Source organism: Salmo trutta, chromosome 16, assembly GCF_901001165.1.
Source record: "Salmo trutta chromosome 16, fSalTru1.1, whole genome shotgun sequence".
Taxonomy (NCBI): Eukaryota; Metazoa; Chordata; class Actinopteri; order Salmoniformes; family Salmonidae; genus Salmo; species Salmo trutta.
In genome coordinates, this window is record NC_042972.1 from 45,581,020 (window position 1) to 45,725,198 (window position 144,179).

General features: G+C 42.0%; 2 protein-coding genes and 1 pseudogene across 5 annotated transcripts; 2 read left to right on the plus strand and 1 right to left on the minus strand.

Annotated features, from left to right (window-relative positions):
- Nucleotides 1-543: 543 nt before the first annotated feature.
- traip (TRAF-interacting protein) lies at nucleotides 544-5,788 on the minus strand. 2 transcript variants are annotated; one of them, XM_029694593.1, is made up of 16 exons: nucleotides 5,190-5,458; nucleotides 4,830-4,941; nucleotides 4,622-4,679; nucleotides 4,393-4,479; nucleotides 4,218-4,257; nucleotides 3,973-4,100; nucleotides 3,781-3,875; nucleotides 3,561-3,674; nucleotides 2,877-2,964; nucleotides 2,676-2,765; nucleotides 2,467-2,555; nucleotides 2,196-2,351; nucleotides 2,032-2,083; nucleotides 1,770-1,877; nucleotides 1,490-1,540; nucleotides 544-1,264 (listed from the first exon to the last, which is right to left on the minus strand). In XM_029694593.1, the coding sequence occupies exons 2-16, from the start codon at nucleotides 4,925-4,927 to the stop codon at nucleotides 1,151-1,153; spliced, it is 1,368 nt and encodes a 455-aa protein (XP_029550453.1). In that variant the 5' UTR covers nucleotides 4,928-4,941; nucleotides 5,190-5,458; the 3' UTR covers nucleotides 544-1,150. The 2 variants fall into 2 exon arrangements, with proteins under 2 accessions (XP_029550453.1, XP_029550454.1); XM_029694594.1 differs by lacking the exon at nucleotides 5,190-5,458 and adding an exon at nucleotides 5,756-5,788 and having other exon boundaries at nucleotides 548-1,264.
- A 32-nt stretch (nucleotides 5,789-5,820) lies between these two features.
- Nucleotides 5,821-19,560, plus strand: LOC115150853 (protein SAND-like; annotated as a pseudogene).
- A 6,156-nt stretch (nucleotides 19,561-25,716) lies between these two features.
- LOC115150855 (macrophage-stimulating protein receptor) lies at nucleotides 25,717-50,549 on the plus strand. Of its 3 annotated transcripts, none has more exons than XM_029694597.1 (22): nucleotides 25,717-26,071; nucleotides 28,095-29,415; nucleotides 37,395-37,571; nucleotides 37,709-37,831; nucleotides 37,937-38,107; nucleotides 38,429-38,589; nucleotides 40,142-40,277; nucleotides 40,509-40,645; nucleotides 41,983-42,162; nucleotides 42,304-42,403; nucleotides 42,512-42,730; nucleotides 42,889-43,032; nucleotides 43,326-43,479; nucleotides 43,685-43,774; nucleotides 43,953-44,171; nucleotides 44,376-44,456; nucleotides 44,716-44,897; nucleotides 45,040-45,149; nucleotides 45,342-45,507; nucleotides 45,687-45,823; nucleotides 48,179-48,426; nucleotides 48,780-50,549. In XM_029694597.1, exons 2-21 carry the CDS (start codon nucleotides 28,198-28,200, stop codon nucleotides 48,408-48,410), a joined length of 4,137 nt encoding a protein of 1,378 aa, XP_029550457.1. In that variant the 5' UTR covers nucleotides 25,717-26,071; nucleotides 28,095-28,197; the 3' UTR covers nucleotides 48,411-48,426; nucleotides 48,780-50,549. The 3 variants fall into 3 exon arrangements, with proteins under 3 accessions (XP_029550457.1, XP_029550455.1, XP_029550458.1); XM_029694595.1 differs by having other exon boundaries at nucleotides 25,719-26,071; nucleotides 48,945-50,549; XM_029694598.1 differs by lacking the exon at nucleotides 25,717-26,071 and having other exon boundaries at nucleotides 28,842-28,919; nucleotides 29,008-29,415; nucleotides 48,945-50,549.
- Nucleotides 50,550-144,179: the final 93,630 nt, after the last annotated feature.

The window sequence follows — 144,179 nt, forward strand, 5'->3', positions numbered from 1 at the left end:
GGTCCACAAAATGACGATAGCCCAGTTCAGGTCACACTCCAAGCAGTCCTAGATCGCATAACGCATGCGTGTAGCATTCACTCTGTGCCTAGCGGTATTGCGTTCTGATTTTGTCAGAACACAATGCAGTGGAGGCAGCAGTTTCCATTAAGTTATTTGCAGTAAGATTATTTTTTGGCTTGGCTGGGATTATGTTCAAGTTTTCAGGAAACAATTTTTTTTAAATTAATTTTTACTTAAAATACTGTGATAACGAAAATATAGATAAAACCCAATAATTCCACCTTCATACTATTGTACTTCTGTAACTGTAGCCATTGTGAGGCTGCCATCATGCTTACACTGCCCCCTGCTGGAGATTTATTAAAAGTGTACAGTAAAACAGCAAAGTGCTGGCTAAGAAACTTAACCATTCTGTAGCATGGAGTGGACTGTAGGGCACATTACTGGACCATGCTGTGGAGAGGGCATCTCTGCTACAGTATCATAGTGAGATGCATAGTGTGTAGACTTAAAAAATAAAACATTAACACACCCCACTCAACAGTTAAGGAAACTATAGTTTATTATTTCACAAACATAAGAGATCTTACGCAATAATCACAAGTAAAAGTACGTATCTAAAATAAATAGCACTAAAAACAAGAGGATGATGTTCTGGGGAAGTGGAAAACAAATATTCAATACAGTGCTGTGTTACAATATTCAGACAGTGTTAGTAAAACAAATGTTCAAGTGCGAAAGAGATGTTTTTTGTAATGTGCAACAGTCAAATGGCTGACATTTCACAGATGCTCATAATGCAGGAAAGTTCCCAGAATAACTCTGTACCGCACACTTAATTACAATTAGATGAAACATCTCAAAACAAGATTACTACACACAGACAGAGTTTCATGATGAGACAAAAGAAGTCTCAATACACCAAAACAAATATTCTACACCAAACCATCTGCTGTTCCCATTCATGCCCAAAGCTTGGAGCAAGCCCTCAAGTAAGAAGCGCAAACCAAAGTAGACCATACTCCTTTTACTTAACCGGTAAACCTATTCAGGTTGCTCCTCTCTCTATTGTTCCAGACCGGCTGGCCCCTACTATCAGAGGTTCATCTGACACGTCTGTATTAATCAGGGATGGACAGGTCATAGGTCACTCCAGAAAACTGTCCAGAGTAAGACAGGTGGGGATCTTGGGAGGAGCTGGTCGGGAAACCTTTTTTCTCTTTGCCTTCATCATGAGCGGGCGAATATCTGACAAAGGAGACTGGTGTGGGTGGCTGAATTAAGGAAAATGGCATTCCATAACAAATGGCATTTCCCCGTTCCTCCCTGATTGTTTCCTATGAGATTAGTTACAGCAATGTATAACATACATTTATCAATAGACATCATAGAGGATATAATTCAGTCACAATATGTACTTCAACACCCACTTCAATGAGAAATACCAGTCAGGAAACCTGAATTGTACGGTTTAAGAAAAGGATACAGGTTGGAAGAATTTGGTTCTCCCTCCAAGTCCATCATAACCACTTCTGACCTGGAATATGAGATAGTCATACATTTTGTCATATCATTGACAGGAACAAGACAGGAAAGCAAGGACATTTGTGGGTCATGTTTTGGAAGTCATTAGGTGGAATGCACTGTACTTCACTGTAATTGATGGTGTGAAAATGTGGAACAGGCTCATATTAAGAAAAACACCAGAACAATCATACAGTAACTGCAGTGTTGTGAGGGAAAGAGAATAGAGTCAGGTTACTTACAGCTCCCAGTTTACTCCTCTGGGGGTCCAGCATGCTGCCAAAGGTCTTCTTCCTGAACAGAATGGAATTACGGAAGAATGTACCCATTTGCGCTGCCTCCTCTCTGGCCTGGGAGAATTCATAAACACAGAAGATTATGGCATGCCATGCACACTAAAGTACAACACGTCTAGCTTTAAAATGTATCCAGAGCAATGTGGTCAACACAAAGTCAGTACATATGGTGCATGTGTTAGGTGAACCCTTGGAAGTGGTAAAATACCTTGCTTCCCAACGAGGCGCTGTCACGGTGTTTGGTTGGCGAGGACGACAACCTGAGAAAGAAAGAACATAAGATAAATATGATCAATACTTCAGAAACGTTTAACAAATAAGTGTCAGGAGCATATATCCCTCGTCAATGACACACTGTAGAGGGAAACTCACGTGGCTGGATCCAGACGCATCTTTTTGGATGGGACCTGTGACGCCCTCTTATCCACCAGGTCAGGTGTGGTGATGTCAAAGGTCATGTTAAGGTCAATGTCCTCACTGTTGGCAGGCTGGTGGAGACGGGGCTGTTGCAGCTCCACCGGGGCAGGGCTGAAAGACAAGGGGGAAAGACCCCAATCAGTGACTAACACCAGATCTAGCAAGAAGTTATCTATATAATAAGTAGCATTCGCTGTGTAGAAAATCGATTGGTGAAGTGACAAACCTCTCAAAGACTAGTCGGCTCAAGGCTTCGTTAGTGCGGGTTGGTGTGCTCAGGGTCTTTTGAAGAATCTCAACTTTTTTCTTCAGACTCTAAAAGTGTTAAAAACACAAAGTAGTGGAATAGTAAACTCAGTATTTTTATTACCCAAATATAACATAGCTTTGCAAATTGTATAGTGCTCATAATTTCTAGAATTGAGGGCTCCTTACAGTGATCTCTTTGTCTGCGTTGGTCAAGTCATTTTGGACAGCTTTCAGGTCATCATTGGTCCTGTTCATCTCCATTGTGGCTTTCTGCAACTACAGAGATATGAGAAACTGTGTCAGTCTCAGATTGGAAGTAGGTGAGACATCCCACATTATCACAGAACAATTCAATTAATGTTTTTTTATTTTTTATACATGTATTACCTTGTTGTTTGAAGCAAACACCTCCCTTTTGAGCTTTTCAGACATTTCATTTGAATATCGGAGGCTTCCTTTTAGGTTTTCATACTCTCTGCAAAGGATAATAGGAATTACTTGGTAAATATCCTTACAAAACACTGTTGCCCTGACAATGTAAATTGAGTATGGAAAACATTAAGAACACCCGCTCTTTCCATGACAGACTGACCAGGTGAAAGCTATGATCCCTTATTGATACCACTTAAATCAGTGTAGATGAAGGGGATGAGACAGGTTAAAGAAGGGTTTTTAAGCCTTGAGACAACTACGGCATGGATTGTGTATGTGTACCATTCAGAGGGTGACTGGGCAAGACAAAACATTTAAGTGCCTTTGAACGGGGTATGGTAGCAGGTGCCAGACGCAAGAACTGCAATGCTGCTGGGTTTTTCATGCTCAACAGTTTCCTGTGTGTATGAAGAATGGTCCACCCCCCAAAGGACATCCAGCTAACTTGACACAACTATGGGAAGCATTGGAGTCAACATGGGCCAGCATCCCTGTGGAACACTTGACACCTTCTAGAGTCCATTCCTTGATGAACTGAGGCTGTTCTGAGGGCAACGGAGGGGTGCAACTTGATATTAGGAAGGCGTTCCTAATGTTTGCTATACTCAGTGTATAGTGTAAAAGATTGACATTCCTTACTTCTTGAGAGAGATGCAGAAGATGGAGAGCTGCTCCACGGCAGCCTGGCCAACACCCATGTCACTGATCATGGATTCCACCTCAGCCCTCTGACCCTGTAACACCACATCCAGACTGGGAAGGACAAGGACACACACAAGTAAAATATACAAGCCAGCACAGTATGGTTTGGGTTGGCACAAAAGTCAGAAAATGATTATTGTGTGAGTCTGTGGGCTACCTCTCATATGTTTTCATTTTGGTCCTGAGTCGTCGGGCCTCCTCCTTAGCAGCCTGAGTCTCACTCTGCTGGTTCTCCAGGTATTTCATCTGTTTCTGAAAGTTCCAAAACCCTCAAAATGTTAGAGACATGTCAGGTAGGAAGGAGCATGTAAATACATTTGGCTTTACGTTTGACAACTTAACAGCCTACCCTGAGAACTGAGCAGAGCATCTCTTTCTCGCCAATCTCCTTCCTAACACTGTCCAGGTCTTTCTTCTGCCTGTCCACAGTCTCCTTCAAGCCCTCTAGCATCTTCAGTCTGTCCCTCCAGTCTCTCTCTGAGGATAGAAATACAAGTCAATGTTTCAGCCATCCAAATGCCAAAAATATTTACACCATCATAATGACACGTGGTCTATCAAAGCAAGCATCCGTCGTGTTCACTGGCCTCTTACCTTTGGTACTTAAAACAGCTTTCATTCTATCGAGCTCGTTCTGCAGAAGAAAAAAATGAAACACTGAATAAGCAACATCATACAATAATATCCCCAATTCACATGCCATGACAATGTTCTATTTAATGTTGCCACAACGTGAGTCAAGATGGTAGTCCTCCTGGTGTAGGCCTACCTGCAAACACTCTGGATCTGCAGAGGATCCCTCTCCTTCACCACCAATGTCAAAGAACAACTTGTTGATAATGTGTCTGGTGCTAACCTGAGGGGAGAGTCCAGACAAAGATAAACATGTAGAAAAAGTATTTGTAGGGTTATTTTGAGATGAATGGGATTGATTTAATGTGTGCAGAATGAAACACCAGTGTTCAGAAGGGGTCAGCAGTATAGCAAGTTAGTCCTACCTGTTTTCTACATTGTGGACATGTCTTGTTGGGGGCAGTCTGAAACCACTGAAGAAGACTGTAAGCAGAGGAAGGAGTGAAAAGTTACACACAACTGACATTTAACAATAGCTAGACTACTACATTTGGCTAGGGCCACAAGTACTGGCTAGTCATACTATTTCCTTAATGTAGAGACTGATTCCTCTGACAGTCATTGGTAACTCACCATTCATAGTGGAAGGTGTGCCCACAGTGGATGGCAGCCACATCTCTTGAGTGATCGAAGAAATCTGAACAGATGGTACAGTAGGCCCGAATAGGCATTTTTGAAGAAAACCCTGTCAAGAAAAAAGCAAGTTATCATGTTTGTGTTAAACATAGTCATGTTTGCTGGTTCTAATGTTGATAACAGCTACCTGTAGCTAAGTTGCTAGCTAGCTAGCTTTGTTATTATTGCCAAGTTATCTAACCAATAGTTAGCAACTTAGCTAGCCGACTAGCTCGTGTTAGCCAACTAGATAGCTGCTAACCCTCATTGTCACCTACGATACTGCAGGTTGCGTTGCATACATTCGCCCGTATTTACCTTAAAGCTATTGAGTATTTGTTACATTAATACGTATATTATTCATTGCAGTTCGAATAATTATCGAAACCTGTTTACACCCAGCTAGCAACACAACACTCGCGCGGCGCAGTTCGAACGTGAAAGTCCCCGCCCCTTGCGTGTACGTAATCATCAAAATGGTACGTTCAGATATCTCCCTGTCTGCTCTCTTTCAGTCTGCCTTCTGCGGTGGGAGAGATTACTCTGAGATAAACCCTGAAATAGTGTTAACCCCAACACAAATAGCGAGCTAGGCCCGCAGAAAATATGAACGGATCTGTGGCAATCAAGGCCATGCAAACCCTCGTGAAGTGAAAATATAAGTATTCGGGAACGTATCCAATACGAGCGAAAATGTGGAGAAAATACTAAATTCCACAAGATTCAATGATAGCGAAACAACTGGGGCGTATTCATTACGCCGATTCTGTTGCAAAACGTTTCTTAAACTGAACGAAACGGGGAGGGACATACCCGAATTTGTCGAAAATAAACTCGTTTCTGTTGCAAAACGAAACTGTGTACTAATGATTGCACCCCTCTACCTTCTCTCTCAGAACATGATGTGCTTGCCAGCCCAAGCGAGTGGTATTATTTTACACAGTGACAGTAAACGGTTTACGATAACGTTACAACAGTCAATATGCAATTTAACTCGACTCGAAGAAATTAGAGGTAGCTATGATTTAAGAATATTTTGTGTAACGTTACACGCAGGGAAATTCTTCAGCTTCTTAACTATCCTATTTAGCCGCATATCTAGCAGCTAAGTGATGTTCATAACTAACTCAAGATAGACCACGGCCTGTCGTTTCCAACGTGAACAAATTAGTAATAGTGGGCAGAACCAAGCAGGAGCTGGCGAGATCTTATTTGGCGCGTTACAGGATGTATTGGCATATTTCCGTTAGGGAACGCTTACTTTGTGAAGCGTATGTGTGCAATAACTCAATTCGCCCTTGTACTCCTAAACAACGCAATTTTTGGAAACTTTGGCTTAGTCTACAAAACGGTCCACTCTGTTCGTAACAGATTTGAGTTTTGGAAACAGAAAACTGTATTGAGATCACATGTTTCATCACTGAGAACATTTGAAGAATGTAGCAAGGCCAAAGTCCCATCTCGTTCCTTCTCCCACTGCCGGCAACTGGGCTTCCTCTCACCGCCAAAGAGAGAGGAAACGCCAATCGGATGCTTCACATACATCTGGTGAAATATCTGTCATTGTTCTATCTGTTTGCTGTCTCAGCAGATCAGGAACAGCTCAAAGAAGTTCAGCTCAAGTTGTTAACATTGTGGTTTTACATTATTGCCATAGAGAATGATAGAGGCCTCTAGTGGCCAAAAGGCTGTATTAGCATTGGCACCGCAGCGCCATTGAGCGCTTCCACCATTTTAATGTAGTCAACAGTGTGGGACTTCCAACTTCATTGGCTGATCCCTCCTGGTGACCCTGTTGGAGTCATGTCCAACCGGGTCATCAGGAGGGATCAGCCAATCATGAAGAAGAAAATGTATTACTTAAAATGGAGATAGGCTCAATGGCACTGCTCATGCTGTCACATACACCATAATGGCACAGGTACAATGATGAGGCCTCTTTCCATCGCTATGACCATAGCCATTGACTGAAGAGTGTTGTACCAGTCATATTTCCCTTTTATCTTTATCATGATAGCAACATAGTCACACAGAAAAACTGTCAGTGTATCATACTCAAAACTTTGAGGCAGGATGCACAACGACACGATTGCTCACACAGAAACTCACTGTTTTGTAAGCAGATGTTGACCTTCACCCCCTCTGTGATGTTGACAGACTCGGTATCTACTATCTTGTGTTTCAGGTGGTTGTCCAGGTAGTTTCTTAGGTAGCAGTGATGGCTGGAGACGTCCACAACAGGGGTGTGCCATGGGAGATCCAACAGAATGGCACCCTGGCACCAATGGACCGTCTCTGCAACGAGAGGACTGAAAGCCCCACCACAGGCCTGGTGGAGGGCACAGAACCAGGTGGGCAAGACAACTCTAATGGTGGCATTGTGCTCCAGCAAGCAATGTCCACTTGTAGTCTACCTACTGTAGATGTCATGTTACTACAGAACAGTTCCCTTCTCGGGAATACAAAATCCAGTGGTTTTCCTGAAGAATGAAAATGAATAGTTCTCTAATTGAAATATGTGGCCACTTGAACATAGGCTAAATTGCCTGCTTCAATCATTTCCTCCAATGAAAACAGGAATTAGAATAATTATTTGGATATTGGATATTTCCTTATTGGAAATCGTTTAGAATAAATACTGTACAAGCCACATTCGCTATTGATTACGCTAACGGCTCTCGCTGTGTCATAATTTCCCAAGAGAGACAGCAGCAGTGAAATAATTGTTGCATCCATAGTCGCGTGAGTAATGGAGCAAACGGGGCAGCTGCATCCCAACTTTCAATTTTTTTAAACCTTTTTTTTTTTTACCAGAAAATCATAATCCATTGGGTCTTTTGTAATTTTCTATTATGAGTAATGTTTTGAGATAGTATGTATTAAAATGGATAATTAACAGATTGCATTTTGCACCCCGTCCCCCGTCGCCTCAAGATGAATGGTTTTGACCACTGGAAAGTTTTGCTTCACTCGCACGCGCCACGATTTTAGTTCAGTGCAATTAGAAAGCACTAGTTGCGCTGCTGGTGTATAAAATGAAAAGGCACCTGCAAAATATATATATATATTTTTTAAATCTATTTTGTTGTGCTGTTGTTACATTTGTGTCGTTGTTTCATCATTTGAGCAGCGTGCATCATGAGCTAATTCATTGTATAATTTCACTTTGCCTGTAGCTGTGTATTCGCGTAAATGCGGCAAATGAAAAAGCACAGGATAATTTATACCTCGTTAAAACAAACTGCGCTGCTTGACTTGGTAATTAATATAGAAAAAATAAACAATTTATTTGCATCAAATATGTATGCTACTGAGACAAGTTCATTTAAAAAATGTTCATGGTGACTAACATTGCTTCAAACAAAAGTGCCAAAAAAATGTTGGGGGAAAAACAGAATGGTCAATTCATGTGCTTGCTGAGAATACACGTTATTCCTCATACTTTTCATAATTATTATTTTCCTACACGATTTTTTATGAACTACAGTATGTAGCTAACTCAATGTGGTTGTTGTTGAAAATGACAAAATACAAATAATTGATAGTAGCCTAGTCCTGTAACTGCAGGCTACAGATTCAAATGTAAACCCCATATATTTTCTCTCATTTTAAAAAGGCAAGATTCTCAAGGCAGGCTAACAGTAGAATCATTTTTGTTCAAATCAAAACGCAATTACATTATGCATGCAGTGCTGTTTTTTGTTTCCATTTATCAAATTAGGCCTACACAATAACAAAATATGCAGGCTGTTTGTAGCTCGTGATTTCTGTTTTATGAACTAACCTTTATTAAATAAATGGTTGGAAACCCAGGCTTCCCTAGCCCAAACATGTCCCATATTATCGGAGTAACATTTTATAATTTATATTGCAGGTTCAGGGCCGCAATTTATGGATATACAGTACCAGTCAAAAGTTTGGACACACCTACTCATTCAAGGGTTTTTCTTTATTTTTTACTATTTTCTACATTGTAGAATAGTAGTGAAGACATCAACACTATGCAATAACACATATGCAATCATGTAGTAACCAAAAAAGTGTTAAACAAATCAAAATATATTTGAGATTCTTTAAAGTAGCCACCCTTTGCCTTGATGATAGCTTTGCACACTCTTGGTATTCTCTAAACCAGCTTCATGAGGTAGTCACCTGGAATGCATTTCAATTAACAGGTGTGCCTTGTTAAAAGTTAATTTGTGGAATTTCTTTCCTCAATGCGTTTGAGCCAATCAGTTGTGTTGCGACAAGGTAAGGGTGGTATACAGAAGATAGCCATATTATGGCAAGAACAGCTCAAATAAGCAAAGAGAAATGACAGGCCATCATTACTTTAAGACATGAAGGTCAGTCAATACGGAAAATTTAAAGAACTTTGAAAGTTTCTTCAAGTGCAGTCGCAAAAACCATCATGCATTATGATGAAACTGGCTCTCATGAGGACCGCTACAGGAAAGGAAGACCCAGAGTTACCTCTGCTGCAGAGGATAAGTTCATTAGAGTTACCACCCTTAGAAATTACAGCCCAAATAAATGCTTCAGAGTTCAAGTAACAGACACATCTTAACATCAACTGTTCAGTGGAGACTGTGTGAATCAGGCCTTCATGGTCAAATTGCTGCAAAGAAACCACTACTAAAGGACACCAATAATAAGAAGAGACTTGCTTGGGCCCAGAAACACGAGCAATGAACATTGGACCGGTGGAAATCTGTCCTTTGATCTGATGAGTCCAAATTTGAGATTTTTGATTCCAACCGCTGTGTCTTTGTGAGACGCAGAGAAGGTGAACAGATGTTCTCTGCATGTGTGGTTCACACTGTGAAGCATGGAGCGGGAGGTGTGATGGTGTGGGGGTGTTTTGCTGGTGACACTGTCTGTGATTTATTTAGAATTCAAGGCACACTTAACCAGCATGGCTACCACAGCATTCTGCAGCGATACGCCATCCCATCTGGTTTGCGCGTAGTGGGACTATCATTTGTTTTTCAACAGGAAAATGACCCAACACACCTCCAGGCTGTGTAAGGGCTATTTGACCAAGAAGGAGAGTGAAGGAGTGCTGCATCAGATGACCTGGCCTCCACAATCACCCGACCTCAACCCAATTGAGATGGTTTGGGATGATTTTGACCGCGGAGTGAAGGAAAAGCAGCCAACATGTGCTCAGCATATGTGGAACTCCAAGACTGCGATGCTTGCAATCAGAAAGGTTAAAGAAGTCCTCCCGGTCGGCGGACACCAGGATGAGGCGAAGGTCAGAGGCCGGCTCCAGGTAAGAGATGTGGGTGTGGAAGAAGCCAGCAGAGTTGAACTTAGGGTGGCAGATGGGCGTCCTGCCTTCAAGACTGTTGGAAAAGCATTCCAGGTGAAGCTGGTTGAGAGAATGCCAAGAGTGTGCAAAGCTGTCATCAAGGCAAAGGGTGGCTACTTTGAAGACTCTCAAATATGAAATTTTTGAGAGTCTTCAACCAAACGCTTTTTTGGTTACCACATGATTCCATGTGTTATTTCATTGTAGAAAACAGTAAAAATAAATAAAAACCCTGGAATGAGTAAGGGTGTCCAAAGTTTTGATTGGTACTGTATATATAGCTGCACAAAAAAATGCTCATTTGATACTGATAAATTAATAATTTGTTTGCAATATTGTTTTTATGTGAACATGATCAATGACCAAATTTAATTTGCAAGACTCCACAGTTTGTATGTTCAAGTTGACAGTTCTTGTTAAAAGCCCTTCCAGATAACACTGTCATATTGAGAAAGAAAATAGTTAAAATATAAATCAAAGTTCACATTTGTAATTGTAGTACATTATTGTGATCGCATTATTTGTGAAAACTCAATGTGCAATTTAACCACTCTGCCTACATGTACATATTACCTCAATTACCTTTTTTATTTAACACTTTTTTTTCTCTTAACTTCTTAAAGCATTGTGGGTTAAGGGCTTGTATTCAGCATTTCACTGTAAGCTCTACACCTGTTGTATTCGGCACATGTGACAAATAACATTTGATTTGATTTGATTCTTCTTGACCTACCAAGTGCAAAATTCTAATTCAAATCCTTATTGGCTAAGACAATATTATTCCTCCCATTTTTTATTTCATTTCCTCATTGTTATGTGTTATTCTGGTAACATTCTTAACAGTTTGGCCTGTCAATCGAGCACTGTGGGTGGGATTGTCAGAGGAGGAGCAGAATATTTGTGAGAGTCACTGAGTTGGTAGGGTTTTAAACCTGTCAATCAATCACTATGGGTGGGATTTTCAGGGAAAGGGGGGGGATGTTTGTGAGTCACAGGGTTCGTAGGGTTTCAGACCTGTCAATTCACTATTAGGGGTGGCATTTTCAGGGAAAGGAGTAGATTAGTAATCTAGTCATTAAAACACGTTTTCAATATAATTTAGTTTGACAAAACCTACGAAAAATTGTTGTGTTCTGTTTATAAATATGGATTCCCCCTGTTAAAAAACACTAGAATTACAGGAAGTTTATTAAAAAAATGTTATGGAGAGGTCCTTTTCATAACGGAGTTATCTCAAAGCTCTACTGAGGTAAAAACAAATAAACATTATATACAATAAAAACAACATACATTTAGAATCAAGGCAGGTAAAATAGCAATAGTGCGCTAGGTGCTCAATACATTTTTGATTGAGACTAGGTAACAGTGATGTCTGGAGACGTCCATGAAAAGACAGTCAGTAGAAATGGGTTTTAAGGCCCGTTTTAAAAGTTCAGAGTGATTGTGCGGCTCTCAGTTGGTCAGGGAGAGCATTCCATAGGCGAGGGGCAAGGGAGCAGAAGGCTCGGTCCTTCATAGTTCGGAGACGTGTTTGGGGACTTGAATGTCACGACTTCTGCCGAAGTCGATGCCTCTCCTTGTTCGGGCGGTGCTCGGCGGTCGACGTCACCGGTCTTCTAGCCATCATTGATCCATTTTTCATTTTCCATTGGTTTTGTCTTGTCTTCCTACACACCTGGTTCCAATCCCATTCATTACATGTTGTGTATTTAACCCTCTGTTACCCCTCATGTCCTTGTCAGAGATTGTTTGTTGTTATGCTCGCGATATTCGATTGGTGCGCGACGGGTTCTTGTACCCACGTTTATTTTATTATGTACTTTGGTTTTGGAGTTTTTGTTTTACGTTATTAAACTACTCCATTTATACCAAGTTTGATTCTCCTGCACCTGACTTCCCTGCCACCTACACACACACCATGACGTTGAAGCAGTAGGGAGGGGCTGGAGCGGAGAGTGAAAAGTAGCTGATTAAGATGAGGTCGCTGATTTAGGTTGGACTCAATCCATTCAAGGCTTTAAATACAAGCACGAGGATTTAGAAGTCGATCCTGTAGTTGACCGGTATAAGATTATTTTGAAGATAAATACACAACGCAGAGTTTGAGAGGATGAGAGGACTAAAAACTAGAGTACTAATGGTCAATAGGGAATTGTAAATAGGAGTTGGGTTTCAGTTCAACAGCTGTTAAGAATCTGTGGAATGTCACTCCTGAACTCAGAGCTATGTGTGCTACGTTCTGTACATTGAGTCGGGAGCAGGATACTTGTTATTTGGACATTGGTCCAGTCGTACTGCAAGGACTTCTGATTGGTCAATCCCAGGCTACCGTGGGGGGTTAAAAAATGGCATCCTGTTCCTTTGTTCAGTGGAGAAAAGCTGAGGACAGAGGAGACTGAACATCTACCTCCCAGCATCACATCTTGATTTGTCCATCTCAAATAAACCTATTTTTCTCCCCCTGATTTGTTTTGGGGCTTGTGTTATTGAAGAATAACAACAATTGCTAACACCGGTAGCCAGTGGAGTTGGCCCAGGATTTGGTTGATGGTGTCTGACTTCTTGGTCCAGGTAAGGACCCTGGCATCACTGTTCTGGATTAGTTGGATCCTCTGTAGTGATTTGGCTGGGAGGCCCACAAACAGCGCATTTCCGTAGTCAATCCGAGAGTTTCAACTTTCTTTTCATTGATTTTATATTTCCAGGGGAGAACTTAAATCATTATCTGACCTGGCAAAATAACAATTTTATGGTAGATGCAAGTGTCATCTAGATTAGATCAATATCCTAATAGAATATGACTTGCTGTCGTTCAATGAAAGATGGCCTCCCTATTTTTCCCATTCCCCTTAGGCACCCACATCATGGTTGTGTTATACTGGAGGCTATCATCTACAAAATAGCTTCCAACACACTACTCAGCAAATTGGATGTAGTCTATCACAGTGCCATCCGTTTTGTTACCAAAGCCCCTTATACCACCCACCACTGCGACCTGTATGCTCTAGTCGGCTGGCCCTCGCTACATATTCGTCGCCAGACCCACTGGCTCCAGGTCATCTATAAGTCTATGCTAGGTAAAGCTCTGCCTTATCTCAGCTCACTGGTCATGATAACAACACCCACCCGTAGCACGTGCTCCAGCAGGTATATCTCACTGGTCATCCCCAAAGCCAACACCTCCTTTGGCCACCTTTCCTTCCAGTTGTCTGTTGCCAATGACTGGAACGAATTGCAAAAATCGCTGAAGCTGGAGACATATTTCCCTCACTAACTTTAAACATCAACTATCTGAGCAGCTAACCGATCGCTGCAGCTGTGTGCGAGGGCCAGCCGACTAGAGCATACAGGTCGCAGTGGTGGGTGGTCCATCTGTAAATAGCCCACCCAATCTACCTACCTCATCCCCATATTGTTTTTATTTACTTTTCTGCTCTTTTGCACACCAGTATCTCTACTTGCACATCATCATCTGCTCATTTATCACTCCAGTATTAATCTGCTAAATTGTAATTACTTCACTACTATGGCCTATTTATTGCCTACCTCGTCACGCCATTTGCACACACTGTATATAGACTTTCTTTTTTTCTATTGTGTTATTGACTGTACGCTTGTTTATTCCATGTGTAACTCTGTGTTGTTATTTGTGTCGCACTGCTTTGCTTTATCTTGGCCAGGTCGCAGTTGTAAATGAGAACTTGTTCTCAACTGGCCTACCTGGTTAAATAAAGGTAAAATAAAAAAATCATAATACACACCATTCATGATCTTTGTCTGGAATGACTGTTTTTAGTGTCGAAGTCAAAGCACAGTTGAAACAGCTCAGTTCTCTGTCCTTCCAGCAAGATCCATAAACTGAATTCACTTTTACTTTATTACACTTTTACTAATTTCCTTTTCCCCCTGTAGATTTCACTATTTCATTGACATTTGTAAGTAATAGTACAGTGTCGTGGAAATTACCACCAGGGACACCTAAAGTCATCTGAAATGAATCATTCTTTATTGTCAGCAAGCTGGAGAGGTCATAGTCAAACTTAGATGCATAAAGTACAGGTCTGAAGTGAGCTCTGCCGAGGAAGTCCCATTAGTTATCTTACAGTATATACTGCTTACACAGACAAGTTATATTTGCATGATTTAGCTTATTCATTATTCATAATTAATTCATCGTTAACGTTTGGTTCATGCATGTAACCAACCAATGCCTCACGAGGCCTCTTCTCTCCAAGCTAAGACCTTGAAACTGAGACACCCCTTTTGATTCTCAAAACAATGTTCTGGGCGTACCGCCAAATTGCAGATACTGATAGTGAGGATTCCTCCCAGGCACGATCAATCAGTCACTTGCAAGAACCTAGTCAAATTATTTATTAGAAAAGCACATACATACAATTTTCCTTCACAACAGTATAACAGACCAATCAATATTTAACCCAGGGTTTGCTGTCAGTTAAGCCATATATGCTCCCCCTGTATTCACGTTTTTTTTTTAACGAGAATGGGGTTATGTCAAGATTCTCTGTATTAAAAATATCTAATTCCCACAGGTGCTGGCCAGGAGAGTGCCATGTTTGTTCATGCACAGTCCTTTGAGGACCTGACTGCTGACAGTGAGGTGACTACTGAGATGGAAACTGAAAGAGACTCTGTACTTTGGGAGTCAGGACAGTCTGTAAAGGAGGAAGCTCTGTATCTCGGGGCTGAGGATTAGACCCAGAAGGAGCAGCAGCCTGAGGTGGAGGTAGAGGAGGAGGTGGGCACCGAAAGCAGGATTAAGGAAGAGGATGTGTGCAGTGAGGTCTGTCGTAGCCACAGGAAACGTGTTTGTTCTGAGCGAGGCAGGCAAGCCCATCTACTCACGCTGCGTCACAAAGGAGGCCCTCTCCAGCTCCATGGTGGTGCTGGTCTCTGTCGTGAAGGCAGACAACAGTACCATTTGCTCCATTCACGCAGGTGAGTAGAAGATTTGGGGAGTATCTCTGTGGAGTGGAAAATTAGAGATAGTGGGTAAAGTAGTCTTGTCATAGTTTTTGTCAGTGAAACAAAGTGAACAACTATAAAGTAGGCTATGCAATTCAAAGCTCAGTTAGTAAGATATGCCATATTGCAAAAAAAACGATTTGTCTGTACTGTACTGTAGATGTGTCATTGCCCTCTCATTCAAATCTTCTGTTCAAGACGGTTACAAAGTGGTGTTCCTTCGCAGGACTCCTCTGGTCCTGGTGGGCGTATCCCGGACCTGTCAGTCAGATAGAGAGCTGACGCGTGAGCTGCAGTACATCTACTACCAGATTGTCAGCCTGCTCACCCTCACCCAGCTCAACCACATCTTCCAGCACAAGCAGAACTACGAGCTGGGCCGCCTACTGACAGGCTCCGAGCATCTCACGGACATCTGTTGGACCGTGACCCGGGCCTGCTCCTCAGCACTGTCACTTGCCTCCCCCTTCCCAGCTTCACCAGTGACTTGGTCTCCTCCAGCCTGCAGGCTGCCAAGACCAAGAACCTGGTCTTCTCCATCCTCCTGGCTAGGGACTGCCTGGTCACGCTGGTACGCAAGAAGGACCAGTACCTGCACCACATGGACCTGCACCTGCTCTTCAACCTGGAGGGCGTCATCTTTCCGCGAGGGTGAAGGCAGGATGCCAATCTGCCACCCTAAGTTCAACACTGCTGGCTTCTTCCACACCCACATCTCTTACCTGGAGCCGGCCTTTGACCTTTGCCTCATCCTGGTGTCCGCCGACCGGGAGGACTTCTTTAACCTTTCTGATTGCAAGCACCGCTTCCTGGAGCGGCTGAGCCAATGCACTGCCTACAAGGCCTTGGAGGCGCTGAAGTGCCCCAGCTACTCTGTCAGCCAGGTCGGCATCCCAGAGCTCAGGCACTTTCTGTACAAGTCCAAGACCTCTGGACTCTACACAAGGTGAGTATGGACGATTTCTGTAATGTACAACAGGGGTTCCCAAAGTTTTTCACTCAGGCCCTCCTTTCAAGTATTGGGGAACATCCCACGCCCCCCTGCATGCCATGTCTATTTCTATGGGCACAAGCACTTTTCACGGTACAAACTGTTCACACCCCTCATGTTGGTGAATATATTTTTTTCAGCTTTAAAGCTTTCCTGCAATTCTAATGTGTCTAATGTCTAATGTGTGATATTTAAGTGACTCAAAAATTACAACAAATTCTATGGACTGAAAAACCTAGCTAAAAATGTTAGCTGACATGGACTAGTTGATGTGGACATTTCTGACAAGTTATAAATAGCTCTCTATGGTATGTATGACTGACATGACAAGAGGAAAACACTACCCAATTTTAAAATGGCTCCTTGCGCATTCTACTATTAAAACTTTCAAGAGTAGCTGGACTGAGTTCCTTTAAAAAAAAAAAACAATAATACAAATATTTTTTTTGGGGGGGGGGGTCGGGGAACCACAGTTTGGGAGCCACTGGTGTACACCATCACGGCTTATACGGTTTATAGTCCTTGTTACTCCGCTTACCTTTTTTTCCCCCATTCTGTTTCTGTGTCTTCCACCAGCCCTGAGCTGCCCTTGCTGTACCAATCTGTAGAGGAGCAGGAGAGGCTGATGGGATTGTACCAGTACCTCCACAGCCGCTTGCACCACCCGACACGCCCCCTGCGCTCCATCTACCGCTGTGGAGAGACTGAGAACCTGCTGGCCTGGGTAAGCATAGTACACTGGTTTTATACCATTTTATACATTTTCATACATCTCTGTAAATCTTATTGTCGCTGATCTTAAAATGCACGGTCTTGCAGTGTAGAAGAAAGATGTTTGTCCATGCGGATCTCTTCAGGGGATATCTGTAGTACCATGGTTATTAATCTCTCCTCTAAACCCTCTTCCACCACCTCTACCTTACCTCTCCATCAGGTGACAAGTGGCATTGAGCTCTACCTCTGTTTCAGTCCCCTGGGGACCGTGGCCGTGGCTGCTGTTAATAAGCTGCTGGAGTGGATCAAGAGGGAGGACGACAGCCTCTTTGTCCTCAGTCCCCTGACATACTGAGCCCCCAGGCCTCCAGCTGACCTAGCTACAGTACTAAGAAACCCTTGCCCTCTAAACCTGCTGCCTCGTGACGTTGAAGTCGGATGGGCACTATTGTAGGTCATGGATGTAATGCCAACAAATCATCATGCATCACTTTTGTGCATATGCAGTCTGTTTGCTCTTTGCAGATTCTTCAGTCTATGGTCATCAGGGGGTAAAATTAGGTAATCACAATGAGGGTAAAGCTATGTTTTATCAAACATAATTTCAGGATTTTAATTGGTGGTTGACCTATGGGAATTGAGAGATATGCAGCAGACATTTCTATTAATAACAATGCCGAAATCTGTGATGGTGTCCCAATTGCTATAAGATGAGGATTATTTGAAACTGTAATAGACCTGTCATTGATTTGCCATGTGTTAGTAATTAGAATGTGCCCTGCCAAGGTATCGCCACGGTCCGTGCCATGGTAAAACGTGCACTCCTGTAGATCTGAAATAAGTGCATAGTGAATGTTTTATCTAGGTGAGCCAGCCAACCAGAAAAACAAGGTGAAGCAATTCAGGTATTATTGAAAGTCAGGACAATCCTTGTCCTAGAAGAAACATAATGTGTATAGGTGAGAAAATAGATTAAGCAAGCAGTAGGGATTTATAATTAAATGTGGAGTGGAGCTTTAGCTATAGTTACGTGATTACAACGTGCCCAGCGTACCTTCAAAATTATTCAGCAATCATAATTTATTCGAAAAACAGTTTCCATCATCATTTGTTGCAATTAAGAAAGCCAGACAAAATAAGAATCCACCCGTTGAGCAGATAAAAATGTTGATGTTTAGAACAGTTCTCTTATAGTTTCCATTACACGTCCTAATGTTGTTTTGTTTTTGCGACTTGCTTTTGTCGAATAAACGTGGGTCAATGGAAACCTGCCTTATATTGTCAAAAGAGTCCCTAATGGTTAGCCCATTAATTGATGAAACCAAGAAAGATTCATCTCACTTTCTGACTGTAATGCTGTTAGCCCCATGCACTCTACTTACAGTATATGCACATACTTTAAACACGTACTTCTATTAATTCCACTGTTTTGTTTATCTGCATACTCCAACGGGAAAAGTCTACCATGATTACCGTTGTGTTGCTCAGAAGAGTTATTTTAATTATTATTTGTGTCTTTATTTGTTGCTTGGGTTTTGGATCAAGGATTTCACTGTCAAAGGTGATGGACTTGGGAAAGTATCTTTATTTTAAGATGGGAATCTCTGAGTTGTCTGTAATAATATGATTTTTTGGTTTTAGTTTACATGTTTGTTCTGCTTGGTATTGTGGGCTATCAAAAAAGCTGAAAGAGAGAATGCAGGTCATGCAAAATAATGTTATCAGGTATGTGCTGAATGTCCCCGCTATGACCCACATAGGGGTGCAGGACTTCCGGGAGGTCGGCTTGTTGCCTTTGGAGTCCAGAGTGGACCAACTTAAACTTAATCATATTGTTTGACATCTTAAGTGATTGTGCCCCAGGTTACATGAAAAAACACATTAATATGGTCTATAACCAACACAGTCACAATACCAGAGCTAGTGTTACGTCTTGTTAACTCCCAAGAGTAAACAGTACTGCGAGGAGCACGTTTTTCCATACAGGCATTTGTCTGTGGAATAGCCTTCCCTTGGAGATCAAGCAAATAAAAAGTAAAAGTAGCTTTAAAAAGCAGGCAAAGGTTTTCATTTGGACAAGGTTGTCTAAGTAAGAGAAACCACTCCACTGCCCCTTGTGCCCCCTACTGCTGGTCAGGTGTATTTATCTGAAGGATCAGTATGATGGGAAATTAATAGTTTGTTCTAATGTGAAATTAATATGGTTGATTTTTAAGTTTAGGGAGAAGTGCAGTGAATAGTGCCACATTTTAGGATGTCAATATAAATGAATGCATTTATGGTTGTTTGTAATTTGCCTTGTCTTTTAATCATTATATGTGTTATTGTTTTTACCATCGAGGACCACTTTAGAACAAGCGTTTTAATTAATACTTTCAAGTGATATCCTCTGGGTCCACATTGTGCATTTTGTTGTATATGTCTGTTGCCCAAAATAAATTCAATACATCGGGTTGATCAATTTTGACATTCACCGTCAAGGTGATTCAAAAGCTTTCCCTTACTTTTCATGCCAAACTGCCTTTATAGTTGTGCTAATGGTGTGTGATGGCTGGAGCTTGTTAGAGTTGTATGGTTTTGTAGCTGCTTCAAGTCTAGCTCCTAGATCTAACATTTTACCCATTTGTCTAGAGATTAATTGTCTAATATTATGATAAATAATCAAATAAATACATTATATGACATTTCATGTGGATATCATAAGGTGAATGCACCAATTTGTAAGTCGCTCTGGATAAGAGCGTCTGCTAAATGACATAAATGTAAATGTAATGTGTACGTGTTCATCTCTGAATACAACACAGTGTGAGGATTTTGTCTGTAGGCTATCATAAGACAACTGGCATCAGATATGACCTTTGGTTTTATTTATGCTTGCCTGGCTACTCAGACTCCTTGCTCCGGCCAAACGCTAGGCTATGCCCAGAGACGTTAGTTTCTTCTACGCAATGAGCCTGGATCTGAGTACCTCTCCGACCCTTCACCGAATGCGAACATGTTCTGGGCCATCTGATTGGTCCAGAAACCGATGGATTGGGCCATAGCCAGAACACACGTGGGAGAAGTGGTGGTTTGAAAATTCTTCATTGGCTTTGATACTCTGATTGGTTAGAGACGATCCAATCGCTGATTCATTTGTTTTGTACAACGCCCTTCTTGCCCTTCGTCACCACAAACGACTTCAGTGATGGCAGTCTCAGACTAAAGTATGTAGCGAACGACAGAGCAGCGGAAGATTTTAGTGTGAGTCATCAGGCTAGCAATCTGCAGTAGCTACATCCATTTTTGGACTTGTAATATGAATGATATGTACCCATTGATTCTTAAAGAATTGAACTTATAAATGCCCCATGAGCTTAGTTCAACTGTCGTATTCAATCTGAACCCAAACTATAAGCTTGTTTTACTCCAATGTTTCTAAACAAATTAAATGTAAACAAACACTATATAGCTTCAAAACATGGTTAAATCTATAATTTTGATGTCATGGATGGTCAGTCCTTGCATCCATAGCTCTGTCTATAAATGTGATAGTGGTTACATTTCTCTCCTCAGCTTTTTAGCGAAGCAGTGGCAGGGAAGACTTATTGTTTCATCTGCTGTTGCCGCTTTAACCACATAGGCTACTTACAAGAGACAGTATAGACTTCATACGGGCAAATAAAATTCAATTAATAAAAATAAAAGTTTTACATCTTCCAAGTCTGAGGGTGGTTGTAACCTTCCAGACTTGGATTTGTATCAACTCGCTGCCCAAGGCTTCTACTTGCGACATATAGTTAAATGCACTAAAGAGGAATAATGGGTACATACTGAAGATGTGCATGCTCATCCCCAGAATCTTTTTACGTGGATAAACGATAAAGCTAAGAACATTAACAACTTCATAGTTAAGAACACTATAACAACATGGAAGAAAAATGAAACGTATTCTACAAGAACCAATATAACACCCTAAAAACAAAACCTTATGGAGCAATCCTTGGATAGCTTTTCAGAATTCCCCAATAAATTGGTCCACTTTGAAGACTAAAGGCATAGAATCCGTAAATGACTTGGTAACAGGAAATACATGTATTTCCATGACAGAGTTAACAGTAATTTTGGACTGACCAATAGTTTCAAATATTGTACATGCAACTTAAAAGTTACATATCACAATATTTTGATTTGAAATCTTTTGGACAACAGAGCAACCTTGAGGGACTCTCCAGAGGGGCAATGGAACTTCCTGTACTACTCTTGGCAGGAATCCAGATTATTTTTTATGATTCTCATTCCTGTGTATATGACGATACAGTATAAGATAATGTATATTCTATATGTGATACGATTTTTAGATGGTATTTTTCATAATGTACAGTGTGACCTATTAAATGGGTCAAGATTGGCATCATACTCCTCAAGTGCATGAAAGGCATTGAATTGAACAGTTTTTGGGTGTCACCCATTCTTTTGCTGACTCAGGGAGTAGGCTAGGTATAGTAAGAGTCAATTGAATTTCGTGGTGGTGGTAAGTCTAGGATTATGATTTCTCTTACAGTAAGTGCGTGGACATGACAAGGATGTCATACAATACCAGGGAGTCAGAGTTTAAGGGTCTGTATTTAATCACGCAATGGTTTGTCTCAACCTGCTCAATTTGGTTTACACAGGAGCTGAGGAGGGTTTATTTTGATTCCAGCATACAATAAACACTAAATATATCCTTTAACTGTGTTTTCATGTGCAAACAGGTATCTAGACACAGATAAATCCATTGACCACATAATGCAAGCTCCACAACATTTTTCTGGCCTGGAGATCCATGTATTGCCCAGTCCAAAGCAGAGACATTGTTGTGTGTTCAAGTTATTTTTCTTATCTGCTTGGGGGTAGTTGATCCCATATGCACACTTTCTTTATATCTCACATGATCCAGATTACATTTCCATAAAAGGGTGATTTAGGCTTCATCAAAATTCTTTAGCTGTCACATTATATTTAGCAGTAAGCCAAAAGTGTCTGAAATCTTGAGTCAGAAAAGGATGTTCATATGATAGGGAAGATATATAAAATCTTGCAGAGAGCATATCCAACTGACAATATCTTAGAACAAATATATAAACTATTGGAACCAAGACTTAAAAAGAACTGATGTTGGCACAAGATGGAGGGAAAGTTGGAACATTTTATCCAGTATAAACTAATGTATAGAATGTATTATACAAGAGACAAAATTCACAAATTCTACAGCACACTAGTAGTAATGTCTTAAGTGTAAAACCAATAATGACTCAATAATCCATGCTTTCTGGGAATGCTATAAAGTCTGGAAGTTATGGGTGGAGCTGGAACGTTGGCTGTCAGAAGTATTACCAAAGATCTTTATCGCTAACCTAAGACAGTTCACCTGTGTCATTTACTGTGGGAGAAGCATAGTGAGCAGAACAACAAGGAGGTGGGCAAAGCCAATCACGAGCTTCTGAGATCCAATTGGCGTGTTGTAGCATGAATTGCATATTTCCATTAGGGAACGCCTCCTCAGTGAAGTGTGCATGTGCACAAACTTAATTCAACCTTGCACTCCTTCTAAACAACACATTTTTTTGGTTTTACTTTGGTAAAGCGTCAAGTGTATAAAACTTAGTGCACTGTGTTTGTAACAGTTTCTAGTTTTGGAAACAGAAACATTTATTGAGATCAGATGTTTCATTGATGAGAAGATTTGCAGAATGTTGGCCCAGTTTCACGAAAATCCATCCTCTCCCACTACCTGGGACTGGACTTCCTCTCACTACCATATTTGATGGTGAGAAAAAACTGTCTTCTTCTTCTTTGGGATTGGACCCCATTCCACTATTTAGCCCTATCTAATCCTATTCCAGGCCAATGTTCTGCAAGTACAGAACACTACCACTTAACACCCTCAACAAATCTTCTGCAGTAAAACCTTGCAATCCCAAGTAATTCTCTGCACCACAACCTCTATTTTCTGTGACCTACGTTCCACTTCTGTAGTACTGTTGACAATCATGGCTATGAATGCTAAGAAACCCACCTGAACGAAGCACATATTATTCCAATCCCTCTCTATTGGTCTCTGACTACTTACAGGAATCCTCTCAGGATCCCTTACCCTGTACCCATCTTCCTCTACCACTCTCTTCACTGTTTCAGCATATGACACTTTCTGTACTACTCTGACCTTGGCAACCTCAACCTGCCTTTCCCTCACCGGACACCTCTACCCCGACAGCTTACAAACACACAACTTTCTCCACCGATACTGCACATTCCTTAATCTCATGCCCCCACCCGCACACTTCTCACATCTAGTAATCTCGCACCTGCACACTGCTGCAACATGAACATAAGCATGGCACCTAAAACACTGTAGTATTTTTGGAACAAAAGCTCTCACAGGATAACGAGAAAACGTTCTAAACGGATGCTTCAGCTTTATAGCCATGTGACCTGTCTGGGTTAGCCCTTCTGTCTGTGGTATTACAATGCCTATTTCAAGACATGGCATATGGGGTGTAGTGAGATACCCAATGGGCTGGACGATTTTCTCCTCATCACTCACCTTGAAAAACTTTTACAAAAAACTTGGAAGTCAATCAATCCGCCATCATTGACACCATGGAAAATCTAATGATTTATTATTGAAATAGCATGGGTGCCCAAGGCAAGGAAAAGTAAATGGTACAATTTAAGGCCAAGTGGCAAACAATAATGCAGACACTAGTGATAGGGATGTATAGGATATATGTATGTGTATATGTATGATTTATTAGAAAAATAAATAAAAACACATTTCAACCACACATGTGGATACAATGTATGTAAAAACCATTGAATATAACACAAAAAAGTGTTGAAAAGTATTTCCATTGTGGTCCTCTTGTTAACAAACTACATCATCCATCAATGAACAACAAATTAATATAGAAAACGAATGGAGTTGAGGCAGTTTGGAAAAGTCAGTATGGCTTGAGCAGAGGGTGCATCGATGGTAAGCCTACATTAGAGCCATGGAGAAAGTCAGTCTGTCAGACAAGCCAGGAGCTCTTCATCAGGGCCCATGGCTTTGTCCAACGTTCCCAGTTCCTTCAGTACCGCTCCTCCGTAGGTAGCTGATCCTTCATTGCCAACAGTAGCACCCAACTGGGTGATTTATCGGCTGCAGTAAAGAACCAGAAATTCAACCACACATCAGCAGTGGTCAGGAACAGTCCCTCTGCCTCTCTAACATCTCAGACACATCTCCACCTTCCAACCAGCAGGTGTAACAAAGCAACAGCTGGTCCTGCATTATTTAAATGCAAAAATGACTTCCATCCAGCTAGCTAACCAGGGCAAACAAATGGATTTAACATGAAAGTCTTTTAACTTTAACATTGAAGACCACCATATATCAAGACAGATGTTTTTTCTCTAAAAAATTAAGTCAAAATAAAAACAAATAAAACTAAGTTTGAATGATACTGATGGTAACGTTGTTACATCTAATGCCTGTTTGCCTGAGGCTGATGCCGTGCAGGTGTTTGTACACTTGTACACATGCATATACACACACTCACATTCAAGCGCACACACGTGCACATACACAGACACACATACAGTACACACATGTAAATAGTGCCATACATGCACTGGAACGTATTCAGTTGGTCTTGCTGTTTTTGCAGTCCTTCATGTTTTCTGTTTTCCTTAGTTTTTCTCTTTTTTCTCTTTTGTTCATTTGTTGGTTGTTGGTGCATTGGAGGACGTGGCTTGGGGGGTCTTGGAGCTGGGTAATGGAATTTATTATTTTTGGGGGGGTGGGGCTGTGGGTGGGGCCTCGGTTGGTTGCACTAACGGTTCTTGGTTGGGGGGGGGGGGGGCAGTGCCCCTGTGACAACAATTTTGGACCCCCTTGTGGCCCCCCTAAATGTGGAGTATGAAATCATTTTTACCTAACAAATTTATGCTCTCGTTGTTTTTTTTACATCCGTTATTAGACAGTAGCAACGATGATGATTATGAACATGGTATTTTGCCTGCTAATGCCTGCAATGCAGTGAAGAAAATGATATGACAACAATAACGTCTAATGTAACTGGTCCCTCTAACAGTACAACTGGCCCCAGCTTGGTCCGCCCCAGTTGAAATGGTCTAGAACCGCCACTGGTTGATTGAGGGGCAGCTCTCAGAAACTGTGGTGGGGGGGCTGGTGGTTGGGAGCTTTGGCCTGTGGCTGATAGGTCGCTGGTTCGGGCCATTGTTTTAGATCTTGTGGGAGATCTGTCGAGATCTTGTGGGAGATCTGTCGACGTGCCCTTGAGCAGGGCGTTGACCCTGGTTGCTTCTGTGGGTCGCTCTGGATGGGATTCTGTTAGATGACTGAATGTAATGTAAATGTTGAGTGGCTTCACTGCAAGTAGATTGTATGTTTTAATATTCAACAAAAAAGAGATTTAGCAACGAAAAAATTATGGATTTGAAAGTTTTACAATGTTCTTTTTACAAGAGCTCTCAGCCTAGCCCCAGGCGATCTCATGGCACCATGTCAACCACCGAACCCAACTCATGTAAGCATGCGTGTCCGGCCAGATGAGATGTAGTCATTGTTTGTGTGTCTGTAAATTGTTGTTCGTTTGTATTTGGAGTGTAACAAACTATTATGTAAAATAAAAATAAATCGTACAGAATTTGTATGTTTTTTTTGTAAGATTTTCATTATTCAAACAACAAGACCGAAACAAAGTACAGTAGGTTTATAACCATTTATGTTCAACCAAAATGTCCCACAACGAATATATCCAGCAAGAACTGGCAAATATGACAATTACTATCTTAGAATAATGAAATTGGAAATAAATGTTTTAAGTGAAATGGCAAGCTGCATTATCTTCTTCACTGTCATTTTATGCACTTGGAAGTTGGCACGCTGTATCACGCGCAAAGAGGAGGTGAATGCGTGCGCTAGGTTGAGGAGTACAGCAAACCATCTGGTGCACTGCAGTCTATGATTCACCTTTCGCCTGGAAATAAAAACTGTTTTCATTGTTTGAAAACTAGCGTAGGCTACGCATACAGCAAATTCTCCATTGAAATAAATATTGGCGAAGGGAAAACTTTTCGAAGTCCGTGCGTGGACAAGGGATTGTCAATTATGCTGCCAAGAGGACAAATCTGAGATTCGTGACGTTTGTGCATTACCTCAAACAGGTAAGTAGCGAAAAGTTTTGGTTTAGTAACAAGCATTACATAATTTTGCAGAGAGTTCTGAGTTTATTCGTTCTTTGTGGTTCTCACCTAAAAACTATATTGTGATTTTTAGACATCATCGAATATATTAAACTTTATAGTGGATTAAAATATATATTGTGAACACTGATTGATTTAATAATCTGAAACATTTCCTACATGGCGTGCTTCAAACGTGTCTACTCCATTCTTTCTGTTTATATGGCATTCTATATTCTGTTTATATCTACTCCACTTGAATGACAGAATATTTAGTCGGTTTGTTGTTTTTGTCAGTCTTTGAATTTGGTAGATAGTTGCTGAAATCCCAAAATTATATATTATCAGTGTATTGATTACGACCGTATGTGTCGACCTGGATTTATGAGGAATTGTGTACCTTATCATAACTGTTTCAATATGATATGCACATGGCATTTCCTGCAAGCCAGATAAACTCATATTGCGTTATTCCATGTTTAACAGGGTGTCTGTGGGAATTATAAACCTATTAATCACGTCTCTGTAGTTTTGGATAGCTAAAACATGCATTAGCGCTATTGGACATGTTCACAGGCTCAGACAGTAGACCAAGCTGCAGAGACAAATCATGGGTTTCTCAGAACTACTGAACTCCACTCTATTCATTGAAACATATTGAAATGCTCTACTCTTCAAATGACCTTTGTAGAAAGCATCTGAATGAAGATAATGCTATTTGTGACTTTTCAATGACCAAGACCAGATTGCAATGCGTTGCATGCCTACCTGTAAATGGCAATGAATGGAAACTAAATTTCAAACCTTTGGTTTATTAACCATGAGCATGAAGAAAGTCACTCAGTCCTTACACCCATGTCCCTGCTGCTTTTAAACACTAAACCTATGTTTGTTTGACATGAATTTGCAGGTGTTAAAATGTAACATGTATGCCAATGCTATTCTATGAATTATTGATGTTGTGTATACTGTGTGTATATATATATATATTAAGATTTCCAACTTTTCTAATGGCTAATAACTTTATTATAGGTATTTTTTTTCACTGTATCTTGAAGACTGTTATATAACCGCATTATAATGCTTCTGTTGTTGAAATTCTACAACTCATTTTTGAGAAGTCCCGCTTTTCATGTGGGACTTAAGAGGCACGTATTGTATGACCATCAGTCCGTGTGCATCTTTTTCCCAGAAAGGCATGTAGTGGTTGTGACAGGAATGCAAAGTAGAGAGGCTCAGGTCCCTGAGTGCTACCTGTAACCTGGCTGTGATATGTCCGGTTAATCATCAACCCAGGGGATGTGGCTCAATGCAAATGCACAATGTCCGGGACATGTAGTGCTCTGGTCAACTTCCCGGGACATGGAGTGCTCTGGTCAACTTCAGCAGTAGCTACATGTATGTCATGTCATGGCTCAGTATTGATTAGCAATTAGAATGTGTTTAACCCATTCATCATTCGAACGTAAAGACCTCTAGGGAAATTAAAGCTTCTAGGGAAATTGATATTCTCTTGCATTAGAAGATGTCTGGATTATTGATCTGTATTGCACTGGAAAGACAGACTTTTACCTGCTTTGTATGAGAACATGGCACAATTTGGGGTAGATGCTTCCACACTACTAGGGCTTTTACATTATTAGGTTGTGCTTTAGCAATGCATTTTCAAGCTCAAAGGACAGAGCATGACATTTTCAGGCACTTTGAAATACTTCAGATTGTTAATTAAAAAAAGGCTTTTGTATGTCATGATGGAAGAGGTTTCACAGACACATACTGTGTAATACCAACACAGCTCTCTTTGGCAACCGGCATCTAAACATTTCCTATTAGGCTGTTGTTTACTATGAGACAGCGGAAGCTTTTAACATTGCTTCCTTATGACCACATCTCTTCATCATTTTAGATAGAATCCCATTATGTTTATAGCTTAGGAATCATATTGATTGCAATCTTGTGGACAGTCAGGACCACTTTAATCATTTATCATTTTTATTTTCCTCAGAGATCTGCAGCTGGTCTCAATAAGGATGACATTGTCCAACAATCAGACCTGGAGGTAACGCAAGGACATCAGTCCCCCCTTCTCTCTGCATCTGAGAGTGGAGATGGTCCACTGGGTCACACAGTGGTTGACATGTGTCTGGCTCCAGACTGTCTTGACCTCCACATTGGACACCTGCCCCTCCACAACCCCTAGCCCTGTCAACTTCTCTGTGGTCTACACCATGCCCTTCTTCCAAACAAAGAGCCCCATCCAAAACATAGTGACCAACTCAATGTACCAGGAAGTGTATGTGGCATCTCAGAATGTGATCGAGGCTGTGAACATGAGTTTGGAGAAAGTGTGGGAGCTTCCTACAGGCCCAGTGGGCGGCCCTGAGTGTAAGATTTGTGATTTGTGTGACGTTGACAAGGATCCCAACTTCCTAGAGAACACTGACAATGAGGTATTGTTGTTGGATACATTCTTTATGTATTTATACTCTTGTGGGAGTTCTCAATATGGTGTATGCCATTTCCACCAACTTAAGACAGATGGACAACCACCCAATAAGAATTCATCAAAATGTTTATTCAGAAAAGAATCGAACTCTGCTGCCTATTGTCCTGACTGTCTTGCCAGCCCGCTGGGCACCAAAGTCACCATGGTGGAGGAGGGACAGACTGTATACTTTTTTGTGGCTTCCACTGTAAATGATAGAGTGACACAGAGATATGACAGGAAGTCCATATCAGTGCGCCGACCATTGGCGTCAGAAGACGGTTTTTACAATGACGTGCGGGGACTGACCGTTCTGCCTAGCCTGCGCAGGACCTACAACATTGAGTATGTCTACAGCTTCTTCACCCAGGAGTTTGTCTACTTCCTGTCTGTCCAGAGAGAGAGCCCTGACCAAGAGTTCTCCCCGTTTCAGACGCGGCTGGGCCGCCTGCCGAGGAATGAGTGGGAGATGAGGAGGTACCGGGAGGTGGTTCTGGAGTGCCGGTTTGAACCCAAACGGAGGAGAAGGAACACGGTAAGCGGGAGTGAGGCCTTTAAGGATGTGGTGTACAACGTGGTGCAGGCAGCCCACTTTGGGAAGGCAGGCAGAGAGCTGGCGGATGAACTTGGAGCAGAGGAAGAGGATGACATCCTGTATGGAGTGTTCGCTGTCACAGATGACAATGGGGTCACAGAGCATGACTCGGCCCTCTGTGCCTTTCCAATGGACAATGTGAACAAGGCCATCGATGACGGGGTGGATGACTGCTGTAAGTCTGGCCCAGAGCAGCTGTCCCGGGGACTTTGCCACTTCCAGGCCTGCGAGAGCTGTCCTCATGAGGTGAGTTCACCAGCCCACCAACTCAACACTCGCTCACACAGGTTGATCCAGAGAGGTGTTGGTAAATTGTGTTATATACATTATGCGTACACAGTCTGTTCAGGTTGTCTTCACAATGCATAGATAGCATGAGAGTTATTCCCTTATTTCACTCTAATATTTGTGACAGACTGGGTAAACGTTAGTTAGTTTGGCTACTTAATAGGGGTGAAACGGTTCACAAAACTCACGGTTCGGTACGATACTGTACTGTGGTGTCACGGTTCGGTACGGTTTCGATACATCGACAAAATAAATGCCTGAGAAATATGTAATTTGTATTTAGATTTTCCATTTATTATAATAGTAAACATAATAGTAAACATGGGTAGCTTGAATTCCCAGGAGGATATGGAAACAAAGGGACAACTAAAAACAGCAGTGCCTGCCTTATAACATGAATACAGTCATTTAAAACAGAACTTCAACAAGAGTGCTTAGTCCAGCAGCATATATCAAAATGTAGTCACATAGCAGTGCTTTAAACAAAATAGGACCACTTGAGACTGGTTACTTGAAAAAAATTAAATCAGATTTTCGAGTTTTTATTTAAGAAGATTAGTCTATCCACATTATCTGTAGTGAGCACAGATCGGCTTACTGTGACAATGTCAGCCGCTGTGGCGAATACACTCTCGCTAGGGACAGAGGTCCCAGGCACAGCCAGGTAGCGCCTTGCTAACATGGCAACATGAGGGTATATTAACTCTTTGGTTTTCCACCATGTAAGTGGATCAGCATCCAGAGGAATAAGGTCCACTTCCCTGTTTGAGGTCACCTCCTCCTCTATGACCTTGACCTTTGACTTGGTTCCCTGCTCCTGGGTCGTGAACAACTCCCCAAAAAGCTCAGCCATGGCAGACTTATTTTCTGGAGGAGAACCCCTGTCGTCTGTCGTCTCTGGAGCGGGGTTGGCTCCTGTGGTATCTGTGGCTTGACCCTGCAGAATTAAATAAGATGAAAATCTCTGAAGTGGCTTTAAAAATATGATTTGTTGTTAGAAATATATATCAGACACTATTATGACAATTACAATTATTACTTTATAATGAATTGTTAAATCACTAATTAATAAAATAAATGTCACATTATCAAAATAAATACAATACCTGTTGTATATTGGTCACAATCTCTGCTGTGAGTTTATCCAGGTGCAGCAGGGATTTGAACCGGGGGTCCAAAGCGGTGCTCTTGTGTAAGAAGTCTTGGACACCAAGATCAGCATATCTAGGCTCCAGGTTAACTCTGATAGCAGTCTTGACATCCCTTACTGCGGGTTCATCTTCATCAGATGCCACCATTGATTTCAGGATCATTGTTTTCATAGGCAGGACCATGGAAACTGATGGAATGCTCTCAGTGCATATCAGTGTTGTGACTGTTTTGAGAGGTTTGCACACTTTGATAACTTCCTCTGCTAGTTTTATGTCATTTTCAGACAAAGTCACAATATCTTTGACATTCTTCCTCACAACTTGATCAGTTAGTGTAGAATACACCTCAACTTTCTGATCAAGGTATCTCTCAAACATGTCATGGCTTGAATTCCATCAAGTAGGGACATCTTGGATTAGTTTGTGGTTTGGCAGCTCCAGCATCTCCTGTTTTGTCTTGAAAAGATCTGCACATGTGTGGTTTATGAACGAAGGATACCACCTTCCTGATCTTTGCTAGGAGGTGAGAGATTGGATTAATCGACATTGCTTTTTGAAATGCTAGATTAATAACGTGAGCAAAGCATCCTATCTGTGGCCCCAATCAAGCTAGCGCAACTGCATTTACAATATTTCTAGTGTTGTCAGTGGTCACAGGAATCATTACATTATCCTACTCCAACTTCCACACTGCAACTACTTCCCTTCGCTCTTCCCCCAAGTTTACACTGGTGTGACTACTCTCAAGGGGACGTGTTTGAAGGACATGGCTTTTTATCTCCCACTCTGCCGTAATGAAATTAGCCGTTACAGTAAGGTAGCCCTCTTTAGCTCTAGATGTCCAACTGTCTGTGGTTAGAGCAACAGACCACGTTTCTGACAACTCGCTCTCAAGTTGTTATTTTGTTTTTTGTGTAAGGCAGGTATTAATGTCTGGGCAAAATGTGAACAGGAAGGAATAGTGAAGCACGGCTCGACCACTTTAAACATGTTTATGAACCCCGCATTCTCTACCACAGAGAAGTGTCTCATATCTGCCGCTATGAATTTGCGGAGGGAGTCGAAAAGAGAACACACAGAAGAAGGCTGTTGCATAAAACACCTGTCTCCAGATGACATCTTCAAACTAAAGGCAACCATAGCATCCATGACAGAGAGGGAGAAGCGTTCATCCATGTATACAGGTAAAATGGTCTAGCTAGCTACATTATCAGATATTATATGTTCCTAATTTTGTCAGAAAGTCATTTTCATTGCAAGTTAAAGCGTACTGTTAGCTAGCTAGCTAATGTTAACTGGCTGGCTCGCTAGCTAATGTTACGTGTATGATCTGTGTAGTAATATTTTTCGTATCTCAGAGCCATTTGAATTTCTAGTTATAGCCTAATGTTAGTTAGCTAGCTAGCTCACATTGAACCTAGCTTGTTGGTTAGCTTTAGCTACCAGCAGATTCATGCAGGGTAGTGATGTTATGAGTTGGGATTATGGTTCATTGTTAAACTAGCTACATGTCTAAACAAAAGACTCCACTATGCAAGTAACCATTTCACTGTACCGTTTACACCTTCTGTATCCTGTGCATATGACAAATAAACTTAGATTTAATTTGATATAGTGTGAGTTTACCATAGAAGATAATGTGAAGAACAACATAGCCTGCACCAAAGTCAAATTAGGATATAACGTTAGGTCAATGAGACAGTGTCCAAGTTCTAAAATTCTCCGGTAGGATGCCCTGCTTTTATTTAGTCAGTCAACACCTTTTAAAAATGTACTACATAAGACCGAATCGAGACGGTCGGTCACAAATGGTAGGCTTACCACATAGATCGGCATTCCTAAAATACTTCTGGATGTCTTTTTTTGGTGCAGCCCGGACCGGCCTTGATTTCCACATCCACGGACGTTTCGTTCAGATTTTGTCCGTCTGGACCAGCCTTGATTTGGCCCAAACATAGATGTCTATAAATGGTGTCTTTTCAGCTTTAATTGAGAACCGAAAATGAACCTGATTTCAACATCCGGAAAATACGTATTTTCAACGTCCGAAAAATAGGTATTTGCAACTTTCATTGAATCTGATCTCAATGTCCGGAAAGTACGTATTTTCAATGTAGGGAAAATACGTATTTTCAACTTTCATTCTGAACTGAAAATGAACCTGATTTCAACGTCTGGAAAACACATCTTTTCATATTCATTCAGAACCTAAAGTGAACCCAACTTTAATATCTGGAAAAATACGTATTTTAGATATCTTTTCAATGTCATTTTGCTTACTGGGACTATTCTAGTAGGGGCGGCAACTTATTTGTCTTGACTAGGACGGACCGGCCCTGAGCCTAGATGTACATGTCTGGCTGGACTGGTAAAATGGAGACTTGGATGTCTGTGGAGTCAGCGAGAGTGGGTGATCCAGTGATAAAAAAAAAAAAACAACTGTACAAAAGTATGGAACAGTGTGAAGGATAATGAGTGCACCAGGAGACAGGTGTGAGCTATTTTCCAACCAGGAAGAAGTGGACTCTCCAGAGGAGCCATGGAACATCCTGTACTACTCTTTCGGCAGGAAAACAGATTATTTCAATGACTCTCATTCCTGTGTATCAGTGGAGGCTGCTCAGAGGAGGAATGGGAGGACCAGACTCCTCAGTGAATTTCATAAAAATAAAAATAGTGAAACATTAAAAAATATGTCCTTTTTAGATATCCTAAATATACTCACATGTTACCAAATAATTGGTTAAAACACACTGTTTTGCAATGATGGTATACAGTAGCCTCAATAGCACTCCGTAGTGTAGCACCATGGTGTAGCCAGAGGACAGCTAGTTTCCATCCTCCTCTGTGTACACTGACTTCAATACAAAACCTAGGAGGCTCGTGGTTCTCGCCCTCTTCCATAAACTTACACAGTAGTGATAACAACTTCCGGAGGATGTCCTCCAACCTATCAGAGCTCTTGCCCACCCAATGAAAGGATTAGATAATTAATATAGTACAGAAAGCATAAGCTACAGCCAGCTAGCACTGCAGTGCATAACATGTGGTGAGTAGTTGACTCAAAGAGAGAGAAAGACAATAGTTGAACAGTTTTGAACAAATTCATTTCTTCAAAAATGAAGGAGAAGCAAGAGAGAAAGAGAGAGAGAGAGAGAGAGCTAGCTGTATTTCGTATTTTCACTTTCACAGCTAGCAAATGCAGCTAGCTGGTTTAGCCTACTCAAACACCTGGCTCAAACAGAGAGGGATGCTATGCTACCTAGCTGGCTATGGCTATCCGACACTGGAATTTTTCCAAGTCAAGTTAAGCTTAACTTTAATGCATTGTCACTGGGGCCCGCCGATGTATTGTAACTGCTAAACTGCTTGCAAACTGTACACTGTACTGCATGATTGTAGCGGCTTTACTAACGCATTAGTTCTAGTAGCTATGTTAGCTAATATGGTGACAACGATGTAGGCTGTGTGTAGGGGTTAGAGGTTATTATATGAAGGTTTGGCTTGGAAAGTTTTTTTTGCCATGTCACAGATAGCTGATGTGTTGTGCACTGAAGTCCACAAGCGAAGGGGATAGGTGAGAGGAGGAGAGCGCGTAGATGTGAGAAGGAATTATCCCAATGATAAAGGGAATCATGCTATTTGTATGTGGCTGCTATGAAAGTGAACTGTATTTGCGTGTGATTCACTCTGCCAATTCTGTTGGAAAAAGTTTCTTAAATGGAAGCAAACGGAACGAAACGGGGATAAACATACATTAATTTGTCCAATAGAAACTCTTGTTTGCAACTGTTGGACTAAGGATTATATCCTAGAGCAGCTAGATGCAGGCAAGATTGTGCAAGGCAGTATTGAATGTGTCAATGTCTGTCACCTCGATTACTCAAATTTCTCTCAACCTACACTGTAAACTTTAATTCATAGGCTCGTTTGTCACAACCTCATGATGGGAATAGGCAAAATTTGAGTAGCATGTAGTAGCCTAAACCTATCGATGTTACATTGAACTGGGTGAATGGAGTATGAATGACAGTCATCCAGTATGCTGTAATAGAAAGAAGGCCATGCTCCCCAAAAATAATCGTCCTCCCTCATCTGAAATGACACCGACCGCCACTGTAGGCTAGGTATAGTAAGAGCCAATGGAATTTCTTGTGCGTGGTAAGTCTAGGATGATGTTTTCTCTTACAGTAAGTGCATGGACATGACAAGGATGTTAAACAAAAGCAAGCGTGTCAGAGTTTAATGGTCTGTATTTAGTCACGCAATAGGTTGTCTCAACCTGCTCAATTTGGTTTACACAGGAGCAGAGGAGGGTTGAAAGCAAGGAGTTATTTTGATTCCAACAGCAATCACTAATCACAACAACAAAAATCTGTATTTTCATGTGTAAACAGCTATCTAGGCACAGAGAAATCTATTGGAGTCATAATGCAATTGCTCCACAAAATGTTTCTGTATTGCCCAGTCCAAAGCAGACTTTATAGTGTGTTCAAGTTATTTTTCTTCTCTGCCTTGGGTAGTCAATCCACTATGCACACATCCTCGATATCTCACATGATCCAGATGACATATCCATAAAAAAGGAAACTGTGATTTAGGCTTAATCAAAATTCTTTAGTTGTCAGTTTACATGTATATTTAGCAGTAAGCCAAGCAGTGTCTTTGAAATCTAATTAGGCTGTTATCCTTTTTATCAGGTTCAGGATAGACAAGGCCATGACACAGTTGTAACATGATTCCTGTAGCAACCAATAGCGTTCACTGGCTCTTGACTCCTCTAGAGAGCAATCCATTTGTTTGGAAGCTTTTTTTGTGGGATGGAAAACTGCTTTATGGAATAAGGACACAACATTTTGCCAACAAAAGAAAACAGCTGAAAAAGAACATGATTTTGGACAGAGGCCAACGTATTTGGAAGTTAGTTAGCTTTTAAACTTGTTTCCGGATATGCGTCTTTGAATAAATTTCTCATGGAACGGTGCCTTTGGCAATGTTTTATTGTCAGTCAAATGAATTGTATGCCTCATTTATCTGGGAATTAACATGTTTTAATACTGTGAAATTTAACAAGTCTGCCATAAAGACCATTTACATTTTTGACTGTTCTTTTTACATTTTTTATTTACTCAGCAAATAGCAAATAAAAACGTGCCAGTGAGTGTTACTACTATGAGATCACATTTGACTCCCCAAATATTCCCTGACCTATACAGATCTCTGGTTCTGAGATTCTTTAGGGGTTCTAATTTGAATTGACATCAACAGCAGATTTTGAGGGATTTTTACATCCGTACCCCAGAACGACCAACGTAACCACAGTGAACGTGACTCCGAGAGGGATTATTGTTTCACAGTACTTGGCTGTTTCTTTGTGTTTTCACAATTCAGGACAGGAGTGGCCTGCCAGCTGGAATTTACAGGAATCTGAAATCTGGGTCCCTCCCTCTCCAACATTAGCTCACAGCTGCTACCAATAACCCTGCTTCTCAGAAGAACAACTACACCTCTCATGAGTGTCATTGTCTATATAATTATTGTATAATTTGAAGCCTATTTATGTGTACTTTTACTGGCTCGTGGCATTGAGTGCTTATTGTTGTCTGGTCTTTGCCACACTGTCTACCTCCAGCATGCCCAGATGTTATGAAACCATGGAAACAAATCCTCCTTCGCCAACCTTTTTTTAGTACAGTATTGTGGGAGAAAACATATACATATAGACAGTCAGAAAAATACACTGATAAGGCATATTCCATTTTGGCATCTGTATCAGTAGTACAGATACTGATTCCCAAATAGTACTAACAGTTCTGTTGAACCTGAACTAATAATCACATACTGTTCCTTGGTTATATCCGTGTTTTTCTAGTTTTTGTGCATATTCATGACAATGACTGTTGGAACTTGAGATCTGAGACAATTGATTATGTTTCTTTAACATGTTATTTGTACCTCTTTTAGATGGAGTTTCTTTGTACCACGTCAGTATGATAAATATAATATAGTAGCGAGAGCTATGAATCACCATGGGTCTTTGGCATCTGAGGTCAGACGCCATTGTGGTTCATTCAGGAAGCTGAAGCAGAACAAAGGTTTTCTGGTCCCATGAGGAAGGTGGGAAAAATCAGTCAATAAAGTTGCACAGCCTATAGCTGATATAATACTATCAGAGCTGTGGAGGAACTCATTGGTCAGTGTGTTCTCAAAGTGTTCCCTTATAAAAGCATTACACAAGCTAGGGTGCATTTGCTTTAAAACCTTTTCATTCCTTTTTCACTTGGCATCAGGTAAGCTGCTCACCCAGTTCCTTGTTCCTAGAACATCTGTTTACGAAACAACAGCAGTAGGCTATAGTGCCTCAAGGCCTGATGTCAAGTACCAGATACAAGTATAATACCCTACATTTACTATTGCACTTTAACAGGTTGTAGCTAGAGAGATTTTTTTTTAAACAAAATGTGAACACATTGTACATGGATCAAGATAATACTTTTTCTGCTTTTGGTAATTTAGTGTTATCAAGGTATTGTGTAAGTAGTTTTGAATATGTTATTTGAATAGCACAAGTCGATTTATTTACACATGCACCTATGAGTCCTTGGTTTGCAGCCCAATTATTCTGATTAATTTTGACCAGAAAACACTCTGGGAGCTTGTTATGTGCTATAACTAGGGCCCAACTATTTTTCATGCTCTAGGCTCGTGATCAGAAAAAACTCCTGGCCCTACTCAGAGAACGTACATCATCTCCCTATTTACTATGCCCTATCTCCCTGTGACCAGAGCATGGAGAACAAAGCCACCTGCAGGGACCACCCCACCATGGTGTCTAAGCCCTATTACAGAGTGGACCTCTTCAACAGGCAGATGAATGACATTCTGCTTACCTCCCTGCTTGTCACCACCATAGAGAACAAGACCGTGGCACACATTGGCACCTCCACTGGACGGCTCCTCCAGGTATGGAGGGGGACAGCTCACAATAGAGTGTGATCCTGATCCATATGATCTAATCCAGTTAAATGAAAAGTGTGAACATACTATAGTTCTGCTCTTCTTCGATAGATTATTAACGATCTGCTCTGTCTTTTTGGCAGCTTGTTTTGAGAAGATCAAGCCCTATTATCTTTGCCAATTACACCTTGGTAGAGAACCAGAGAGTCTCCTCAATTGCTGCTGTGTATTCGTCAGAATCTCTACTGTTTGTGGTTGGAGACAAGGTTTGGAAAAGCCAGTTCAAAATCAGTTACAGTTAGCAAACACAGCGATCAAAGTGACTCTTTGATTGAATCAAAGTTAATCAAATCGCTCTCTTTGGCTGGCAGGTCATCCAGGTGCCTCAGAGGGGGCCAGGCTGCCAGCACTTCATGACCTGTGCCATGTGCCTGATAGCCCCTGAGTTTATGGTCTGTGGCTGGTGCTCTGGAGAGTGTTCCTGGGAGGAGGAGTGCAGTGGCCGCTGGCGGAACGAGTCTTGCCCCCCTGGTATTACCGAGGTGAGAAGAACTGTGGAGAGGGATGTGTTTGTTTTGGGCAGGGAGGTTTGGATTGGAGCAATAAGCTACCCTACCATACAATGGATCTTACTGCTGGCTAGGTTCTATGTGGAATAATGTGTTGATGAATTCAAAGAAATGCCATTAGTCATATGCATGTATGGTTATCATAAAGATATGTTTGAGATTGTCCATAGTCACAGATTACCTGGGCATAACCATAACGTGACCATGACTTTGTATAGTATTTGTATATTGTGATGATGATAGGTTGGGATTGAAAGTTCATATGCTGAATCTGTTTGTTCCTGTTTGGCCTAGTTCTTCCCTAAGACAGCTCCCCCTGATGGTCAATCAGAGCTGACTCTGTGTGGCTGGGAGTTTCAGTCTCCCCTGAGACCTGCCATCAGCTCCAGAACCCACCTGGTGAGACTGGGACAGACAGCCTGCGCCGTGCTGCCACTGAAGAGCAACAACACACAGTGAGTACCACTCACAATGACAGAGGGTCGGCAACAACACATCCACCACGCTGACCCTCAACACGGGGGCCCCTCAGGGGTGCATGCTTAGTCCCCTCCTATACTCCCTGTTCACCCACGACTGCGTGGCTGCGCAAAACTCCAACACTGTCCTTAAGTTTGCCGATGACACGATGGTGGTAGGCCTGATCACCGACGATGATAAGACAGCCTATAGGGAGGAGGTCAGAAACCTGGCAGTGTGGTGCCAGGACAACAACCTCTCCCTTAATGTCAGCAAAACAAAGGAGCTGATTGTAGACTACAGGAAACGGAGGGCAGAGCACGCCCCTATTCACATCGATGGGGCTGTAGTGGAGCGGGTCAAGAGCTTCAAGTTCCTCGGTGTCCACACCGCTAAGGACCGCTCATTGTCCAAACACACCAACACAGTCGTGAAAAGGCTACGACAACGCTTTTCCCCCCTAAGCAGGCTGAAACAATTTGGCATGGGCCCTCAGATTATCAAAAAGTTCTACAGCTGCACCATTGAGAGTATCTTGACTGGCTGCATCACCGCTTGGTATTGCAACTGCTTGGCATCCGACCGTAAGGCGCTACAGAAGGCAGTGTTTACGGCCCGGTACATTACTGGGGCCAAGCTCCCTGCCATCCACAACCTCTATACCAGGCGGTGTCAGAGGAAAGCCCTAACAATTCTCAAAGACTCCAGCAACCCAAGTCACAGACTGTTCTCTCTGCTACTGCACGGCAAGTGGTACCAGAGTGCCAAGTCTAGACAAGTCAGACTGCTGAATGGTTAATCAAATGGCTACCCGGACTATTTGCATTGACCACCTTTTTATTTGCACTAACTCTCTTGCACCGGCTCTATGCACACTCCCCGGACTCTAACCACACACTCACACATACAACACTGAGACGCCAACATGCACACACGCACGCACACACACACACACTCTACATACGCTCACACACACAAAACACATGCATATTGACTACACATACACACTCACACATAGACACACTTTCACACTCTTCACATACGCTGCTGCTACTCTGTTTATTATCTATCCAGATTGCCTATTGACTTTTACCCCTACCTACATGTACATATTACCTAAATTACCTTGAGTACCTCGTACCCCTGCACATTGACTCAGTACCGGTGCACCTTGTATATAGTCTTGCTATTGTTATTTTATTATGTTACTATTTCCTTTTGATTTTGTGCACATTTTTCTTACTTTTTAACTCTGCATTTTTGGTAAAGGGATTGTAAGTAAGCATTTCACGGTTAAGTATACACCTGTTGTATTCGGTGCATGTGAAAGTTTTTATTTGTTTTGAGATACACAGTGGATCATATTAGTCATATTGACATATATGTTTATTATATGTACAGTATGTACAGTACGTAGGTTTTACTCAACTAGTATGGGCCATCCTGTAGATGTTAACTTAACTGAAACGGGTTGACGTCTCATGGTGATTTCTGCTTCATCTTTTTTATTTTATGTTAGTTTGACACTGTTGTTGTGCCGCTCCTTAGCCTGGTGTGTAAGATCCACTCTGGGCCCATTGAGCTGTCCAAATCAGTTAACATCACTGTGGAGGTGCATGAGGAGAAGGTGGAGGGCCGCTACTCCATCGACGGGAAATCAGAAATGCCAGGATTTACCTTTGTGGTAATTTGAATCTACAATTGATTGCACTACCTAGTTTCAGTTGGGTGACTCATCTGATTATGTCTCTGTTAATAATAAGATGTATTATTGCATGTAACAGAGACATACTGTAAATATCAAGTGAGTTTGGAAGTATCCTCTGTTGTACAAACAAAGTCACCATCACTCTTTCAGGGGTACTTTATGAATGGCTTTAGGATTAAATTGGTAACATGTTGCTCCCTCTGGCAGATTCCCAACATCACAGAAATCCAGCCCAACTACGGGCCTCGTATTGGGGGAACTCTGATTACTGTGACTGGGCCTCACCTGGACGCTGGGAAGAACAGGAGGGTCACTCTGAATGGAGATCCCTGCCCAATCACCAGGTGGATGTAGTTGGGTCGTTCCACCAATTCGGTGCATTTTGAGATGTGTAACTTGGTGAAAAAAACTGTTGATTTCACAAATGTTTTACATTGTCATAAAGCGCATGTTCAACTGAATAAAAAACACGTTTTTCCATCTCAAGAGGTTAAATAACAAAATTACTATAATAAGGGCCTATTCAATGCCAAATAAAGTAACAGGGTTGATGGTAACAGGGTTGACAATTTTATCTTAAATCAGCCGCTTGTGATAAGGGAAATGGAAGCTTGTTATGTGCAACAGGGAGGGATAATTGAATGCAAGCTTCACCCCAAAAAATGTCATTGTTAAAACATTTCTAGCCTGTCTTTCTATGGTGAACAGGGTTGACTTGTTATGCTTGGCCCACTATGTTTTCCACCACAAAACACCAGAAAATTGACAAATCAGCTCACCTGCTTTTACACTTTGATTTGACTATTAGATGTTCAATGTTTCTTTTGAAAATCATATTTAAAATGCAATAGTCAACATGGTTGACCTTAAAAAATGGGACAAATCACTAATCAAATGAATCATTAATCACATGAAATAAATAATAATCTTCAGAAATTACTTTGTCAAAGAAACCAAATAACTAAGGCTTTACAATTATGATTTTGCCCTTTAGCCTTTATTCAAATATTTAGCCTTTATTCAGTCTTTATTCAAATTAAAAAAATCACATTTATTGAATTTTCCATGTGGTCAATATTAAAGGGCACTTAGTTGAATTTAACAGGCTTTTAATTTCAATTTCAATTTTGGTGCAAAATGTCTAATTAAACTATCATAGGACGCAAAGGCACTCATTTCGTGGAACGATCCAGTTACTGGTTATGTCATTATGGCTCTCCTGTGATGTTTTCACCCAAAGCCTGTTTCCTCTAACCTATACTTCTAAAATACCTGCCTGTATGACATTTACTATTGACTATTTACCTGTGTGAGCCCCATGCTTGTCCCAGCATTTGTGTGTACAGTAAACGCAAACTGATCGCAATCTGATTGTGCTTGGACTACTTTATTATATATATATATTTATTATATATATTTAATATTTTTTATATATATATTTTTAAACCTTTCAATTACAGGGAGTGAATGAAAAACTAGTAGTTGTGATGACTAACTCAGTGTGGTGTATCCTTTTTTCTAAATAGTCTGTTAAACTTTTTCATGTTGTGGGGTGTGGGGTGATAATGTGGGGTGATAAACACATAAAGCCACATGTAGAGTGAGGTGACCATAAGTCCTACAGTATGACCTGTAGGAGTATACTAACCCTGGACTTCCTCCCTACTTCACCTGCCTCCAGTGTCACAGCACCCAGAGGGAACATGTCCTCCATCATCTGTCTGTCTCAGCCCATCGCGGAGGTGAGGGACGTCCCCCTCAGTGTGTTCATAGACAAGTCCCCTGTCCTCACCACCAAAGTCTTCTACTACAAAGAGAACCCAGAGGTCACAGCCGTCCTCCCAGACTGCAGTTTCGACAGGTAGGCCAGCCTTTACAATCTGTCACCATCTCAACCAAAATAAAAGGATAGAGGATAGATCTAAGCCCTGCTGGTGGGTTTCTGTAGAATCTGTTATTGTCACTCGCTCCACTCTCCATTGTTTTTCTCTGTCGACTCCAGGGGGTCAAAGATAATCATTGAAGGGAAGAACTTGGACTCTGTTTACAGGACCATCATCCGCTTTAAGCCCAATGAGGGCCACCTGAAGCCTGTCATCAGAGTACGGGCCAATAAAATATTATACAACCACATACATGATACATGATAGAGATAAAAAAAAACGTTTCATGTAATCAGATGCATACAACTCTTTTATAATTCCCTCCAGGTGTGCAAAGGCAAGTCTTTGCCTACACGGATGGAGTGCATAACTCCTGCTCTCCCCCGGGAGGAGACAGAGGAAGGGGAGCTCTCCTTTGATATGGATGGAGCTGTTGGACTGTGGAATGGAGAGTTCTCCTACCACCCCTATGGCGAGCCAATACCCTTTGAAACTGAGGGCCATGTACTTAGGCTGTACCATGGACAAGATGAAGTGTCACTGCATGTAAGTGCAACAGTGCCATAACAACACACCTTATTAATGTCTATTTGACTGCTACTTACTGTCAGAAGGAGTAGGAATATCGTTTTATATTGCTTACGTATTGTTTAAACATTTTCAAGGAGGAAAACTCAGAAGTCTCATTTTCTTCCCCATCACAGCACCAGAAACTGAACCTTGTGAGTTCCTGCATGACAATCACTATGACAGTGGGAGGAGTGGATTGTGACGCGAAAGTCCTGGACAATGAAATCACCTGCAGGATCCCCAGAAACGTAACCATCAGTGAAGGACTGCCTGTGAAGGTTTGTTGGTTACTGGACACTATGTAGTGCATTCAACATTAGAGTATGTTAACAATAAACATCCTACTATTGGGCTGTACTTGGTTGTTTTCCCTACATGTGTGGTGAAATTACAGGAAAACAAGACAGCAGTCTCTGGCAGTAGTGTGTGACCATGCCGACCATAACTTCGTTTAAAAAGGATGTCAAAAGCTGACAAAAAAAATGTCTGTATCTATGTGTGAATGTGTTTTTTTGAAACGAGGAAATAAAATCAATCAATCAAGACCCACCCACTGTCTCTCCTTCCCCAGATCTCCATCAATGGGCAGGTTCACAACGTTGGGACAGTGGTCCTGGTCAGTAACCACTACATGGTGGGCATCGTACTGGGGATACTGGGGGCCCTGGTGGCGGGGGCCGTGCTGGCCTTTGTAGTCATGAAGCACCTGAGGAAGCAGAAGAAAGGTGGGGTTCCCTGTCTGTCTGGACTTTGATCAGGTCATCTTACACAACCCCATGACTGGTAATGAGGATGTCTTATGCAACTGGTTTAACGTAGGACATCTACAGCCATGCACAGTGACAGTGGTAGCTAACATTGTCTTGCTGACTTTTGATGCATTTTCCTACTCCCGTGGTTTACGATTGAAAACTCTTGTGACATTTCCAGACTCTCAGGTGGAGACCCGTTTGGCCCAAAACCACAACCGCTCCAACAGCAGTAGTGTGGAACTGTCATCTGTAGCTGACTACAGAAGAGGTGAGACTCTAATTGGCTAAAATATATAGTGTCTCGATCAGTTTCTATTCTTTGGTTTCAACAACAGTGGTTGAAATCTACACATATGATGTATGTACATAATCTACACATACTGATGTATGTGCATTATCTACACATACTGAAGGAACTCTACTGACCTTGCCCTTTTCCACTCTAGTAGTCCTGCCTCAGAGGCCAAGTTCAGCTCTGGGAAGCCCAGTGGTGTTCCCCAGCCTGGCCTACCCTGCAGGCAGAATGGACCCCACACTCACCCCCCTCCTGCCCTCTGAGAAGATCTCCATCTCCAGCTTCAGACCAGAGCTCCTGGAAGAGGTGAAGGATGTGCTGATCCCAGCAGACATGCTCATTGTCCAGCATTGCCAGATCATTGGCAAGGGTCAGTCTCATTATAGTGTGTACAGCACTATACATAGAGTGCTTTTTAATTGTGTTTTTTAGACAACAATCAAATGCACATAGGCTACTACTCCCATACCTTTTAGTCTCTGTTATTATACCAAGTAAATCAAATTGGCCATTTTAAATAATAGGGACTTAAACCCATCTCATTCCAATTATAATGTTCTCTTATCTCCCTCAGGTCATTTTGGCACAGTTTACCATGGCTACTTCACAGACCACAACAACAGAGAAATCCATTGTGCTGTCAAGTCATTGAACAGTGAGTATCTCCTTCACAATGTTCTAGAGCTGAACCAGGTGGACTGAGCATTAGTCACCTGTACATGTGACCAACTGGGTGAACATGGAACAACCCTGCTTGTTTGTGGGGATAATTGAACATGCAAACTCGGTTAAATGTGGTTTGTTTAGGGGTTTTAAGCTTTATCTGTAAATGTTGACGGTTCATAAGCAGTTTTTACGTTAATATGTGTGTGTATGCCCTGCGTACGTACATGCGTGTGTGTGTGTCATATCAGGGATAACAGATGTAGATGAGGTAGAGCAGTTTCTGAAGGAGGGCATCCTGATGAAGGGGTTCCATCACACCAACGTTCTCTCTCTGCTGGGCATCCTGCTGCCTCAGGAGGGGCTCCCCCTGGTGGTACTACCTTATATGAAACATGGGGACCTCCGCCACTTCATACGCTGTGAGAAAAGGGTAAGGACGCGACAAAACAATAACTACCACCTGTTCACTTTGATCAGCATACAAGGGATCCCCTTAACACCTCAATGATACAGTGTGTCTCAAGGCTTATGTGACAGACATTATTCTTGTGTGGTATTGATTCTTCCTGTAGAACCCCACAGTGAAGGACCTGATTGGCTTTGGGCTTCAGGTTGCCAAGGGGATGGAGTACTTAGCACATATGAAATTTGTGCACAGAGACCTTGCAGCACGCAACTGCATGTAAGTCAGGGTTGAGCAATCAGTTCAGTTCTCTAACTGGGGCTAGTCGCCAATTTAAACTATACATTAGACCTGACATAAGCAAACGGATTATATTTTACTTAGTAATGCTTCTGTACTATAGTTGCAGGCTTGCTTTCACAGATCACCAATCTGGGGCCCTTCTGTCTGCCCTTGTTATTGTCTGTGCAGGCTGGATGAGTCGTACACAGTGAAGGTGGCAGACTTCGGCATGGCCAGGGATGTGTTTGATAAGGAGTACTACAGCATTCAGGACCACAGGAAGGCTAAGTTACCAGTCAAGTGGATGGCCATCGAGAGCCTCCAGACACAGAAATTCACTGCCAAGTCAGATGTAGTAAGTAAAGGAATTACTTTCTGATAACACAATAAGAATTAGGCAGCATTTGTGGAATTAGGACTGACATTGTTGTTACTTGAATAATTATAGTGTTTATACACAGTAATAAGAGCAACTTTATATTACCCCCAAATCTTTTCTCACCAAGCTAAGTTTCCCATCATGCCCCTCTGCAGTGGTCCTTTGGGGTGTTGATGTGGGAGATGTTAACGAGAGGAGCAAGCCCCTACCCAGAGGTGGACCCCTATGACATCACACATTACCTACTGAAGGGCAGGAGACTCCCCCAACCACAGTTCTGTCCTGACCCTTTGTAAGTTGTGGTAATGATAGTCTAGTGACATTTCATTTTGTTGAAAATTCCTCATATTAGAACTCAAAAGAAGAAGAAAAGCCCTGTTCAAAGTAAATACATATGTCTATAGTAAATATTGCTATACTGTAACAGAGATGCTTAAAACAAATCAGAAAGCTATGGAGTATGAATTTCCCACCTCTTCAGTTGCAACAAAGAGGAACAGAAAAGTCTAGCCAGTAATTAAAGGATGTTGGAAAGGTCAACCTGCAGTGTTAAACCCGTAAATGTCCACCACAGTCATATCCGAATATGGTTAAGCAATGTAGTCTGAGAGTTAATGATCACCACTATGCTTCACTTCAAAGATATCCTCACATGCGCAAGTGCACACACACACACACACACACACACACACACACACACACACACTGGAGTGAGATTACATATGAACGTCAACTTGTTTTTCCCTGTGTCCCCGTCCCAATATCAATGATAAATTCTACAGTCTAATCTAATGTGTCCCCTCTCCCAGTGACAAATAGGAAGTGTTGAAAGACAGATTAACGATTGAGAAAAAAACTGTAGAGAAGAAGAACGCAACATAATGGCTGACTTTTCCATGTGGGAACAAACATTGGTCTCAATATCTCAAATATGTAAAAGCCATAAATCACCTCCATATCGCTTTTGCTTAATCATTTCGGTCTGTAAGTTGAAATGAGTACATAGCCTGTACAATACTATTTTATTTCAGTTAATCATTTTGTAGGAATTATACTCCCATTGCTATAAGGAAGCACCACATTACAGTTTTTCTCAAGACAATGTTTTGGAACAATGTTGTTGATTTTCATATAATCAAAAGAAACTGCGTGCAAAAAGATTAACCCAACCGTACTTATCTCTCGAGTCCAAGCAGACAAAACAGAAAGTTAGTCTCTCTTTTTAAAATCCCAGTAGATCAATACATTTTCTTTGCAGTCACTAAATCATGATGATCTCCCGAGTGGCGCAGCGGTCTAAGGCACTACATCTCAGTGCTAGAGGCGTCACTACAGACCCTGGTTCGATTCCTGTCTGTATCACAACCGGCCGTGATTGGGAGTCCCATAGGGTGGCGCACAATTGCCCCAGGTTTGGCCGTCATTGTAAATAAGATTTTGTTATTAACTGACTTGACTAGTTAAATAAAGGTTAAAATAAAAATAAAATAAAAAATGATCAAAATTGAAAGTACAACTATCCAAAGGTGCAGAATTATGGGCAATTACTCTCCTTTTTAGCCTATTTCACTTAACAATTTCAAACATATCAAATGTAATATTATTCCTGATAAAAAAAATAAGCACATTGGGTAACTTTTTACATTAAGTTGCCCCTGTAAGGCCACGTAGTAGTTACATAGGTATTACTATGTAATTGCATGGTAATAGGGTTGTAGCAGTATTAGTTATTACACAATTTCATAAAGGAATGTGTAATTACACGTCCACTTGCTGAAAGGTTATTCCACATGTGTAATTACAGATGTTATGTACTGAGCCTGCGCAATACTATTTTATTTCAGTTAAGCATTTTGTAGGGCTTGTACTCCTATTGCTAGAAGAAAGCACAACAAAAAATTTTTGGAACAATGTTGTCGATTTTCAAAACACAGAACACTGTGGCCTTTTGCAAAACAGTAAATGCGTTTTCAAAATGTAGTTGCCTTCTCAAAACAGAAATACATTCATCAAAAATATATTATACTGTCAAAATTGCAAATACATTAATCAAAAGAAACTGCATGCAAAAAGATTAACACAACCATATTTATCTCGAGTCCAAGCAGACAAAACAGGAAGTTAGTCTCTCTTTTTAAAATCCCAGTAGATCAATACATGTACATATTTAAATATAAATGTATTTACTTAATAATACATGTATTTACTTACAATACATACCCGGCTCAAAGGGTATACTGAATAAAGTGAAATGTAAGAACAATGTAGTTACATAAGATATACTTGTAATTTTCATGTACCAACCCAGGAGCTAACAACTTACAATGTAAAGTGAAACCCAGTAGGGTATAACCTCTATAATTACTATGTAGTTCGAATGAAACAACCTTTACCGACAATAAGATAACTAGGAGAAATTAAGCGACAGGAGAACATTATTTAAAACCCTTTTAGTTACATTGTACTTACAATATAACAATCTTTAACAACCAACTCTGTAATTACAATGGATATACACGTATTTACTAAGTACCTACCCAGTAACAAGCAATTTAATGTAAGTTGTATAGTTACGTTTCAACACAGATCCAAAAATGCTTGTACGCGATTGAGTAAAACTGTAAGTGTTATATGTAACTCTCTCCAGGTATGCCATCATGCTGCAGTGTTGGGACCCAGACCCAGAAGTGAGGCCCAGCTTTGCCACGCTGGTGTCTGCTGTCCTGACCATCCTGTCTGGCCTCGAGGGGGAGCACTACATCAACCTCAAGGTCACCTATGTCAACCTGGACCAGCCACGCCCCTATCCCGCCCTCACCGAGTCCGCAGACGAGTGTGATTCCTCAGACATTGAAGACACACGCTCAGTGTCCTCCTGATGTCACATCAGGACAGGTACATGTAGTATGGTTTGGTGCTATGAGCACAAGGACCTCAAAAAGTCTAACTAAAGGTTGTTGATTATCTTTTACTACCTAGTGTGGATAGGAAGCAGTTGCAATTAACAAAGTCTAAGGGACTTGAAAGTTCCTCCCCCACTCACATTATAGTATACTACCTGGCAAAGTTTTTTGTATTATAAGAGCGGATGTAATGTCCATATGTTTTCTCTTAATTGTTTTTGAGATAAAGTAATTATACTGTATCATTTGGATCATACTTTTACAAAACGGACCCTAATGTTTTAACAGTGACCTGTCATTGTTACTTTTATTTCATGTGTGACCTTCCTGGTCCCGTCCCTCAAGTCAGTGAGTCAACACAGGAAGGAGCAATGGATGGATAGTTCATTTATTTTCAAAGCTGCAATGATGGGACACACACAGTATGGATGAATGGTCAGTGTTGCATCAACGTGTGGACAGTGGTGCATCAAAGTTACAGCTTGTTGCATTTCTTCTCGCTGCCTGTAGACTCTGAGAAGATAGGACGGCTCCCAGTTCGATGAGGAACACCAATCTTGATTGATGATCCGGGTCACGGCACCAACGTGACCTTCCAGGTCCCGTCCCTCAAGTCAGTGAGTCAACACAGGAAGGAGCAATAGATGGATAGTTCATTTATTTCCAAAGATGCACAGTATGCACAGTATGGATGAATGGTCAGTAGTCGACGGGATATAAACAGTACACACAACAATTATTCATAAATCTGCTGTATAATATACTAACAAAAAAACAATTGAAATGTCTATCAAAGTCATTGTGATCATATGGTGGATTTAACAATTTCTAATAATTCCTAATTTACTATAATAAAATAAATACATTGTTTCCATGTGTAATCTCATATTTACAACATCAGAATAAACTATCATCCATTTTAGTTTCCAAAATATATAAAATGAACCTTTAAAATGGTCACATTTGTGGCGAAGGAATATAATATACCTAAAATGTGCCACATATTTTCCTAAGCTAACAAAACCAGGCTATTAAACTGGCTGATGCTCATGAGTTTATAAAACATATACATTTGTCATAAATGACATGATGGGACACACACAGTATGGATGAATGGTCAGTAGTCCATGAGATAAATAGCACTCCTAAAGAAGATGCATTTTCGAGTTAGCTACCAACGTCAAAGTGGGAATTTTAGCTAGCATAAAAACCACATGGAAAACTGAGATTCCGCAAATAACAAATAAAAAGTGTCTTATTTAATGCCAAGCCAACAACAGTAGTTACTCATAACATAAATTGCTAATGTACAATGTAAAAGCTGGATTTTATGATGTAATGTCAACTTTATACATTTCTATCCCGGGACCATTCAATTTTCAACTCACCCACAGTAATTCTCCATAAATCTGCTGTGGATTAACCAGAATCCCATGCCTTTATCACTGAGTGTATTAGACAATGTAAACACACTAATCAACCAGGAGGCGGCGTAATACCCATTTTATTCAGGAATTTAACAATTGAATTGCACCTTTACACATGCACAGTGTGTTTTAGATAGAGTGTAATAAATTGAAATATTTATTCTAGATTCTTCGTCTGTCATTTAAGTAGTATTTATTTTTTAACATGAGCTTCTTCCCATGTGGCGGCTTCATCCATTGTTACTGTACACTTACAGTAACAGAGACAAATGAGACTTGTGTAAACAGTCACTGGCAAACTCATGAGTTGTCATGAGTTGTCAGGACTGTTATTGAGCAAGACTTCCACTAGAGGCCAGTGTTCTACTAGATTTGTAGAACATGGCGAAAACACAGCACTTAAAATGTAAATCACATTTTCTGAACACCATCAAGTAAAATAGAGACATCTCACTGAAAAACATGTATTGGTGTACATTCCATATGCATAACATCCTTTCCTTACTCTCAAATTGCATATCTATCTTTAAGACTGCACACAGTGGTCAGTAGCTCATGAGTTGTTTCTGTAATGAATAAATGGGGAGGACAACCATAAAACACTCATCCAAAGACGAGCTGACTTTGTGTAAAATAGCAGCAAAGTTGAAAAAGAAGTCACAATAATCCCGCTTCTTGCACACAAAAATAATCAAAGACAAATAAAACCAGAGGGAAATAATCATCATAAAGTTTTCTTTATTTCCAAGCTACCAAAGAACAAAAGTGAATTCCCAGATGACGGGGACTTTGATTCGTTCTGAGAGAAGCGCACATCGTCAAAAATGTGTGTGGGTACCTTGGAGGGCAGAACCCTGGGTTTTACAGAAGGAGGGGATGAAGAGCCTGCTCTTTCTCTCACCGCACTGCCTGCCTGCCTGCATGCAAAGAGTTAGAGTCAGTGTCAGAATGGGTAATTATTAATAAATGGGTCTTAAATACATCTAAAACCAAAAGCATTGTATTTGGTTCAAAGCATTCTCTTAGACTTAAACCTCAACTTGAGTTGTGCATAAAGGGTGTGACCATTGAACATCGGATCCTAGGAGTAGCATTGGATGGTCAGTTATCATGGTCAAGTCATATTAACAAAGTTGTTGTGAAGATGGGGAGAGGTATGCCTGTCATAAAAAGACGTTCTGTGTTTGATCTTGTCCCATCTTGATTACTGTCCAGTAATATGGTCAGGTGCTGCAAAGAAAGACCTAGCAAAGCTGCAGCTGGCTCAAAACCAAACTGCACGCCTTGCCATTAACTGCACACACAGAACTAACATCAACGACATGCATATAGTCTTTCATGGTTGAGGAAAAATGTACTTCTCTTCTAGTCTTTGTAGCCCGTTCCTGCAGTCAATGGCCTCATGGGTGGAATGTTATTCATAGTTTCATAATTAATACAGATTATCCCCCCCCAAAAAATCTGGTGTTTCTATGTCAAATGGTTTTGCTATATTTCTCTTCTGTGATGTATATAAAGTGTAATATTGGGATGCAAACTCTGTCGTAGTACAGATGTCTTCTTTTTGTTAAGTCCATAACCATGTGTGTGAGGTGCATACTTTTGTTTCAAAGTAGATTTGTCTAATCACCCTGTGTGACCTTGATTTAGCTCACTGCAGTAAAAGGTTAAGAAACATTTGAGTGTTAAAAATGCCTAACCACTTGTATAATCCAATTGCATACACTTCAAACAGACATACATACCCCACCAGACACGCCACTATGGGTTTCTTCATGGTACCCAAACTAAAAACAGATTTAATGCGTCACTCAGTTATCGATAGAGCCATGCCATCGTGGAATGCTATGCCACCAGAAGTTACTCAGGAAAAAAGTTTAGCTTTTAAAAACAGATAAAATCATCTTGTGTCACAGCGCCTCTCCTCTTTCTAAAAACCTAATTTAACTGTACTGTATACAGTGCATTTGGAAAGTATTCAGATCCCTTGTCTTTTTCCACATTTTGTTATGTTACAGCCTTATTCTAAAATGTATTAAATCGTTTTTGTTCCTCAGCAATCTACACACAATACCTCATAATGACAATGTGAAAACAGTTTTTTGGAAATGTTTGCAAATGTATTACAAATAAAAAACAGATACCTTAATTACATAGCTATTCAGACCCTTTGTTACGAGACTCGAAATTGAGCGCAGGTGGATCCTGTTTCCATTCATCATCCTTGAGATGTTTCTACAACTTCATTGGCGTCCACCTGTGGTAAATTCAATTGATTGGACATGATTTGGAAAGGCACACACCTGTCTATATAAGGTCCAACAGTTGACAGTGCATGTAAAAAAAAAAACAAGCCATGAGGTCGAAGGAATTGTCTGTAGTATCGAGGCACAGATCTGGGGAAGGGTACCAAAAATATTGTGGTCGCATTGAAGGTCCGCATGTACACAGTGGCCTCAATCATTCTTAAATGGAAAAGGTTTGGATCCACGAAGACCCTTCCTAGAGCTGGCCACCTGGCCAAATTGAGAAATCGGTGAAGAAGGGCCTTGGTCAGGGAGGTGACCAAGAACCTGATGGTCACTCTGACAGAGCTCTAGAGTTCCTCTGTGGAGACGGGAGAACCTTCCAGAAGGACAACCATCTTTGCAGCACTCCACTGATCAGGTCTTTATGGTAGAGTGGCCAGACGGAAGCCACTCCTCAGTAAAAGCCACATGACAGCCCGCTAAAGGGCTCTCACACCACGAGAAACAAGATTCTCTGGTCTGATGAAACCAAGATTGAACTCTTTGGCCAGAATGCCAAGCACCAGAATGCTTCACCCCTACGGTGAAGCATGGTGGTGACAGCATCATGCTGTGGGGATGTTTTACAGTGGCAGAGACTATTCAGGATTGAGACAAAGTTGAACGGAGCAAAGTACAGAGAGATCTTTGATGAAAACCTGCTCCAGAGCACTCAGGCCCTCAGACTGTGGCGAAGGTTCACCTTCCAACAGGATAACGACCCTAAGCACACAGCCAAGACAACGCATGAGTGGCTTTGGGACAAGTCTCAATGTCCTTGAGTGGCCCAGCCAGATTCCGGATTTGAACCCGATCAAACATATCTGGAGAGACTTAAAAATAGCTTTGCAGCGACGCTCCCCATGCAACCTGACAGAGCTTGAGAGGATCTGCAGAGAAGAATGGGAGAAACTCCCCAAATACAGCTGTGCCAAGCTTGTAGCGTCACACCCAAGGAGACTCGAGGCTGTAATCGCTGCCAAAGGTGCTTCAACAAAGTACTGAGTAAAGGCTCTAAATACTTTTGTAAATACTTTTGTACATTTTTAATAAACTAGCAACAATTTAAAAAAAATGTTTGCTTTGTCATTATGGCTTATTGTGTGTAGATTGATGAGGGAAAAAAACGATTTAATACATTTTTTAATAAGGCTGTAACGTAACAAAGTGGAGTCTGAATACTTTCTGAAGGCACTGTGTAAGAATATTAATATGTATACATGAATAATGTGTAAAAAGTATTTTGGATGTCTCTTGGTGTCTTTACACTATATAACTGTCTATTGTTTATTTTGAATTTAATGTAATATCTTGTGGTATCCTAATAAACTAAACTAAACAGATTAACCCTCCTGCTGCGTTCCGGTCGAATTGGACCGATTTACAAGTTCTCTCTCTGAAAATTTTTGTTCATTTAATCTGATTGTTATATGGTTCCATGACTTTGTCCACACAGGGCATCTGAACACACAAAATACATTTATGATTTTCATTACATTTTGGGTGTTTTCTTAACTTTTGTACACCTGTGGTGTTCCCGGTCAAAAATGACCGATCATTAGAAATTAATGGGTGAGACTACAATTAGTGTATACAATTGAGTTCAGGCACATGCCCATTCATCAGATGGACACACTTCCTCTCCCAGACCCCCACATGCATGTGTGTTTGAGCACACACACATACACACCTCACTCCCCTTCTTGGCTTCCATGGCAACCCCCACAGGAACCTTTCCCCAATAGAATTTTTTCCCCACAGGAACCACACCTGTTGGCATACTTACAAACAATCACAACATTGTTTCAATGATATGTAGAACTTCTCACAGTTCTGGTGTTTAAAGCTTTTTTGAGGACTTGCTCACAATTAATTCTGTGGCAGCACAATAACCAAACGATATACTGTATGTGAGGCTCTTGATCATATCTTCGATCATAAGTCAGTTAAGAAAAAATTATTATTTACAATGAAAGCCTAGGAACAGTGGATTAATCGCTTTGTTCAGGGGCAGAACAACAGATTTTTACCTTGTCAGCTCAGGGATTCGATCCACCAACCTTTCAGTTACTGCTCAGCCCAACACTAACCACGAGGCTACCTGCCGCCCCAATCATGACACTGGTGAGGAGGAAAGAGTCCTTGTTAAACTTTGACACAAAGTAGTCTCTGATAAATAGCACAATATGTTTCATCTGAGTATTTGTTATAGTCAAAAGAATTCATACATTACGCTTTTTAACTAAAAAATGAGTTGTATGAGCTCAGGTCAATGAGGCCTACAGGCCATAAATAGCAAATAGAAGTTCAAAATGTATAATGTTCACACGAACTTAAGTTGATAAAAAGATCTAACACAACATTAAGTGATAATGGATTTATAAATCAGCTATAATGCGGCAGTCATTTTGGACTGGGAACACAGAATGAATTAACATGAAACGAACACAACAAAAGGGTTAAAGAAGTAGGTTACTTAAGACAGAAACGATAGGAGGGAGGTTAGTCAGGGAGGATGGGTGGGCGTATAACGCAAAGATCTACAGTAGCAATCCAACCGTTGAATTACATGATCGACAACTTTAGGATTTGAGCTATTTAGCAACTTTGCAACTACATGTTAGCTAACCCTTACCCTAACATTAACCCCCTAGCCTAGCTAACATTAGCCACCTAGCTAACGTGTTAGCTACAAAAAAATGGAATGCGTTTTGAAGAAATCGTGTACTGGACACGAATGCGTTATGAAGAAAATCTTGTGCCTGTCACAAATAAGTAATTTGTGTCTATTTCACGACAATCTGTGCCAGTGTGTTGCAACCCACATCTCAACCTGCATGCTTCTCCTTTTCATCTTTATCTGACCAAGAACCTCTGTTGGTTCAATGTTGGGTCTCTTATTATAGAGGGATTCTTCTCGCCATGTACAGGCAATACACATTCAATACATATTCAGTCAAGTGCATTCTCATCTGAAACTATAGGTTGTACAATATCTTTAATGATTCAACAAATGCTATAGACATAGTATCATGCACTGCAGTATGATTATAGCGTAAGCTAGTGTAAACACTGTCACGAATGGAGGTTAGTTAGGTAAGTAAGTGCTTAGGTGCACAAGTAAAAGGTACCCTTCCACATCTAGGAGTCTGCAGCCAGCAACTACTCGTGATAAGTGAATAATTACGCACCGTGCGGGTGATTGGGGAGTGTTAGGTGATTGCAGAGCAGTGAGGCTGCTCTGGAACTTGGCTTTGTTTATATCTTCAGTGTCAGAATGCTATCTTTTTGTTTATGTTTTTAAATTTGATTTTTTAATTTTATTTAACCAAGTCAGTTAAGAACAAATTCTCATTTACAATGACGGCCTACCCCGGCCAAACCCTAACCCGGATGACGCTGGGCCAATTGTGGGAGCCGCCCTATGGGACTCCCAATCATGGCCGGTTGTGATAAGCCTGGAATTGAACCAGGGTCTGTAGTGACACCTCTAGCACTGAGATGTAGTGCCATAGACGGCAGCGCCACTCAGGAGCCCAACTGAACATAACCTGCTTGGGTTTCCCGACTGTTGGAGTCCGGACAGAGCCTGGTGAGTAAGCTGTTGCCTAGACACATGAATCCAACACCCTGTCCCCGGACTCTTACTTTAACGTTTTAAATGCACACATTCAGACAGGTTCAGTTAGTTATACCTAGAACCCTAGACACAGCGAAAGTAGACATTTCAGAAGGCTGGCTAGCTGATTTCATAACAATAATTGCACATTATCCATGAGTTTGGCCAGTTCCTGGTAAATCAAGGTGAGTTTCTTGCGGCACAAAGCAATGTGTCAGAATAGAAGTCAGTAATGTAAGAGGTATGGTGAGTGACTGACGGTGTTGATCCAGCCATCCATCAGTAGTGTACAGGCCTCTGACAGAGCCTGCCTAGCTCTGCTGATTGGGGCTTGAGCGCAACAGAGCAGATGAGAAGAATGCACTGTTAGGACTATGTCAGTTCTTCATCTGGAAGACGACTTTACTCCCCAGAGAGATCCAGTCTGCATCTTTAATACAAGCCATGAATAATTTACACATTTTTTGAAAGGGGAGCAAAAATATCTAACCTTTTCTCTCCAGACCGTGTTGACAGCAGAGAGGAGATTCACTCTGACAAGCCGATATTGGTCCAGCGTCCGGGAAGATGGGTTTGAAATATGGTGATGTTAAAAGCTATTGATTTCACAGCAACATGTCTGAATTATTTGCAGCAAGAGGTCAATAAATCTTATTGTTCATTTCTTTGGAAACACTTTGCATGGTTTGTGAGAGAAGAGATGTAAAAACAATTAAAAGTGCAAAGAATCCGGTTAGGAATATTGTTTGGCACCTAGAGCTTTAGGAATATACATATTTTCTTTGAAATGTTGCACTCTAGGTGAAAAACCCATAAACTGTATGGTTTTGGTGAATGGAAAGACACTGCTTGCTTAGTGTTTGCATAGTTCCAAATTATATTTTGTCTCAGCTTTTGAAAGTAGTTTTCAGTTTCCAAATTGATTACATCTGTAATCCTGCTCATTACAGTTAGTGGATTAGGAAATTGGAATCCTAAAAGCAGACAGACAAATCAAATGATTAATGCTGTCTCTCCCAAGTAAATTATTGCTTATGGTAATACAACTTGTCTGATGCATTCTGAAGAAGCACCACATATTTACTTAAAACAGAAGGTCTCTCAGTGGTTCTGACCCTTTTGTCCTCCAACAATACTAGTCAGAGTTGAGCATTTTCCTCCACTTTCCAACCCTCAAATGGACTTGACCTGGGACTTCATGGTATGTCCCAATCGAGGATGGAGGAGCATGGCTAATGACTTCTTGCGGACATCAGTCTTTAGCAAGCTTTACCCCTGGACAGCAGTAAATCCTCCACAAGAGTGTGAATAGTTATTCAGGCCCATTCTCACCTCAAGTAGTAGTGTTTTAAGAAAGAATATGGGTTGTGTTTAAAACACTGCTGTGTCTGACTCACTGTAAGAGAAGGGTTTAAATCTAACCAAAGCTCATGAAGTTTTGACTGCAAGTTTCTGCCGTTGCTCTTCACCAACTTCATCCTGCTGCCATCACCTGCATTGTGGGAGGCTCTATTGTCAACCAATCATTAGGGTGTTTTTGTTTGTCTCACGCGAACGTGACCAAAGACATGACTGAAACAGGAACCAATTTGCTGTGATTTATGTGTTCAGTTGATATACACTAATAAATTTGATATTTGAGGTTCTCACTAATTGATTGTACAATGTGTACACAGTATTATATTATGATTTCAGTTTGTGATATGGGGGTTAGAACAGGGTTTTTTCAAAGGGACCTCCATTGTGCATAATAGTAAAGACGTCATTTAACTGTAAAAAAATCCATTCACTTTTGGCATGAACAAAACAAGGCATGTTGTTTTCATCTGATTGTCAAACAAAGCACTTAAAAAAGTAGGCTATCTGTGCACGTTCAATCCACTTTATAATGATTCCAGCATCTTAAAACAGTGCACTGTGCACCCACCATTCATCTTAGAACACCGAAAGTGTAATGACATTCAGCAATTTCATTAGGCACACTTGTATTCTGAATTGATTTGTGTGTCCACTGCTGTCTGCGCGCATCATGATCCCAAACCAAATTTTATTTGTCACATGTGGTGACAACTGGTGTAGACTTTACCATGAAATGCTTGCTTAGAAGCCTTTCCCAATGATGCAGAGTTTACATTTGACAATTTAGTCATTTAGCAGACGCTCTTATCCAGAGCGACTTACAGTAGTGAATGCATACATTTTCATTTCATGCATTTTTTTTGTACTGGCCCCCCGTGGGAATCGAACCCACAACCCTGGCGTTGCACACACCATGCTGGCATTGCAAACACCATGCTCTACCAACTGAGCCACAGGGAAGCTTAGTTTAAAATAATAACACTAGAGGAATAAAATAAAATACACAAGGGAGCTATATACAGGGAGTACCAGTACCAGATCTATGTGCAGAGGTACAAGGTATTTGAGGTAGATTTGTACAGTACATGAAAGCAGGCTAAAGTGACTAAGCATCAGGATAGATAATGATAAGAGTAAAATAAAGAACAGAGTAGCAGTAGCAAATGATGAGTGTAAAAAATGTTTGTGTGTGATTGTGCGTGTAATGTGTATGTATGTGTTTGTATTGTGTCGGTATGTGTGGTGTGGTGTGTTACAGTGCCTTCAGAAAGTATTCATACCCCATGACTTATTCCACATTCTGTTGTGTTACAGCCTGAATTCAAAATATATGTGTGTGCGCACGCGTGTGTATGTACACACACACACACACACACACACACACACACACACAGTTGAAGTCGGAGGTTTACGTACACCTTAGCCAAATACATTTAAACTCAGTTTTTCACAATTCCTGACATTTAATCCTAGTAAAAATTCCCTGTTTTCGGTCAGTTAGGATCACCACTTTATTTTAAGAATGTGAAATGTCAGAATAATACTAGAGAATTATTTAAGCTTTTATTTCTTTCATCACATTCCCAGTGGGTCAGAAGTTTACATACACTCAATTAGTATTTGGTAGCATTGCCTTTAAATTGTTTAACTTGGGTCAAACGTTTCGGGTAGCCTTCCACAAGCTTCCCACAATAAGTTGGGTGAATTTTGGCCCATTCCTCCTGACAGAGCTGGTGTAACTGAGTCAGGTTTGTAGGCCTCCTTGCTCGCACACGCTTTTTCAGTTCTGCCCACAAATGTTCTACAGGATTGAGGTCAGGGCTTTATGATGGCCACTCCAATACCTTTACTTTGTTGTCCTTAAGCCATTTTGCCACAACTTTGGAAGTATGCTTGGGGTCATTGTCCATTTGGAAGACCCATTTGCGACCAAGCTTTAACTTCCTGACTGATGTCTTGAGATGTTGCTTCAATATATCCACATAATTTTCCTTCCTCATGCCATCTATTTTGTGAAGAGCACCAGTCCCTCCTGCAGCAAAGCACCACCACAACATGATGCTGCCATCTCCGTGCTTCACGGTTGGGATGGTGTTCTTTGGCTTGCAAGGTTCCCCCTTTTTCTTCCAAACATAACGATGGTCAAACAGTTCTATTTTTGTTTCATCAGCCTAGAGGACATTTCTCCAAAAAGAACGATCTTTGTACCCATGTGTAGTTGCAAACCGTAGTCTGGCTTTTTTATGGCAGTTTTGGAGCTGTGGCTTCTTTGTTGCTGAGCGGCCTTTCAGGTTATGTCGATATATAGGAGACTTGGAGCTCCGGTACCGCTCCGGTACTGCCAAGCAGATTTAAGTCAAAACTAACTCGACCACTCAGGAACATTCCCTGTCCTCTTGGAAGGAAACTCCAGTGTAGATTTGGCCTTGTGTTTTAGGTTATTGTCCTGCTGAAAGGTAAATTAATTTCTCAGTGTCTGGTGGAAAGCAGACAACCAGGTTTTCCTCTAGGATTTTGCCTGTGCTTAGCTCCATTCCTTAAATTTTTTATTGTGAAAAATCTCCCCAATCCTTAATGATTACAAGCATACCCCGCTGGCCACTTTTGATGTGGAGAGCTTGTACACTAACATCCCACACACTGGAGGCTTGCAGGCGCTGCAACACTTCCTTCAGCAGAGAGACTCTACCCTTGCTCCATCCAATGATTGCATCTTACAAATTACTGAACTGGTATTATCCAATAACTACTTTGTCTTTGAGTCAGACTTTTTCCTTCAGATTCGGGGTGTAGCCATGGGCTTCCCCTTTTCCCCCCCAACTATGCAAACCTGTATGTGGGACAATTTGAAGAAGCACTCCTTCATAAAACAGACACACACACACCACTTACTTTCTAAAATACTCCTATGGAAGAGATACATAGATGATGTCTTTGTGCTCTGGGAAGGAAGTGAGCAGGAACTAAATAAATTCCAGACTCTACTGAACGAGAGCTCTGAATTCCTCAAATGCACCACGCAGACTGATGAGAGAAAAATAAACTACTTGGACTTACGGATTATTAGAGAATGATGCATTTCATACAGTCTTATATACAAAGCCCACAGATTGCAATACCTTGCTATGTGCGGATAATATGCATCCCCTTCCCCTCAAGAATGGTGTACCTTATAGCCAGTTCTGCAGGGTAAACAGATTTTGACAGCCATGCTAAAAGAAAAATACACAGATACATTCAAAATGAGAGGCTACAAGGAGAAAACTCTTGATGCTGCAATGATGAAAACATCTCAAAAACCAAGAGAGGAATTAGTAAAAACTCAACCAAAGAATAAAAACAACACAACCGTCTTTTGCACTAAGTACACCAAGGGTTCGGAGAAAATGAAAGCAATCCTGAAAAAGCACTGGCATATTCTGCAATCAGACAAAACAAATCGCACACCTTTTCAAGGAACCCCCACTGGTAGTCTATAAGCGTGGTCGCAATGTTGGAGATAGTTTGGTGAGATCTGACATGCCCCCTGAGCCCACTCAGACACTCTTGACACCTATCCCAAATGGGAACTGCAAATGTGGTTCATGTGCATAGTGCAATAGCACTATATATAAAAAAAATACATCTTTCTTCAAACACCCACATACAGGTTGCAAAATCCCTGTTACGGGTATCATCTCATGCAAGACCAAAGGAGTAATCTATCTCATCACCTGTTCATGTAGAAAAGCCTACGTAGGACAAACTAAAAGACAATTAAAACAATGCATAGCTGAACACCGCAGCTCAAATCAGGTGTAAAAACATTGACTATCCAGTAGCAGCTCACTTTGTTGAAGCTAACCATCCTATCTCCTCCCTCAAATACACAGGCATTGAGCATGTTGCTCTACCAAGGAGAGGAGGTAACATCAAGATCCTACTTCTACAAAGGGAGGCTTACTGGATATCCTGTCTAAAAACATTGACCCCTAGTGGTCTGAATATTGACTTTGATCTCAGGCCCTTATAAACAGCTCTTTCTTTTATGAACAAGTCTTATAAATTGATATATTCTTGCTACAGCTTATTAGCGTACACCTAATATGTTCCCCCTGTTGATGATGCTCATTACGACGCTCCCTCACGACGCCAGGACAGCGGAGTCAATCACCACCTTCCGGAGACACCTGAAACCCCACCTCTTTAAGGAATACCTGGGATAGGCCAAAGTAATCCTTCTAACCACCCCCCCCCCCTAAAATATTTAGATGTACTATTGTAAAGTGGTTGTTCCACTGGATATCATAAGGTGAATGCACCAATTTGTAAGTCGCTCTGGATAAGAGCGTCTGCTAAATGACTTAAATGTAAATATATTAAACATTAAGGTTGAACCAAAAGATTACATGTAACAAATACGAAACGAAATACGAAACAATGTGAAATTGAATTAAACAGAAATGTATGTTGATGCTAATATAATGTACAATATTCAATTATGTTTCTATATGATAACAAGTGTAATATTTAATATGCCATAAACATTTTTATGAACATTTTCACTAATTCATTTTAATTAACTTATGACACACCCCTCACTATTGTCATTGGTTGCACTAATTGCACTGTGTCTACATAACCTGGTTCAAGTATTCATGACATTACCCTGAGGAAGGCACAGTGATGCCAAAAAGCTGGTAAACACGCATTAAATTGCTGGAATGGAGTGTGCGACTTTCTTTATTTTGATAGTTTATTCGCCGTTAGTTAGCACCTCCACACAAGCACATTTTTCTGGGTGTGCGCCAGCTCATGTTTTTTAATCTACAAGCATACCCATAACAGGATGCAGCCTCCACTATGCTTGAAAATGTGGAGAGTGTCACTCAGTAACGTGTTGTATTGGATTTGCCCTACACAGCACTTTGTATTCAGGATAACAAGTGAATTGCCACATTTATTTGCAGTATTACTTTAGTGCCTTGTTGCAATCAGGATGCAAAAATCATGCTAAACACTATTATTGTACACAGAGTGAGTCCATGCAACTTATTGTGTGACTTGTTAAGTACATTTTTTTCTCCTGAACTTATTTAGGCTTGCCATAACAAATGGGTTGACTACTTATTGACTCAAGACATTTCAGCTTCTCATTTTTAATTAATTTGTTAAAAAAACAAAATCTAAAAACATAATTCCACTTTGACATTATGGGGTATTGTGTGTAGGCCAGTAACAAAAAATCTAAATGTAATCCATTTTAAATTCAGGCTGTAACAACAAAATGTGGAAAAAGTCAAGAGGTGTGAATACTTCCTGAAGGCACTGTGTGTGCATATGTAGTGTATGTTAATGTGTGTGGATTTTGTGTGGGAGTGTCAATTTAGTGTGAGTGAGTGTGTATATGGTGTGTGTACTGTATATAGTCTAGTGAGTGTGCGGTGGAAGTAGGGGTGCGGTTATGCGGCAGCACCCCCTGCTGCCACATACCCAGAGAAGGAGGAAGTAGGGGTGCGGGTAAAAAATATGTTTATAAACAATGGCAACACTGCCATGTTGATCTGAGCCTTGCTGTTAGAAAACAGACTTTCTTCTGTCGCTGATGCACCTCCCCCGACTTCACTCCTCGACTGTTGTCTACAGTCGGTTGCTTTAGCCTTACCACTCAAATGCTCCCAATATCTGCGGTGCTGCTTGTGGCAACATCATGCTGAGTCTACTTTTAAATGATAAAATAAATCTCAATGCGCCACGCCAGATTCAGAAGCTTGAAAACACCATTAGAAAAAAATACTTGAAAACACCTTTACATTTTGCCCCCCAAAAACTGAACAAAATTCATGATGGTTTTTGTTTTATTTTAGTTTGTTTTGGAGTCAAAGATAAGTTTCAGTACAGTTTTAGTTTTTCAAACAGGTTTGTTAATTATTTTATTTCAGTTTACTACATTTTTTATCATGATTAGTTTTCATTTTCGTTTTCTGTTTAAGTTTGCTATAAAAACCTTGCTATACATGTGCTCAAATGGAGTCAAGGACAAGTCAAACTGACCACCTGGTTCAGTCTGCCCCTTGGTCCCAATCCATACATTCTTTATAATGTACACTGCATCTTGTTTATGATATGGCCGTGCAGCTCTTTATGTCATGAAAAGCATGTTTTATTAATAATTACTGACACTGCTTACCGTCCATGCTAAAGTACAATAAGCCCCAAGCGAGCAGCTCAGCATGTAACCGTTTGGGGCACTGGAAGAATAATTTACAATGGCAAACACTTAGTCACTCACCATCTCATTGGCTTCACAATGACCTAAAGGGTTGCGGTGGTGTTTGTTTGTCCAACAACAGGACTGAATCACCCCAGAGTAAATTCTCGCAATAGCACCGTGAGACTGCCTGTGCTTCACACGAACTGAGCCAGAAGACATGTAGCTAACATGTGCAAAAATGTTGTCCCTGTGCTCATCCGATTATTTTTCAATCATTTTGTTCTACAATTAACACATAGGGATTCTAAGCTCTTATATACAAGCTTGTGCACACAAGGGTACAGTATGATAAGAGTTTAATACAATGGCAGCTGAAACCAGCTACTGAACAAGCCCTATAATTCAAATCCAGTTTTTGAAAATACCTGTGCAAAATTAGACTTTATCACAGTACTGCATGTGATATGGTTCTCCTGTGATAAGTCAACCACTCCCCATCTCACAGGAAATGGTTTCAGTAGGCAAACAGCATTTACAACAACATCCACATTATCCTCACATCACTTCAGTGCCAACGAGAGTATTTGCTAATGGATTGTGTTGAGTAGCAGATACTCATCTGCTATGCTGGAGGTCAGGGTTTGTTACAGAAATTGCATGTAGACAGTCAGCCTTAGCGTGAACCTCCATCTTATTACAGTGAATCAGAATGACCTCAGGGAAAAATGCAAGAATGGAATTCAAATATATTCAGCCAGTAAGACTCGATTGTTTCAGAGGCGTATGGGTATATTTGTTTGAGGCACTGGCTTGTTTTTGATCCTTTAGAGGCCTGCGCCTGTGGAAATATCTGTGGAAAAGTAAAGCCAGACAGTCAGCACTGCTCAAGGTTTCAGATGTTTTTCTGTAATCAAAAGAACTTGTGTGTCGGCATTTCAGAGTAAGAGAGAGAGAGAGAGAAACACCAAAAGAGTCTGCTGAATAAAAATGTGCTCTCCTGTACACCCTTTGACGAGCTGAGGTCAGAATGTTCCTTTCCCTTCAAACTCATAGAGTGATTTAAACAAAATTACAATTGGCTCAGAACAGGGTAGCACAGCTGGTCCTTAAATGAACACAGAGATCTAACATTAATGAGATGCATGTCAATCTCTCCTGGATCAAAGTGGAGGAGAGATTGACCTCATCACTACTTCTTTTTGTAAGAAGTGTTGACAAGCTGAATGTACCGAGGTGTCTGTTTAAACTACTAGCACATGCACTTTACATACACGCACATTGTATTATGGTTGTGTGGTGGTATCCTACATTTTGTGTTTTGGATATGTGGTGGTGTGACAGTGTTACAGCGCCTTGCAAAAGTATTCACCCCCTTGGTGTTTTTCCTATTTTGTTGCATTACAACCTGTAATTTAAATTGATTTTTATTTGGATTTCATGTAATGGACATACACAAAATAGTCCAAATTGGTGAAGTGAAATGAATAAATAATGAATAAAATTGAAAATGGAAAAGTGGTGTGTGCATATGTACCCTTTGCTATGAAGCCCCTAAATAAGTTCTGGTGCCACCAATTACCTTCAGAAGTCACATAATTAGTTAAATAAAGTCCAGCTGTGTGCAATCTAAGTGTCACATGATCTGTCACATGATCTCAGTATGTACACACACACACACACATATATACACACACATATACATATATATACACACATATACATATACACCTGTTCTGAAAGGCCCCAGAGTCTGAAACACCATTAAGCAAGGGGCACCACCAAGCAAGCGGCACCACCAAGCAAGCGGCACTATGAAGACCAAGGAGCTCTCCAAACAGGTTAGGGACAAAGTTGTGGAGAAGGTCAGATCAGGGTTGGGTTCTAAAAAAATATCTGAAACTTTGAACATCCCAGAGAGCACCATTAAATCCATTAAAAATGTAAAGAATATGGCACCACAACACACCTGCCAAGAGAGGGCCGCCCACCAAAACTCACGGACCAGGCAAGGAGGGCATTAATCAGAGGCAACAAAGAGACCAAAGATAACCCTGAAGGAGCTGCAAAGCTCCACAGCGGAGATTGGAGTATCTGTCCATAGGACCACTTTAAGCCGTACACTCCACAGAGCTGTATTTTACAGAAGAGTGGCCAAAATAAATAAGTAACACGTTTGGTGTTCGCCAAAAGGCATGTGGGAGACTCCTCAAACATATGGAAGAACGTACTCTGGTCAGATGAGACTAAAATTGAGTGTTTTGGCCATCAAGGAAAACGCTATGTCTGGCACAAACCCAACACCTCTCATCACACCGAGTCCACCATCCCCACAGTGAAGTATGGTGGTGGCAGCATCATGCTGTGGAGATGCTGTGGAGATGTTTTTCCATCGGCAGGGACTGAGAAACTGGTCAGAATTGAAGGAATGATGGATGGCGCTAAATAGAGGGAAATTCTTGAGGGAAACCTGTTTCAGTCTTCCAGAGATTTGAGACTGGGACGGAGGTTCACCATCCAGCAGGACAGTGACCCTAAGCATACTGCCAAAGCAACACTCGAGTGGTTTAAGGGGAAACATTTCAATGTCTTGGAATGGCCTAGTCAAAGCCCAGACCTCAATCCAATTGAGAATCTGTGGTATGACTTAAAGATTGCTGTACACAGGTGGAACCCAACCAACTTGAAGGAGCTGGAGCAATTTTGCCTTGAAGAATGGGCAAAAATCTCAGTGGCTAGATGTGCCAAGCTGATAGAGACATACTCCAAGAGACTTGCAGCTGTAATTGCTGCAAAAGGTGGCTGAAAAGGTGTGTGTGTGTGTGTGGGGGGGGGGGGGGGGGGTGAATAGTTATGCACACTCAAGTTCTGTTTATTTGTTTGTTTCACAATAAAACAAATTTTGCATTTTCAAAGTGGTAGGCATGTTGTGTAAATCAAATAATACAAATCCCCAAAAATCTATTTTAATTCCAGGTTGTAAGGCAACAAAACAGGAAAAACACCAAGGTGGGTGAATACTTTCGCAAGCCACTGTATATGATGTACTGTTTTAGATTTTGTTTTATGTGTAATGTAAGTGCCTAACTCTTGACGCACGTTAAGGATAGGGGGCGCTACAGTGAATTTTGAAAAAAATACGTGCCCATTTTAAACGGCCTCCTACTCAAACTCAGAAGCTAGGATATGCATATAATTAGTAGATTTCGATAGAAAACACTCTAGTTTCTAAAACTGTTTGAATGGTGTCTGTGAGTATAACAGAACTCATATGGCAGGCCAAAACCCCGAGACAGATCCTAACAGGAGGTGGAAATCTGAATTGTGGAATCACCTTCAACACTTTGCCTATGAAACACACCGTGAGTTAGGATTCATTGAGCACTTCCTAAGGCTTCCACTAGATGTCAACAGTCTTTACAAAGTGGTTTGAGTCTTCTATGGTAGAAACTGACCGAAAGAGAGGCTTGGAAAGTTGGTCATAAGAGGGAGGGCCATTACCACTATGACGCGGGCACCCATGGGTACCCTCCCCTTTCGAAACGTTTAGTAAGACAATGCAATCGTCCCCCTTGAATATTATTGAAGCTCTGGTTGAAAAAGGCCCTAAAGATTTATGTTATACAACGTTTTACATGTTTGAACGAACTTAAATATATATTTTTTGCACATTCGTGACGACAAGTCCTGCGCGCTACAGTACATTTTGAGTAGCCTTCGGAACGCGCTAACAAGAAGGAGCTATTGGGACATAAATTATTAACTTTTTCGAACAAAACTACATTTGTTGTGGACCTGGGATTCCTGGAAGTGCCTTCTGATGAAGATAATCAAAGGTAAGGGAATATTTACAATAGTATACAATAGTATATTTGATTTTAGATGGTTCCAAGATGGCGCTAACCTGTATCGCCTAGCCTATTTTTCTGAGCATATCATCCCCTTTTATTGCAAAGTGTGATTTCCCAGTAAAGTTATTTTTAAATCTGGCAATGTGGTTGCATTCACGAGATGTTAATCTATAATTCTTTGAATGACAATATTACATTTTAAAAATGTTTTCGAATAGTAATTTAGTAAATTGTAGTGCTGATTCACCGGATTTGAGGGAAAATATTTTCTGAACGTCACGCGCCGATGTAAAATGCTGTTTTTATATATAAATATGAACTTTATCGAACAAAAGAATGCATGTATTGTGTAACATGATGTCCTAGGAGTGCCATCTGATGAAGATTGTCGAAGGTTAGTGCTTCATTTAGCTGTTTTTTGGTTATTTGTGATGCATGTGGTTGGTCGGAAAATGGCGGTGTGGCTATTTTGACGATGTACTCTCCTAACATAATGTAATGTTTTGCTTTCGTTCTAAAGCCTTTTTGAAATTGGACAACGTGGTTCGATTCAGGAGAAGTGTATCTATAAAACGGTGTAAAATAGTCCTATGTTTGAGAAACAGAAATTATTAGATTTGGTTATGAATATGGCGCTCTGATTTTTCGCTGGATGTTGATCCTGCTTACGGGACCAGCGTTTCAAGAGGTGTGTTTGGACCCCAGGAATAGTAGTTGCTGCCTTAGCTAATTGGGATCCCTAATAAAATACAAATAAATTGAGTACATTGCACCATAAAATACAGGAGATACATTATAACCATATATAGACTGGATTGATTTTGGAAATAAAATTCAAGCTGAGACATTTATCATGGAATAAAAAAAACATGTGTTTTTGTGGATGTTCCCAGGGGACTGGACTGTCTCTAAAGGAAAGTATACTTTACAACATAATCTGTATTTGGGATGTAAATGGCATGCTACGGAAGCAATTTTACTTGTTTTTGAGCAATTTATCCCAACAAACGATTGAATATTTCATCCTCATTCTGCAGTATGAAAAATGAATAATAATCATTTTAGAAATGGACACACTCTCAGTATAGTGATGCAGGTCTTTATATGTTGTACACAGTGGCAATTTTAGCATGTAAATCTTGGTGGGTCAAACAAAAATATTTTGGGGATGCATGCCAGCAAAACCACTACACAACACTAAACAATACATTAATTACACTATAACGGTGACAAACGGTGCCCACAAACTGTTAGGGCCTACATAAAGCTGTCCCAACAGCAGTGTCCCAACAGCAGTCCCAACACCTTACCACTGCTACACCTGGCTATCTGCAGAGCCTTGTCTTGCCTTTTAAAAAAAACATAGCTGATATGGCTGACTTGCTTAAACCAATGTGGTTTCTACTGACAATTGATGCAAACTATGGCATAAGAGGAAGACAAGCGCATAAGAGGCAATCTGTAATTTTGTTTTCCCTGTACACTAAATCAGAACCGTATGATAAATAAAGGGGGCATATAAGCAGACAATGAAAGCTCTTACAATATTCACTTACAACTTACAAAAAAATTGAAGCTGAAATTAGGATTTTATTTTAGGAATAAGGCTTGTTTTTCTTTTGAAGCCAGAAGGAGGCTAGTATCAGCTACATTTATGCCTTTACTAGACTATGGGGATATTTTATATATGAATGCTTCTGCTCAGGTTTTTGAGATCAATTGACACCCTTTACCATGGCACTTTGAGATTTATTTTAAACTGCAAAACCCTTACGCACCACTGCACTTTGTATACCAGGGTTGGCTGGCCTTCTCTAGTCACTCGTAGGCTCAGTCACTGGTATACTTTTATTTACAAAGCCATTTTGGGTTTACTACCTTTTTATTTGGGCATTTTTATTGTTCAGAAATGTGGTGGGTACTCTCTTCGTTCGCGGGACTTTATCCTGCTAACTGTTCCAAATGTCCGAACTGAATTTGGTAAAAGGGCTTTCATGTACTCTGCGCCATCGTCTTGGAACGCCTTACAAAATACTTTTAAACTGGAAGAACTTGTCCGGATTGGTATTTTTAAATCACTGATGAATGATCTTGAGACTGATTCCCTGACATGTCAATGTTTTTAATTTGCTGTTTTTGATTATGTTATACTCTTGTGAATTCTATGGTTTTTATTAGATTACTTGTAGTTTTTCATGTTGTTTGTCTGTAATTTTTGTAATGACTTGGCGCTGCCTATCTTGGCCAGGACGCTCTTGAAAAAGAGATTTTAAATCTCAATGAGCCCTTCCTGGTTAAAAAAAAAAAACTATTCAATGATTACATTTGTCTAAAACAGGTTATAGGCTACCTGCCTAAATGACTACAGACCCGTAGCACTCACGTCCGTAGCCATGAAGTGCTTTGAAAGGCTGGTCATGGCTTACATCAACACCATTATCCCAGAAACCCTAGACCCACTCCAGTTTGCATACTGCCCAAACAGATCCACAGATGATGCAATCTCTATTGCACTCCACACTGCCCTTTCCCACCTGGACAAAAGGAACACTTATATGAGAATGCTATTCATTGACCACAGCTCAGCGTTCAACACCATAGTACCCTCAAAGCTCATCACTAAGCTAATGACCCTTGGACTAACCACCTTCCTCTGCAACTGGATCCAGTACTTCCTGACGGGCCGCCCCCAGGTGGTGAGGGTAGGTAGCAACACATCTGCCACGCTGATCCTCAACACTGGAGCTCCCCAGGGGTGCGTGCTCAGTCCCCTCCTGTACTCCCTGTTCACCCACGACTGCATGGCCAGGCACGACTCCAACACCATCATTAAGTTTGCAGACGTCACAACAGTGGTATACCTGATCACCGACAACGACGAGACAGCCTATAGGGAGGAGGTCAGAGACCTGGCCGGGTGGTGCCAGAATAACAACCTATCCCTCAACATAACCAAGACTAAGGAGATGGTTGTGGACTACAGGAAAAGGAGGACCGAGCACGCCCCCATTCTCATCGACAGGGCTGTAGTGGAGCAGGTTGAGAGCTTCAAGTTCCTTGGTGTCCACATCAACAACAAACTAGAATGGTCCAAATACACCAAGACAGCCGTGAAGAAGGCACGACAAAGCCTATTCCCCCTCAGGAAACTAAAAAGATTTGGCATGGGTCCCGAGATCCTCAAAAGGTTCTACAGCTGCAACATCGAGAGGATCCTGACCGCTTGCATCACTGCCTGGTACGGCAATTGCTCGGCCTCCGACTGCAAGGCACTACAGAGGGTAGTGCGTACGGCCCAGTACATCATTGGGGCTAAGCTGTCTGCCATCCAGGACCTCTACACCAGGACCTCTACACTACCAAATTGTCAAAGACCCCAGCCACCCCAGTCATAGACTGTTCTCTCTGCTACCACATGGCAAGCGGTATCAGAGTGCCAAGTCTAGGACAAAAAGGCTTCTCAACAGTTTTTACCCCCAAGCCATAAGACTCCTAAACAGGTAATCAAATGGCTACCCGGACTACTTGCGTTGTGTGCCCCCCCAACCCCTCTTTTACGCTGCTGCTACTCTCTGTTTATCAGATATGCATAGTCACTAACTATACATTTATGTACATACTACCTCAATTGGCCCGACCAACCAGTGCTCCCACACATTGGCTAACCAGGCTATCTGCATTGTGTCCTGCCACACCCTCTTTATACTACTGCTACTCTCTGTTCATCATATGCATAGTCACTTTAACCATATCTACATGCACATACTACCTCAATCAGCCTGACTAACCGGTGTCTGTATATAGCCTCACTACTGTTATTTTCAACTGTCTTTTTACTGTTTGATTTCTTTACTTACCTATTGTTCACCTAATAACTTTTTTGCACTATTGGTTAGAGCCTGTAAGTAAGCATTTCACTGTAATACCTGTTGTATTCGGTGCACGTGACAAATAAACTTTGATTTGATTTGCACCACCAAGTTAGAACAGTAGGCAAAATTAAGAGGGGGAAATAGACCAAATTATTAGGGTGAGGCACGTGGGCTACTAACAGCTTACTACACAACATTCACTTAGTATTGCTTTCTTAGCTACAGTAAACGTATCTCCCTGGCATATTCCATAATTTATGCAGCAGCATACAAGACATTTTTGGATTCACCTTGTTGTGCTGTGCTCACTTGAAGGAAGCGATCCTCCGTGGGCAAATGTCATCAAACTTTGTAATTATAGTCTGGAATTATCTGGATTTATGGTGCTTTCAAGACAACTGGGAAGAAAACAAGGTCAAACCATGATGACGTCAGGCGGTGACCCGATCCTGTAGGTTCATGCTCTACAACATTCGTAGAGTACGACCCTGCCTTACACAGGAAGCGGCGCAGGTCCTAATCCAGGCACTTGTCATCTCCCGTCTGGATTACTGCAACTCGCTGTTGGCGGGGCTCCCTGCCTGTGCCATTAAACCCCTACAACTCATCCAGAATGCCGCAGCCCGTCTGGTGTTCAACCTTCCCAAGTTCTCTCACATCCCCCCGCTCCTCCGCACACTCCACTGGCTTCCAGTTGAAGCTCGCATCTGCTACAACACCATGGTGCTTGCCTACGGAGCTGTGAGGGGAACGGCACCTCCGTACCTTCAGGCTCTGATCAGTCCCTACACCCAAAGAAGGGCACTGCGTTCATCCACCTCTGGCCTGCTCGCTTCCCTACCTCTGCGGAAGCACAGTTCCCGCTCAGCCCATTCAAAACTGTTCGCTGCTCTGGCACCCCAATGGTGGAACAAGCTCCCTCACGACGCCAGGACAGCGGAGTCAATCACCACCTTCCGGAGACACCTGAAACCCCACCTCTAAGGAATACCTGGGATAGGATAAAGTAATCCTTCTAACCCTCCCCCCCACCCTCCCCCCCAAAAGATATAGATGTACTATTGTAAAGTGGTTGTTCCACTGGATATCATAAGGTGAATGCACCAATTTGTAAGTCGCTCTGGATAAGAGCGTCTGTTAAATGACTTAAATGTAAATGTATTAAACATTAAGTGACTCCAACATTCGAAAAAGTGAAACCTTCGTTCATATTTCCATGAACGCTGTACACCACCAGGGTACAAAGATTGTCTTTGGGTCATTTTTGACCCGGCAGTTATAAAATAATTTATACACCACAAAAACACACACACACAGAAATTTAGATTGTGTGTGCTACTGATTGAACTCAGCCAGCACCTCCTGAAAGATCACCATGGTTGGCACAGTCAGAAAGAACAAGCCTGAGCTTCCCCCTGCACTCCTCTCAAGAGGGAGAGGGGCCTTCTCATCAAAGTTTGCCTTCACCCCCACCACCACTCTAGTTTCTTACCTCCCAAAGAGGAACAAGAATAATGGTCCTCCTGAGCACACTGCACAAAATGGCTGAGATCAGTGATCGTGAGGACAGGAACCCAGCCGTCATCCTGGACTACAAACACAACAAAGGAGGCGTGGACAACTTGGAAAAGGTGATTGGAACTTTCAGCTGCAGGAGGATGACTGCCCGCTGGCCCCTGGTCATCTTCCATAACATCATTGATGTGTTCTCATACGATGCCTTCATGATATGGAATAAGATCAACCCTACCTGGATGCCTGATAAGCGGAACAAGAGGAGGGTGTTCCTGGAGCAGCTGGGAAAGGCACTTGTAACCAAACACATTCAAAGAAGGGAGCGCCTCCCGCGCACAGCAGCCTCTGCAGCGCTTGTGAAAGCTGTTCAGGGGGCTAAATCTTGTCCTGATCCACCTGAGGCTGTAGCTTGTGCAGGCAAGAGGAGGTGATGCCAATTCTGCCCCCCACAGAAGGACTGTAAAACAAATACTATGTGCTGCACATGTGAGAAATATATCTGCAAAGTCCATGCACACACCCTTGCATACTGTCCTACAGGTGCTAATTAGAGTTGATGGATGTTCTTCACATTTTTGTTTTGTATCTATTGTCTTATTTTATTCTTATTTATTGTTGTTGTTTATACACCTTGTGGGTGGAGGCAATGGTTCAAAAAAATGGGAGAAGACTAGTATTTTGTAGTTGAAATCATTGTACAGTCGTGGCCAAAAGTTGACAATGACAAATATTAATTTTCACAAAGTCTGCTGCCTCAGTGTCTTTAGATATTTTTGTCAGGTGTTACTATGGAAAACTGAAGTATAACTACAATCATTTCATAAATGCCAAAGGCTTTTATTGACAATTACATGAAGTTGATGCAAAGAGTCAATATTTGCAGTGTTGACCCTTCTTTTTCAAGACCTCTGCAATCCGCCCTGGCATGCTGTCAATTAACTTCTGGACTACATCCTGACTGATGGCAGCCCATTCTTGCATAATCAATGCTTGGAGTTTGTCAGAATTTGTGGGTTTTTGTTTGTCCACCCGCCTCTTGAGGATTGACCACAACTTCTCAATGGGATTAATGAGGACCCCTTAGAGATAGGATCCCGTTAACGGGATAATTTGACAAAATAGCATGGCGCGAAATTCAAAACCACAGAAACTTCAATTTCTCAAACATATGACTATTTTACACCATTTTAAAGATACACTTCTCGTTAATGCAACCACATTGTCCGATTTCAAAAAGGCTTTACAGCGAAAGCAAAACATTAGATTATGTTAGGACAGTACATAGACAAACAACCACACAGCCATTTTCCAAGCAAGGAGATGTCACAGAAACCACAAAACAGCTCAAATTAAGCACTAACCTTTGATGTCTTCATCAGATGACACTCATAGGACATCATGTTGCATGTATGTTTTGTACGATCAAGTTCATATTTATATCCAAAAACAGCATTTTACATTGGCGCGTGATGTTCAGAAAATGTTTATCCTCCAAAACCGCCGGTGAATGAGCACAATGAGCTCACATATTACAGAAATGCTCATCATAAACGTTGACAAATTATATAACAATTATTTAAAGAATTATAGATATACTACTTTTTAATGCAACCGCTGTGTCAGATTTCAAAATAACTTTACGGAGAAAGCACATTGTTCAATATTCTGAGTACATAGCTCAACCATCAATGCAAACTATACAGTTAGCCACGAAGTCACGGCGTCAACAAAACTCTAAAATAGTGTTATAAATCTTCTCTTACCTTTGCTGATCTTCGGCGGAATGCACTCGCAGGATTCCCACTTCCACAAGAAATGTTCATTTGTTCGATAAAGTCCGTCATTTATGTCCAAATACCTCCGTTTTGTTGGCGCGTCCAGAACACTATTCCAAAGGCACGAGGCGGGGGCGCAAATAAATAGACGAAAAGCTCAAGTTCCATTACCGTTTGTAGAAACATGTCAAACGCTGTTTACAATCAATCTTTAGGGTATTTTTAACATAAAAATGCAATAATTTTCCAACCGGACAATAGCGTATTCATTCCAGAAGAAAAATAAGGAATGGCGCGCTCGCAAGCTCGCTCATCCTCAAGCCCTTGTCCTCAGACAGGCCACTGATTGACTGAGTTCCTATTTTCTGCCCAGCAACAGGAGACGGATGAAACAACTTTCTGAAGGCTGTTGACAGCCAATGGAAGCCTTAGGAAGTGCAACGTGACCCCTTAGACACTGTAGTTTTGATAGGGATTCAAAAGAAGAACTACAATTGTCAGATTAATTTGGGCACGTTTTTCATCCGAACGTGAAAATACTGCCCCCTATCCCTAAGAGGTTTTAAGGTCTGGGTAGTTTCCTGGCCATGGACCCAAAATATCAATGTTTTGTTCCCCCGAGCCACTTAGTTATCACTGTTGCCTTATGGCAAGGTGCTCCATCAAGCTGGGAAAGGCATTGTTCGCCACCAAACTGTTCCTGGATGGTTGGGAGAAGTTGCTCTCGGAGGATGTGTTGGTACCATTCTTTATTCATGGCTGTGTTCTTAGGCAAAATTGTGAGTGAGCCCACTCCCTTGGCGGAGAAGCAACCCCACACATGAATGGTCTCAGGATGCTCTACTGTTGGCATGACACAGGACTGATGGTAGTGCTCACCTTGTCTTCTCCTGACAAGCTTTTTTCCAGATGCCCCAAACAATCGGAAAGGGTATTCATCAGAGAAAATGACTTTACCCCAGTCCTCAGCAGTCAAATCCCTGTACCTTTTGCAGAATATCAGTCTTTCCCTGATGTTTTTCCTGGAGAGAAGTGGCTTCTTTGCTCCCCTTCTTGACACCAGGCCATCCTCCAAAAGTCTTCGCCTCACTGTGCGTGCAGATGCACTCACACCTGCCTGCCGCCATTCCTGAGCAAGCTCTGTACTGGTGGTGCCCTGATCCAGCAGCTGAATCAACTTTAGGAGACGGTCCTGGAGCTTGCTGGACTTTCTTGGGCGCCCTGCAGCCTTTTTCACAACAATTGAACCGCACTCCTTGAAGTTCTTGATGATCTGATAAAATGGTTGATTTAGGTGCAATCTTACTGGCAGCAATATCCTTGCCCGTGAAGCCCTTTTTGTGTAAAGCAATGATGATGGCACGTGTTTCCTTGCAGGTAACCATGGTTGACAGAAGAAGAACAATGATTCCAAGCACCACCCTCCTTTTGAAGCTTCCCTCTGTTATTCGAACTCAATCAAAATGACAGAGTGATCTCCAGCCTTGTCCTCGTCAACACTCATACCTGTGTTAACGAGAGAATCACTGACATGTCAGCTGGTCCTTTTGTGGCAGGGCTGAAATGCAGTGGAAATGTTTTTTTGGGGATACAGTTCATTTGCATGGCAAAGAGGGACTTAGCAATTAATTGCAATTCATCTGATCACTCTTCGTAACATTCTGGAGTATATGCAAATTGCCATCATACAAACTGAGGCAGCAGACTTTGTGAAAATTAATATTTGTGTCATTCTCAAAACTTTTGGCCACGACTGTTCAGCAAATAGGAATATATCACTATGTTGCCAAAAAAGTTCAAGACTGTTATTGTTCCCCTTCAATAAAATGCATTCAAAACTACTTTCTGCACATTTCTGCTACTTTCTTAGGCTATACAAGTGCTATCTCTTGCTAAAAATGTATGTTTACACCTATGCAGTACCTTTAGCAATAAAAACAATAATAAACCTCTACTTTAGTAAAGAAAACAATTATGACAGGTGCGTTGTGATAAAAATGAGTGGTGTCCACTGATTAAATGCAGTTTTCTGCATTGTGAAGAGAGAACCCAGATATTCACAAAGCTTGTGATGAATGACAGGTTGTTTCTTTATGCAAAATAGATTTGGTGTTTAAAATTAAATTAAGCTGCTTTATTTTAGGGGTTTAGTGAAGGCAGGTCATTTTTTACCCTTAGAACAACAGGAGTATACAGAATGTCAAGACTACACAAGGGTTAAACCCAGACTTGGGACCACACATCCACTCCACTGAATAGTGGGCTAGTGCTTGCAGTTAGCCACTGATTCCTTCCAAACCACTCACTGTTGAATTTGCGATTTCCAACTTGTTGTGTAATGTTTATGTCCAATGGTCGATGAGCACCGATTCGTTTTATCTATAATTTCTCTTCATATGACAATGATTAAAAAGGATTTGGCAGTAGAGTGTCGACTTGATTCATGATTGATTGATTCATGATGATGACTGCTAGTTAAGAATTTGAAAGTATGATGTTGACATGATCAGTCCAATCAAAGCTAATGTAAATATGACATGATTTGACGTCATTTTATCTGTGGCCAATGACCTTGAGCCTTCTTGGATGGTCACTTCTAATGTAACTTCATGGCAGCATCCAAGAGGCTTGAATTTTCGAGCTCAACCCTTAGATTTGGCGGTGATGTAGTGTCCCCATGAGTGACAGAACACTGAGCCAATCATGGCACAATTAGAGAGCATTACCAACCCCTATGCTCAGTATTTTCCACTGGCTGCCCCATGACCACAGAAAGCACTGAGCTAAAAAAAAAGAAAAAAAAAGAAAAAAAGAGACCATAGCTGTGTTCGAATACCCATACTAACATACTCTTTACTACATACTTAATGAGTATATTCTTAAGCAATAAGGCCCGAGGATATGTGGTATATGGCCAATATACCACGGTAATGGCTGTTCTCTTAACTCGGAGTGCATGGACACAGCCCTTGGTATATATATATATAACACAAACTCCTGAGGTGCTTTATTGTTATTATAAACTGGTTACCACGACTTCGGGTGTGTTCTTAAATTCAATCTGGAGTGCCAGAGTGTGCTCGTAAATTCAGCGCGTTGTCAGACTGTCCGTTTGTAAACTCAGAGCGTTTTGCTCTCGGAGCGCACACTCGGGCCGAGGAGTAGGATTGATTTGAGCATTCTGACCTTACAATGGCAGTCAAGCACCCAAGCTAACTAGCTTGCTAGCTACTTCCAGACAGAAATGAGACCACTGACCATTTTACTCATCCTAGCCTAGCTGATTAGGCAGTTTTCATGTTATCCAGAGCGTTGGTGACTAACTGTGCTGCTGGCAACAATTTAATTACGTTTTTTTTGCTGACGTTTACTGACACCGGCCATATTTAACAGGTGTTGAGTGCTACAGCAACTATACCATTCAGCTAATCTAAAAATGACTTGAATAATCAAGTCAATAAACATTGGGTAGTTATTTAGGATTGCCTATAGTTAATATACTGGCAAGTTTGATTTATAAGTAGCCAACTAACGTTAGGTAGCTAGCTAAAATACCAGTACTGCTGTAATGATATGCTAGGTGGTTCGTAAGGACAGCGTAGCTAACAAATTGTCAGCCAACATAATGTGTAAGGTAACTTATTTGAAAAGTCATTACTTTATTACATTGCTCAACATTTTCTTAACATTTGTCAGAATTAGTTAACCTCTACGGGCTAGGGGGCAGTATTGAGAATTTTGGAAAAAATATGTGCCCATTTTAACTGCCTCCTACACCAACTCAGAAGCTAGAATATGCATATTATTGTTCAGGTTTGGATAGAAAACACCCTAAAGTTTCTAAAACTGTTTGAATGGTGTCTGTGAGTATAACAGAACTCCTATGGCAGGCAAAAACCTGAGAAGGTTTCATGCAGGAAGTACCCTGTCTGACAAGGTGTTGTTGTTCTTGCTTCTGTTTATTGAAGAGTCAGGATCTTAGCTGTAACGTGACAATTCCTAGGGCTCCAATAGGCTCTCAGAACCCGGGAAAAACCTGAACGATGACGAGGCAGCCTCAGGCTGAAACACAGAATCCCCTTTTCCAAGTGGCCCATCAGAGGACAATGGAATTAGGCGCGTGCCCGATTCGACCCCGTGCAGTATTTTCCTTCGGCTGTTTAGCTAATTGCAGATTCCCGGTCGGAATATTATCGCTTTTTTACGAGAATAATGGCATAAAAATTTATTTTAAACAGCGGTTGACATGCTTCGAAGTACGGTAATGGAATATTTAGAAATTTTTTGTCACGTTCTGCGCCATGCGCACGACCGTGATTTACCATTCTGATAGTGTCTAGAACGCACGAACAAAACGTCGCTGATGGAACATAACGATGGATTATTTGGGACCAAACCTACATTTGTTATTGAAGTAGAAGTCCTGGGAGTGCATTCTGACGAAGAACAGGAAAGGTAAGACCATTTTTCTTATAGGAAATGTGATTTTGGTGAAGGCTAAACTGGGTGGGTGTCTAAATAGCTAGCCCGTGATGGCTGGGCTATGTACTTAGAATATTGCAAAATGTGCTTCATCCGAAAAGCTATTTTAAAATCGGACATATCGAGTGCATAGAGGAGTAATATATCTATAATTCTTAAAATAATTGTTATGCTTTTTGTGAACGTTTATCGTGAGTAATTTAGTAAATTGTTAGTAAATTCCCCGGAAGTTTGCGGGGGTATGCTTTTTCTGAACGTCACATGCTAATGTAAAAAGCTGTTTTTTTATATAAATATGAACTTGATTGAACAGACATGCATGTATTGCATAACATAATGTCCTAGGTGTGTCATCTGATGAAGATCATCAAAGGTTAGTGCTGCATTTAGCTGTGGTTTGGGTTTTTGTGACATTATATGCTAGCTTGAAAAATGGGTGTCTGATTATTTCTGGCTGGGTACACTGCTGACATAATCTAATGTTTTGCTTTCGTTGTAAAGCCTTTTTGAAATCAGACAGTGTGGTTAGATTAACGAGAGTCTTGTCTTTAAATAGCTGTAAAATAGTCATATGTTTGAGAAATTGAAGTAATAGCATTTCAAACGTTTTAAAAATCGCGCCACAGGATTCAACTGGCTGTTACGTAGGTGGGACGAATTCGTCCCGCCGGTCCCATAGAGGCTAAAGCAATGAATTTGTACCCGCTCTCGTACTTCGGCTGCATATTTTCCATCATTTTCTTCAAATCGGAAAATGATGTGAAGCCACACCCATTTCCTGAAGAATTGCATTATGGGCCCTAATTTATGGAAATAGTGTGTTCTGCGTGTATACTTCGTATTTTGGTGAATTTAGTACGACATCTGGGAAATTTTGGCATACTAACTATATCCATACTATGACCAATATGGGAAAAGGGAAAGGGCAAGAGGGATACCTAGTCAGTTGTACAACTGAATGCCTTCAACTGAAATGTGCCTTCCACATTTAATCAGCATAATATATACTCAATTCACGTCACAAATAGTACGGTTAGTATGAGTATTCGAACACAGCTCATGTTTGTATGTGGCCACTGGCTAGCTAAAAATGTGGGGCTTAAAACAGGTGAGATTCTGACCTACCTGCCCTGAATGATGGGTCGCCGCTGGTTGTACATGAAACTGTGTCATTCCTAACTTTATCCACAACATTATATTCAATTTTGTGTTACTCAAGCCATTTCCCCTACCAGCTGTGCAGGCCGGGTGTGTCCATATACTATACGGACACCCCTGGCTAGCACAGTTCTGTATAGGAAACAAATTGTAATATAACATTGCGGATAAAGTTAATAATGACACAATTTCATGTGTACAACATCTAAAGACCTACATGACTATACTGAAAGCGTGCCGGTTTCTAAAAGCAATTTATCACAATTTTCTTTTCCCGCTCTGTATAGGAAAGAAATTGGAATATAATGTTGCAGATAAAGTTCCAAATGGCACAATTTCATGTGTACAACATCCAAAGACCTACATCACTATACTGTCCATTTCTAAAATTACTTATTTGTATGTTATGGAGCTTTTGTATATTTTTTATTTTAGCCCCCATTATCAAAAACAGTCTGGACACTAACTATTACATCCATTTTTAATTATGGTATCTGGCCTTGCTGTCGCTCGTGCTTGCCAAGTGCCTCAGCCCCTGTCCGAGTGTGGGCTTGCAGAGAGGGATAAGAGCTCTTACTGCTGTTATGTTGAAATAGTGTTGGAACGGCTGCCTACCTCTCCTGACACATCTGTGGAGTGTCAGAGCTATATAGGTGACCATTACATAAAGCATTCAAACAGTCCTCTTCTTTCACTTTATTATTACAAGTCCTTAAAATGATGTGTGTTTACTTCAAAATATGTACAGTATTGTTAACCAGTTTCATTCTTGATGTGATCCCTATTAAATTGCAGTTGTTATCTTGATGAAGTGTCAGTTATAGCTTTAAAGTTTGGATTGGTGTTGGGGTTAGAGTTGAGTAGAGTTGCGTGTGTGTATATTTGCATATTATATTATGTAAATCTATTTGACCTGGGAATACAAATCATTGGATGGCCCTTTATTGTAATAAATTATTTTCACAACCATTAAATATTCATCTAAGAAATTAACAACTTCATAACAAAAATAAATGGCTAAATATGCCTTCAATAAATGTTTTATCCTAAAGCTGACTTATACCCAGGGATCTAAATAGTCACAAAACACACTCAAAATGCTGTTCCTCAATTATGTTTGCCAGTGTATGATTCCGTCTTTGAAAGAGAACAAACAAAAAGAGAATGATATAGCAAGACACTGATGACAAATGATGGTTGAAAGATGACAGAATGACAGAGGTAGAATTAGATATTCTGGTGGTTCTTGTGTTGCCATTGGCTCCAGAAGTCCTGCTGTACTGTACGATGCCATGCTAAGTTCACTGGGCATGCTACAGTCACACCCAGAAGTTACGAACTGACCCGGAGCAACACCTGGCAAATTACCATTCTCCCTCTGCCACACTGACTCAAGTGAACACAAGCAGGCATGCACCTGTGTGTTACTTCTGGTTAATAGCTCTCACCAGGGACAGACCAGTCAAACGGAAACATTTGTAGAAATTTCGGTTTTCTTAGTAAAAAATGAGACTATCTTGCTGTTGAGCTGCCAAAACACACACACACACACACACACACACACACACACACACACACACACACACACACACACACACACACACACACACACACACACACACACACACACACACACACACACACACACACACACACACACGATTAGCTATTGACAATGGAAACCACAGTTGGGGGCATAGTTACAATAATCTGGATCACATATTATAGTATGCACTTGTAAACCTCCAATCTGACTTCTGGTGCAACCATGGCCCTCCCACTTCCCTGTAAAAAAAAGTATAATTATGATCCAGTGTTACACTGGAGAGATGGCCCTCCCGTGAAGAGGGCACGACAAAACCTATTCCCCCTCAGGAGACTGAAAATATTTGGCATGGGTCCTCAAAAGGTTCTACAGCTGCACTATCGAGAGCATCCTGACTAGTTGCATCCCTGCCTGGTATGGAAACTGCTCGGCCTCCGACCGCAAAGCTCTACAGAGGGTAGTGAGTACGGCCCAGTACATCACTGGGGCCAAGCTTCCTGCCATCCAGGACCTCTATACCAGGTGGTGTCAGAGGAAGGCCCTAAAAATTGTCAAAGACTCCAGCCACCCTAGTCATAGACTGTTCTCTCTGCTACCACAAGGCAAGCGGTACCGGAGCGCCAAGTCTAGGTCCAAGAGGCTTCTAAACAGATTCTACGCCCAAGCAATAAGACTCCTGAACATCTAATCAATTGGCTACCCAGACTACTTGCATTGGCCCCCCCAACGCATATTTTACGCCGCTGCTACTCTCTGTTATTACAGTTGTCGGAAGTTTACATACACTTAGGTTGGAGTCACTAAAACTCGTTTTTCAATCACTCCACAAATGTCTTGTTAACAAACTATAGTTTTGGCAAGTCGGTTAGGACATCTACTTTGTGCATGACCCAAGTAATTTTTCCAACAATTGTTTACAGACAGATTATTTCACTTATAATCACAATTCCAGTGGGTCAGAAGTTTACATACACGAAGTTGACCGTGCCTTTAAACAGCTTGGAAAATTCCAGAAAATGATGTCATGGTTTTAGAAGCTTCTGATAGGCTAATTGACATCATTTGAGTCAATTGGAGGTGTACCTGTGGATGTATTTCAAGGCCTACCTTCAAACTCAGTGCCTCTTTGCTTGACATCATGGGAAAATCAACAACAACAAAAAAATCAGCCAAGACCTCAGAATTCTTTTTTTAGACCTCCACAAATCTGGTTCATCCTTGGGAGCAATTTCCAAAACACCTGAAGGTACCATGTTCATCTGTACAAACAATGGTACGCAACTATAAATACCATGGGACCACGCAGCCGTCATACTGCTCAGGAAGGAGACGCGTTTTGTCTCCTAGAGATGAACGTACTTTGGTGCGAAAAGTGCAAATATATCCCAGAACAACAGCAAAGGACCTCGTAAAGATGCTGAAGGAAACAGGTACAAAAGTATCTATATCCATAGTAAAACAAGTCCTATATCGACATAACCTGAAAGGGCGCTCAGCAAGGAAGAAGCCACAGCTCCAAAACTGCCATATAAAAGCTAGACTACAGTTTGCAACTGCACATGGCTACAAAGATCGTACTTTTTGGAGAAATGTCCTCTGGTCTGATGAAACAAAAACAGAACTGTTTGGCCATAATGACCATTGTTATGTTTGGAGGAAAAAGGGGGAAGTTTGCAAGCCAAAGAACACCATCCCAACCGTGAAGCACGGGGGTGGCAGCATCATGTTGTGGGGATGCTTTGCTGCAGGAGGGACTGGTGCACTACACAAAATAGAAGGCATCATGAGGGAGGAAAATTATGTGGATATATTGAAGCAACATCTGAAGACATCACTCGGGAAGTTAAAGCTTGGTCACAAATGGGTCTTCCAAATGGACAATGACCCAAGCATACTTCCAAAGTTGTGGCAAAATGGCTTAACAAAGTCAAGGTATTGGAGTGGCCATCACAAAGCCCTGACCTCAATCCTATAGAAAATGTGTGGGCAGAACTGAAAAAGCATGTGCGAGCAAGGAGGCCTACAAACCAGACTTAGTTACACCAGCTCTGTCAGGAGGAATGGGCCAAAATTCACCCAACTTATTGTGGGAAGCTTGTGGAAGGCTACCCGAAACGTTTGACCCAAGTTAAACAATTTAAAGGCAATGCTAGCAAATACTAATTGAGTGTATGTAAACTTCTGACCCACTGGGAATGTGATGAAAGAAATAAAAGCTGAAATAATTCTCTAGTATTATTCTGACATTTCACATTCTTAAAATAAAGTGGTGATCCTAACTGACCGAAAACAGGGAATTTTTACTAGGATTAAACGTCAGGAATTGTGAAAAACTGGGTTTAAATGTATTTGGCTAAGGTGTATGTAAACTTCTGACTTCAACTGTATCTATGCATAGTAACTTTAATAACTCTACCTACATGTACATATTACCTCAATTACCTCGATTAACCGGTGCCCCTGCACATTGATTATGTACTGGTACCCCCTGTATATGGTTTGGTTTTGTTATTTTACTGCTGCTCTTTACTTGTTTCTTTTATTTCTTATTTTTATTTTATAAACTACATTGTTGGTTAGGGGCTTGTAGGTTAGTGTTTCACTGTAAGGTCTACACCTGTTGTATTCAGCATATGTGACTAATAACATTTGATTTGGCTTCCTCCCCTTAATAAATAAGTACTTAACCTGCAACTCCACAACCCCAGTAATTGCAATTAACATAATACTTATTTACAACATTGAAATGACAGCAGGGGTAGGACTGCAGAGCACACCCCTGCCAGCTAAATTTACAATGATTCAGCAACATAGGAATAGCTAAGGTGGTCATTGCAATATGTACACTACAGTATAACAGACACAGCTCTTGATAACAGCCGATCTCATGTTCTTGTTCTCAAGTAGAATTTCCCACGAACCAAAAACATGGTATGACCTTTCTCTGATTGCTGTCTGTGGCCAATGAAACAACAAGAGAAGCCAAGTATAGCATGACAACGTTAGAGGGTACTGTGTATGGTCCAGTACATTACAGAGGCTGAGCTCCCTGCCATCCAGGACCTTTATACCAGGTGGTGTCAGAGGAAGGCCCATAAAATTGCCCAAGCCATGTTCTTTCTGCTATCGTACGACAAGTGGTACCGGAGCATCAGGTCTCGGACCAACAGGCTCTATGACAGCTTCTGTCTGCGAGCAATAAGACTGTTGAATAGTTCATCAATGGCTGCCTGGACAATCTGCACTGACTTTATGCACACTCACAGGTCTCTATCCACGCACTTACACTCTCACACATACATACTGACACCCCACACACACACACGCTGCTGTAACTTTTTTTTACTGTTATCCTTATCTATCTTGATGCCTAGTCACTTTACCCCTGTCTACATGCACATATCTACCTCAACTACCTCACAACCCTGCACATTGACATGGTATTGCTACTCCTTGTATACAGATTCATTCTTGTGTGTTTATTTCTCATGCGTTTTTATTTTGTTATTTAACTCTGCATCGTTGGGAAAGAGCTTGTGCAGTAAGTAAGCATTTCACTGTAAGGTTACAGTTATATTTGATTAGATTTTGATTAGATGGCAATGCCAGCACAGCGGGTTGAGGTGATAGTAGAGCATTGTGACAGTGATTTCATCAGTAGTATACTCAGGGTATGCACATTGAGGAGCTTGCCCTTTTGTTACAGTAAATATTCAACCCCCTCAGAAAAGATCAATCATGTTATCATGAATAATAACTTGTTGAAATATTGTCTCTCAGTTCTGAGAACACATGTCACATTCCACTGACAGATACAGCTTGTTAAATACAGCAAGAGAGTACAGGATAAGGACATGTTTGGCCATTCCAGTTAGTTGTACATTATAATGGGGTTCTTTCCAGACAAGCCACACATATTGAAACCTGACATTACCCTCTTGCCTTGACACAACTTAGTTGTTATTTGATTGCGAATTAATTTATACGACATGTATTGACTTGGGGGTCAAAACACCTCGTGAATTATAATCAATACCATATTACCACAACGGCGTGGTGAAGTATGGGACTGCCAATTTAAAACCAGGCAGTATCTGAGAGGTGGAGATAGATGCATCATGCCAGTGGTTCTCTGTCCCTCGGGTGGTGTCTTGCTACATTGTTCTTCTAATGAGCCTCTCTTACTCTACCCTCTTTCTGGCCCCAGTGACACCTCTCTCCAAATTCTCACCTCATTTCAGACTCCTGTTAATCACACACAGGAAAAGGAGAGAGCGATTGGAGCTCAGGCATGCCATCAGCAACTCACTGCAATCCCAGATTTTTCCTTCTTTTTCTTTTCCTGGATAAGAGATTTGTTTTTTTCCTTCACTGCCCCAGATCTGAGTAAAGTGGAGTTGTGTCGATAGTTGTTGAGCATTTCTGCTGCTTGTCCTCACACTCGTTAAAGGTTTGAAATGCTGAGTCATTTTGTATTAGCAAAGTGAAGCGATTATCTGGGACTTATACACATTTTTGACAGATATTGGTTCACTGCAAATATGTGTGCTTTTGGCATGAGTTAGATAGTACTAGAGTACAGAATGTTTCCTGGAAGTAAAAGTCTACTCTGAACTGACATTTTAAACATCTTGCAGTATTGTTTCTGTCTTAATAATGCTGACCCATTAAATGCCATAGAACCCATGGCCTGTTTACTTATTTATTTTAAATAATACCTTGTTTGGTTAAGTGCAGGCAATATTTGGGATGGAACATACTGTATAATGAGACTCATTCATTAGGCCTTTCTGAAGGCAGTGGTTATGGAATTGATCAAATATTCTCAAAAAGGATTGTTTGGTCATATTTTCTCTATGGTATCTGTGAGCATTTGAGGGCCATTATTGACCAAAAGAAGCATTGCCATGTTACCACCTGAATAAACACCATACAATATAATGTTCACCTGAAAAGAATGGACTATTTTCTTCTCAAATTGACTAATTAATGCAAATAAAGTGTCTGCCAATATATTTCAAGGGTGACAAAGGATACTAGCGAAGGAAAATGTTTGAGTTAAGGAGCTTATAAGGAATTGTGTTATACAACAAACTGGTGCTAAATGTTGTATTTGCATCAGATTACAATGAGGATGTTTGGATATTTCTTTTAACATTTTTGAATAATTGGATATTTCAACATTTCTTATTATACTTATAGACTAGAGAGACTATGAACAATGCAAGGAAATTATACATCATGTATAATTCTCTACCAGTTTCTCATGTCAGATATTTCCAAACCAATGCACCTTATTCGAATAAATAGGTTTCAGATATAAAACATTGATAAACACAGTTGAGTTTTACCACAATATTGTTATGTAAAGAAATTCAATCAACACAGTGAAATTTGGGTATGCTGATGACAATGTGGCCTTTTGAAAACCATCCAAGATGAACAGATGGAAAGTGTTGGCCACTATAGTGTTGAAGGCTGTTTTGGACAGTGAGACTTGCCTATCATATCAGAGCACATGTAGCTATAGTGACTATTCCGGGATTTGTCTCTGTAAAAAGACCAGTGGGTCCCAGGCTGTCTCTCAGGCATCTGGGGCCTGACATCCCTCACAAGGTACTCTGTCTCTTCTAGTGCAACTCATCTTGCCTACTTGGATCTGTGACATATGGCTCTTGGTCATTCCTTCACACACTCCAGAAGTAGGGAAGAGTGGGGTAAGTTGAGCCAAAAGGTTAGTTGGGCCATCCCTTGTTTCTAGGAAACCATACAAAAAAATGTTTCATGTGACCAAATATTTAGGAAGAGGTCATTTCATGGAGACTGTGAAGGAAGAAACCACATGGAAAAAGTGGTAAGCAAGTCAGCAAGCTTGTATCTAAACCGAAGTAGATCATTTTAAGTTTGTTTTGTTCATAAATTAGGGTCTCTATAAGCTAAAATATGACATCCTAAACCTAGCATGAAAGTGCATCCTTGTAGCTGTGTGGGTTAATATAGTATTTTTTTTGCATTGGAGTAGGTTGAGGCAATGGCGATGAGGTAAGTTGAGCCAATCACCACCATACCCCATACACATGATGATTACATTGTCAGATTTATGCATAATATTTTTGCAACGTGTCATGCATATGAACTCAAGATAGTGAATTTGTATTGTTACAGAGTGGACGTCATCATGCCCTGTGCGTACAAACGTAAAACAAGCAGGGGTCTAGCTTCTCTTGATGTCATTGAGAGAGCAGCCAAGGAAGTAACAGAAGGGAAGAAGTCCATACGCACAGCAGCAAGGGATGAACAAAATAGACAAAATGACACTGAGGAGGCGCATTAACCCCCTAGAGTTGATGTACATGCCCCCCGGAAATCGAATTAGCATAATAAATTAGTCTGAGCCATGGAACTCGATCAAATGCAGTCGCAAAAACCATCAAGCGCTATGTTGAAACTGGCTCTCATGAGGACTGCCACAGGAAAGGAAGACCCAGAGTTACCTCTGCTGCAGAGGATAAGTTCATTACTCGCTGTTTATTATCTACGCATAGTCACTTTACCCCAACCTACATATACAGACTACCCCGACTGACCTGTACCCCCGCACATTGACTCAGTACCGGTACCACCTGTGTATACTGTAGCCTCGTTATCGTTATATAATTTTATTGACAGCAAAGCCATAACACAACACTAAACAATAAATGAATTGCACTATAACGGTGACAAACTGTTAGGGCCTACATAAAACTATCCCAACAGCAGAGTCCCAACACTTTACCACTGCTACATCTGGCTATTAGCCTTGTCTGGCAGCGAAACAGTTCATTCAGCCTCATTTACTGCCTTTAAAAAAAACTGCTGATATGGCTGACTTGCTTAAACAAAATGTGGTTTCTACTGACAATAGAGATGTAAAGGGGGCATATAAGCAGACAAAAAAAGCTCTTACAATATTTGATGATGGCATTTCTCTATAACAGGCTATAGGCTACATGTGCACCACCAAGTCATAACAGTAGGCTAAGTTATGAGGGGAAAAGGGACCAAATGATTAGGGTGAGGCACATTAGGGTAACAGCTTACTACACAACATACACTTATGTATACTGTAGGTAAGAAAGTAATACTATCTCCCTAGCATATAACATAATTTATGCTGCAGCATACAAGACATTTTTGGACTAACCTGTGCTGTGCTCACTTGAACAGGGAGGTGGCGCGACGGTCCTTCACGGGCAAATTTTGTCATAAAACTTTGTCAAAGTCTGGCATTCTCTGGATTTATGGTGCTTTCAAGACAACTGGGAACTCAACAAAAAAAAAGAAGGTTGAATCATGACGTCAGGGATCTTCAGGTCGGCGCTCTAGAAAGAGCCCTGAGTTCCCGACTTGGAATTCCGAGTTCGATGATTGTTCAAAGGCAGCATTCCTCCTTGGAGGAGGAGGAATGCTGCCTATGACCCCAAGAACACCATCCCCACCGTCAAACATGGAGGTGGAAACATTATGCTTTGGGGGTGTTTTTCTGCTACGGGGACAGGACAACTTCACCACATCAAAGGGACGATGGATGGGGCCATGTACCATCAAATCTTGGGTGAGAACCTCCTTCCCTCAGCCAGGGCATTGAAAATGGGTCGTGGATGGGTATTCCAGCATGACAATGACCCCAAACACACGGCCAAGGCAACAAAGGAGTGGCTCAAGAAGCACATTAAGGTCCTGGAGTGGCCTAGCCAGTCTCCAGACCTTAATCCCTTAGAAAATCTGTGGAGGGAGCTGAATGTTCGAGTTGCCAAATGTCAGCCTCGAAACCTTAATGACTTGGAGAAGATCTGTGAAGAGAAGTGGGACAAAATCCCTCCTGAGATGTGTGCAAACCTGGTGGCCAACTACAAGAACCGTCTGACCTCTGATTGCCAACAAGGGTTTTGCCATCAAGTACTAAGTCGTGTTTTGCAGAGGGGTCAAATACTTATTTCCCTCATTAAAATGCAAATCAATTTATGACATTTGACACATTTTGCAGGATTTTTTTGTTGTTATTCTGTCTCTCACTGTTCAAATAAACCTACCATTAAAATTATAGACTGATCATTTCTTTGTCAGTGGGCAAACGTACAAAATCAGCAGGGGATCAAATACTTTTTTCCCCCCTCACTGTATAGCCCCGCTATTGTTATTTACTGCTGTGCATTAATTATTTGTTATTCTCATCTCTTACTTTTTTGGGGTATTTTCTTAACAGCATTGTTGGTTAAGGGCTTGTAAATAAGCATTTCACTGTAAGGTCTAAACCTGTTATATTCAGCGCATGTGACAAATAAAATTTGATTCAGTATTACAATATATTCAATGTTGTTTGTGTAGTCCTGCTTGTTTTCCTTTAAATATACCACATCTCTTGCACAATTTCCTACATAAATGACTTACTTATTCCACAAGTGGCCTTTTAATGTTGTAACTTTGACTTTTCTGATCTTGAATACATGGCTGAGAAAACATATCATGGTTACGTCTTCCAACAATTCTGCATTGCATAACTGAACATCAATATTCATTCTGTAAAAACAACCAAACAAACCCTGGCTCCTGCTCAGGGCAGGGACATGATAATCGAGCTCCAGATGAACTTCAGTGATGGAGTGTGTATGCAGACCAAATCATGTTTGCCACATTTCCCCTGCCAGAATAGCAAGGTAGGCGGTAATTCAATTTTGGATGGGTGCAGTTCCTCCAGGCGAACAGAATGTAGGTCTTAGTACAATTATCCAAGGCTGTCGCTGTGGTGCGATTCTACTGTCATGACTTCCTTGTTAGCGGCTGTGTTTGGGCATGAGTACACATGGTGGCCCATCATACGACAGGGCCCTAATGAAGCCATCCATGCTCTGGTATTCCATGAGCTGCAGTCTAGGTGTGAAGCTGAGCTGCCTGGTGTTGCTTGGCAAAAGGCCCAAATGGAAAAGTCACACCTAAACAGAAGCTATTCCTAACAATAATTCAGTCAAGTGACATAATGAGATGCCTCTGGAGCCTTCAGCATTACAAGCAGCAGCAATATAAAACCTCCCCCAGAGGAATCATTCTTTGTTCAGTGCCTAACTGAAATGGGCCAAGCAGTTGAAGTGTGTGAAATGTTGTCAGTAGCACTGGCCAGGTGAAATTCAGATCCAATAGGGTCGAGAGATACCACCTGCCAACCATTTTGGCGTGAACTCATCAAGCATACACCAAACATACTGTATAGACTGACTGAGGTGTTCCTCCTTTGTGAGGTACCAGAGTGCCATCTGGCACCGTTTCAAACCAGGACTGAGCAACTTGGCTGCTGCATGTGAGAATCCCACCTCCTCTTCAGTGATAGTAAGTGAGAGAAAAAAAGAACTGCAGTGTCTATGTGACAGAATGGTCTCCATGGGTGTTGCTGTGGAGATTTCACCCAAGATCTCAGTATAAGTAGCTGTACAGTAAATGTCCTTGATTACGTAAATCTATTACATGGATCCAGCCTCCATCTCACAGCACAATCCGTTTGTCTCCCAACATGCCCTTATTGTGGTGTGCTTGTTGCCAAGGTAACTGCTGTTTTCGTAATGAGGATGTGTAGGTTGCCAAAAGCCATGCCAGAATTTGGTTCAACATACTATATACACGTCTTTACTTACATTTGGAAATAGGTATTTGTTTTCTAGTTGTAGGAAGCACTAGCTATTTTGATTGTCTTGGTGTGAAGGAATTTTCTCCCTAAAACCAGATCAAAATGGTGCTGCTCTGGCATCTGTGAGGAATACATTTTGTGAATAATGGATTAGGTTCAGCATGAAGGGATATATTGTGTGCTTGGACAATCTCAACTCCAGGCAAAATCACACCTTTTTTCTCAAATGTTTATGTTATGTATGCATGTTCTACTTGCTCATTTTGCACAAGTAGAATAAATAGAAAAACAACAAAATAGTTGGAGGCACTACAAGGATACAGCATGTTCCCCATGGTTCACGTTTGAAACAACAACTGTTAGTAGGACTTGCAGCTGTTTTATGAAGATTACACATACTGTATGAGAATGATAAATCTAGCATATTGCATCTACTTATCACACTGTTATCAGAAAATTGTACATGAGAAGTAATAATTGAACATCAAGGAGACAAAGAAATTAAAAGACCAACAAGAATGAGATGTATCTTGGATTGCTCCTGATAAATAAAAAGGAAAATCACACATGACAAGTCAATGTTTTCTAATAGCTTCGCCATTGTCTTGAGCATGAGAAGTGAGTTCCACAAACCTATTCGTGCAGTAACGTACTATGCCCTGTCACCATTGGGTCCTCCACTGTTGGAGCCATCATTCCCACCCAGCAACACCTTCCATCAGCATTAAGAGCTGGGAATGGGAATGTCATAGGGCCTGAGGATGAAGCCAACACCAAAGTGCTCCTTACCCAGAGCAAAATTGCGTAAATGAATTATTCAGCTCATTCAAATCAAATTTTATTTGTCACATGCACCGAATTAAACAGGTGTAGACTTTACAGGAACATGCTTACTAACGAGCCCTCTCCCAACAATGCAGATTTAAAAAGTAAGAACAATTTTGCTTAATTAAAAAAAGGACATAGTAATTCTATAAAAAAATCAATAACGAGGCTATATACAAAGTATACCGGTACCGAGCCAATGTGCAGGGGTACGAGGTAGTTAAGGTAATATGTACATGTAGGAAGGGGCAAAAGTGACTAGGCAATCAGGATAAATAATAAACAGTAGCAGCAGCATATGTGAAGTGTGTGAAAGTGTGTCTGTGTGAGTGTGTGGCATCAACATGCATGTGTGTGTGTGAATGGGTGAGCCCATGTAGTGTGTGTGTGTGTGTGTGTGTGTGTGTGTGTGTGTGTGTTGGAGTGTCAGTGTAATGTGTGTGAGTAGAGTCCAGTGAGTGTGCGTAGAGCCTGTGCAAGAGAGTCAGTGCACAAAAATAAGGGAGTCAATGCAAATAGTCCAGGTAGCCATTTGATTAACTGTTCAGCAGGCTAATGGCTTGGGGGTAGCAGTTGTTAAGGAGCCTTTTGGTACCACTTGCCATGCGGTAGCAGAGAGAACAGTCTATGACTTGAGTCTGACTATTTTTAGGGCCTTACTCAGACACCACCTGATATAGAGGTCCTGGATGGCAGGGAGCTCGGCCCCAGTGACGTACTGGGCCGAGCTGCACTACTGTCTGACGTACTGCACTACCGTCTGTAGCGCCTTACGTTCAGATGCCGAGCAGTTACAATACCAAGCGGTGATGCAACCAGTCAAGATGCTCTCATTGGTGCAGCTGTAGAATTCTTGGAGGATCTGAGGATCACAGGCCAGTTTAAATGTTAATGGTAAAGTGGGAGCACCTCCCTGGGATAAAGTTGAGGGGATACTCTAATTGGACAAGCCACCCTGACCTGGCATTGGAAAGGCCTGCTGCATTAGGAAAGCTGAGGTTCAGAAAGCAACTGACTACATTACTGGTCCTCTGCACATTTGTAAGGCTACTTTTAGATCTACCTCTAAAGATAAAACAAAGGCACAATTCCCAGCTTCATTTCAAATAAATATTTGTTTGCATTTATGCAGAACGTGCTAATCAAATCGTTTGATTTTGAAGGTCATTGAAATTAAGTTAAAACACAAACAATATTTTAGGTCCGTCAATATCTTGTGTAAATGTGTATAGGAGTTCCATTGGGAGAAGTCTTGAGTACAGTACACATGCAGATTAAAGGCACTCGACCCCGCCCTGTGCAACTGGGTCCTGGACTTTGACGGGACGCCCCCAGGTGGTGAGAGTAGGAAACATCTCCACCCCGCTGATCCTCAACACTGGGGCCCCACAAGGGTGCATTCTCAGCCCTCTCCTGTACTCCCTGTTCACCCATGACCGCATGGCCATGCACACCTCCAACTCAATCATCAAGTTTGCAGACGACACTACGGTGGTAGGCTTGATTACCAACAATGACGAGACGGCCTACAGGGAGGAGGTGAGGGCCCTCGGAGTGTGGTGTCAGGAAAATAACCTCACACTCAACGTCAACAAAACAAAGGAGATGATCGTGGACTTCAGGAAACAGCAGAGGGAGCACCCCCCTATCCACATCGACAGGACAGTAGTGGAGAAGGTGGAAAGTTAAGTTCCTCGGTGTACACATCACGGACAAACTGAAATGGTCCACCCACACAGACAGCGTGGTGAAGGCGCAACAGCGCTTTGCCCCCTTTCTGATACTCTATTTTTGATACAGAATGTTATCAGATATTCAACCAAAACCTAATATTTGATAAAGAGAACCTGAGTTTACACATAACAAAACAAATGCATTCTTATTTTATTTATTTAATTAACCAAGTTATGCAACACCCAACTGTGTGAAAAAGTCTTGCATGCAGAACTTCTTTAACTCAGTGACATTTGTGGGTTTTCAAACGTGAAATGCTCGTTTCAAGTCCTGCCACATCTCAATTGGGATTAGGTCTGGACTTTGACTAGACCATTCCAAAACTTCAAATTTGTAGCTTTTTAACCATTTTCATGTAGATTTTATTGTGTGTTTTGGATTATCGTCTTGCTGCATGACCCAGCGGCGCTTCAGCTCACAGATGGATGGCCTGACATTCTCCTGTAGAATTATCTGATACAGAGCATAATTTAAGGTTCCTTCTATTAAGGCCAGTCGCCCAGGACCTGAAGTAGCAAAGCATACCCAAACCATCACACTACCACCACCATGCTTGACCGTTGGTATGAGGTTCTTGCTGTGGAATGCAGTGTTTGGTTTTCACCAGACATAAATGGACCCATCTCATCCAAATAGTTGATTTAAGTTTGCCAAAAAACACCTGGAAGGTCATCAAGACTCTTGGAAGAACGTTCTATGGACTGATGAGTCAAAAGTATAACTTTTTGCACGACATGGGTCCCATTATGCTTATGCCTGTCGAAAAACAAACACTGTACAAGCAGCGCTAGGTTGGATTCATTGCAGCTAAAGGCGGCACAAACAGTTATTGAGTGTAAGTGGCAATTACTTATTTCATAAAGTTACGCAACATCCAATGCCACTGTGTGAAAATGTAATTTGTGTGTTATTTGTTCACTCAGGTTCTCTTTATCTAATAGCATTCAATATCAAACACATGCAAAAGTAGAGAAAATTAGAAAGGGGGCAAATGCTTGTATATTAAATCAGTGTCCAGTGTAATCCCCAATCATCAATCACTACAGATTGGTACTGTGAGTATTAATGGTTGCAATTAAAAAGGAATTATCCCAGTTTGCTCATAATGAAAAAAAGTTGTTTTTTTTACAACAATTTACTCTAACTTATTTGCTGACATTAGTTATGTAAAGAGCAAATATGTATTTGTGCAACAGACAAGCTTTAGCCACAACCTACAATTAGGCCATTGGCCCAAAAAAAACAAGATTATCAACAAGAATGTAGTCCTACTCCACCTCTACCCAGGTATGTTGATTTGGAACTGCAGACTAGGGCTGGCTGCTATAGGACCTGAGTGCTGGTTTATGTAATAGTGTGGTCTAAACTGAGTAATCACTCTGAAGAGTGATGAAGAGCCTTTACACACCCTACCCCCACCTGACCATTATAATCATCATCCCCTCCACCTAGCATACCACGGCATTTCCCGACCCACGCCACTGTGCACTGCTGACCTTACACACGTCAGCCGTTGCCAGGGCAGTGTTGATGAATTTCCTGATTGTGTGGTGTACATAAAGGGGAGTGGGATCAGGAGGGCAGTAGTCAAGTTCCCCCAATCATCATCATCATCATCCTCACCATCATCTCTGCAGGCCTCATGAGGACCTAATCTATGGTCTTGTTTTAGTGGCCACTTCATTATTTGGATTGACATAAGGGCTCTCATGAACTGAGGATGTCATCATGGAATATGGATACTTTGGTGAGCTCTATGGCAGCTGCAAACACTTGATTAGAAACACTGAGACAGCAGCCAAATTGACTATACTGAGGCCATTGAGCATTAGTGCCTTTGGTGTCTGTGGGTACAGATTGTTTATCGACACATCTCCATAGTCAGACTTCATGAATCACAATGGAACAGTGTAAAACAAAATCACCTCATCTGGGTTGTTTATTGTGGAGTGTGAACCAACATGTCAAAAACCCTGCTAATTTATTAACCTGCTTTCTCACACATGGTAACATAGAGATCTGTACATTCACACATACACCCACACAAACGTCATAAACAAAGGCTTAGGTCAAGTGTACATGCATACTATGTCCGTTTGTTCTGTATGGCTGCCTCTCCCTTTTAAATGGCAGTGTTGCATCTGTCAACCAGAGGATCAGCGGTTCATATATTTTGGAGTGGGTTGCTGAATTCTCTGTCAGTTTCCACAGGAAACAATGTGGTTTTTTTTAATGCAGCATGGTTATCAGTTTTTACCGAACACCTGGAATAAAGAGGCGTTTGACACTGGTTGGGTAGTCATGCGATTGTCAAAATGTTTCAGTGAAGAAAAGAGGTAATTTGAGTTCTTCCCTTTCCAGCAAATATACCATCTCTGCATCCGAAAACACACTGATCTTTCAATTAAGCTTAAAATGGACTGCATCCAGAACAACAAATCAACTGTTAAAGTGAGCCATGCAATTGTGAAGCCATTGTCTATTGTCTTTACACAGGCAGGGATGTTATTAGCATACTCCGCAGAACATGTGCATGGAATCGCTCTGTGCAGAAGCCTTGTTTTGTTTTATTCATTTATTAATAATTTCTTCATTCAGCTGGGTTTTTTCCTCTGCCTTCCCATAACTATGGCAACCAGTGCAGTCTTGCAGAGTCTGGGTCTATTGTGAGATTTAAAAAAACACAGATATACAGTGCCTTCAGAAAGTGTTCATACCCCTTGACTTTTTCCACATTTTGTTATGTTACAGCCTTATTCTAAAATTGATTAAACCGTTTCTAATCAATCTACACACAATACCCGATAATGACAAAGTGAAAACAGGCTATAGATTTTTGCAAATGTATTAAAAATAAAAATCTGAAATAACAGACATAAGTATTCAGACCCATTGCTGTGAAACTCAAAATTGAGCTCAGGTGCATCCTGTTTCCATTGATCATCCTTGAGATGTTTCTACAACATCATTGGAGTCCACCTGTGTTAAATTAAATTGATATGATTTGGAAAGGCATACGACTGTCTATATAAGGTCCCACAGGTCACTGACAGAGCTCCATTCCTCTGTGGAGATGGAAGAACCTTCCAGAAGGACAACCATTTCTCCAGCACTCCACCAATCAGACCTTTATGGTGGAGCGGCCAGTCGGAAGCCACTCCTCAGTAAAAAGCACGACAGCCTGCTTGGAGTTTGCCAAAAAGGCACAAAGGACTCTCAGACCATGAGAAACACGATTCTCTGGTCTGATGAAACTCTTTGGCCTGAATGCCAAGTGTCACGTCTGGAGGAAATCTGGCACCATTCCCATGGTGAAGCATGGTGTTGTCAGCATCATGCTGTGTTGATGTTTTTCAGTGGCAGGGACTGGGAGAGTAGTCAGGATCAAGGCAAAGATGAACAGAGCAAAGTAAAGAGAGATCCTTGATGGAGCACCTGCTCCAGAGTGCTCAGAACATCAGACTGGGGTGAAGGTTGACCTTCCAACAGGATAACGACCCTAAGCACACAGCCAAGACAACACAGGAGTCTCTGAATGTCCTTGAGTGGACCAGCCAGATCTCGGACTTGAACCCGATCGAACATGTCTGGAGAGACCTGAAAATAGCTGTGCAGCGATGCTCACCATCCAACCTGACAGAGCTTGAGAGGATCTGCAGAGAATGGGAGAATCTCCCCAAATACAGCTGTGCCAAGCTTGTAGCGTCATAGCTAAGAAACTCAAGGCTGTAATTGCTGCCAAAGGTTTTTCAGAGTAAAGGATCTGATTACTTATGTAAATGTCATATTTCCATTTTATTTTTAATACATTTGCAAAAAAAATTACCTGTTTTTGCATTGTCAGTATTGGGTATTGTGTGTAGATTGATAAGAAAAAAACATTTTAATACTTTTTAGAATAAGACTAATGTAACAAACTGTAAAAAGTCAAGGGGTTTGAAAAATTTCCAAATGCAATGTAAGTATTAACACCCGAGTCAATACTTTTCGATGCATCTTTTGCGGCAATTACAGCTTTGAATCACCTTGGGTATGTCTGTATCAGTTTTGCTCATCTGGATTTGGGGATTTTTTTCCCATTCTCAAGCTCTGTTAAGGGTCGATGAGGAGCGGCGGTGAACACCAATCTTTAGGTCTTTCCACAGATTTTCATTGGGTTTCAAGTCTGATCATTGGCTGGGCCACTCAAGGACGTTCACATTCTTACTCCGAAGCCATTCCAGCATTATTGTGGCTGTATACTTGGGGTCATTGTCCTGTTGGAACGTCTAAGGTAATTTGCACTCTGATGCAGGTTCTCATCAAGGATTTTCCTGCATTTGGCTACATTCATTGTTCCCTCTATCCTTACCAGTCTCCCAGTCACTGCCGCTGAAAAGCATCCCCCATAGCATGATTCTGCCACCACCACGCTTCACGGTAGGGATGGTGCTACATGGGTGATTAGCTGTGCCTGGTTTTCTCCAGATATAGCATTTTGCATTCAAGCCAAAGTTTTCAGTTGTCTCATCAGACCACAGAATAGTTTGCCTTATGATCTCAGTCTTTCACATGCCTTTTTGCAACCTCCAGGCGTGCTGCCATGTGCCTTTTTCTCAGTAGTGGCTTCCATCTGGTCACTCTCCCATAAATCCCAGATTGGTAAAGCGCTGTAGAGACTTGTCCTTCTGGCAGGTTCCCCCATCTCAACCAACGAACTCTGTAGTTCTGTCAAAAACGGGAAGATGGCTCCGGAGCAGAAGGCAGACGTTTTACGTGCCCCCAACCAATTGTGTTTTTGTTTGTTTGTTTATCTGCGTTTGTAAGTTCCTTTTTGTAACTTTTTTTGTACATAATGTTGCCGCTACCATCTCTTATGACTGAAAATAACTTCTAGACATCAGGACTGTGATTACTCACCACGGACTAGCAGAATCCTTTTTCTTCTTTCACGACTCTGATGAGCCCGAGGATATACGGCTCCCTCGGGAACAGGCCAGAGCCCTGTGATCTGCATGAAGAGGAGGCGGAGAAAGAGAGGCCAGAAAGCGGGCTGCCTGCTGAGAAGTCGGAGACGATTGAATAAACCCCCACTTCCCTCAATTCTGCTAGCAAACATGCAATCTTTGGACAATTAAATGGACAAGTTATTGGGAAGATTAAACTAATGGGACAAAAACAAACATATTATGCTTCACTGAGTCGTGGCTGAACGACGACAATATAATCATACAGCTGACTGGTTATACGATGTACCGGCAGGATAGAACAGCGGCGTCAGGTAAGACAAGGGGCGGCGGTCTATGTATTTTTGTAAACAACAGCTGGTGCACGATATCTAAGGAAGTCTCAAGCTATTGCTCGCCTGAGGTAGAGTTTCTCAAGATAAGCTGCAGACCACATTACCTACTGAGAGAGTTTTCATCTATATTCTTTGTAGCCGTTTCCATACCACCACAGTCAGAGGCTGGCACTAAGATAGCATTGAATGAGTTGTATTCCGCCATAAGCAAACGAGAAAACGTACACCCAGAGGCAGTGCTCCTAGTTGCCGGGGACTTTAATGCAGGGAAACTTAAAATCAGTTTTACCAAATTTCTATCAGCATGTTCAATCAGCAACCAGAGGGAAAATAACTCCACACACAAAGATGCATACAAAACTCCTGCGCCCTCCATTTGGCAAATCTGACCATAATTCCATCCTCCTGATTCCCGCTTACAAGCAAAAATTAAATTAGGAAGCACCAGTGACTAGATCAATGTAAAAGTGATCAGATGAAGCAGATGCTAAGCTACAGGACGGTTTTGCTAGCACAGACTGGACTATGTTCCGGGATTCCTCCAATGCCATTGAGGAGTACACCACATCTGTCATTGGCTTCATCAATAAGCGCACCGATGACGTCCTCCCCACAGTGACCGTACGTACATACCCCAACCAGAAGCCATGGATTACAGGAAGCATCCACACTGAGATAAAGGCTAGAGCTGCCTCTTTCAAGGAGCGGGACTCTAACCCGGAAGCTTATAAGAAATCCTGCTTGGCCCTCCGACGAACCATCAAACAGGCAAAGTGTCAATACAGGACTAAGACCGAGTCGTACTACACCGGCTCTGACGCTCGTTGGATGTAGTAGGGCCTGCAAACCATTACAGACTACAAAGGGAAGCACAGCCGAGAGCTGCCCAGTGACACAAGCCTACCGGACGAGCTAAATAACTTCTATGCTCGCGTTGAGGCAAATAACACAGAAACATGCATGAGAGCACCAGCTGTACCGGAAGACTGTGTGAACACCCTCTCCGCAGCCGATGTGAGTATGACCTTTAGACAGATCAACATTCACAAGGCCGCAGGGCAAGACGGATTACCAGGACATGTACTCTGAGCATGCGCTGACCAACTAGCAAGTATCTTCACAGACATTTTCAACCTCTCCCTGTCTGAGTCTGCAATACCAACATGTTTTAAGCAGACCACCATAGTGCCTGTGCTCAAGAACACTGAGGTAACCTGCCTAAATGACTACCGACCCGTAGCACTCACGTCTGTAGCCATTAAGTGCTTTGAAAGGCTGGTCATGGATCACATCAACACCCTTATCCCAGAAACCCTACACACACTCCAATTTGGATACCGCCCCAACAGATCCACAGATGATGCAGTCTCTATTGCACTCCACACTGCCCTTTCTCACCTGGACTAAAGGAACACCTATGTGAGAATGCTATTCATTGACTACAGCTCAGTGTTCTACACCATAGTGCCCTCAAAGCTCATTAATAAGCTAAGGATCCCTGGACTAAACACCTCCCTCTGCAACTGGATCCTGGACTTCCTGACGGGCGACCCCCAGGTGGTAAGGGTAGGTAACAACACATCTGCCATGCTGATCTTCAACACAGGGGCCCCTCAGGGGTGCGTGCTCAGCCCCCTCCTGTACTCCTTGTTCACTCATGACTGCACGGCCAGGCACAACTCCAACATCATCAAGTTTGCCGATGACACAACAGTGGTAGGCCTGATCACTGACAAGACAGTCTATATGGAGGAGGTCAGAGACCAGGCCGTGTGGTGCAAGGACAACAACCTCTCCCTCAACCAGATCAAGACAAAGGAGATGATTGTGGACTACAGGAAAAAGAGGACTGAGCACGCCGCCATTCTCATTGACAGGGCTGCAGTGGAGCAGGGTGAGAGCTTCAAGTTCCTTGGTGTCCACATCACCAACAAACGAACATGGTCCAACATACCATGACAGCCGTGAAGCGGGCACGACAAAACATATTTCCCCTCAGGAGACTGAAAAGATTTGGCATGGGTCCTCAGATCCACAAAACGTTCCACAGCTGCACCATCAAGAGCATTCTGACTGGTTGCATCACTGCCTGTTATGGCAACTGCTCGGCCTCTGACCGCAAGTCACTACAGAGGGTAGTGTGAACGGCCCAGTACATCACTAGGGCCAAGCTTCCTGCCATCCAGGACCTCTATACCAGAGGAAGGCCATAAAAATTGTCAGACTCCAGCCACCCTAGCCATAGACTGTTCTCTCTGCTACCACACGGCAAGCATTTTACATTTTTTTTTTTACATTTTAGTCATTTAGCAGACGCTCTTATCCAGAGCGACTTACAGTAGTGAATGCATACATTTCATTTTCATTTCATACATTTTTTTTTTTTTTTCCGTACTTGGCCCCCCGTGGGAATCGAACCCACAACCCTGGTGTTGCAAACAACATGCTCTACCAACTGAGCTACGGTACTGGAGCGCCAAGTCTTGGTCCAAGAGGCTTCTAAACAGCTTCTACCCCCAAGCCATAAGACTCCTGAACATCTAGTCAAATGGCAACCCAGAATATTTGCATTGCCCCCCACACCTCCCCTCTCCACAGCACTCTCTGCTGTCATCTATGCATAGTCACTTTAACTCTACCTACATGTACATACTACCTCAACTAACCGGCACCCCCCTGTATGTATTGTTATTTTTTACTGCTGCTCTTTAGCCTTTTTGCCCAGTTTTATCGGCCGCCGGCCAGCTCTTGGCAGTCTGAGTAGTTCCGTATTTTTTTATTTGAATTAATTATTATACATTTTTATTTCCCAATGATGTTCCACCACACTTTCTCCCTCACCTCAAACTTTCCAAATGCCAGTTGTTTTTCGGTTACAAATTATGAAGCATGCTTCATCACCTTCTCACCCCCGTCTCCGTGGTCAGGCTTCTCACCTACCCTCTTTGTGTAACTGGCAAACTGCCTTTCCACTCGGTCTTTCCAGAGCACGCACTGATGCTGTAACTAGCAAATTGGTTGTCTCTTCTCTCTTCAGTCACGTGCTGAATTCTGTTATTTTCTGAGCCTTGGATACAGCCAGTATTGCGCCAAATGCACAGCACTTGTTCACTTAGAGCCAGTAGCGATCCAAAGCCCCCCGCCCAACATTTTCTCATCAGATTTACACAAATCACATAGGTCACCTATTTTGGATTAAAAGCTGCGATAAAAGGTGACTGGATTGCATCCCTGTTCAATACATTTGCAAAATTTTCAAAAAACATTTTTTCACTTTGTCATTATGGGGTAATGTGTGTAGATCAGTGAGAAAACAAATCACTTTAATCCATTTTGGCACTGTATCTAACAGCAGATGTTCACATCTTTTGGCAGTATGAAGGCAGTCAATGGAGAGGCTCTTATCTCCTTGAAAAAAACCTACAGACAATCTACCCACTAAAAAACGTCAACGGTATCGCACCACCTACCATCTGCTCTTAATGCAGACAGTGTGTGGGGAGCAGCAAACAGGCCACTTTAGCATCCACATGCTGATCTATTTCAATACCCTACACTGTCTAATTTTTGCCGCTCAATTCATGTTTACATCCCACAACTCCTTGAGTGTTGTCTTACGCTTCAATGTTTTCATTGTGCATGTCTTCATCAGATAGTTGAGCAGTAAGATAGAGTGAAAAAGGGAAGGACGTCAGTGTTGTGCTCCCAGTAGAGAAGCCTTGAAGCACGTAAGCCCAGGCTTGAGTATGTTCTTGGTATTCTGAGGCCTGAAGGTGCATCCCTCCTCCCTCCCAATGTAACTCCCCCCTGTTTGTTTTTTGATTTTACCTGGTAAGTTGACTGAGAACACATTCATTTACAGCAACAACCTGGGGAATAGTTACAGGGGAGAGGAGGGGGGATGAATGAGCCAATTGTAAGCTGGGGATGATTAGGTGACTGATGGACAACTTGGGAATTTAGCCAGGACACCGGGGTTAATACCCCTACTCTTACGATAAGTGCCATGGGATCTTTAGTAACCACAGAGAGTCATGACACCCGTTTAACGTCCCATCCGAAAGACAGCACCCAACACAGGGCAGTGCCCTGGGGCATTGGGATATATATTTTTCTTAGACCAGAGGAAAGAGTGCCTCATATTGGCCCTCCAACACCACTTCCAGCAGCATCTGGTCTCCCATCTAGGGACCGACCAGGACCAACCCTGCTTAGCTTCAGCTTTATTTCTGTTACCTCTGAAAGCTTTGTTGTCCCCCTTAATGAAATCGGGAAGGGGACTGGATTGGCCAGATGGTGGCACAATAACAAGTGATTGAAAATGCTAACTTTCAAAGGTCGCACCCTCTGACCTAAAGTCATGAAATTCAATATATAGGTCCCTCTCCTCACAAGGAACTAATTTGCCTCATGGAACCATGTCTGCCATGATGGAATTTCCTCCATTTAGAATTTTGTGTAAAACGCTAGTCCTCTGGCACCTAATGACCGATCTGCATGAAACTTGATATGTGGCATCTATGGACAAAGGTCTCAACGCAATATTTTCCAGACTAGTACCTAAAACAAAATTACCAATAAACATTCATGTGGGCATGGTCTGGCACATAAATCAATCACAGATATTTGTATTGTAGCAATTTGGTACACATGTTGCTAACACTGTCAAGACAACATGTGCAAGAACATTAATTTTGACTGTTGTGTTCACTTACCATGTTCACCACAAGGTGTCACTGTTAGAAAGGTCAAGGTTAAATACTTATATGGCTAAAGATGTGAAGCAAGGGATACGGGAAAGAGTTATAATATGGATGCAACAGTAAAGCCACATTAAAACGTACCTCTCCGCTTGGACCTCTGTTACTGAGTAAAATCTTCAGTTACTACTACACAACAACTGGCGACGAGATGGCTGGGCTTCCACCTCTCCCGCCTGCTTACTTTCCTTGCCCGGGAGAGCCAGACTTACCGTTTTTTACATGGTTCAAAATGTTTGAGAATTACCTGCTTGTGATAAATGCAACAAAGGTAACATGATGTAGCCGCCACCATGCTTGAAAATATGAAGTGTGGTACTCAGTGACGTGGTGTTTGCCCCAAACATAACGCTTTGCATTCAGGATATAAAGACAGTTTCCAGGCATTTGATGCCTTTCCATTTGCGCCATTCCAGCCATTACTTTGAGCAGCAGCCTCCTGTGATAAGTATGCTTGTAAATCGGCAAGAAGTAGGTCGTTTTTGAGGATAAAAGAAACGGAATAGAGCTAAGCACAGGCAAAATCCTAGAGAAACACCTGGTTCCGACTGCTTTCCAACAGACAGACAAACTCACCTTTCAGTAGGACAAAAAACTAAAACACAAGGCCAAAACATACAACGGAGTTGCTTACCAAGAGGACATTGAATGTTCTTGAGTTGCCAAGTTACAATTGACTTAAAATGGTTTGAAAAGCTATGGCAAGACTTGGAAATGGCTGTCTAGCAATGATCAACAACCAACTTGACAGAGCTTAAATATAGTTTTTTTTATCAAATATTGTACAATCAAGGTGTGCAAAGCGCTTAAAGACTTACCCAGAGAGACTCATAGCTGTAATCGCTGCCAAAGGTGATTCTAACATGTATTAATTCAGGGGTGTGAATTAGATATCTGCATTTCATTTTCAATAAATTAAGAAAAAATGTCTAAAAACATTTCACTTTGTCATTATGGGGTATTGTGTGTAGATGGGTGAGATAAATAAAAATTGAATTCAGGATGTAATACAACATGTGGAATAAGGGAGTCTTGTGAGCACAAAGTATTTTCAAAATACACATTTGACCTGATAAGCCAGGTCAAATGGTTGAACAAAGGCAAGGGAGTGAGGAAAGAGCTAAATTAATAGGGGTGGCAGTAGCTTCGAGGTTAGAAAGGCAGGTGATAACTGGTGGGTTATCAGTTCAAACCCCTATCTGCCTGTGGGGAAACCTGCAGGGAGTGATCTGACATGCAGAGGGTTATGAGCTAGAACAACCAGTGTGTCAGGTTGGTCACTGTGACAGAATCTGTGCAAATGAACAATAAAGCAAGTATGGTAAAATTAAGGCCAGACTAACTGTGCATGTAATCAGATGAGGCAGGTGGGATGAGCTATAGGAGGATGGGTTCATTGTAATGGCAGGAATGGAATAATGGAACAGAGTCAAACGTGGTTTCTATGTTTGATGTGTTCAATACTGTTATATTTATTACATTTCAGCCATTACAAGGAGCCTATCCTCCTATAGCTCCTCCCACCAGCCTCCTCTGCATGTATTGTATCTAGTGCCAAAGTGGCTGCATGGTTAAGAGTCACTGATAAAGTTAAGTCTTTCAAGGTTCCATTAAGGTTGTACTATTGGATATCGACGACAATGTGGAAGACGTAGATGCTGTTTTACGCAGGGTCAATTCAAATCTCTGTCCCCTCACCCTCAAAAAGGAATTTCTCAGTTTTACTTAACCTCAAACTTTGGAATCAAAGTGGCCAAGTTACACTCATTCAGCGTATCCTTTACAAAGATGTCCATTGGCCTTGACCTCTGCAAAATAAAGAAATGTTAGAAACAGAGCTAGCTAACTATTCTAACTTGACTACATCAAATTTAAGTTAAACTAACGTTAGCTAGTTAACAGAATTTGCATCCATCCTTCTCAACTTCACAAGTCCGACTAAAGCTGTCACACCCTGATCTGTTTCACCTGTCTTTGTGCTTGTCTCCACCCCCCTCCAGGTGTCGCCCATTTGCCCCATTATCCCCTATGTATTTATACCTGTGTTCTCTGTTGCCAATTTGTCTTGTCAGGTCTTACCAGTGTGCTTTCCTGTTCCTCAAGTTCTGATTCCTTGTTTTTTCCCGGTTCTGATCATTCTGCCTGCCCTGACCCCGAGCCTGCCTGCCGTCCTGTACCTGCCTGACTCTGACCTGATTACGAACCTCTTCCAGCCCTGACCCCGAACCTGCCTGCCGTCCTTTACCTGCCTGACTCTGACCTGATCACGAACCTCTGCCTGTCCTCGACCTGCCCTTTGCCTGCCCCCCTGTTTATAATAAATCTGAGAACTGTACTATCCGCCTCCGGTGTCTGCAGCTGGGTCATATCCTGAGTCGTAATAAAAGCTGCCACTCTCAGAAACCATTGAAAACCAGTAGCTACAGTGACACCAGCTAACTCAATCACCAAGCAAGCATGAGAAGCTTGCCAAAGATATAATCTCAACATGTAAAGTGTTGTCCCATGTTACATGAGCTGAAATAAAATATCACATAGAAAAAGATAACACACAAAAATCTTATTTCTCAAAAAGATTTGTGCAGAAATTTGTTTACATCCATGTTAGTGAGCATTTCTCCTTTGCCAAGATAATCCATCCAATGAAAGACCTAATTATTACAAATTGTCACGCCCTGACCATAGAGAGCCCTTGGATTCTCTATAGTGGTTTAGGTCAGGGTGTGACTAGGGGGTGATCTAGTATGTTTATTTCTATGTTGGTGCTAATATGGTTCCCAATTAGAGGCAGCTGTTTATTGTTGCCTCTGATTGGGGATCATATTTAGGTAGCCATTTCCCCACCTGTGTTTGTGGGATATTGTTTGTGTTTAGTTGCCTGTGTGCATGTCGTGACTGCACTGTTTCTTTGTTGTTTCTTTGTTGTTTCTTTGTTGTTTCTTTGTTGTTTCTTTGTTGTTTCTTTGTTGTTTGTTTCACGGAGATTCAAATGATTGTTTGTTTCACGGAGATTCAAATGATGTGGAACTATACTAAGAAGTGTTATGAATGAGTCCACCACAAACATATTTCCAGGATGTTGATGCATCCTCCTCCCAATAAAGCATCTTCCAACCCCTTGGGTTCAAAAATATGTGCAAAAATATGACAGCTAATGTTAGCTAGCTACACATCGCTAGATTGAAACTGGTATCAACAAAATATAGCTTGGTTTCCATTTTCCAAAATATTTTTCTAACCCTCTTGATAGGTCATCAACAGTTACTGGTCTTGGAACTCGTGTTCACAAGTAACAGCTTCTATTCAACGGTTTGCCACTATTGGCAATAATATTATTTTGCAGGAATTTTGTCCTGATTTTCAAGAATGACAATTGCTTCGTCTTGCTTTTTTTGTTGGCTGGATGCAAGTTTCACCATAACACCATTTATTTTATGCCTGCTATGTCAGGTTACCATAGCACGGACAGTGGCGATACGTAGGCACATGAGAATTATTAGCATAACGGTAGGCAAATATTAGTAAATTACTGAATTATATCCAGCTGTTTTCATTGACACAAGACAGTTCAATGGAAACGTACCGTAGCAGGCAATTGTCATCTATTTTCTGTGTGATCCTTCTAAATGTTGAAAAGAAACTCACTGGACAAGTTAATGGAAACATAGCTACTGAGCAGTTGGACAGCCTGGGGGATAAACAGTATAACATGGCCGGGGGACTGGGAGAAACTGCACAGTCACAAGGGCCAGCATAATTGGAGGACAGTTCTACATTTCAAAAATCTCTTGGTAATACAAATGTCCTAATCATGTCCTATCCACATAACAGGTGGGACCTTTTTGAATGTCCACCAATAAAGGGCGATAATGACGAGTTAATTAAATTACCTGTTATCCCTTTTAAGTCAGCTGCAATTAGGCATTTTAGAAGACTACTATGGGGCCTACACAATTTGCCATATCCTTTTGGTGTCCATGAAATCTGATCATTTGAAAATGTGTTTCCTCAGGTCAAGTATGCAGACATTTGCACATCTCCAGTCAGAACAGAACATGCCTGAACTTTTTCGCCCTTGCAAATTTTCCAGCTGGTTCCCGCATTGCCTTCAGTTGTTTTCCTTACTAATAATTACTGTGTGCGCTCGTATCAAAGTAAAGGACTTATTACCTTATCATAATAGTTAGTTTATCCCGGTGTCATTTCTACTGTAGCACACCGTATTTATGTATGGAGGATAATGTATTGTGTGTGTATTCCTTTATAACCGCGGACACGCGAGGTACTGATTTCATAATCTTTATGGTGTTATACTCAATTGTGCTTATATAGTAAAAATGTTCTATTAGTTCTGTAGAACAATGCTCATGGCATCAAATAAGTATTAGCTTGTCTTGTATCCTTGGAAGCTGCCCTGGCCTTATCAAGACCATTGCATTAGCCTGTGTATACATTTGGCCAGCATAGCTCTGCCCTGACCCCAATGTGAAGCTTTTCAGTTATGTTACTTGTAATATTTTTTTGCTATATACTGATAATTATTGTATAATTACTAATAATTCCTCTTTATTATGCATTTTCAGAAACCACACACATTATTGAACATAACTAAAACTGGACATCTTTCGTGCCAAAGATTAACAGCTTCTGCACGCTAGCAACATACTGTTTAGAGAGGCAGTAAGGAGGATGGGGGAGTGGAGGGGATAATGAGGGAGTGGGGAGGTGGGTGAGATTGCATATATTGACAATCGCATAATGGAACTGTATTTGATATATGAACTGTATGTCCAATTACAAAAATCTTGTTCAGTAATCATCTCACTTGTTAGCTGGCGGTGAACTACAGTATGTGGCCATTGAGGACCGCAGTGTTGATCAGATGGAAAAATGTCTTATACCACTTGGTAGTTTTCCGAGCGCATGTCACAAAGCTGTTCATCATGTCCGCCTTATCCACTGCCCCCATTATGTGATTATAGTCAAGTGGTTCACCATTTCTGTGGCTCCCTCTTCTCCTTTAGCTCCGAGGCATAGCAATTAGTCTCCTCCACTATGTCTCCCACCAGCTCCTCTGTCAGAAACAGCTTGAGGCACTCTGCCTCAGAGGGAGATGGAAAAGGGCTTTGAACTCCAGACTGGGACTCCAAACCAACAGCAGGGCCAAGAGAGCTGGACTGGCTGGTGGCCTTCCAGGTATCGCAGACCTTCCATACTACACCCACTTTTGGTGTGCCTCCATCACCACCAGTATCTTCAGAGTGACCTGGGATTTGTCGGTGGGCAAGGGGTCCTTCAAGGTTCTCAATGGCCACAAGGTTGGGGGGCAGCTCCTCACAGTCACTGTCAGAATCCTCACAGTCATAATTCTTTATTTAGCGTTTTATTCACGTTTAAGTGCTGGTGACAAATCATGCATTCCAATTATTGCGTAGATTGTAATGGACACATGTAAAATACTTTGAAGTTTGTACCTATGAGCTTATGCTAAGCTATTTGCCAGCCATGTTTGTTGAAATTCAATGCATTCTGGGTGTCACGTAAACGTTTGTCAGACCAAAGATGTTATAGCAAAACGAGGTGAAGAGATGGTTTACTCGTCTTTCAAGTAAACTTCCGAAAGTGAATGATGGTAGATGACACACCCCCTTTGCCTTAAACATGCATTCTGCAAACAGACCCAACTCATCTCTTCTTTGGTTGATGCAGAAAAACAAACATGGCAGCGCACACAAACGACCTAACATGGGATTACTTTGGACTTTTAGAAAGTGGTGAGCTCACCCGTGATGTGATGAATTGTAAATAATAATTGCTATTAGCCAATTCATATTATGGTTTCCATCAGCCGAGAGCTTGCCAAATACGACCGCTTCTGTTAGCTTACTTTTTACTCAGTCAGTGCTAGGACTAATGTAGACTATTTTTCAATTTGGATGTAAATTGTGTTATGCTGTCGCTACTTCTGTGAATGTCTGAACATTGCATCCAAAAATAAATTGCTCACATTGAGGACAGAACGTTGCAAAGACTGCAAAATGTTTGAGAAAATTGGTCAGCTCAAACACTGACTGTTGCATCAATTGTAACTAGACGTTCTAATGAAGTGTTCTAAATCACACTGGTTTGAGCATACGCTGCGGGGACCACTGTAGAATGATCACACCAGTGTGTCCATACGCATCCAAGGGTTAAAAAGCAGTGGATTGAGTTATAGGCAACCCATGCTTTGATTGTAAGGGACGGAAAAACAATTTGTAGCAGAATGTTTTCAATAGCATTTTCAACAGAACATAAACCGGCTACCATTCACATTAGTCCCGTCTTTCCACTGAGCCAGTTGATAACACAAACAAGCCTATTGACATTTTCAGAAGATAAAGCTGCTTTTTTCCCTTCTGCGCGATATGCCCAGTGTGAAGACAACCTGTCACAAGGTAGTGATGTGGCAGGTGTTGCCAATACCTGGGTGCAATGCGGGCCAGCCTGCATGGTGTGACCATCACTGTAGTAGAGTCCTCCATGTTAATGCTGGGATCAGCTTTGTAATGCTCCACACATTTCACAACTCCACTTCAGACTCAGAACCCAACAATAGGGCCACTTTCTTCTTCGGTAGCTCTGATTATTATTTATTTTTATCCAGAGTGACTTACAGCAGTGAACGCATACATTTTCATACTTTTCCCCCCCATTCTAGTCTCCCGTGAGAATCAAACCCACAACCCTGGCATTGCAAGCACCATGCTGTACCAACTGAGCTACACAGGACTCTTCCTTCAGCAAGTTGTTGACCAAAGCCCACACCTCACCCCTCTCAGCTCTGTGAAGGCACTTCAGGTTCTTAAACCCAGTGGTGGAAAAGGTACCCAATTGTCATACTTGAGTAAAGATACCTTAAAAGAAAATGACTCAAGTAAAAGTGAAAGTCACAGAGTAAAATACTACTTGAGTAAAAGTATTTGGTTTTAAATGTGCTTAAGTATCAAAAGTATGACATTTTTTAAATTCCTTATATTAAGCAAACCAGGCATGATTTTCTTGTTTTTATAATTTACGGATAGCCAGGGGCACAGTTGCACTCAGACATAATTTACAAACAAAGTATGTGTGTTTAGTGAGTCTGCCAGATCACAGGCAGTAGGGATGACCAGGGATGTTCTCTTGATAAGTGCATGATGTAGACAATTTTCCTGCCTTTTTAAGTATTCCAAACTGTAACAAGTACTTTTGGGTGTCAAAGAAAATGTGAGTAAAAAGTACATTTTCTTTAGGAATGTAGTTAAGATAATTATTGTTTCAGCTGATACCTCGAAGTGCTGTACAGAAACCCAGCCTAAAACCCCAAACAGCAAGCAATGCTGGTGTTGTCACAGTATCCACAGAAGGTGGCGCCCCTCCCCGGTCGGGCGGCGCTCGGCGGTCGTCGTCGCCGGCCTACTGGCTGCCACCAATCTATGTTTCTGTGTTGTTTGGTTTTGTCTGTCTAGGTCTGCACCTGTTCCTTGTTTGTAATTAGTGTGGGGGTATTTAGTTTGTCTTTTTTGTTCAGGTATTCATGCGGGATTGTTTTGTGTCTGTACGAAGGGCTGTTTGTATTTACGCTGCTTGTTAGTTCAGCGTTTTGGTGGAGCTGTCAATTTATTATTGCCGGGTTGCGCCCCGTTCGCTTTATTGTTTAGGAGCTGTGCTCCTGTCGGGTGTTTAGGCGCACCCAGTATTACGACTGCCTATTTTTCCATACGGTGTTAATAAACATCTGTGTTTTTGGACCTCCGTCTCCTGCCCATTCCTGCTACACTGATAGCCGTGACAGGTGTAGAAGCATGGTGGCTAGGAAAAACTCCCTAGAAAGGCCAAAACCTAGGAAAAAGCCTAGAGAGGAACCAGGCTATGAGGGGTGGCCAGTCCTCTTCTGGCTGTGCTGGGTGGAGATTATAACACAACATGGCCAAGATGTTCAAATGTTCATAAATGACCAGCATGGTCAAATAATAATAATCACAGTAGTTGTCGAGGGTGCAACAAGTCAGCACCTCAAGAGTAAATGTCAGTTGGCTTTTCATAGCCGATCATTGAGAGTATCTCTACCACTCCTGCTGTCTCTAGAGAGTTGTGAACAGGTCAGGGTTCCATAGCCGCAGGCAGAACAGTTGAAACTGGAGCAGCAGCACAGCCAGGTGGACTGGGGACAGCAAGGAGTCATCATGTCAGGTAGTCCAGAGGCATGGTCCTAGGGCTCAGGTCCTCCGAAAGATAGAATGAAAGAAAGAGAGAATTAGAGAGAGCATACTTAAATTCACCCAGGACACCGGATAAGACAGGAGAAATACTCCAGATATAACAGACTGACCCTAGCCCCCCGACACAAACTACTGCAGCATAAATACTGGAGGCTGAGACAGGAGGGGTCAGGAGACACTGTGGCCCCATCCGACGATACCCCCGGACAGGGCCAAACAGGTAGGATATAACCCCACCCACTTTCTCAAAGCACAGCCTTCACACCACTAGAGGGATCACTTCAACCACCAACTTACCATCCTGAAACAAGGCCGAGTATAGCCCACAAAGATCTCCGCCACGGCACAACCCAAGGCGGGGCGCCAACCCAGACAAGAAGACCACGTCAGTGACTCAACCCACTCAAGTGACGCACCCCTCCTAGGGACGGCATGGAAGAACACCAATAAACCAGTGACTCGGCCCCTGTAATAGGGTTAGAGGCAGAGAATCCCAGTGGAGAGCGGGGAACCGGCCAGGCAGAGACCGAGTCTGCATCTCTCACATGGGTAGGCAGACTATTCCATAAAAATGGAGCTCTATAGGAGAAAGCCCTGCCTCCTGCTGTTTGCTTAGAAATTCTAGGGACAATTAGGAGGCCTGCGTCTTGTGACCGTAGCGTACGTGTAGGTATGTACGGCAGGACCAAATCGGAAAGATAGGCAGGACCAAGCCCATGTAATGCTTTGTAGGTTAGCAGTAAAACCTTGAAATCAGCCCTTGCCTTAACAGGAAGCCAGTGTAGGGAGGCTAACACTGGAGTAATATGATCAAATTCTTTGGTTCTAGTCAGGATTCTAGCAGCCGTATTTAACACTAACTGAAGTTTATTTAGTGCTTTATCCAGGTAGCCGGAAAGTAGAGCATTGCAGTAGTCCAACCTAGAAGTAACAAAGGCATGGATTAATTTTTCTGCATCATCTTTGGACAGAAAGTTTCTGATTTTTGCAATGTTACGTAGATGGAAAAAAGCTGCCCTTGAAACAGTCTTGATATGTTCTTCAAAAGAGAGATCAGGGTCCAGAGTAATGCCGAGGTCCTTCACAGTTTTATTTGAGACAACTGTACAACCATCAAGATTAATTGTCAGATTTAACAGAAGATCTCTTTGTTTCTTGGGACCTAGAACAAGCATCTCTGTTTTGTCCGAGTTTAAAAGTAGAAAGTTTGCAGCCATCCACTTCCTTATGTCTGAAACACAGGCTTCTAGCGAGGGCAATTTTAGGGCTTCACCATGTTTCATTGAAATGTACAGCTGTGTGCCATCCGCATAGCAGTGAAATTTAAGATTATGTTTTCGAATGACATCCCCAAGAGGTAGAATATATAGTGAAAACAATAGTGGTCCTAAAACGGAACCTTGAGGAACACCGAAATGTACAGTTGATTTGTCAGAGGACAGACCATTCACAGAGACAAACTGATATCTTTCCGACAGATAAGATCTAAACCAGGCCAGAACTTGTCCGTGTAGGCCAATTTGGGTTTCCAATCTCTCCAAAAGAATGTGGTGATCGATGGTATCAAAAGCAACACTAAGATCTAGGAGCACGAGGACAGATGCAGAGCCTCGGTCTGACATCATTAAAAGGTCATTTACCACCTTCACAAGTGCAGTCTCAGTGCTATGATGGGGTCTAAAACCAGACTGAAGCGTTTCGTATACATTGTTTGTCTTCAGGAAGGCAGTGAGTTGCTGCACAACAGCTTTTTCTAAAATCTTTGAGAGGAATGGAAGATTCGATATAGGCCGATAGTTTTTTATATTTTCTGGGTCAAGGTTGGGCTTTTTCAAGAGAGGCTTTATTACTGCCACTTTTAGTGAGTTTGGCACACATCCGGTGGATAGAGAGCCGTTTATTATGTTCAACATAGGGCCAAGCAAAGGAAGCAGCTCTTTCAGTAGTTTAGTTGGAATAGGGTCCAGTATGCAGCTTGAAGGGCCATGATTATTTTCATCATTGTGTCAAGAGATATAGTACTAAAACACTTTAGTGTTTCCCTTGGTCCTAGGTCCTGGCAGAGTTGTGCAGACTCAGGACAACTGAGCTTTGGAGGAATACGCAGATTTAAAGAGGAGTCCGTAATTTGCTTTCTAATGATCATGATCTTTTCCTCAAAGAAGTTCATGAATTTATTACTGCTGAAGTGAAAGCCATCCTCTCTTGGGGAATGCTGCTTTTTAGTTAGCTTTGCGACAGTATCAAAAAGAAATTTCGGATTGTGCTTATTTTCCTCAATTAAGTTGGAAAAATAGGATGATCGAGCAGCAGTGAGGGCTCTTCGATACTGCACGGTACTGTCTTTCCAAGCTAGTCAGAAGACTTCCAGTTTGGTGTGGCGCCATTTCCGTTCCAATTTTCTGGAAGCTTGCTTCAGAGCTTGTGTATTTATACCGCTACAGCTCTCAAGGAACTACACTGGACTATGTGCACACTGGAAACCACATGAACCTGAGGCCGCATTCATTGTTGCTGGGGACTTTAATAAAGAAAATCTGAGGAAAACGCTACCAAAATTTTAAACACATCGCCTGGGTTACTCATTCATTAACAATTCTTGACCATTGCTACTCCCCCTCATGGGATGGCTACAAGTCCCTCCCTTCACCAAATCAGATCATGCCTCCATTTGGCTCCTCCCTTCCTAGAGGCATACATTTAAACATTAAGTACTCATGGTAAGGACTGTTCAATGTTGGACTGACCAATCAGAATCTATGCTTGAAGTTTGTTTTGATCACACTGACTGGGATATGTTCCGGGTTGCCTCTGAGAATAACATTGACATACGTATACATTGACTCCGTGACAGTTATTCAGGAAGTGCATAGAGGATGTTGATCCCACTTTGACTATTAGAACTTTTCCAAACCAATAAACATGGATAGATGGCAGCATTTGCACAAAACTGAAAGCACGAACCACCGTATTTAACCTGTTGGGGCTAGGGGGCAGCATTTGCACGGCCGGATAAAAAACGTACCCGATTTAATCTGGTTACTACTCCTGCCCAGAAACTAGAATATGCATATAATTAGTAGATTTGGAAAGAAAACACTCTAAAGTTTCTAAAACTGTTTGAATGGTGTCTGTGAGTATAACAGAACTCATATGGCAGGCCAAAACCTGAGAAGATTCCATACAGGAAGTGCCCTGTCTGACAATTTGTTGTCCTTCTGTTGCATCTCTATCGAAAATACAGCATCTGTGCTGTAACGTGACACTTTCTAAGGCTCCCGTTGGCTCTCTAAAGCCGCCAGAAAGTGGAATGGGGTGTCTGCTGTCTCTGGGCGAAGAACAGCAGGAGAATTTGTGAGTGGACAGCCTGGGGACAGGGACACCGGAGATGCGCGTTCATGAGAATTCTCTAATTTTCTTCTTTCAGCCTTTGAATAAATACAACGTTGCCCGGTTGGAATATTAACGCTATTTTACGAGAAAAATAGCATAAAAATTGATGTTAAACAGCGTTTGACATGCTTCTAAGTACGGTAATGGAATATTTTGACATTTCTTGTCACGAAATGCGCTCGCTTCAGATAGTGACCTGAACGCACGAACAAAACGGAGGTATTTGAATATAACTATGGATTATTTGGAACCAAAACAACATTTGTTGTTGAAGTAGAAGTCCTGGGAGTGCATTCTGACGAAGAACAGCAAAGGTAATCCAATTTTTCTTATAGTAAATCTGAGTTTAGGTTGTCCCAAACTTGGTGGGTGTCAAAATAGCTAGCCGTGATGGCCGGGCTACGTACTCAGAATATTGCAAAATGTGCTTTCGCCGAAAAGCTATTTTAAAATCTGACACTGCGATTGCATAAAGGAGTTCTGTATCTATAATTCTTAAAATAATTGTTATGTATTTTGTGAACGTTTATCATGAGTAATTTAGTAAATTCACAGGAAGTTTTTGGTGGGTATGCTAGTTCTGAACATCACATGCTAATGTAAAAAGCTGTTTTTTGATATAAATATGAACTTGATTGAACAAAACATGCATGTATTGTATAACATAATGTCCTAGGAGTGTCATCTGATGAAGATCATCAAAGGTTAGTGCTGCATTTAGCTGTGGTTTTGCTTTTTGTGACATATATGCTTGCTTTGAAAATGGCTGTGTGATTATTTTTGGCAGGGTACTCTCCTGACATAATCTAATGTTTTGCTTTCGCTGTAAAGCCATTTTGAAAATCGGACAATGTGGTTAGATTAAAAACCTCTTACATCTAGATGTTCCGCTAGAGGAACACCACTCCAATATCCAATGATAGGGCGTGGCGCGAAATACAAACTCCTCGAAAATCCGAAAATTTCCATTTTTCAAACATATGACTATTTTACGCCATTTTAAAGACAAGACTCTCCTTTATCTAACCACACTGTCCGATTTCAAAAAGACTTTACAACGAAAGCAAAACATTAGATTATGTCAGGAGAGTACCCAGCCAGAAATAATCAGACACCCATTTTTCAAGCTAGCAAAAATCCAGAAAAACCTGTCAAAATGTCATAAATTGATTTGCATTTTAATGAGGGAAATAAGTATTTGACCCCTCTGCAAAACACGACTTAGTACTTGATGGCAAAACCCTTGTTGGCAATCACAGAGGTCAGACATTTCTTGTAGTTGGCCACCAGGTTTGCACACATCTCAGGAGGGATTTTGTCCCACTCCTCTTTGCAGATCTTCTCCAAGTCATTAAGGTTTCGAGGCTGACGTTTGGAAACTCGAACCTTCAGCTCCCTCCACAGATTTTCTAAGGGAATAAGGTCTGGAGACTGGCTAGACCACTCCAGGACCTTAATGTGCTTCTTCTTGAGCCACTCCTTTGTTGCCTTGGCTGTGTGTTTTGGGTCCTTGTCATGCTGGAATACCCATGCACGACCCATTTTCAATGCCCTGGCTGAGGGAAGGAGGTTCTCACCCAAGATTTGACGGTACATGGCCCCGTCCATCGTCCCTTTGATGCAGTGAAGTTGTCCTGTCCCCTTAACAGAAAAACACCCCCAAAGCATAATGTTTCCACCTCCATGTTTGACGGTGTGGATGGTGTTCTTGGGGTCATAGGCAGCATTCCTCCTCCTCCAAATACGGCGAGTTGAGTTAATGCCAAAGAGCTCCATTTTGGTCTCATCTGACCACAACACTTTCACCCAGTTGTCCTCTGAATCATTGAGATGTTCATTGGCAAACTTCAGACGAGCATGTATATGTGCTTTCTTGAGCAGGGGCGCTGCATGATTTCAGTCCTTCACGGCGTAGTGTGTTACCAATTGTTTTCTTGGTGACTATGGTCCCAGCTGCCTTGAGATCATTGACAAGATCCTCCCGTGTAGTTCTGGGCTGATTCCTCACCGTTCTCATGATCATTGCAACTCCACGAGGTGAGATCTTGAATGGAGCCCCAGGCCGAGGGAGATTGTCAGTTCTTTTGTGTTTCTTCCATTTGCGAATAATCACACCAACTGTTGTCACCTTCTCACCAAGCCGCGTGGCGATGGTCTTGTAGCCCATTCCAGCCTTGTGTAGGTCTACAATCTTGTCCAGGTCTACAATCTTGTCCCTGACATCCTTGGAGAGCACTTTGCTCTTGGCCATGTGGAGAGTTTGTAATCTGATTGATTGCTTCTGTGGACAGGTGTCTTTTACACAGGTAACAAGCTGAGATTAGGAGCACTCCCTTTAAGAGTGTGCTCCTAATCTCAGCTCGTTACCTGTATAAAAGACACCTGGGAGCCAGAAATCTTTCTGATTGAGACGGGGTCAAAAACGTATTTCCCTCATTAAAATGCAAATCAATTTATAACGTTTTTGACATGCGTTTTTCTGGAATTTTTGGTTGTTATTCTGTCTCTCACTGTTCAAATAAACCTAGCATTAAAATTATAGACTGATCATTTCTTTGTCAGTGGGCAAACATACAAAATCAGCAGGGGATCAAATACTTTTTTCCCCTCACTGTAAGTAAGACATTTAAGCATGTTAACCCTCGCAAGGCTGCTGGCCCAGATGGCCTCCCTAGCCGCATCCTCAGAGCATGTGCAGACTAGTTGGCTGGAGTGTTTACGGACATATTCAATCTCTCCCAATCCCAGTCTGTTGTCCCTTCTTGCTTCAACATTTTCACCTTTGTTCCTGTAATCAAGAAAGCGAAGGTAACTGAACTAAATGCATATCGCCCCATAGCGCTCACTTCAGTCATCATGAAGTGCTTTGAGAGGCTAGTTAAGGGTCATATCACCTCCACCTTACCTGACATCCTAGACTCACTACAGTTTGCATAACACCCCAACAAATTCATGGATGACGCCATTGCCATCACACTGCCCTATCCCATCTGGACAAGAGGAATACCTATGTAAGAATGCTGTTCATTGACTACAGCTCAGCATTCAACACCATAGTGCCCTCCAAGCTCGTCACTAAGCCTGGGGCCCTGGGAATTGACCTTGCAATGTGCAACTGGGTCCTGGACTTCCTGACGGAACAATCCTCAGAGGGCCCCACAAGGGTGTGTTCTCAGCCCCCTCCTGTACTTCCTGTTCACCCATGACTGTGTGGACACATGGCTCCAACTCAATCATCAAGTTTGCAGACAACAACGGTAGGCCTGATTACCAACAATGACAAGACAGCCTAAAAGGAGGAGGTGAGGGCCCTGGCAGAGTGGTGCCAGGAAAATAACCTCTCCCTCAACGTAAAAAACAACAAAAGGATCGTGAACTTTAGGAGACAGTGGGAGCACGCCCCCATCAACATAGACGGGGCCACAATGGAGATGAAAAGCTTCAAGTTCCTCTGTGTGCACATCACTGACAACCTGAAATGGTCCACCCACACAGACAGTGGTGAGGAGGCGGCTGAAGAAATTGCACCATTGAGAGCATCCTGTCGGGCTGCATTACCTCATGGTACAGCAATTGCACTGTCCACAACCACAGGCCTCTCCAGAGGATGGTGCGGTCTGCCCAATGCATCACCAGGGGCACACTGCCTGCACATCTACAGCACCCGGTGTCACAGGAAGGACAAGAGCGATAACATCTGTGTAGCAACCAATAAAATTGTATTTTATTTGAGTGTGGAAGTGAATCCTGGATAGTATGTTTGTCTGTCCTAACCTTCCCCAACAAGAAAATCAAATATTTATTTTCCATCAAACTTCTTTAACTGACGAGACACAATATGTACACTATAAACCCTCCAGCTGCAATTACACAATCTAACTACAGAAACACTCAACTCTGAGATAAAGCCATTCTCAAAACCGGATACCAGTCAAACCATCAAATTCACTGCTCTGCACACCAAATGACAACCCCTCTGGTCCTAAACTGAGAGACCAACTCCATTTACTCGGCCCATGATCACAAGCACCAAGCTCTATCTGATATGTAGCCAGCTATAAGAGACTTGGAGCAATCGTGATTGTATTGGTCACATGTTTAGCAGATGTTATTGTGGGTATAGCGAAATGCTTGTGCTTCTAGGTCCAACAGTGCAGCAATATCTAACAATTTCAAAACATATACCCAATACACACAAATCTAACTAACGAATGGAATTAAGAATATATAAATATTGACAAGCAATGTTAGAGCGACGTAGACTAAGATACAGTAGAATAGAATACAGTATATACACGAGATGACTAATGCAAGATATGTATACATAAAAGTGACTAGTGTTCCATTTATTAAAAGGGGCCAGTGATCCGTGTATATAGGCAGCAGCCTCTCTGTGCTAGTGATGGCTAATTAACAGTCTGATGCCCTTGAGATAGAAGCTGTTTTTCAGCATCTCGGTCCCAGCTTTGATGCACCTGTACAGACCTTGCCTTCTGGATGATAGCAGGGTGAACAGGCAGTGGCTCGGGTGATTGTTGTCCTTGATGATCTTTTTGGCCTTCCGGTGACATATGTGTCCTGGAGGGCAGGTAGTTTGCCCCCAGTGATGAGTTGTGCAGACCACACCACCCTCTGGAGAGCCCTTCGGTTGCGGGCAGTGCAATTCCCATACCAGGCTGTGATACAGCCCGACAGGATGCTCTCAATTGTGCATCTGTAAAAGTATGTGAGGGTTTTAGGTGACAAGCCAAATTTCTTCAGCCGTAGAGGTTGAAGAGGCGCTCTTGCGCCTTCTTCACCATACTGTCTGGAACAGTTAGCCATATCCTCCTCATTCTCCTCCACCTTAACAGGACACACACTAGGCCTACATGCTGCAGGAGCTGTCAACTGCTCCTCAACGACCAGAAGTGACAAAACCGGTGGATCTGGCTTTTCCACCAAACTCACTTCTTCAAGCTCCTGATTCAAGACACAGCAGTGTCACCCCACAAAATACAGATCGGGTCTTCCAGCAGATCCTCACTAAACTCAATGAGAAGTGTGTCAGCTAAATCAAAACCTGACACCCAAATAACCTCACGGTCAGCCTGCTGAGTAACCACAACTTCCTCTGTGGCAAAGATTGTGTCAGCTAAAGGACAAAAGACTCACTGACAAACTGATTTCAACAAATCACTTGGAGGAACCAACTAATTTCTCAGATCATAAATATAACCTAGTGGCTCAGTGTCACTCAACCACCAAAGAAATTGACACTCGACTCAACCTACATATCTCTGCTAGAGACACACATGAATCACGTTCCTCACTAGGGAGAACCATTTCCTGGGAACCACTGTTTAGTTTGGTAAAGAATGTTTCTTTCATTCTCATCTGGCTTGCCATCATCACTCTACAGACTGAGTAACTTCACACACTGAGGATACCTCAACTCTCCTTGAGAGACTTTTCCCCCTGAGACACCTGATTTTTCACTGGGGTTACATGAACCTCATCACTTTGGTAAACTAGCGTATCACTGCTCACTGTAGAAAAAAATGCTTTATTAACAAGACTGTCTGACTGGTAACAAACTCCCCCCTCTATAATGTCCTTCATTTATCTGCTTTTTCCAAGTCCTATTTCCTGTTCTAGCCTTGCAATTTCCAACAAGCCTTCCTCCTGACCTCTAATTTGCACAACTCCTCTGCCATTTCAACCTCTAGCATTTATGTCACTTGACATAACTGATTCCTTGTTAGCTTGGAGAGAGTGAGCGAGATCATGAGCAGATTTTTCAGCAGGTTTTAACAAAAAGATAGATAAACTTGGACATATACAGGATACTACCCTCCACAACAACCTTCACTCCAAATCAAAACTCCAAACCGATTTTGGACAAAATTAACTGGAAGGATTCCTCATACTAAAGATTCTCAATTCCAAGGTCTATACAGCAAATGCACTGGCAAATCAACCAGCAAAATAAGAACAAGAAACCTGAAAAAAACATCCAACCTGGAACTGCGTGAGTAATGATTAGTCTGAAACTACTTTTAAAGCCAAGAAAAATACATTACAATGATGTATTTTACTTAAGGATGGAATGCTACGTTAAGGCTACCAAGCTTGCTAGGACAGAACAGATCTGGCTGCAACTTCAGTTAGCACTGAGGTGTGAAGTGAGGTGTCACAGCCCTTGCAACTAACAATGGCAGGAGGGTTTCACAGCCTCCCCCACCCAAATGCCTTTGAAGCGCCCTCCATCTGTGCAGAGGTCATTACAATACAGTACCCCCTGTATTCATCTCTATTTTGAACTGATATGCAGCCAGGACACTTCAATTGTAAATTACCTCAATAAGATACAATATTGTTGCTTTGATCACATCAAAAGAGATCCTCCTCACAATCTCAAAACAACAACAGCCACAGGACAACTTTGTTTGGATGTTGTAAAGGACCATTCGCCGAAACTGAAGAGATATAGCTAGCTAACAACCTCCCTTTCCACGTGGGAAAAAAAATGTTGGCCAGAGACTTGCTAGCTGTGTTAGCTAGCTGGGATATTCTACAAGGAATCTCTCTCAACTGGGCGGGACACCTACTCCCGTTGGAATCCAAGCAGCAATGCAGCAGCCACCTGGCGATCTGTTCACCGTCTGCCTTGGCCTGTCTCCCCATCTGGTACAGGTACCCCTGCCACACTCCATCTCTTACGAGCTTTCGCTTACCTCCAGCACACACGCACTGTTGGGGCAAGTGACTCTGAACTTACAATGGCTAGCCCCAAGTCGTTATATTTTTTCTTGTGCTTTATGATTACTGCATGCTTTGTTGACTATGAACTTGCTTGTTTACCTAACCCGTGGGACAGACCACCCCCCCCCCCCCACCCCCACACTCGGGACTCTGACTTTTGGTTACACAGACTCTTGGCATCGCATCCTATTCTAACTACCTCTCGCCAGCTTTGTATTCATGTTACCTGATGAAATTGCTGTACAACATGATCTTGTTGCCATCTGATGCACATGTCAAAAAGAAAATCAACACCGCAAAGCTCTCCTTGTCCTCTGCCGTGCCCTGATTGTGTTACTGCTGATGGCATCTGGAAATGTGCATGTACCCCCTGGCCAATCTACTGTTGCTAGCTCCAATACTGACTTGTGCTCTGATATCTGGTTCACTGATTTCTGCTCTCGTAAAAGCCTGGGTTTTCAGCACATTAACACTAGAAGCGTATTACCTAAAATTGATCAATTGAAAGTGGGTTCACAGCTCCAATCCAGATGTGTTGGTCATTACTGAGACGTGGTTTTGAACACTGATAACCTTTCTCAGCAAGACAGATCTTCCAAAGGTGGTGGAGTGGCAACTTTACAAATGAACACCTTCAGTGCTTGGTTGTCTCCACCAAGTCTGTCCCCAAACAATTTGATCTGTTGGTTTTAACATTACACTTTCAAATAGCTTTTTGTTGACTGTTGCTGATTGTGATCGTCCACCATCAGTACCAGCCTGTACCATAAATGCCCTAAGCTCTCTCCTGGCCCCTTACACTAAGTCTGAATTTGTCCCGCTAGGTGACTTAAACTGGGACATGCTTAAACTACCTGACCAAGTCCTAAAGCAATAGGCCTCCCTAAATCTTTCTCAGATTATTACCAATCCCACAAGGTATGACTCCAAACACCTAGAAAAGGCTACTTTACTTGATGTTTTCCTCACAAATAATCCTGATAGGTACCAGTCTGGTGTTTCCTGTAATGACCTTAGTGATCACTGTTTTACAGCATGTGTTCGTAATGGCTGCTCAGTGAAATGACCTGTCCTGATTTGTCGTAGAAGCTTGCTAAAAAAACTTTCATGAAGGAAGGCTTGTTCATTACTTGGCCTCTGTAAATTGGTATAGAATCAGCTTGATCCCCTTTTGTCGAAGATGCTTGGACTTTTTTTTTCCAAATATATTTTCAGGGGTATTGTTAACAAACATGCCCCCATAAAGAAATGTTGATTTAAAAACAGGTTCAACCCTCTTAGGCCTCACTCCCCCCTATCTGAGATACCTACTGCAGCCCTCATACTCCACACAACACCCGTTCTGCCAGTCACATTCTGTTAAAGGTCCCCAAAGAACACATCCCTGGGTCACTTCTCTTTTTAGTTCGCTTGCGACTGGAACGAGCTGCAAAAAAACACTCGAAACTGGACAGTTTTATCTCTATCTCTTCATTTAAAGACTCAATCATGGACACTCTGGCAGTTATGGCTGCTTCACATGATGTATTGTTCTCTACCTTCTTGCCCTTTGTGCTGTGGTCTGTGCCCAATAATGTTTGTACCATGTTTTGTGCTGCCATGTTGTCACGTTGTGTTGCTACCAAGCTGTGTTGTCAGGTGTTGCTGCCATGCTGTCTTAGGTCTCCCTTTATGTAGTGCTGTCTCTCGTCGTGGTGTGTTTTGTCCTATATTTTTTTTGAAACAATTAAATAGCTTGAGAAAACACTAACTATTCTCTAAATCTGCCCAAAACACTACTAGTCAGAACAGCCCGCTAAAGAGAACCAATAGACTGACAAGTCAGTTAGCCACTAGCTCACCGCTAACTGACCAATATATGCACGCGCGCCAAATCCCAGAGATAAACACTCCTACCAGGCAAAAGCCAAAACAGAATGCCATGCACAAATGCTAAAAACTATAGTCACAGTTAGCCACTAGCCTAGCACTAACATATGTGCCACAGAGTCCTCCAGACTCCAAACTGGGAAATCTAATCCTGCACACAGCACTAACAAAACCATAGCCAGAGTAGTCAACATAAAATGTTTTGGGCCCTGAGCAAAATACCTCATCAACCCTACAGTAGCTAAAAAAAATACCAGCTGAAAGCAATTGACTACCATCGTGGGCTTGGCCACACCACACATTTCTGTTGATCAAAGCCATCTTGCTAACATGCAACTCACAGTAGCACTGCTGAAAACCTTACCTAGCATGCTAGCTCAACACAAACACCTGCTACAAACTTTGTCAACCAATGCCCAACCACAATGGTTTTACAACCACCCGGACTACAACCACATATGTTAACATTTATCCCAGATGAGCCCCAATATGTTACAAACCCCAAAACTAGCCTCCTAATATTGTTGCAATCACTAAGACAAGGGATCATAAGCATAGTTACATGATCTATAACCTGAATGAAAGTGTGTATTTAAGTGAGAAATCAGTGTATGTGCCTATGAAGACAGCAACCTTACCTTGGTCCAGGGCCAGCTCTGTCTCTTTTTGATCACCAGTTCAAACAGATTATCATTTGTTCAGATGGTGACAAAACACAAATATGTACAAAAATACTCTGACAATTCCCTTCAATTGGCAGTACCTGATGTGCTTCTCAAGCTTTGTCTCAGAACCTAGACCTGGTTGCTGCCACCTGGGGATGGACTATGGAAGTGTATCCTGGATAGTGTGATAAAGGAGATTATTACCTGAAGGGCTCCAGTAGTGTCTCCCGCTTCTTCAGTTTCTCCAGTTCAGCTGTAGTTGGCATGGTAATGTTCATTTTCTGTTGGGCCAGAGCATCTCTCAGTGGTTGTTGGTTTCTGTGCCAAAGCTTGACCATTTCCAGAGTGGAATTCCATCTCCTTCTGTTGCCCATTTGCATCTTGCAGTTGTCCTAGGTCTGCAGCTTTTGGTGGGCTGTGTTTGAAATTCCCAACGACATTTCAGCATTAGGCTAGGGCATTGTCAAACCCACTGTTCACAGTCTTCACATACACTGCTGCTGCTCTGTTTATTATCTATCCTGATTGCCTAGTCACTTTTACCCCTACATACAGTACATGTATATATTACCTCGTACCCCTGCACATTGACTCGGTACCGGTACTCCTTGTATATAGCCTCGTTATTGTTATTTTATTGTTTCTTACTTTCTAACTCTGCATTGTTGAGAAAGGGCTCGTAAGTTAGCATTTCACTGTAAAGTCTACTGCCCTACAAAGGCAAAACGCAGTAATTATTTAAAAGAAAATCTGACTTCATAGTAGTTTTCTGTCTAGACAGACAGCAATTTCCAATACTCCATGATATATTCTGATCAACTGGCTTGTTCTTGTGTCACGAAACTAAATACCACATTAATCAGATAATATACCTGGCTATTACAACAGATCAAAGATTTTTGACTCTGTTATGCCTTTGTAGGGCAGTCCGCACCTGTTGTATTCGGCGCGTGTGACAAATCAAATTTGACTTGATTTGTGCTATATTAAAGGGCATGTGTTCAAAAGGCAGGTGTCTCGCAGCTGCATTCACGTTCCGTGCACGGTCTGTGCCAAGTGTGGTAACTTTCTGGTCAATGTTCCACTGTTTTGCTACATCGTCTCAGCAATGTGCGCTGTAACCCCGAGGTAGCTGTGTTTACTCACCGACGTCCAGTGGTCTCCTGTGAGAGCAACAGCCGTTGCATGTTTAAACTCTTCCGCTTTTGTAGCCCTTTCGTTTTCATACAGCTTGTGTATTCAACTACGGTGGATCTCGAGGGTAAATCATCTGTGAAATTCTTCGATGTGATCCAAATGATGTCCCTCAAGCTTTCATCGTCCACAATGTGAATTGGCTTGCAAGCTGTAGCTATCCACTTTGCAGCTTTTGTTAACTTGCTGCTCCTTGACTTGTCCATAGGCCTCCCGCTCGCACTCTCATCTAGAGTAGCCTACCGAGGATATCTACTGCCGGCCCTCTCACTACTAACGTTACTAGTATTGACGGCCTCAACGGTGTGTTTTGCTTGTAAATGCTACCTGAGACCTCTTGCAGCTTTCTCCATCACTCACTCATAGCAAGTGGGTGACAAAGCAAACTAGCGTGAGCGTGTGGGCTTGAATTTGATCTATTTAGGTTCAAAGGGTAAAAAATATGAAAATGCATTAATGGCGTCCCAAAAAATTATGCTGTTGTGCATTTTAAATTAATTGCACACATTAACACGTTAACTGTGACAGCCCTACTATTTACTGTTGGTAATAGTTCATGATATTTTTTAACATTTTTATCTAGCCTTGATCTATATAGTCCTTTTAATATAGTCCTTTATGTTTAAACAGTCCTTGGGAAGAAAGAGAGGGGGAAGAGAAATCTGGAATGATGGATGATGCTACACTTGAGTGTGTGAGATAACATCCTCTCTATGGTCTAAACAGCATGCATTATGAATGGTTTTGTGCAGCGCAAATGTCATTTCTTCATCTGAACATGCTGAGCATCTCTAACTGCACCTAATCCAGAACCTTGGAGACAGGCAGTCTTTCATTCATGGCTGCACTCTGCTGTGGCCCAAAGAATATGCACTTCGTGTGAGGATTCATGAATTTATATATTTAGCAGAACTCCAATGATTAATTTGTAATCTTAGATACTTTTTTATTTCTTTTTGACAATCTATGTAGGTGAACCTATGAATCTGAAATGAGGCGGCATTATTATTTTGTGCCTCTCCAAAATTCAAATCTCGATCTAACAACATCTCACCCATTGAGTCACCAGCTTGGAACTGTTTCAGGCAGCACTCAACAAACTTTCATCCTGTTTTCTTCTCTGCATCCTCTTAACCAGAGAGGAGGAGAGGAGACAGTGAGTGTGTTATAGCCAGAAGGCCTGGTTGTCTAATGGTGCGTGCAAGTGGGAAGTGTGTTGTGGTCCAGCAGGTCCCTGCAGGGCGCTACTGACTGTCACTCCTCCCCCAGGGCTGTGCCTGTGCCACCATCACTTCCTGCCCCTCAGGCAAACAGGCTCTGTTACTCTGCTCTTAATGCTTTATTGCTCAAATCAATAGTGATACTTGCATGGCAGGAGGCATAGTGTGTGTGCACATAGAGGGACAATGCCTGAGTTGACAGACTAAACGGGATCAGCTCCTGCATAATCAATGCAAAGGAAAGAGTAATGCTATTCAAATATACAGTAGTCTGCCTATGATTTACCCTCCATTCCTTTAGGAACAAAGAATGTCACAATGTCATAAACAGGATTGGATATTATGTAATCATGGGTCATCAAATCACACTGACAGCTTTATGTTAGAACAAGAATGCAGTCTTGAGCAATATTAATTTAATTTGTCAAGATTACAGACCGGGTCTTTTTCAATATAATTAATGTTTCACATGAAACCCCTCATTATTATTATTATTACATTATTTAAAAATATGCTGAATTCAGCTCTGAGAGAGGTCTGTTGCTGTAGTTGATTCCATTTCTCGTCACCTTTTCCACAAAGGCCAAAAGCACTTCCAAACCCCACAGATTTGGATGCTTATTGCATTATCCGCTATATGTCCAGGCTTATCCTCACACCTGTACACCCCCTGGCAGCGCTGTAGTCTCCACACACTGAGCTTACTGAGCTTTTTCAAAGAACAAGTTAACTACTGACTTTCAGCATGCATATATACGGAAGGTCACTCAACTTGTACTCCACTGACTCAGATGACTGATGATTGGCTAAACTAAATGGATAGTAAGATGATAGTTGGAGAGCTGTACTGTTAGATTTCAGTGTAGCCTTTGATGTTATTGATCATAATTTGTTATTGAAAAAACTCATCTGTTATGGCTTTACATCACCTGCCATCACATGGTTGGAGAGTTACTTATCCAATAGGACTCAGATTATTCTTTAATGGAAATTCTTTAACATCAGATATGTACAGTGTGACCGTTACTCTTCTCTATTTTACAAATTATTTTCCACTTGTTTGACAAGAAGCTAAAATGTATGCTGATGATTGCACACTACACTTCAGCACCTACAGCCTGTGAGCTCACTGAGACTCTTAGCAAAGTGTGTCAGAATGGGTCTTATAGTTAGAGTCAGAATAGGTCACTAACAATAAACTGGTCTTAAATACATATAAAACCAAAAGCATCGTATTTGGTTCAAAACCTCAACTGGAGTTGTGCATACATGGGGTTACCATTGAACAAGTTGAAAAAGCTGAACTCCAATAAGTAACTATGGATGGTTAGTTATCATGGTGAAGTCATATTGACAAAGTTTTGTAAATATGGGGGAGGGTATATCTGAAGAGTGCTGTAGGATTAGTTAAGATACTCTTTGAAGAGGTAAGGTTGATGTTTTAGGAAGATGGGCAGGAACTCGCCGGTCCAAGCTTCAGAGGGAAGCTGGTTCCACCATTGGGGTGCCAGGACAGAGAATAACTTGGACTGGGCTGAGCGGGATCTGCCCTCCCGTTGGGGTTGGAGGGCAAGAGACCTGAGGTGGCAGAACAGAGTGTTCGGGTTGGGGTAGGCGGCCAAAGGAGGAATTGGCTTTTGGGGGTGACCAGTGAAATATACCTGCAGGAGTGCTGGCAAATGGTGGGTGCTGCTATGGTGACCAGTGAGCTGAGATAAGGCGGGGCTTTACCTAGCAAAGACTTATAGATGACCTGGAGCCAGTGGGTTTGGCGACGAATATGAAGCGAGGACCAGCCAACGAGAGCATACAGGTCGCAGTGGTGGGTAGTATTTTGGGCTTTGGTGACAAAATGGATGGCACTGTGATAGACTGCATCCAATTTGCTGAGTAGAGTGTTGGAGGCTATTTTGTAAATGACATCGCCAAAGTCAAGGACTGGTAGGATAGTCAGTTTTACGAAGGTATTTTTGGCAGCATGAGTGAAGGAGGCTTTGTTGCGAAATAGGAAGCTGATTCTCGATTAACTTCTATGGGCTACGTGGGATGCTAGCGTCCCACCTGCGGGACACAGCCAGTGAAATATCAGGGCGGCAAATTCAAAAACAACAAAATGTCATAATTAAACTTTCTCAAACATACAACTATTTTACACCATTTTAAAGATACACTTCTCCTTGATGTAACCACATTGTCCGATTTCAAAAAGGCTTTACAGCGAAAGCAAAACATTAGATTATGTTAGGAGAGTACCCAGCCAGAAATAATAATCACACAGCCATTTTCCAAGAAAGGACATGTGTCAATAAAACCCAAAACACAGCTAAATGAAGCACTGACCTTTGACGATCTTCATCAGATGACACTCCTAGGACATTATGTTACACAATACATGTATGTTTTGTTCAATAAAGTTCATATTTATATCCAAAAACAGCATTTTACATTGGCGCGTGATGTTCACAAAATGTATTCCCACCAAAACTTTCGGTGAATGTGCACATCAATTTACAAAAATACTCATCATAAATGTTGACAAAATATATAACAATTATTTAAAGAATTATAGATAGACTCTCCTGGATGTAACCGCTTTGTCAGATTTTAAAATAGCTTTACGGAGAAAGCACATTTTTCAATATTCAAAGTACATAGCTCAACCATCACAGAGAGCTATACAGACACCCGCCAAGTTTGGGGCAACCTAAACTCAGAATTAGTATTAGAAATATTCTCTTACCTTTGCTGATCTTCATCAGAATGCACTCCCAGGACTGCTACTTCCAAAGGAATGATGTTTTTGTTTGAAATAATCCATATTTATGTACAAATACCTCCGTTTTGTTCGTGCGCACAGATCACTTATCCAAAGGCATAACGCGCGAGCGCGGAACCAGAGACGAAAAGTCAAAATGTTCCATTACCGTACTTAGAAGCATGTCAAACGCTGTTTAAAATCAATCTTTATGGTATTCTTAATGTAAAATTGTGATAATATTCCAACCGGACAATAGCATATTCATTCAAGAAGAAAACGCTCACGTGACCGCGCATATCCAATCCCTTTGTTGCCAGGCAGACCACTCAGTAACTGAGCTCCTATACTCTGCCCAGTGACAGGAGAATGCTCAAACCACTTTCTGAAGACTTTTGACAGCCAATGGAAGCCTTAGGAAGTGCAACGTAACCCCACAGATACTGTAGTTTCGAAAGGGACTAGAAAGAAGAACTACAATTCTCAGATCCTCCACTTCCTGGTTGACTTTTTCTCAGGTTCTTGCCTGCCATATGAGTTCTGTTATACTCACAGATACCATTCAAACAGTTTTAGAAACTTCAGAGTGTTTTCTATACAAATCTACTAATAATATGCATATTCTATTTTATGGGCCAGAGTAGTAACCTATTTAAATTGGGTACGTTTTTCATCCGGCAGTGAAAATACTGCCCCTTGCCCAGACAGGTTAAATTTTGGATTGGATATGCTTAATGTGAGTCTGGAAGGAGATTTTACAGTCTAACCAGACACCTAGGTATTTGTAGTTGTCCACATATTCTAGGTCAGAACCGTACAAAGTAGTGATGATAGAAGGGCAGGCAGGTGCGGGCAGTGTTCAGTTGAAAAGCATGCATTTAGTTTTACTTGCATTTAAGAGCAGTTGGAGGCCATGGAAGGAGAGTTGTATGGCATTGAAGCTTGTCTGGAGGTTAGTTAAAACACTGTGTCCAAAGAAGTGCCAGAAGTATACAGAAGGATGTCGTCTGCGTAGAGGTGAATCAGAGAATCACCAGCTGCAAGAGCGACATCATTGATGTATACAGAGAAAAGAGTCGGCCCGAGATTGAACCCTGTGGCACCCCCATAGAGGCTGCCAGAGGTCCGGACAACACGCCCTTCGATTTGACACACTAAGCTCTGTCTGAGAAGTAGTTGGTGAACCAGACGAGGCAGTCATTTGAGAAACCAAGGCTGTTGAGTCTGCCGATAAGAATGTGGCGATTGACAGAGTCGAAAGCCTTGGCCAGGTTATTGAATATGGCTGCACAGTATTGTCTTTTATCGATGGCGGTTATGATACCATTTAGGACCCTGAGCGTGGCTGAGGTGCACCCATGACCAGCTCGGAAACCAGATTGCATAGCAGAGAAGGTACGGACTGGGAACCCTCGCTGGAGGCTCCGGACTAGGAACCCTCGCAGGAGGCTCTGGACTGGGAACCCTCGCAGGAGGCTCTGGACTGCCGACCCTCGCTGGAGGGTCTGGACCGCCGACTGTCGCTGGAGGCTCTGGACCGCCGACCATCGCTGGAGGCGCTGGACTGCCGACCGTCGCTGGAGGCTCTGGACCGCCGACCATCGCTGGAGGCGCTGGACTGCCGACCATCGCTGGAGGCGCTGGACTGCCGACCGTCGCTGGAGGTCTGGTGCGTGGAGCGGGCACAGGACATACCGGGCTGGGGAGACGCACAGGTGGCCTGGTGCATGGAGCTGGCACAGGACGTACCAGGCTGGGAAGACGCACAGGAGGCCTGGTGCGTGGAGCTGGCACAGGACGTACCGGGCTGTGGAGGCGCACTGGAGGTCTGGAGCGTAGAGCTGGCACAACGTGTCCTGGACAGATGACAATCTTCGCACGGCAAGTGCGGGGAGCTGGCACAGGACGTACCAGGCTGGGAAGACGCACAGGAGGCCTGGTGCGTGGAGCTGGCACAGGACGTACCGGGCTGTGGAGGCGCACTGGAGGTCTGGAGCGTAGAGCTGGCACAACGTGTCCTGGACAGATGACAACCTTCGCACGGCAAGTGCGGGGAGCTGGCACAGGACGTACCAGGCTGGGAAGACGCACAGGAGGCCTGGTGCGTGGAGCTGGCACAGGACGTACCGGGCTGTGGAGGCGCACTGGAGGTCTGGAGCGTAGAGCTGGCACAACGTGTCCTGGACAGATGACAACCTTCGCACGGCAAGTGCGGGGAGCTGGCACAGGACGTACCGGGCTGTGAAGGCACACTGGAGACACCGTGCGTAGAACCGGCACACATTGTAGTGGAACGATAACACACTCCTCAAAGTGATTTGATTAAAGGACTTGCAGGGCTGGGGAGGCGTACTGGAGACCTGGTGCGTGGGGCCGGCACAGTCTTCACCAGACGGCTAGCACGCTCCTCAGGACGAGTACGGAGAGCTGACTCAGGTGGCATTAAACTAAGGACACGCTCCTTAGTGCGAATGTTGTGCCTCATGCACCAACACAACAGCTCTCTCATAACTCTCTCCACCAATTTCCCCATCAACTCCTTAACTGTCTCTGATTCACTCCCTTCACTCCCCTCCAAGTTCACCTTCCTCTCCCAGACTGGCTCTGGTTCACACCTTGGCTCCGCCAACCACCCCGTGTGCCCCCCCAAAAAAAGTTTTTGAGGCTGCCTCTCGGGCTTCCTACGTCATGGCAGCGAGCCTCAATGTCGTCGCCTTTCATCCTTCGCTGCTTCCGCCTGCTTCCATGGCAGGCTTTTGTCTCCTGCCATTATTTCATCCCAAGTCCATCGATGTCCTCCACTCCTGGCTTTCCTCCCAGGCTCAGGATCCCTGCTGCTCCTGGGCACGCTGCCTGGTCCGTGGGTGGTGGGATCTTCTGTAACGAACGTCGTTGTAATGATGGTCGGACCAAGATGCAGTATTTGTTAGGTTAATCATATTTATTAATGATAACCAGCAACAAAACAATAAAGAGTAACGAACAAAACGTACAGCTTTGTAGGGCTAAAAGCTACAATACAAAATCAAGATCCCACGAACAACAGGTGGGAAAAGGCTGCCTAAATATGATCCCCAATCAGAGACAACGATAGACAGCTGCCTCTGATTGGGAACCATACCAGGCCAACATAGAAATACAAAAAACTAGAGTACCCACCCTAGTCACACCCTGACCTAACCAAAATAGAGAATAAAAAGGCTCTCTAAGGTCAGGGCATGACAGGCAGTTAGGAAAGCAAAGGCTAGCTTTTTCAAATAGAAATTTGCATGCTGTAGCACAAACTCCAAAAAGTTATGGGACACTGTAAAGTCCATGGAGAATAAGAGCACCTCCTCCCAGCTGCCCGCTGCACTGAGGCTAGGAAACAATGTCACCACCGATAAATCCACGATAATTGAGAATTTCAATAAGCATTTTTCTACGGCTGGCCATGCTTTTTAAGATGGTGAGGAAAGCACTTTTAAAAAATAACCAGGCATCCTCTACTGATGGAATGAGGTCAATATCCTTCCAGGATACCCGGGCCAGGTCGATTAGAAAGGCTTGCTCGCTGAAGTGTTTTAGGGAGCGTTTGACAGTGATGAGGGGTGGTTGTTTGACCGCTGACCCATTACGGATGCAGGCAATGAGGCAGTGATTGCTGAGATCCTCGTTGAAGACAGCAGAGGTATATTTAGATGGCAGGTTGGTCAGGATGATATCTATGAGGGTGCCTGTGTTTACGGATTTGGGGTTATACCTGGTAGGTTCCATGATAATTTAGGTGAGATTGAGGGCATCTATCTTAGATTGTAGGACGGTCGGGGTGTTAAGCATATCCCAGTTTAGGTCACCTAACAGTACGAGCTCTGAAAATAAATGGGGGGCAATTAATTCACATATGTTGTCCAGGGCACAGCTGGGGGCTGAGGGGGGTCTGTAACAAGTGGCAACAGTGAGAGACTTGTTTCTGGAAAGGTGCATTTTTTAAAGTAGAAGCTCGAACTGTTTGGGCACAGACCTGGATAGCATGACAGAACTCTGCAGGCTGTCTCTGCAGTAGATTGCAATTCCACCCCCTTTGGCAGTTCTATCTTGGCGGAAAATGTTGTAGTTGGGGATGGAAATTTCTGAATTGTTGGTGGCCTTCCTATGCCAGGATTCAGACATGGCTAAGACATCCGGGTTGGCAGAGTGTGCTAAAGCAGTGAAAAAAACAAACTTAGGGAGGAGGCTTCTGATGTTAACATGCATGAAACCAAGGCTTTTACGGTTACGGAAGTCAACAAATGATAGCGCCTGGAGAATAGGAGTGGAACTGAGGGCTACAGGGCCTGAGTTAACCTCTACATCACCAGAGGAACAGAGGAGGTGTAGGATAAGGGTATGGCTAAAGGCTATAAGAGTGCGTTGGGGACAGAGAATAAAATGAGCAGATTTCTGGGCATGGTAGAATAGATTCAAGGCATAATGTACAGACAAGGGTATGGTAGGATGTGAGTACAGTGCATGACGATGAGAGAGGTTTCATCTCTAGAGGCATCAATTAACCTTGGTGAGGTCACACATGTGTGTGGGGTGGGACGAAAGAGCTATCTAAGGCATTTTGAGTGGGACTGAGGGCTCTACAGTGAAATAAAAAAATAAAAACTAGCCAAGACAGCAGTAGACAAGGCATATTGATATTAGAGAGAAGCATAAAGCAATCACAGCTGTTGATCAGGAGAGATAAGACAACAATGGGTAAATGGTGATAAATGGGCAGAGTGGGTCAGTTAGGTACATACAGGACCTGAGTTCGATGCTGGGGCCAACAGGTAAACAAAGTGAGGTACCGTGTTGTTGAAACAGTCCAGGGGGCATCAGCTGTGTAGCCGAGTGATCATAGGGTCAAAAGAGCAACAATATGTGAGTCAGGATGCTGTTCGGTAGTCACTACTAGCTGGGCAGGCAGGGGACACAGTGTTCAGAAAAGCTAGCGGGCCAGGGCTAGTAGATGGTTCATAACAGAATAGCCTGTTGAGACCATATCGGGCGATCACGTCGGCAGTCCAGTCGTGATGGATTGGCGGGGCTCCGTGTCGACAATACTGGGTTCAGGCCAAATGGCAAAGGAGGTATTGTAGCCCTAGAATTAGCTGGTATTTGGGCCTAGCCCGAGGCTAGCTCAAGGCTAGCTGGTGCTTGCTCGGGACAGAGGCGTTAGCCACTCGTTAGAAGAGCAGTTCTGTCTTGTTTGGGTTGAGCTTGAGGTGGTGGGCCGACATCCAAACGGAGATATCTGTCGCCACCTGGGTGTCAGAAGGGGGGGAAGAAGAAAAGTAGTTGATTGTCATCTGCATAGCAATGATAGGAGAGACCATGTGAGGATATGACGGAGCTGAGTGACTTGGATGGAGAGTGTATGGAGAGAAGAGGAGAGGGCCTAGAACTGAGCCCTGGGGGACACCAGTAGTGAGAGTATGTGATGTTGCAGACAGAGGTTTTCTGCCCATGATATCATTTCAAGTCTTTTTACATTGTGTTTTATGTGATTTATCTTGGTTTGGTAATATAATTTCTTCTTTGTTTTGTTAAATAAAGACTCAGTAAGTCTTATTTATTTAAATTGTGATTATGAAATATCAAACTGTCGGGGCAACAAAACAATCCCAGGCAAGACATAATGTAAACAAACAAAGACAAGACATCATAAGGTGTTCTATCTGAGAGTTCTCCAGCGGCCGCTGGGCCAGCCCTCCTTCGATCAGTCAGTATCAGACAGCTGGTATTCTCAGTTGCTTGTATCCTACAACAAGCATGTAGGTTACGCTACTGTATCAAAATTACAATTTACAAGTGGAGTCAGCTATGGACGTTACAACAGTAAAATGTTATTCTAATTTGCATTGACAAGTTCAACAATATAGGCCGCCAACTGAGGTGCAACGGTTGAGTCGGTATCAGCTTGATCTCTTGCAGTGCAAACACTTGCCTGGAAAAGTCGACCCTCAGCAACTATAGGGTTGAATAACTTCGCTATCAAAAGGTTGCAATATTAAACTCCATATCCAATAGGAAATCAATTAGCCAGCTAGCATCTCCAGCAAAGTTTGCAAGTGCATGAACGTTTATTTGGCTTTTGGCTAATCACCCACCGATAGGCTGTGGACATTTGCAAGCAATGTGTGTGGATCAATCTGTTTGCTAGCTTGCTTCACTTATCATTGAACAGAGCTGGCTTTTGTGATTATTATCCATAGTGTCCAGTATGCTGCTGGCAATGGTCATGCTGAAAAGTCTCAAATATGGTTCAACTAGCAAGTGTTGTGCTAGGAAAATATTCTCAATCCCTTGATGAATTTCACCCACAATTCACCCACAATTCCAGCAACAAAGCAACTTTGTAACAACAGACCCAATAGTGTTTTCAAATCTGTGCTCCTGTGTATCGTCAGTTGTCGCACAGACAGGCAGATGCACAGACGGACTGACAGCCAGGAGCCAACATTATTAAACCGTAGCGACATGCATTTGTCAGCTACATGCTAATTCTGTATCACTCAACTCTCATTTATGAGTCTATGAGGGATACAGCTGCAGTTGAAGTCGGAAGTTTACATACACCTTAGCCAAATACATTTAAACTCAGTTTTTTTTACAATTCCTGACGTTTAATCCTAGTATAAATTCCCTGTCTTAGGTCAGTTAGGATCCCCACTTTATTTTAACAATGTGAAATGTCAGAATAATAGTAGAGAGGATGATTTATTTAATCTTTTATTTCTTTCATCACATTCCCAGTGGGTCAGAAGTTTACATACACTCAATTAGTATTTGGTAGCATTGCCTTTAAATTGTTTCACTTGGGTGAAACGTTTCCCACAATAACTTGGGTAAATTTTGGCGTTAGTGTATGTAAACTTCTGACCCACTGGAATTGTGATACAGTGAATTATAAGTGAAATAATCTGTCTGTAAACAATTGTTGGAAAAAGTGGTTGAAAAACGAGTTTTAATGACTCCAACCTAAGTGTATGTAAACTTATTGTCACGTCCTGACCAGTATAGGGGTTATTTGTTATTGTAGTTTGGTCAGGACGTGGCAGGGGGTGTTTGTTTTATGTGGTTCAGGGTGTGTTTTGTGTATGTGTTTAGGTAGAGGGGGTATTTGATTTATTAGTCCGGGGTTTGTTAGTCATTGTTCTATGTTAGTTTATTTCTATGTTCTATGTTTAGTTAATTGGCGTTGGACCTTCAATTGGAGGCAGCTGGTTATTGTTGCCTCTGATTGAGAGTCCTATAATTAGGAGTTTGTTTTTCATGGGTTTTTGTGGGAGATTGTTCTTGTTTAGCTGTTTGCCTGATGAGACTGTCAAGTTCGTTTTGTTTTGTATACGTTTATGTGTTTTCCTTTTTCACCTAAATAAAAAGATGAGTGTACATTTTCCCGCTGCGTCTTGGTCTCTACCCTGTGACACTTATGACTTCAACTGTATGTATTGTTGATGTGTTTCTGTAGTTGTGGATGGATCAGATGGACAGATAGAACTTGCGTGAGAAATTATCAATATGTGTCATAATACCTGGAGAAATCTGACCTGCAATTTATAAACAAAGCTGCTGTGCTTATAATTAGTAAAACCTTAATTTTATATCACTTTGAAGTGATCCAAATGGAAAATGAATCTATACATTTCAATATATATTAAACTGGATTTACTGAGTCTGTCTTTAAGTTTAGTCACATAATGTCTCAATTTACAGTATGTCAACCAATCAGCTGAGCAGCCTGACTTGTTTACCACCTCTTTTGAATAATTCTGTCATGTTCTTAACAGGTGAATGCTTGTCAACAATTGGCATGAATAAAAAAAAAAATCTGGGCCGTAGTTTTTCTTGAGCTGGTAACTTAATAACCAGGTAAAGCTCTGGACCTTATATTTTTTTGAGCAGTATATATTTCTTAATTCCATTATTTAACTTTTAGCTGTGTGTGCATTGTAAATTGTTAGATTCCACTACACTGTTGGAGCTACTGTTGGAACACAAGCATTTCGCTACACCCGCAATAACATCTGATAAATATGTGTATGTGACCAATAGAATTTGATTTTGATTTGAGTATAGTTTTATCTAAAAATAATAACTTTTTTAAATGTTTCACAAATTTTTATGAAGTTCAGTGAGGAGGATGGTCCTCCACTTCCTCCTCTGAGGAACCTCCACTGAAAGACACAGAGAAAGCAACATGATTGTATAATAAAACTCCCAGGGCTGAGCTTGCTTTATGAAGGCTTGCATCGTGTAGTCCTGCCCTATGCAACTGTAGGCCTAATTAAAAATTAACGCACAGTCTATCTAAGCTATTGTGTTTATTGTTTAATTCCAGTTAATAATTTTGAATTTGAAAAAGTCTAGTTAGCGTAATCAGCCCAAGTTTTAATATAAACCAAGTTTGATCCCATTCACATTTTATGACAAACAAATGGGCTATATATACACAAGGTTACCGATTAATTTACCATTGCCAGAGGGACAGGGTGCGTACTATAGTAGGTTAGACTATGCAGCTGCTGTTGTTAGTAGCCTACAGTTGATCAGACTGAAAAACAGTCTCGTTTCCATGCAATATACCATGTCAGATCACTAATGTTTAGGTGTAAAGGCTGCTACATTTTGTATAATCTTTTATAAGTTACTTTATGCCCAACCTTTAGCACTTTGACATTCTTTGTTATTGCCACAATGTTATGGTCACTACATCAAATGGGAAATGATATTACTGTGGAGCAAAGCTTTGCAGTATTAGTGAAGATATGATCAATACAAGTGGATGTCACAGATCCAACACTATTGATATGCCCTCTAGTTGTTTGAGTGATAACCTGGGTCATATTGCAGGCATTAGTCACAGTTAGAAGCTTCCTCTTGAGAGGACAGCTAGTTGCTAACCAGTCAATGTTCAGGTCAACCAAAAAATAGACCTCTGTTAACATCACACACATTATCAAGCATTGCACACACATTATCCAAATACTGACTGTTAACACTTGGTGGCCTAAAAGAAGAGACTTTAGATGAGGCAGGTGAACTTGCAACCACAGCACTTCAACAACATTTGACATGAGATCCCCTCTAAGCTTTACAGGAATATGGCACTGGACACATACAGCAACACCTCCCCATAGACATTCATATATTTCCTGTAGATGTTTTATCCTAATATTGCTACTGCATTATAATCAAAGGAAATATCTAAGTGAGTTCCAGAGATGGCCAGTGTGTGAATGTTATCCGATGTTAGCAAGTTATTGATTTCATGAACCTTATTTCTAAGGCTACATACAGTATATTAATATGGGCTATTTTTGGCCAATTCCTGGGTAGCTCATTGGAGATAGACATAATATGGAGAAAATAAATAAAAACATTGTTTGGCTAATAGTCAGTCAATCAGGCACTTGTCAGTGCTAGTTGGTGTATGTGTGTGTGTGATGTTGGGCTGAAGCTATGGACTCAGAAGCTTGGCTCTCTCACTCCTCCCAGGCTTTTGGGAGGGAGGGTGGACAATTAGCTTTTTGTAGCGGATGTAAGCAATGTCCCCACACTCTCTGGCAGCTTTCATAGCTGGGATAGGTCCTTTCTGCCTTTGGCGCACAGCTTCAGAGAAGCCCTCATTGATGTTGCCCATTGGGCACAGACGTCAATTCAACGTCTATTCTGAGTTGGTTCAAAGTAATTTCATTGAAATGATGTGGAGACAACATTTATTCAACCAGTGTGTGCCCAGTGGGTGGTTCCTCTCAAGTTCTAGGCTCTCTCCAGAACAGACATCTTGCATTGGACCTTAGGAACTTGATCACTATAGGCCTGGGTCTGTCACCTGGGCTGGTTACAGGTTTTCCAGACCTTTGGGCGTGCTCCACCTCAATCTTCCTTTGATCCATCTGCAGTTTTTCGGTAATAATTTCTTACTTTATCCATCTGGGTCTCATGTGGAGACTCAAGGATGTCATCCACAACAGTGTTATTGTTCCTGGATTGTCCCTCTAGATATGTTTTCCCAGTCTTACAGTTTGTTGTAATTTTGCTTCAAGTCTTTTTCAGGACATCCACCTCTCCCCGGGAGAAATGCAAACAGTTCTTAATGTCTTAGACCTCTTTGGTCAGATCGTCCTGTCACAGATCCCCCCCGGTACTGCTGCTAATTCTGTTCACCAGTCTACGTCACCGGCTTTCTAGGCTTCACTGAACGGGATTCATTATCATCAACACCGGACTGTCTTGTCTGATTATACACACCTGGTTCCCATTTCCCCTGATTAGTATGTTATATATGTGCCCTCTGTTGCCTTTGTCGGTTATTGTTCCCATGTCTGTTGGTTGTGTTAGCACCTGTGTTGGTGCAGCTGTTATGCTGAGGGCTTTATATATTGTGTATTACAGATATCGTGTCGTTCAACGAGGTTTACCCTCGCTTTTTTGTTTGGGTACAGCCCAGTGTTTTTGTACACATGTTTGTTTTGGGTGGATTAAAAACCCCTATTGTGTATTCCTGCGCCTGTCTCCAAATCCATTATACCAGCGTGACACATCCTTTCTTTTCTTTGTTGAGCACCAGTATTTGGACAAAGCTCTGGAAGCTATTTTACTGTTGCTGTAACAATGGCTTGCAGATATATTTTGTATTGATTTAACCCTTGTGTGGTGTTTTTGTTTTTCACCCAATGTTCACGGGTCTGATGGACCCACAACATTATTGAGTTTTTAAAACAATTCAGCCATAACAATTTATGTAAAAATACTTCATTCTTAGATGTTGAGTTATATCAATTACAAGCACTATAGACAGCATACATGGTTAATATTTGCCATTTACCTCTGCTAGATCACATTGATCAATAAAAGCACATAGTTTTCTTTAAAAAAAAAAATGTATTTATTTTTTTATTTCACCTTTATTTAACCAGGTAGGCAAGTTGAGAACAACTTCTCATTTACAATTGTGACCTGGCCAAGATAAAGCAAAGCAGTTCGACAACATACAAAAACACAGAGTTACACATGGCGTAAAACAACATACAATCAATGATACAGTAGAAAAATAAGACTATATACAATGTGAGCAAATGATGTGAGATAAGGGAGGTAAAGGCAAAAAAGGCCATGGTGGCAGAGTAAATACAGTATAGCAAGTAAAACACTGGAATGGTAGATTTGTTATTTGAAGAAAGTTCAAAGTTAAAATATAAATAATATGGTGCAAAGGAGCAAAATAAATAAAATAAATAAATACAGTAGGGAAGCGGTAGTAGTTTGGGCTAAATTATAGATGGGCTATGTACAGGTGCAGTGATCTGTGAGCTGCTCTGACAGCTGGTGCTTAAAGCTAGTGAGGGAGATAAGTGTTTCCAGTTTCAGAGATTTTTGTTGTTCGTTCCAGTCATTGGCAGCAGAGAACTGGAAGGAGAGACGACCAAAGGAGGAGTTGGCTTTAGGGGTGACCAGAGAGATATACCTGCTGGAGCGCGTGCTACAGGTGGGTGATGCTATGGTGACCAGTGAGCGGAGATAAGGGGGGACTTTACCTAGCAGGGTCTTGTAGATGACCTGGAGCCAATGTGTTTGGCGACGATTATGAAGCGAAGGCCAGCCAACGAGAGCGTACAGGTCGCAGTGGTGGGTAGTATATGGGGCTTTGGTGACAAAATGGATGGCACTGTGATAGACTGCATCCAGCTTGTTGAGTAGGGTATTGGAGGCTATTTTGTAAATGACATCGCCGAAGTCGAGGATTGGTAGGATGGTCAGTTTTACGAGGGTATGTTTGGCAGCATGAGTGAAGGATGCTTTGTTGCGAAATAGGAAGCCAATTCTAGATTTAACTTTGGATTGGAGATGTTTGATGTGAGTCTGGAAGGAGAGTTTAGTCTAACCAGACACCTTGGTATTTGTAGTTGTCCACAAATTCTAAGACAGAACCGTCCAGAGAAGTGATGCTGGACAGGCGGGCAGGTGCAGGCAGCGATCGGTTGAAGAGCATGCATTTAGTTTTACTTGTATTTAGGAGCAGTTGGAGACCACGGAAGGAGAGTTGTATGGCATTGAAGCTCGTCTGGAGGGTTGTTAACACAGTGTCCAAAGAAGGGCCAGAAGAATACAGAATGGTGTCGTCTGCGTAGAGGTGGATCAGAGATTCACCAGCAGCAAGAGCGACATCATTGATGTATACAGAGAAAAGAGTTGGCCCAAGAATTGAACCCTGTGGTACCCCCATAGAGACTGCCAGAGGTCCGGACAGCAGGCCCTCCGATTTGACACACTGAACTCAGAGAAGTAGTTGGTGAACCAGTTGGTGAACCGCAATCGTTTGAGAAACCAAGGCTACTGAGTCTGCCGATGAGGATGTGGTGATTAACAGAGTCAAAAGCTTTGGCCAGGTCAATGAATACAGCAGCACAGTATTGTTTCTTATCGATGGCGGTTATGATGTTGTTTAGGACCTTGAGCGTGGCTGAGGTGCACCCATGACCAGCTCTGAAACCAGATTGCATAGCGGAGAGGGTGCGGTGGGATTCGAAATGGTCGGTAATCTGTTTGTTGACTTGGCTTTCGAAGACCTTAGAAAGGCAGGGTAGGATGGATATAGGTCTGTAGCAATTTGGGTCAAGAGTGTCACCTCCTTTGAAGAGGGGGATGACAGCAGCTGCTTTCCAATCTATGGGAATCTCAGACGACACGAAAGAGAGGTTGAACAGGCTAGTAATAGGGGTTGCAATAATTTCGGCAGAACTTTAGAAAGAAAGGGTCCAGATTGTCAAGCCCAGCTGATTTGTAGGGGTCCAGATTTTGCAGCTCTTTCAGAACATCAGCTGAATGGATTTGGGAGAAGGAGAAATGGGGGAGGCTTGGGCGAGTAGCTGTGGGGGGTGCAGTGCTGTTGAATGCAGTAGGGGTAGCCAGGTGGAAAGCATGGCCAGCCGTAGAAAAATGTTTATTGAAATTCTCAGTTATAGTGGGCTTATTGGTGGTGACAGAGTTTCCTATCCTCAGTGCAGTGGGCAGTTGGGAGGAGGTGTTCTTATTCTCCATGGACTTTACAATGTCCCAGAACTTTTTAGAGTTTGAGTTGCAGGAAGCAAATTTCTGTTTGAAAAAGCTAGCCTTGGCGTTTCTAACTGCCTGTGTGTATTAGTTTCTAACTTCCCTGAAAAGTTGCATATCGCAGGGGCAGTTTGATGCTAATGCAGAACGCCACAGGATATTTTTGTGTTGGTTAAGGGCAGTCAGGTCTGGGGAGAACCAAGGGCTATATCTGTTCCTGGTTCTAAATTTCTTGAAAGGGGCATGCTTATTTAAGATGGTGAGGAAGGCATTTAAAAAAATAACCAGGCATCCTCTACTGACGGGATGAGGTCAATATCCTTCCAGGATACCAGGGCCAGGTCGATTAGAAAGGCTTGCTCGTTGAAATGTTTCAGGGAGCGTTTGACAGTGATGAGTGGAGGTCGTTTGACCGCTGACCCATTACGGATGCAGGCAATGAGGCAGTGATTGCTGAGATCTTGGTTGAAAACAGCAGAGGTGTATTTAGAGGGCACGTTGGTTAGGATGATATCTATGAGGGTGCCAGTGTTTGCGGCTTTGGGGTTGTACCTGGTGGGTTCATTAATAATTTGTGTGAGATTGAGGGCATCACGCTTGGATTGTAGGATGGCTGGGGTGTTAAGCATGTCCCAGTTTAGGTCACCTAGTAGCACGAGCTCTGAAGATAGATGGGGGGCAATCAGTTCACATATGGTGTCCAGAGCACAGCTAGGGGCCGAGGGGGGTCTATAGCAGGCGGCAACGGTGAGAGACTTGTTTTTAGAGAGGGGGATTTTTAAAAGTAGAAGTTCAAATTGTTTGGGTACAGACCTGGATAGCAGGACAGAACTCTGCAGGCTATCTCTGCAGTAGATTGCAACACCGCCCCCTTTGGTCGTTCTGTCTTGTCTGAAAACGTTGTAGTTAGGGATGAAGATTTCAGAGTTTTTGGTGGACTTCCTAAGCCAGGATTCAGACACAGCTAGGACATCCGGGTTGGCAGAGTGTGCTGAAGCAGTGAATAAAACAAACTTAGGGAGGAGGCTTCTAATGTTAACATGCATGAAACCAAGGCTATTACGGTTACAGAAATCATCAAAAGAGAGTGCCTGGGGAGTAGGAGTGGAGCCAGGCACTGCAGGGCCTGGATTCACCTCTACATCCCCAGAGAAGCAGAGAAGGATGAGTATGAGGGTACGGCTAAAAGCTATAAGAATTGGTCGTCTGTGACCTCCAGAATAGAGAGAAAAAGGAGCAGGTTTCTGGGGGCGA

Bases quoted from the DNA above. Each gene is read 5' to 3' on its own strand.
- LOC115150855 (XM_029694597.1), top strand. From the start codon at position 28,198: ATGGTCCACTGGGTCACACAGTGGTTGACATGTGTCTGGCTCCAGACT. The intron at 38,590-40,141 runs GTGAGTACCACT...GCCGCTCCTTAG, and splicing joins CTGAAGAGCAACAACACACA to CCTGGTGTGTAAGATCCACT. The intron at 44,457-44,715 runs GTGAGTATCTCC...GTGTCATATCAG, and splicing joins TGCTGTCAAGTCATTGAACA to GGATAACAGATGTAGATGAG.
- traip (XM_029694593.1), bottom strand. From the start codon at position 4,927: ATGCCTATTCGGGCCTACTGTACCATCTGTTCAGATTTCTTCGATCAC. The intron at 2,766-2,876 runs GTAATACATGTA...ATATCTCTGTAG, and splicing joins TGTTTGCTTCAAACAACAAG to TTGCAGAAAGCCACAATGGA. The intron at 1,878-2,031 runs GTATTTTACCAC...GAATTCTCCCAG, and splicing joins GCGCCTCGTTGGGAAGCAAG to GCCAGAGAGGAGGCAGCGCA.